Source organism: Martes martes (assembly GCF_963455335.1).
Source record: "Martes martes genome assembly, chromosome: 7".
NCBI classification, from domain to species: Eukaryota; Metazoa; Chordata; class Mammalia; order Carnivora; family Mustelidae; genus Martes; species Martes martes.
Window position 1 is genome coordinate 113,233,344 of NC_137894.1, and position 133,173 is coordinate 113,366,516.

The 133,173-nt window shown below is 42.2% G+C and overlaps 1 protein-coding gene and 1 pseudogene across 3 annotated transcripts; both read right to left on the minus strand.

Moving 5' to 3' along the window:
- Positions 1–6,454: 6,454 nt before the first annotated feature.
- On the minus strand, positions 6,455–107,453 carry DCAF5 (DDB1 and CUL4 associated factor 5). 2 transcript variants are annotated; one of them, XM_080807913.1, is made up of 9 exons: positions 107,363–107,453; positions 81,128–81,271; positions 78,671–78,707; positions 77,589–77,728; positions 75,784–75,913; positions 53,081–53,294; positions 33,817–33,883; positions 15,846–15,973; positions 6,455–10,149 (listed from the first exon to the last, which is right to left on the minus strand). In XM_080807913.1, the coding sequence occupies exons 2-9, from the start codon at positions 81,237–81,239 to the stop codon at positions 8,383–8,385; spliced, it is 2,595 nt and encodes an 864-aa protein (XP_080664039.1). In that variant the 5' UTR covers positions 81,240–81,271; positions 107,363–107,453; the 3' UTR covers positions 6,455–8,382. The 2 variants fall into 2 exon arrangements, with proteins under 2 accessions (XP_080664039.1, XP_080664038.1); XM_080807912.1 differs by having other exon boundaries at positions 107,184–107,418.
- Positions 91,071–91,557, minus strand: LOC308346384 (ATP synthase subunit d, mitochondrial-like; annotated as a pseudogene). Its single transcript has one exon. The product of its transcript is annotated as an ATP synthase subunit d, mitochondrial-like (transcript).
- Positions 107,454–133,173: the final 25,720 nt, after the last annotated feature.

Here is a 133,173-nt window from a genome sequence, read left to right on the forward strand (position 1 = left end):
CTCAGGCTGGCTGGCCATGGGGCTGGTGGACCTGCCAGGAAAGAGGAAAGGAAGACCGGGTAGGGGAATGTGCAGCGCTCTGGGGAAGAGCTCACAGTGCACTCGGCATGAGGGCATGGAGCGAGTAAAGGAGCAGAACTGTGGAGGTCAAATGTCTCCCTTTCTGGACTAGGAGCTCCACTTGATGGAGCCCGCAGGCCTGTAGTATACAGCTGGGCCGGGAGTGCCTCCCACAGCTCCAGGACAGGCTGTTCCTATAGACCCAGCTGAATGGTAGCCCAAAGGGATAGGCAGAAGCATAGGCAGATTCTTGCCTTCCGGTGCCTTGAGATCATCTTAAGAGGCTTCCTATCATTCCAGATCTTGAAGGTGGGCACCCTGGAGCTTAAGCACCATCCAGGAATTGAAGAGGCTGTCACTTATCGTGGGGTCAGGTATCCCCAGCAAGGGCCTGGATAGAGATCCCCTTCCCTTTTTTTTTTTTTTTAAGAATTTATTTTTAAGTAATCTCTGCACTCAATGTGGGGCTCGAATCCACAAGCCCAAGATCAAGGGTTGCATGCTCTACCAACTGAGCCAGCCCGGCACCCCCAGAGATCCCCTTCCTGACTGCCAAGTCCTTGTTCCTGGCCCCACGGGTGCCCAAGGCTGCTGTGACAGAGTCTTTGATCTATTACTACACATCAGCAATCACAGGAGCCAACCCCAACTGGAAACAAAATCTAAATGATCTTGCTGGACACAAACAAGCTGATCGTCTTGAATGAAGACAGAGCTTGGCCTCTAGGGCCTGCTACCCCAACCACTCCAGTCTCTCTCATAAGTTTGACTTCTTTTTGAAGGAGACCCAGAGGCACACTCACCTCCGTCCTCTGCCTTTTCAGGCTCCCATCCCTCCTCCTGGCTCCCCCTTGCTCCTGTTGTCTGGTGCACCAACTTCAGGATCAGCCCAGTCAAACCTCTTCCCTCCCTTCCAAGCGGAATCCAAGGACTTGCTTCTTCCTGAGTTCTCCGTTCCACACATTAACACGAGGAATGAAGAGGTAAAAGCAGTGTAGCCACTAAGTAGGCAGGGGGGCCAAACCCCACTCCTCAGGGATATCTCAAGCAGACTTGCTGGTCTTAGAGGGAAGGATGGTTGCTGCCTGGACCCCAAGTCAGGGGAGGAGAGAGGAGTGAGTAGGTCTGATGTAGCTGCTGACTAGACTTTACTGGCCTCACTAGGAATACCCTCATTCAACAGGAGCCCACACCTGGGACGACCTCACAGGTCCCTCGACAGAAGCACAAGCTGCGGTTGCTGCAGGATTTGGACACGGCCTGAACGGAAGGACAAGCTTGCCTTTATGCCATCCCTTGCCCCACAGTCGGACTTGGAATGAGGCAGTCTCCACCAGCCTTTCCCAGGAGGCAAAGCTTGGCAGCTCCTGCCAAGGGAGTTCCAATCTGCTGCTTGGGGAACAAAATGCAGGAATTTCCTTTGGGCAGGAAAGTTTAAGACAGGAATAAAGATAAAGGGGTCTGAGCTTTAAGCGGCTTCTCCCAGCTCATTTCGGAAAAAGATCTCACCAGGACCTGACAGCTAAGAAGAGCACAGTGATTTGAACCAGTCTTCCCGGCCCTGCAACTGGGCAGATACCATTTAAAATTTGTTCCATCCTCTTCTGGTCCTGGAGTGCTAACAACTCGAAAGGGTCTGCTTCTGTCCTTAAGTCCCTGCATACCTTAAGCCCCACCACCTCGGCTCCCACCCTCTGGTTCCTTTGATCTTTTCCTCCAGTCACCCAGCATGTTTATTGCTCCTCTCTGAAAGTCTTCCAAGGGATTTATTGACATCTCAGGGGGCTGAAATGTTAGGGAGGCATGCAGCAATCCGGGAGGGGTCAGACTTGCTGAATGGTGCAGGGACGGGTGGCGTTAGTCTGAGTTTAAGGACCTTGTGTTGATTTTTTTAGATTTTCAGGCTAGGCTAACCTGGATTTTTCTCTGCACCAGGCCCTTCTCTCCTCACTGTGCCTCCTTGCCAGCCATTTTCAATTGTGCCGCAGTGGCTGTGTATTGTAATCAGAGCCTGGAGTCACGCTGGGTGAGGGTGAGATCAAGGGAAGCTCCTCCGCCCAACCAAAAAACCACTTTAGGAACAGCAAGATGTCAGGAAAATGCTAGCCTCAGAGGTCAGGCCAGGCCAGGCCATTTTCTCTCTAACACGCGGGGGCTGAAGTGGATGATGGAGCTAACCCCCTCCTCCCCCCGCCCCCCTCCACATCCTTCAGGACAAGGTCAAAAGTGCTAATTCAGGTCTGAACACTTCCATGCCCTCCAGTGTTCCCCACCCTTGCTCTGGCTTCTCTTCTGGTGAATGTGTTCTATTTGAAAAGCTTTTTTCCCCCAAGTATAATTCCATTGCCTCTTTCCACCAGCAATTCAAAACCCTCCTGTCTCATGTTTCTCTGCCTGTCCTCTCCAAGTGCCACGAGTGTGCTCTTAGATCCCTATTCCAGGTCTGTCCTGAGGGTTTAGTGGGCTGGGGCCCAACTCTGACCCTTTTACCCCTTTGGCCTAACCAGACCACTGTTGGCTTTGTTATGGCTCAGCTTCTTCTTGAATCAGATGTTACAGAATATTTCACACACACACACACACACACACACACACACACACACGAAACAATCCCACACGGAAAACTCTGGTCAAAACTTTTCCTTGGCACACACGCCGAGCATTTGCATGGCTTGCCACTTTCCTGATTCTCTAGGGCTGGTCCAATGCCAGACTGGGAATTTCAGCTCAGAAGGCCAGAGACAAGTTTGCTGTCCCAGCTCCTGAGGTCTGGGTCATCTCCAACACCACCACACCAAGACTACAGTTTCATGAAATCTGCCACTCCTCCCCTACCCCCTGCAGACTTACTGTCATAAGCAAGGAGATGTGAGGCCCCAGTCAGCCAGGCCTGTCCTTTTTTTTTTTTAAGCTCCCAGCTCAAAGGCATAACCTTTAGATTGTTGGCTTCCCAAACTGGAGGGGATATTCAAGGCCCTAGACTCTGCTTTAGAAAGGTCCATTTTAATGGGGATAATGTATTCTTTTCCTATGGTTTCAGATTAAGGTTTGCTAATAAACAGTAAATTCTTTCTCTGAGAAACTTACTGTCTATATTCCTTGGCAGACCCCATTTAAAAAAGCCTTCTACATGGTGTACACATTGTTAGCAATAAGCAAGGAGAGCCAAAAAGAGAGGATGTGTTAATGAGAGCACACATTTTAGTGCTTTCTATATATCTGGCACTGTTCTAAGCTATATTTATAGTTGCTCATTTAATCCTCTAATGATACGCAGAGATAGGCACTCTCCCCAATTTATAGGTGAGGACCTTCAGGCTCTGAGCAGTTGTACACCTGCCAAAGAACTCGGCTCACCAACCGCTTCTGGTAGACACGGCAGGGATGTCTCAGGAATGAGAACTCCACAAGATGGGACCCAAGAACCCATGGAATTGAAGGAACCCAATTTTAGAATTGAGAGGGACCTCAAGAGTTTGACGGACTTGCCCAAGGCTCATGCAGCTACTCCACTGAAGAATTAGTATAGAATCCACTTCTTTTGCTAGTTCAATGCCATTTTCAGCCCAGGCAGACGTTGCTCTTAGGAGGAAGAGAGAAGAAGTTAGTCTTCATGATTAAGGTAGGGTCTTGGAGAGGCTAGAAATGTTAGAACACATTGACATGAAAAGAAAGTTAAGAGATGATAGTAGGGGTAGGCCTCAAATACCATCACTAACCAGTCTAGGACTAGTCAAGATGTTTGTCACCCTTTGAAAACCTATGCAATCTCCAACAGCCACACACTCATCTGTTTTTGGTACATGTAAGAATGTACTGGTGTTCAGACCATTACAGGATCATTATTTCATGGAATGTATGCATTCTTGCAGAGAGAAGTTCTCTCAAACCAATCCTGCATGTTCACTGACTTCCACTGTATTTTTATTTAAGATTTTAAAGTAATCTCTACACCCAACATGGGGCTCGAACTGACGACCCTGAGCATAGAGAGCTGCCCTCCACCGACTGAGCCAGCGAGGCGCCCCTTGACTTCCATTGTAAATTAAGGATTTTACTCAGGGGATTTTGGTGCATCTTGATGACCAAGTGTTTTAGAGGCCAGTCCATGGCATGTTCGGTGCCAATTCTATGGATCTGGAAAGCTGCTGAACTCACCTAGCATTTCATTTCTCCCATCGCAGTCTTCCCTCCAACTGCCTTCCCTCCCAGCTTCCCAAGGCCACAAAAACATCTCTCACACTGAAGGATCCTGGGTTGGCATCCAGTTATCTCAGTGGTTTATTGCCTTTCTCCAGCCTTGGTGGGGGTACTGACAAAGCCAGATAGAGGGAGACTTGCAAGCTGCCATTCTATACTTCAACTGGAATATTCCATCAGCTCATGGCATTGGGTTAAAGGAGCTCATTTCCCAATTCAGTAATTGGAAATACTAGCTACCCCATTTCCCTACAATGTGACTGTCTTGTTGACAAGCACTGCAGGACCCTTCTGCACAGCTCAAGTAAATCCTGCTGAGTGGAACGGGCAACTCCTCCTGCTTGTCCCTGGCCATGGTAGTGCTGGCCTCAGGGAAGTTTCTCTTTGCTTCTGAGACTCTGTTGAGTACCATCGCATCACCTCTGCACTAACGGTGAAATGCAATTAGGGGGTGCATGGTTCAGATTCTTTTCAGTTTTCTTCTGTTGCATGTGAAAAAATTCAAAATTACTTCCAAGCCACTTGAATTCCTGTTCTTTCATCCCAGTGTGAGCACTCAAGCGCAAATGAGCGCTTAGACTGAAATATCCCATCTTGGAGAGAACCACACAGATTGTCTACAGCCATCATCTTCTGTTGTAGGCAAGTCTGCACTCACCCGGCCTTACTTCACCTTACCGGCTTCAACGCTGGCCCATTGCTTTGTGTAGGTCCAAAGGAGTGGATGATGGCCTTCCTTTGGAAGCATCTATCTTTCTCACAAGAGTCTTGGTTGGCAAGAACTTTTCAGTTAATTGAAAGAGGAAGTTTTACAGGCAGGATATAAAAGGTCTTTTTCCTTTTTTTTTTAAGGAAAATGTCTGTAAACCATGCTTGGAACAGGGCAGAAAAAGCAACTTGGTATTTGGAAACATCAAAAACTTTCCTTTGGGGCTGTTTAATGTCCCTTCGCTGCATCACTCCCTTAGTTCCAACTAACAGAAGGTCAATTCCAGGATCTCACTATCCTGAGTCTGTGTAAGCCTGGTAAAGGAGACCAAGTAGAGACCTCCTTTCACCCTACATTTCGTTGTCTAGATGTGACCTTTGTTCCATACCTAGAAAGAGGCAATGACCGCTGGCATGAACTTGGAATAGCAGTTTTTCTTCTAGTCCTCAGAGTGGCTTAAGAATTGAAACAGGAAAGAAATTAAGGACCAGGGGTGTCTAAGCAACCAAGTCTTCCTTGGAAGAGAAGAGGAAGCCGGGAGAAGTGAATAATAGGTTTATTTGCATATACACAAGAGAAGAGCTAGCTTTGCTGGGAGTCACAGGAGGAGGGGCTTGTGAGGAGATAAGGCTTCAGCAGAGGAAGGCACCTTGACAAACAAGGGACTCCTGGCTTAGTAAATCAAGCACAGTTGCAACCTTCTTTTGCCCCAAGCCAACTACTCATTTAACTCATTTACTGCTGTCCTAGAGACACTGGAATCACTTACAAAACCAGGTGGAAAATAAAGTAGAAAGAAACGGTTTTACCTATCTGGACCAGCCACTTAAAAATTTATGTACAGGATGCAGAAAACCTTAAGAGGCACTTTCGCATAGTTCTTAATCTAATCAGTGCCATCTGTCCTGCTAGTAAAAATACCATCACGGAAGAATTTGGGGATCAAATGAGCCTCCAAAGTTGGGGCCTCAATTAACAAGGATTTTGGCGAAGGGACTCTAGAAGTGGTTCCTGCCAGGTTTTCAGGCCTACGATCACAAGACAGGAGATTCTGGAAAGGAGAGTAGAGTGGCTACAGAGACTAGTAATTCTCTCCCTCCTCCAGTTATCTTGTGGGCTTATCTCCTGGCAAGTTGAACCTGGGGTGCTGGGAAGAGTCTCTCGTTGCTTAAAAAAGTCTTTCTTGAACACTAAAATTAAACCAGAATGAACTTGACTTCTCTTTGGAGTACCCAAATGGGATTAAGGCTTTTAACCTGAAAAGACCCAAGTTCTACGTTTGGAAACTGTAACCACCGAGTGGCAAGTTCCCAAGGGAACTTAACTTCTTTTTCTCTAGGAAAAGTGGATTGTCCTTAGAGAAATCAGAAGGAGCTAGCTACCGATTAGATTAAATAAAACAAAACAAAAAGATTAGGTAGGCTGACTAGGAAGGGGAAGAGAAACACACACTGAGTGATTATATCTTTTTTTTTTTTTTGTATATAAAGGATTAAAAAATTCCAATTTAATAAATTTTGGAAAAGCAAATGTAAAATGACTTGGGCTTATAAAACCAGAATTTACAATTATCTGTGAATAGTCAAAGACAAATCATAGAACCATTTTGATTACAAATCCAAAGTAGTTCTAATGGTTACAGAATCACTGTCCCACTCCCCCTCCCCGTGAGATTACAGTTGTTCAATCGTAAACATCCCCACTGCTACTCATACTCCTTCATCTCTTCCTAAGACAGTGTTTTCACACCCAAGTCACATCACACACACCAGGCACGTCTTCCCTTTCACAAAGCTTAGCCAGATGATGTCTCCTTTTGGCTTAGATCAACAACCTTCCTTTTATAAATAATCCTTCTTCCCCCAGTGCCTAAATTCATCCAAGTCTTCATCCTCCACATGGTCCCAGTCCCAGTAGGACAAGTCCTCCTCTAAAAGGAACGCTGGATTGGAGAGGCCACACCAGTCACACATCCAGTCCTTTCTATGCCAATGCTAGCTGCACCCCAAGTGGTCTAGCACCTCTGCACCCAAGAAAGTTAAGAGTGTGCTTCTTTCTCTCTCTCTTCCTCGTTTCTTGCCACTATTCTGCCTTTTCATGACATCTGTGACAATGAGATATCTGGTCCTTCCTAGATCTTCCTGTCTTGTGCAACCCTTCATTAATAACCAAGTGACTGCAAAACCACTGTGATGCTGAAAATCTCTTGGATTTTTCCCCCTCTCAGTGAAATGGAGTCTCTTCTAGGAGCCAGGAGTCTTAAACCAGAGACTCCTCTCTGCCTCCTAACATACCAACTCAACAGGACTCTGTTTCTTCGAGATGCCCACTGCTCTGCAAGATCTGGTCAGGACACCACAGCCTCTGCTACTTGCGAGCCTGCGGGAAGATGCCAGTTCCTCCCATTCTGATCAGTCATTTTGGGTTGAATTAAATGAATATAGGACCACGCTCTGCTCTTCACGACACTTTTTCATTAACATACCTAGAACGTCCGCTTAAATAGTCTGAGCACAAAGCTCTTGAGAGCGGTCTCTACCCCCTCCTCTCCTCACATGGGACCCCGGGAGTGCCCGCTGGCCCTTAAGAGTGTCTCTTAGGAGCTAGCACCTAACTGGTTAAAGTGTCACCCACAACAAGTCATGTTTTCTGGCCTCCGTACAGTGTGGGGCCGCACTGCTCAACCTGCCACGGGTGAAATGTATCAGGGATCTGTGTTCTCTGGAATCTGATCTTAAGTGCTAACCTTTCATTAGCATTAAAAACGCTTCACTTTTAGTACATCCACATTAAATGCTCAGAGAAGTGCTACTTAGAGAAAACATGGAAGATTTCTCTAAGGACGGACCCATGCTTTCCATTCCAGCCAGCCAATGGGCTGAGGGCCTGTTTCCATTCTCCCCTTCGTTCTTTCAGCATTAGTCCCATTAGTCCGCGACTCACGGGCAGCACAGCTGGATCCAGCAGGCACTCACCGTTAAGACCAGAACACCTACAGCATGTAAACAAGGTGAGATGGCAAAAGATACAGATCCATAGATCCTTTCTCATGGAGAAGGGAAAGAAAAGCCTCTGAGACAATGAGCTCACACGGCCGGTGAACACACACGAGAACAAGTCAAACGTCTCAACAAGGATTTACTTTAACAAAACGCACAAGTACGCGATGCTCGAGTCTTACTAGAAAGGAGTCACTTGGATTTTTTCCTTTCCTCACACAGCATAAGCCAACGGCCAGCTAGACATTCAGACCCATTACTGAATAGAAGGGAGCAGCATCAGACACAAAATTTCAGGCCCTGGTTTTATGTGCCTTTAATACTTTTTTTCCTTTCCTCTGTGTTCACTAAACAGGATTAAAAAAATTTTTGTAAAGCTACTTTTCATAGCTTTTTGTTTTCCCTTTGCATTTATCATGTTTTTAATTTCTTCTCTGAAGAGGAATTCTCTGAATCTGTATCTTCCAATTCGACTCGGTGCCTTTTGAGGCCACTATGGCCATGAACAGCCCTGCTGCTGTCTGTGTCTGGGGGGTCAGTGGGGTCCTCTCTCATTCCAGCACTGGGGGTCTCACAGGCCATTTCAGACCCACAACAATCTTTGTGTAGGAGTGGCCCTGACAGGGACAAGTTATCATGGTCAGTGTCTGAATGTCCCGGGGAAGAGCATGCCATTGCCTCCAGATCTCCAAAGTTCTGCCCATTGTTGTGTGGATGAGGGGGGCGGGGGTGTAAGCGTCCATTGTTGTGGTTGGCACAGATGGTTTCGAGGCTCCTCTCCTCACTGTCATCAGACTGGGTCCTGGGACAGCTGCCAGACCCACTGAGAGTGGAGCCAGATGCCTTGGGGACAGGAGGAGAGGGCGGCTCCTCAGCCCGGCTGCTTAGGGCTTTGCTCAGGGCCTTCCCATTGAGCTTCTTGGTTTCAAAAGAGTGTTCTACAGAGCCACCATTGTTAGCATCCTGGGAAGGGTCCTCTGGTGCCTCTGCCCAAGGGTGGCTGCTGTGCTCCTGGCCTGGGCCACTGCTGGGATTTCTAGCAGAAGTCCCTTCTTTAAAAGCATCCTTGCTGCGACCTTCAGGGGGCAGGTCCTGGTTCCTCTGGCCTGAGGTGGTGCTGAGACAGGCTTCCTTACTGGAAGAAGGGGCTGGGTTGTCCTTGTGGCTGGTTCCCGCCCTCCCTTCATCTGCCTCCCCAGACACGAGGGAGCTCTCTCCGTCTTTGTTACTGGAGTAGGAGATATAGGAGTAGCGGAGCCACTTGTACGCTTTATAAATCTTCCGTTCGACCGACTCCATGTCGGAAGTTGGCGAGGCCCGGCTGGGCTGAATCTCCAGTGTGGAAGTGCTCCGCTCAGGGGAGGAGGGCGGGGAGGAGGAGAGATCGTCCACCTTGATCTGGGGGTAGTCACAGTTGTCCTCTCCGATGTAGGCGCTGGCGGGCTTGCTGGGGGGCGCGGGCCTCTCCTCCCGGGCTGCCTTCTGCCGGCGCCGCAGGGTATTGCGCTGACGCGTGGCTGTTCTGCGCTCGTTGAGCTCCTCCTCGTCGTCGGAGCTGCTGGAGCTGCTGGAGCTGCTGGACTCGTCCTCAGGGCTGGGAGACCGCGGCCGCGGGAAGAGGTCTGTGTCCAGCTCCACCTCACAGGCGTTCTCTTCGGAGTCAGACTCGTTGGAGAGGGCCAGGAGGCGTTTGTCCTGGTAGCGCCTCAGAGCTGACAGGCGCTGCTGGCGAGACGCCGCGTCCTCACACGTGGGCGGTGGCGGAGGGGACGCCACTGAGTTGGCGGCAGGGACCCGCAGGGGCCCCAGGTGGAAGGCGCTGTCGGCATTCTCGTCCACTGTGGGTGGAGGGGAGCGGGGCAGTGAGGCCGAGGACTCGGAGTCAGTGTAGCCCGAGCGCTCGCTGACCCCCGCGTGCAGCTGGAGGATGGTGCTCTCGCTGAGGTCGCTGTCGGAGTCAGAGCTCCAGCCCTCGATCTCGCGGCGCACCAGAGAGTCAAAGAAGGCCATCATCCGGGGGTCTTCCTGCACGGACTGGTTGGCGTAGTCATGCGACAGGCCACTCCCACTGTTCAGCACCAGGCTGATGTACTCTTCGTGGGTATAGAGGCAGCGGGAATCATCCTCAATCCGACCGTCTAGGTCTCCCGTACACCCCGGCTGCTTGTATGGGCTCCAGATCTGCACAGAAGGCAAAAACAAAACCAAGGAGGCCTGATTGAAAGTACTCCAAAGCTGGTGGTGATAAAGAACACTGAGGCAGAGCTTCTCCAGGCCCTTCCTGTCACTTAGCCAGGACTTGCTAACCAGCTTTAAAAATACACTCTTTACCAGACTGGATTATGTGGGCCACATATGAAAACAGAGGCTTCTAGAGTCAGGTGTTGGAAAAAGCATCGTCTAGGACATAGCATTAGCCTAGGGTCAGGAGACCTAAATCTTGTCTCTTGACCCAGGATAGTCACAACCATCTTCCCTACCAGCCCCCTCCCCTTTAGCTTCCTCTGGGAGTAGCTTGGAAATTACAATAACCCCCTTCATAACTGCAAAGGATAGGGGAAGACTTGAAGATTGGCCAATGTGTTCAAAACTCTCAGAAGACTGAAGCTGTGCACAGAGAGGTACCACTTTTCCAAAGTGAAAACAGACCCAGCAGTCAGTCCTCTGTGGTAGTTAATATTTCAGCCTATAACTCCACTTCTCCCCAACTGCAACATTTCTATTTTTAACTAATGGGAATTGCTTACTGGCGCTTGATAAGAATAGCCAACTGCCTACACTGCATTTCCCTCCTGGACATGCAGGCATTAGTTACCCAGGAAACTGGGTTCTCTTAACCAGGTTGCTGCTGACCTGCTCCCCAACTCTCCTGTTAGCTGCAGGAATAGGCAGGACACCCCCCCCCCCCAAAAGACCATCGTCCCACCTTAACACTCCTCCACGCTATCATCAAACACATGAGCTGGTAGCCAAAGGAATTACACGGAGCTAGGACTCAAACTCAGGTCTGCCTGACTGCAAAGGCCCAACTTTACAAGCAGAATAAGTTATGCAAAAATCAAGTTCAAGGTAATTAAGCTGTCACTGCAGATGAGAACAATTAGCTTCACCTGACTACCAGACTGGTCCACAGAGCAGCACACAGAAGCTCAGTTACATCAGCCGGTAGCCATGGCAACTCAGATGAAATTCCAGGCGATTCTCTTGCCTGACAGGCTGGTGTCTATCTTTAGATGGCACCCAACCCAGAAAACAGAGCTCCTCATTCTCTGTCCTCTATCAAGACAATGGCTTTGCTTCCCCAAAGCTATCCAAGGACAAATTCACCTCCTTTTGAGTACTTTCTTGAGGCCCCATCCTTTCCATGCTTTATTTGCAACTTCTGAGAGGTAGCACCTTTTTGGAGGATCTCCAGTTCAAAAGGGACTGGAAAAACCTAGGTTGGAAAAACCTAGGTTGGCTCTCTTCATCAACTCCCAACTCAGATTCATTTCTCCTTCAACTGTTCACTGCCTATACCTCCCGGGCTGTTCTCCTCTCTCCATCTTCACCACCTGACCCGGGGGAGGTTTAAGGCAGTGGTTCTCACACTCAGGAGTCACCTACAGAATCTTAATCGTGTTCACTCCTGAGCCCCACTCTTAAGAGATTCTGATTCATGAAGTCATCAGCAGGTACCAGGGCTCTGCAGTTTTAAAAGGGGAAGACTAACTTCTTAAGAAATACTAGAATACAGTTAGAAAATAAGTAGCAGAAAATAAAGGATTTGTCTGAAGAGATTCTCAAATTCTTTGTGAGACCCTATGTTTTGAGCCATTTAGACAGGGCCCTCAACAACAGGCTCAAGCGACACATAACTATTTCTGCAAACAAATGTCTGAGAGAATTAAAGTTCAGTAGCTTAGAAAGGAAACTGAGGGGTCCCTTAGGACTTTGGGGCGGGGGGGGGGTCTTATCCTATATTCCAAGGCCAGATCTCTTACTCTCCCAGTTTAAAAATGGTAAAATTTTACTAACCATGCTGTCTAATATAAAGATAAATCTCTACGTGCTTCACAGAAACACAAAATTTGTTAACAGAAGTACAAAATATTAAGGGTGGGATGCTGGTCCACATGCAATACTGCAACAAGCCAGTTTCTAGGTTCCAATCTACCACCCAGTCCCTGCGTCTTCACTTCAGGAATGAAAATCATTAACACTGAAAGCAGCTTTTATTCAGGCCCTGGAATGTATTAAGCTGAGGTAGACTTTCATTCCTGAAGCCTAGAGTAATGGAACAAAACACTGTATCAGGAGGCAAGAGACGTGAGTGTGGGTTCCTACTCAGCTTGGGCTGACCTCAGATAAAGCTTAGATCCCTGATCTAAACAGTGAATTAGATGGGTCTCATCCAACCCTAAGATTCAGAGCAAAACAAAACCATTATCCCAGACAGCCAGTCTGCAGTCCTCCAGGGACTTGTGGCACCGAGCTGCACGGACAGGCAGAACAGGTAGGAACCCCAGCCCCACAGAGCCCTGGGCAAAATGACTTCACTCTCGAGCACATCTTTTCTCATCTGTAGAAATGACAATGATGAAATGACATAACCTATACCAAAGCACAAAAAAAAATGTGGTGCTTTCTCTTTCACTTGGCAGCTGAATTCCTCAACCAGAAAACTTTAGACCCATCCTCAAAGAGACTTTTGAACATCAGAAGTATGGACCATCCCAATTATCTTAGTCCTCAGCCTAAAAAAAATTTGAAATATTTGTGAAAGTATTTATTTCTTTACACCAAAAGTCAACAACTCAGAAGTAAAGCACCAAAAACACAACCTTCTGCCCCGACATGTTAAATGTGGCTAGACAAGCCTCCTCCTGGAGCACGTTTCATAAGAAAAGGAGGAGAGGGATGAGCAGATTTCTCTCCAAGCTTCTCTGAGCTTCTCTCCAAGCTCAAGAGGCTGCTGAGGGGAAAAGATGCCCTTCAACATTTGTTCAAAAATTGTCAAAATGGAAAGCAATTAAGTAGCAAATGTTCTGATCTACACAGGTGCCCAGGATATGCCTGACATAGCAGCTCTAAGCCCTCTCCTCTTTGTACTATTATATTAAATTAGGAAATCTGGCCATTTACCAAGAAAATCTACACTGAAAGGGACCTAATTGCTATTTAAGGGTTCTCCACTCTCTCTAATATGGCTTCCAAGACCTTCTGGGCCCACCTTCTGCCCCCCTTCCTGCCTTATATCTTAGTCCTCCCTTCTCGTGCTTTTCCCTGTGGCCAAACATGGTCTTTTTCTGAACAGGTCCTATCCTTCACTGCTTCTGAGCAATTATTCTTAAGTATAATGCTAGAACACAGTAGATGATCAATAAATATTTATTAATTCAATGAAATAATTAACTATCCATTGCCTCTACTTAGAATGTTCCTCATATCTTACTCCTTCCTTTTGCAGTCTTTATTCTCCAAATTCTAGCTCAAATCCTACCTGCCCAAGATTATCACAGGTGGGGAAAAAAAACCTCTCCCTCCCCCAGAGCATTTCTGTTTCCATCTCTTGTGTAGCTACTGCACTTTTCATTGTATTTACTTCTTGTCTCTCTTACGGGGTGACCTGCATTACCTTTTTTCGCCTTTATGTTCCCCATAGGGTCTAGCACAAACGGCACACGTAGGTACATCATAAATATCACAAATATCATAGGTAAATAAATGAATATTGGTCTTTTGAGAAAAAAAAGTCAGCATTTGCTCTGTCTTGCCCCTCCAGGCTTAACTATAAAACAAACCCCTCTTTTGCTAAACATGGACATTCAGGGGACTGAAGAAGAAGAAGCTGGTCCCAACAACTAGATTCTTCTCTTCTGGGCTAGGACAGCAGCAGTAAAGGACAAGGGAGAAGGTGGAGTAAAGTGGAGAGAAAAAAGGTCTCAAGGTGGGCTAGAATATTATGCTCTTTAAGCCATTGATCCTCTCAGAAATGGCAAGCAAGAAAGTATACTTATTAAAATAGTCAAATTATCAGGCACAGGTAATTCACAAGGAACCCCTGGACGGCAAGTCACCGTAAATATCCTCACTTGACAGATGGGGAACAGACTCGAAGAACTGTCCAAGGGTACCAGCTGTACTGACTTAAGGTTTCAAATGGCTAAATGTGCCTCCTGGTGGGGGATTCAGACCCCACTGGAAGCTGGAAGCAGTAAGCTCCATGGTTCAGCCTGGATAACCTCCCAGAGAAAAAGCACTTTCTTCTCTTACTCCTCTGAGAACTTGGCTGGTTTCCAAACTATGACCTTTAGGGTAAAGACTCCAGTTGACTAAACAATAATTGGGGAGACTAAGTACAGAAGCATCCCAGAGTGCACAGCCAAGCAGGAATCTCTCTTCTAAAGGAGATGCCCAAGCAGAGCTCTGAGAAACAGAATGACGTCAACAGGCCTAGCTAGCAAGGACATGCTACTGTGCCAGCCCATTAGTCATAGGCCAAAGGAGAAGAGAAGGCCATTCAAGGGACAGGGCCAATTCCATGACTGTCCAGTGAAGGACGACTGAGGTGACCACCTCCAGCAGAGGCCTCTGGCTCCCTGTTGCCTTCCCTCCAGCATGGGGAAGGTGACAGGCCACTGGGAAGAATAAAGAACAGGGCTCTATCCTGACTTTACCACTAACTGGCTGTGTAATCAACCCCAGATGGGTAGTTTATAATTGAAATCTCATCATCTCTGAAAAGAAAAAGTCAGTAAAAATGATCTAGAAGTCTTGCTCCAGTGCTGTGGGAAAACATGTGCAATCATGAAAGTCAGCATTGATCCACAGGACCAACACAACTTTACATAAAGGGATCTGGAATGAGAACAAATAAAAATATTGACCCATCCTCCAACACTGTATTTCTGATAGCTTCCCTTGCTTCAGATACAACTTGGCTTAACTCTATACAGAGGGAGGGAGGGAGGGAAGGAGGGAGGAAATGAAAATCACCAAATCATCGCAAACCAATTTTTACTTCTTCCCTGATACCTTCCCTCAGGTTTTCAAAATTATTTTAGGAAAAAAAATTAGGGGTTTTAACTTTTAGAGGGGGGGTTATCATCTATCCTTACTTAAAAATCAAGTTATCAGAGAGTCCTAAAGGATTCATCACTTGCCCCCAAAACCTTCATCTTCACAGATGTGGAAAAGGGTCACTAGCAACTGGAAAGTGAGGGACATCCTCCTGTGGACACAGGCCAGGCTGGGTCTCTTAACTGCAGGGTCTAGACAAATTCCTTGGCTGGGTTAGTTCATTCAGTCGCTGTGCAATTAATGCAAGTGCTTAGCCTCGATCACAACCACATGCAGTGGGTTTTGATATGTTCTGAGACAATTTAGCTATGGTTCTGGCACTCACTTAGTGATGTCTGTGCCATATTAGTACAGCAATTAATGCAAACTACACACCGAGTAACTGAGGGGATGGTGGCTTCCAGATGAGGTTTGGAAAGCAGAACGCATCAGATTCAAGATCAAAGGCCATTGGAAATGCAGTGGCATACAAGTGGTGTCTAGTTTCAAAGCCTAGTGACTATTTTTAAAAGTGGTCCTGAAAAGAGGGTTTTAAATCACTTTTTAATATCATTTTTAAAATATTTTATAATGTTAAAATAATTGAAAAAAATTTTAAGTAATCTTGATCCCCAACATGGGACTTAAACTCATGACCTTAAGATCAAGAGTCACATGCTCTACTGACTGAGCCAGCCAGGTGCCCCAAAATAATTGAGAATTTTGATAGACCTTTAGTATGTTTAGGTATGAGGTCCTATATATATTGTTCTAGTTTCTTCCAATTATGAATTGTAGTAATTTGTCCAAAAGAACAGAAAGGGAAGGTGCCTCACCTTGATAATCTTTTCTACACCAGAAGAGCAGATCATGTAGGTGTGAGGGTTAAATCGGACCTGGTTAACAATAGACCGATGCCCTTTCAGCACCATGAAGGCTCCGTTGACCACCCTACCAATGCCACCTGGGAAGACAGAAGGAAACAAAAATCAAATGATGAAATGGATAAAAGTAAATAGGTTCCAGTAATGGCACACAAACAGCTCAGAAGCGGAGCCAAGATGTTTTATTAACTATGCCACCAGCAGAATGCTTAATCTTACAGATAAAGTTGCTATGGAAAGAAGGAAGATGAAATATTCTCTCAGCATATGTGCTCTTACCAAGAGCCTTTATTTAGCCTTTAAGCATTGCCCACGCCCACCCACTGCAATTCCATTGTCAATGAAGCCACAGCCACTTAAAACATTTCTCAAGTTTTTGATCCCCAAGATAGAACCCAAGTGTTACCTTAGAAAAGGCCAGTCATGAACAGAATGAGACTGAACTACTTGGGAACAGTTAGGCACCAGAGCCAGGGACATGCAGAACCAGAAGCATACAATTACCTAAATTCACAAAAAAATCTCGGATCCATTTGCCCTTAATTGCTATGATGAAGGCTGCAAACAAACAAACATACAAAAGCCACTGGGAAAATAATGGAGAAAATCCTTCTGTTACCCTGATAGCAGGGAGTGCTAGGGATAAAGAAAGATTTGGGCCACTTTTCTGATAGGGAGAGCCCAAGTACTAAGAATCTGAATTAGAATAAGGGGCTAAAAGATAGGATGTATGGATTAAAATCAAGAGGCCACTGATAAAAAGTTACATTTTAAGGACCATCCTGTAGGCTTTCTTCTTCAGTGACCGGGAAAAGCACTAGATGCCTGGAATTTATAACACAAATGAAGATGTCATCATTTATAAACCTGGAATAATCTCAAAGGTTCAACTTCAACGGATCACACACAGAACACATGCACCCGTGTTCTTTTTTTTTTTTTTTTAAGATTTTTATTTATTTATTTGACAGACAGAGATCACAAGCAGGCAGAGAGGCAGGCAGAAAGAGAGAGGAAGGGAAGCAGGCTCCCGGCCGAGCAGAGAGCCCGAAGCGGGGCTCGATCCCAGGACCCCGGGATCACGACCCGAGCCGAAAGCAGAGGCCTCAACCCACTGAGCCACCCAGGCGCCCCTGCACCCGTGTTCTGAAAAAGGTTGCTTCTGGGTAACCATCAACAGCTCAGTACACATAGGCCAACCTGTGTCCCCAGCCAATTGGCAAAATATGATGCATTCAGACACAAACAAGTTAAGTGTTCATTTATCTAAGCAGTGAATACCATCTTAGCCCCCCCACCCCAGGAGTATGGTGCCATTAGGGAACAAAGTATCAGTAGGCAGTTTCCGCTCCACATGCCTCCATTTCACTCCCAACTCCACCTTGTTTAAACCCTCATTCCAGGCATTTCTCATCTCACTGTCTAGAGGGACAATGACTACACAACATCCCTTCTCTAAAAATAATCTGGTTCTGGAGAAGGGGTCTTCTGCTTTTGGCCTCCTGACACAACTCCCCTTTTGACTCATGGAAGATATTCCTCTCGATTGCCGTGTACACAAACATCTCTTTTATGACAATAGGAGCTTTCAGATCTGCCAACTTAACTAGCACTAGGTGCTTACTCTACTTGGTCAGTGATGAAAATGTTCTTTGCCTAAATTTTCCACCATATTTGCTGTTATTTTTAAAAAGAGTTTTTTTGTTTGTGAGAGTAAGAAAGAATGTCATGGCGGGGGGGAGAAGCAGAGGGAGAAGGACAAGCAGACTCCATGGTGAGCACAGAGCCTGATGGGGGGCTTGATCCCATGACTCAGAGATTATGACCTGAGCTGAAATCAAGAGCTGGAAGCTTAAACTGAATGAGCCACTCCAGGAGGCCCTGACATTATTATTATTATTATTATTATTATTATTATTATTTTAAAGATTTTATTTATTTGTCAGAGAGAGAGAGGGAGAGAGAGTGAGCGAGCACAGGCAGAGGCAAAGGGAGAAGCAGGCTCTCTGCCAAGCAAGGAGCCCGATGTGGGACTCGATCCCAGGACGCTGGGATCATGACCTGAGCCGAAGGCAGCTGCTTAACCAACTGAGCCACCCAGGCATCTCAGGCCCTGACATTATTAATATTTGAATTATCCAGGATGGATAACACACTTAAAGCTATCCATATCCCAACCCAACATCATCAAGTTTGCTAATAAACCATGAAGGAGAATGACTAGGGCATTCTCCTTTATTGAGACATAAACATAGGGCATATGTTTTCATGGATCAGGAAAGGTTAGGGGCGCCTAGGTGGTTCAGTCGGTTAAGCTTCCAGACTCTTGATTTCAGCTCAGGTCACGATCTCAGAGTTGTGAAATCAAGCCCTGCGTTGGTCTCTGCACTGCGCCTGGAGACTGCCTAAGAGTCCCTCCCTCCTTCTCCCTCCTCTCCTAGTCAAGTAAATGGCAGAGTCAAGATTTGAACCAGTCTGTTTGCCCATAATGCCCCCAATATCCTTTCCCCTGTAACAGCGGCCTTTAAGAGATGAAAGGATTTGAACAGGGATGGAGTCTGAAGCTCATAAAATATTTGGAAATCTTTCTGGCAGTTATCATATGAGTCGGTTTTCTTTTTAAGCCCTCAACTTAAAAATGGGAAGGGGCAGATTTTATCCAGTGGTATCCAGAGCACAAGCTCCATTGTATCCCCCAGGACATTTCATCACATTGCCAACACTGAATAGTTCATGAGAGCTTGCACACCTAGAACGGGGGATGCAGTGGCTGGACTAAAGTAGGTGCTCAGTAAGTACTTGTTGAATGGCCAGTGTTTCAGGAGAGGGCGATTCTTTTTTTCTTTTCAGGATTTTTATTATTTATTTGCCAGAGAAAGAGCGCAACAGGGGGAGTGGCAGGCAGAGGGAGAAGCAGACTCTCCACTGAGCAGGGAGCCCTATGTAGGACTCGATCCCAGGACCCTGAGTCATGACCTGAGCGGAAGGCAGACACCTGATCGACTGAGCTACCCAGGTGTCCTGGGAGAGGGCATTGTAGAGTAAGTACTACCCATAGGAGGACAGATGGAGGGTCTCAGGTCTTAAAGAATCAACTACCACAGACCTAAAGCTTATCAACCAAACTGACCTTTCTGCCAAAGCTGATTTGGAATACAACTTCAGTAACTTCTGGACCTGAAGAATAACTGAAGGGTCTCAACATCTGTAAACTCAGACCATGGGAAAACTTTCTATTCTCCCATAAATGTGACCTCAACTGGTTTCTCTTCATGGCAGCAACTTTATTTATTTACTTTCTCTTTCAAATCATTTTAATAAGCTTGCAATGATTCAAACTATGGAAGGAGGATTCAAACTTGTTCCCTTAAGAGGGATGCTACCATGACTGCTTCACACAAGCATGATCAAAGGCAATGATGAGACCAGATTCCCAAGAGCAAGGGTGGTAAGAAGGCTTCAAGGCTCAGTTTGAAGAGCTTAGTTTCACAAAGTGTCTGAGGGCTGGCAAAAGAGACATGAAATGTAAGGGACCCTCAGAGGGCACGGTTGCACCTTGAAGGGTGCTTCATGAGCACCTTGAAGCGTTTCTTGATGGTGATTCAGTGTTGAGAGTATCCGTCATCTGGGGAGAACCGAGCAGGACGGGCCGAGCAGGTCTGCTGTCCCACAGGGTCAGGCTTCTTCAGCGTATAGACCCAGTCTCCCTGCTTGTTGAGATAATACTGGAGAAACACAACCACACCGAAGCCAGAAGTTCTAATTCTGCCCATGGCAGCAATTTTAATACAGGTCTTTCCTCCTTCTTCTTGCCCAAACTGATAACTAGGGAATCCACAGAGCCAAGAGACTGATGGTAACAATGGGTACAGGAAGAATTATGGCTGCCATTTGTTTAAGTCATCCAAGACTGTGTACACAGAATCTGAACAGTGAATGGGCTTCGGGGAGGCTCAACAGTCCCTTTCCTGGTTTCTGGGTTTCAAATGACTGAATACAGCTGCTACTGTACAGTTTAGATACAATGATTATTAGAGAAAGATTTTTATCAGTCCTGGAGATTTGTATAAACCAGATTTCTTCTATCTGAAATAGCTAAAGATGCCAGTATCAGTAAAGTATCAAAATAACAATAATGTTATCAAAAATAACAGCAAATATGAGAACTTAGGGTTCTCCTCTCTCCATTACTTAGCTAGACTATACCCATCAACAGGAGGATCAAGTGGGCAAGAGTCAGGCAGGGAATATTCTTTTCTAAGAACTATGTAAGCTACAAAATGTCCCTTCAGCTGATGATTCACAGACCTGTAACCCTCAGGCAAATAATACATTATATGTTAATTTAAAAGAAAAGTCCCTTCAGGATCATCTCTCAGACAGTGGTGAGGGGCCTGATGCAGATCAACCTCAACTCATGGTTACTGAGCTGAGTCAAGACCTCATCACTAATAATGGACACCAATGACTGAAACAGCACATACCCGGGGAAAACCACCTTATTCATTCTTCAGCTGTCATTTGTTTATCCACTTCTGTACAAACCAATGGTCATTTTTCTCAGCCATCTGTTCTGACTGGCCCACCAAACACGTTGGCATCACTCTGTAGGGTTTTTTTCTTTTTTTTTAATCAAGCCAAAATTCTACATCTCCATTTTTCCTTTGGTTCAGATGGGGTGCTAGGGAGGTGAAGAAGGCTATAAATCCCCTTGCCTATTTTCCTGCAAGGTCTTAGAAAGGCAGTGGACCATCTTACAAGATTCCGGTATCAGTGACTGACTCACTACCACAGGGGGATCCCAGGAAACGCAAGGGACTCAGAGAAAACACCTTACTCAGAACTCCAATAAACACCATTCTAAAACGCCAAGGCCAAGTGTCCCTCCAGAGAAGACAAGGGGCTAAGTGTATAGTCCTCATTTCCCTTCCCTTTACCTATGTTCTCTTTCTACAACATTCAGCCAGAGATTTGTCCCCTCAGGACTTTTCAAGGGTCAGGACACCACTCCCATTTCTTGACAACTTCTCTTACTTCTGTTCTTTGTCAATTTTATTTGCTTTAATAAAATCCTCTAAGAATGATGATGTTTTCAGCTCAAGAAGTAAAAGCAGCCAGGTCAAGATTTCTTGATGCTTTAGTCTAAGGCCAGTACTCTGTTACTCAGAGATGCAAATTTATCTCCTGCCATCTTAATTTCTTGTCTTCCATCAGCCCCTTACAATCATCTGGTTCCTGTTCCGGGTCCCTTACTACCACTTTCACACTTCACCCTCCCTAATCTCAGTGTTATCCACCATTTCCCCATCCCATTCTCAGAGGGGTGTTTGTCCTACCCATTAATTAATGGAAGGGGAAAAAAAAAACCCAAAACTCTGACAGCAAAATTAATACTGGTATTTTATCCAGTTGATTGATTTGGGACTGATTTGGGATTTATTTTATAACAAAATGCTTAACATATCCTGTTCTATAGCCCCAACTGCCATTGAGGACCTCTTCCCAGTAAGATTGATAAGTTGCTCTTACATTTCTGTTTTTGTTTTTTTTTTTTAAGTTTTAACTTTTTTTTAGTAATTTCTACATGGGGCTCAAACTCATGAACCTGGGATCAAGAGCTGCATGCTCTTCTGACTGACCCAGTCAGGTGCCCCTAGAGAGCATTGTTAATGGTGATATTAAAAAAAAAAACACAAAAAACCCTTGCACACCTGGGTGGCTCAGGTCATGATCTCAGGGTCCTGGGACTGAGGCCCAGTTAGGTTCCCTGCTCACTGAGGATCCTGCTTCTCCCTCTCCTCCCAGCTCATGCTCTCTCCATCTCTCTCTCTCAAATAAATAAATAAAATCTTAAAAAAAGAAAAGAAAAGAAACCCTCAATACTCAGATAAAAATGACAGATTATGGTAAAGGAAATGCTTTTAGCATTTCATGGGAGAATCCTATCTGGTGGGCTTTAGGTTGGAATATCAAACAACATTATGCAGAATGTATTAATAGGGCAAGATAACGAGCAAATACATAAGAGTGGTACCACTTTATAGGGGGAGGGGTGCAGAGAAGTTGAAAAAGGTGGCAGTGGTTACTCAAATGATATAACGGAAATCAAATCTCTGTAATTACACAGTCCTTCCCTAAGCAATAAGACTTGGGCTCGGTGATACCCAAGAATCCAATGGTTTAATTCAGTCCTCATTCTACTTATGTGACCTATCAGCAATATCTGATATAGTTGCGTCCCCTTTCTTCACTTCTCATGGTTTTTCTCTTATGTAATTGGTCACTCCTTCTTGCTTTCCTTTTTGGCTGCTCTCCCCGACTCCGTAACACTGGAATGCCTTAGAGCTCAGTCGTTGATTCCCTTCTCTTGACTAGCTATATTCACTTGTTTGCTGATCTCATCCAGTTTTGTGGCTTTAAACACTACTTATATGCAAACAAAACTCAAATTTTTATCTCTAGTTCAGAACTTCTCTTGAACTCCAGGATTTCATACCTCTATTATCCAAACTATTCAACATCTATCTCCACCTGGATGTTTAAGAGACATCTCAAACTCTACCTGCTCCTCCTCTCCCCCAGTCCAATCTATCAGGAAATCGTGATCAGGATTTACCGTCAAAAAACGTCTAGACTGAAACCTCTATTACCTTGATTTAAGCCACCACCACCACTCACCTGGATCATGGGGGACTCCTACTGGTTCTCCTCATTCCTATCTTTGGCAGCCCCACTCCCACCATCTATCCTCAACTCCACAGCCAGAGTGATACTGTTAAAATAAGTTAGATCATGTCACTCCTCTGCTCAGACTTCTCTAATGGGTCCTCTGTTTCACCCACAGTAACAGCCTAATGGGACACCCTTTGTGTCCTACTTAACCCTACTATTCCCCTCTCCCTTACTCTACCTCAAAACACACTGTTTTCCTTGTTATTTCTCAAACACATGAGGCACATTCTTACTTCAGAACTTTGCATTGGTTTGACCTAAAATGTTTTCCCCCAGATCTCTGCATGGCTAACTCCCTCACCAGTTTGAGGTTTTGCTCAAATGTGACCTTCTCAAAGAGGTCTATACTGAACACCCTACCTAAAAAGCTGCATTTCCTTGATCCCCCAATACCACTTCCACACCCCCTTATTCCACTCCATGTTATCCTTTTCCTTAGCATTTCTAACCTATTAAACATAATATAATTTATTGTGTTTATTGTTTATTGTACGCTTTTCTTGGTAGAACATAAGCTCGATGATGGCAGGGGTCTTTTGCCATACAATCAAGCCTCGAACAGTGCCTAGCATGGACTAGGTTTTCAATAAAAGTTTGACAAGTGAATGAAAAGATATGAGTGTATTTGACTGCAGAATATAGGTATAACGGATAAAATTCAATCTCCATTAGTGTCCCCATCATCCAATGTGTGGGGTATCCAAGTGTTTCTCCATCTTCCGTCAAATTTGGATATTTCTTTTATGGCATTTTTACTATAGTAAGAGCAGAGAAATAAAGGGGCTAAAATCCTACCTATCCATCATGGTCCTCTGGAATGCTATTTCCATGAAAACTTTACTGATCCCCAAAATCTCTTCAAGCCTCCCTTCATTATCTTTTTCTATGGGCCCTGGAACCCACTTTTAAATTCAGCATGTGCACACACACATCCCCCTTTCTCATCTTTCTTAAACTAGAAGTTCTTTGAGGGCAAGAAAGTATTTATTCTTTCAGTCACCCATAGGGTTTTGCGTAATGTCTTTTTTTTTTTTTTAAGATTTTATTTATTTATTTGACAGAGATCACAAGTAGGCAGAGAGGCAGGCAGGGTGGGGGGGAAGCAGACTCCCCATTGAGCAGAGAGCCCGATGTGGGGCTCGATCCCAGGACCCTGAGATCATGACCTGAGCCACAGGCAGAGGCTTAACCCACTGAGCCACCCAGGCATCCCGGGTTTTGCATATTGTCTTATGTTAGGATGCTCAGTAAGTGAACAGACTGAAGTAAATCCCCTTATCATTTTCTCTGGAGCAAGGCTTGAAAGAGAAGGCTAAAGCTATTATGTACCAAAATGAGGTTTGGCAGGTACCTTTTGAGGCAATCTATTTCATTCCTGATACCACTGGTAGAATTAAGAGGTTCCTGTTCTGAGGGGCAAGGGACTACTTCTTTATCTTGCTATGTCTAAAAGAGTTGTCCAAATAACTTGAGTAATTCCGAAAGGCCTGAGTGAATGAACATCCCCTGTGTCTCTAAGTTTCAAACCACAAGATTTAAATCAGAGTAGGGAGGGGTGCTTGGGTGGCTCAGTCAGTTAAGTGTCTACCTTTGGCTCAGGGGATCAAGTCCCCATATCAGGCTCCCTGCTCAGGGGGAGCTTGCTTCTCCCTCTCCCTCTGCCACTCCACCTACTTGTAGTCTCTTTCTCTGTATCAAATAAATAAATAAAAGTCTTTAAAAAAAAAAAAAGAATTAAATCAGGGTAGTGATAATACAGAGAGTGGTGGCTCCCTCCTAGGGAATCACATAACTACCTAAGACTTAAAGAAAAAAAAAGTCAGATGGGGACAGCCAATGCTCAGTTAAAGCTCAAAGAGCTCCACAGACAGCAGTGCTTAACTGCACAAAAAGTCAATTATACTAGTTCTTCTTTGATCATCTGTATGTCACATGTGTTTACAACCAACTACTTGTGACCAATTAAAAACAGTTGTTCTTTCAGGCATAAGGGAGGGGGAAAAAAAGGCAGATGCCCAGGCCTAACCCACTGAGAGTGAAGACAGGTCTAGAAAAAGGAGGAGAGACAGAGCACACACACATGCGCAGGCCCGTGAAAATGCATTTACAGCTGTTTCCGTTGGCCTGCTGGCAGTGGGGGTGGCTGCAGTGACTGGGCAGTGAAACTGCACGTTTTCCCCTCTGTTCAGGAAAAATCTGTCACAGAACCTTCCCCCTTTTCAACTGCCGATGAATCAAGAGCAGCCTTGATGCAACAACTCAGCCAGCCATTCCTGAGGGAGAGGAAGACAATGTTTTGGACTCTAAGGAGTTTTTCAGAGAAGAGTCCAAAGGGAGAAAGCTTTCTTTAGGAGGAGTAACAGTCATGGCAGAGCAGCTGCTGAACACCCTCACCGGCACCCTCAGGAGGTGGATGTTATTACTCTGGCTGTACTGTTTATAGCGCTAATGTTCTTGTCTTACAGATGAAGAAATAAGTTTGGCAAGATTAAACAATTTTTCCGAAGCAGAAACTAGACGAATGGATCAGGAGTTTAAATGCAGGCCTACCAACTCTATTACATTATGTTTCTTTCCATAAATAGGAAGGTCTTCACATAGAAGCAGATCTCAAGGGAAACAAGTCTTATCTGTAAAAACCCTAAAGCTCTTTCCAACAAGAATTAGGGGAAAGGGAAGGAGAAGATAATATGAAGATTTTCCAGAGACACCCACCTCCTCCACATGTTGCCAAATTCATTACTTCCATACCTAAGTTACTAGGGAGCAAATGCTTTGGAAATTACGGATCTGTGGACGACGATCCTACTCTACATGGCAGTAACAAAGTCTTACATTTGAAAACACACATTTTTCAGAAAGCTCCCAAGACTGTTAAATCATTTCGTGATATGAGGCCTTGGGAGGGGAAGGTTTTTACAGCAGAAACTAAAGCTCAGACAATTGCTGTTACATAACTTGCCTAGAATCACTCCATCAGCTAGTTAGTGGCAGCACTGGACTGGAATCCAGGTATGATTTTGAGCCTAATGCTCTTTCCAATATACCACACTGGCTCTATACATAACTGCTGGTCTGTTTATTTTATCTTCAGAATCACCACATTAAAACAGATGCTCTTCCTACATACTTGAGAGGTGTAAAACATTCCGATGGGCTTTTTCTTTGCCACAGCCAAATTCCCAGTTTTAGTCCTTTAATTTTTGGAGAGGTTTTTAGAAAATGAGTTATTATTTGACATCAACTGAAAAACTGAGCCTAACCTTGCCAGGTAGCAAGTTTTATGGTGGTTATTAGGTCTCACATCTCAAAATGATTTCCTGGGGCGCCTGGGTGGCTCAGCGGGTTAAGCCTCTGCCTTCGGCTTGGATCATGACCTCAGGGTCCTGGGATCGAGCCCTGCATCGAGCCCTGCATCGGGCTCTCTGCTCAGCGGGGAGCCTGCTTCCCCCTCACCCCCCCTCTCTGCCTGCCTCTCTGCCTACTTGTGATCTCTCTCTGTCAAATAAATAAAATTAAAAAAAAAATGATTTCCTTAGCCTACTATAAAGCCCTATGCAAATTACTTAAGAGATTTGTTAAGTTTATACTGTTTATATAATAAATACATTTCATCTCTTTGGAGTTTGGAACTGCAATTCCCCAGTGACTTTCTGTCTTTCTGAACAGGAGAGTAGAAAAAAAAAGAATGTCCTTGCTTTTGGCTAACGCTCAGGACTGCTCTCCATCTAGTTTTCTCAGCATCTGGTATGCACTGTGAAGCACACAGCAGGTCTGCAATAAATGCTGATGGCCCGTCAGACCATTAAGGCATAGAACAGCAAGGCTGCTTCCCCATATTAGCTTGCCTTAGTATCTTCTGTTCAACTAGCATGCAGGCATGCACTGAGAGAGCGAACTCAGCCTCGTCCCATATTTTGATTAAATCAAAGAGGAGATAGATGAGAGGAGGGATTGCCTCACAGACTTTTTGTCATCTAAGCATTCAAAGCTAGAACCCAAGGGCCACATCTAGTCCTCATAGGTCTGGCTTGCCAAACATTAATGAGTATTTTTTAAATTATGAACTGTCAACATTTAAATATAGAGACGTTACATGTAAAAATGAGAGGTGCTAAGTATCCCTGAAGCCAGGCTTAAGGGTAGGGCCAGAACCAGGAGGAATTAAAAGCCTGTATAAAGAGCAGTTACACCATTATACTCCTCCTCTGAGCACATATGGCCAGGAAGCTCCCCATTCCCCACACAGGCAGAGACCTAGGGGTTGCAAGCTGAAGCTGACCTAAGGAAGTTTTGGACTGGAGACACCAGGTGCGGTGGAGGGTGGGATTAAGCAAAAATCTGTGCACAGACCTGTGAGATTCACAGCTCTATTCCCTTATTTGGCTCTTAGAGTCATGGCTCAAATGCCAGGCAAATATCCTGCAGATACTAAATCAAAGATTCCCTTCTGGAAAGGTAGCTGATTTCAAGAGTAGAAAGGCAACAGAGAATGTCCAAAACTGAAAATTCAAAGATAGCATGAATTACAGGAAGAGAAAGGAACTGCTGCATTTTTAAAAAGTAAGTTTTGTAATATCTTGATTTAAAATTATGTACCTGTATTATTTTGATAACAAGAAGTACTTAATTATAAAAACAGTGAAAGTTATAGAAAAAGATAAAAAGAACAGAAAGAAAAAGGAAAGCTATACTAACAAAGGAAAAGAATGTGGGTGGGTTGTCAGAAGAGTGGCAGGAAGGGTGAATTCCCCCAAATGAGCCAAGGTTTATGAAAAATAATCACAAAAGGTGCTTAGTTACATGCAGAACAAGATGACGATCAAAGAGACAGACTTACTGTGATAACCTGATGATGTAATGTTGAACGGTAATAAAGAGAAAACAAACCCCTCAATTACTAGTTAGTGAATCCAACAAGAAAGACAAGCAATCATAAGGTCCTGTTCTTTGTCTTGTGTACAAAGAAATCCAAGTATCAAATAAAGAATGGGGATCCAGGACCAACGACAGCCCACGCAGACACCATGGGGGCCCCTAGCTAACTCTAAGTATGAGCAGATCATGGGTTCTGTGACCTCCAAAAACAGTTTATGTGATCTTGAATGCACTTCCTGAAACACCCTGCAGCATACTTAATATCAAAGAGCCAAGATTTTCCTCTGGTCTAGCCAGGCTACATCTGCTGAGCTTATTTAGTTAATCCTTAAACAAAGGTAGAACAAATCCGGAGGAGAGAAATCAGTATGGTAAAGAAACATTATAAAATCATTTCTTTTGGGGCACCTGGGAGGCTCAGTGGGTTAAGCCTCTGTCTTCAGCTTAGGTCATGATCTCAGAGTCCTGGGATCAAGACCCGCATCAGGCCCTCTGCTCAGCAGGGAGCCTGCTTCCCGCTCTCTCTCTCTGCCTGCCTCTCTGCCTACTTGTGATCTCTGTCTGTCAAATGAATAAATAAAATATTTTTAAAAAATCATTTATTTGAGGAAATGCAAAACTGAACATCGGGGCGGGGGTGGGTGGAGGATGCTATCTCTGGAGAGATCTAGAAGAGGACGTGAGAGCTACCTTCAAATGAGCAAAAGGCTATGAAGAGGAAGAGAGGCCATTCTCAGTAAGACAGCACTCAACTCCCGGGAAACAGAGTGAGACTTACAGAAGAACTTTCTAATCGCTGGAGTTACCCTGGAGCAACAAGCACTTTATCATGGTGACATCCTGGCATAGATTTAAGTCACTCCTCAATAAAAGTGTACTTTACACATGTAAGTTATAACTCAAGAAAAAAACTATTGTTGGGGTGGGTACGTGAACAGAAAATTTTATAGCCAAATACCTTTGTAGTATCCATGAGATGAATGCCAGGATGACTTGTTTTCATGTTTAGTTGAGAAAATTGTATTTTTAATTTTGATTAATTCTTTGACCCACACTTATTTCCAAATTTTTTTCATCATTGAGAAATTAAAAAGATACAGAAAACAGCACAAGAAGTGGAGCTTAATAAAGTTTTTTAAGGTGAACACTCTTATAACTGACATCCAAGTCAAAAAATGGCATTTTTTCTGGCCATTTTCATGCCTCATGTGCCTCATTTCGATTACAACCCTTTTCCTCCCATGAGATCAGCTATTACCTGATTTCTATATTAATCACCTCCCTGCATTTTTAATAATTTTATTCATCCAAGTGTGCATTTCTAAATAGTTTCATCTGGTTTTTGTTTTAATACGTCATTTACGTTTCTTATACAATAGGCTTCCTCCTGTCCATCCTTTCCTTTTTTCAGTAGGATGTATTTATTAGAGAAAATGGGCCCTTTGACCTAAAGTTTCTGAACTCTGGATTTTGTGGACTGTAAGCTCACAATGTAGTACAATATGTTCCTCTGTCCTCTGTGCTTCCTGCAAACTGAAAGCTGGATCCTGAGGTTTTATTCAGAGTTGTTTCATTTGGCAAGCCTATCAGTAGTATTGTGTTCTTTTTATCAGAAGGCACATAATATCTAATTGCCTTTCTTTATAAGATGTTGCACACCTGTCACTCCTCGGTATTTAGATGCATTACTTCACTGAGGGCTGCAAAGCAATTGCATTAAAATTCTGTAATTTCTTTTTTAAAAGTGTATTTATTAAACCTACATTTTTGGTAGACATTTTCCCTGGATATAGAATTTTAGGTTAGCAGGTTTTAATTCTCTAAGCACCTGAGAGATATCATTCTATTATATTCTGGCTTCCATAATTTGGCCATCACTCTTACTGTTGCTCATTTACAGGTAATTTGTGTATTTTCTCAGGCTGCTTTTGGGCTTTTTCTCATTATCTTTTGTCTCTAATAGTCAGACATATGATGTGCCTAAGTGTCTTGTATTTATCCTGTTTGTGGTTACTGAGTTTCTTGAATCTGAGAATTAGTCTATTTCATTTGTTTTAGAAAATTCTTCTAGCTATTGTCTCTTCATATATTGCTTCTGCTTCATTTTCTTTCTCTTATCCTCCTGGGACTTCAATTTCATCTATGCTGAATCATCTGTGCTCCTCTTGTCTCTTACACTGTGCTCTTTCTGTTCTCTGTTCCCACTGTCCTTTGATAGTTTTTATTAACCTGCCTTTTATTCACCAAGCCTGTCCACTCACTGTAGGTTAAACCCGCCCAATAAAGTCTTAGTTTTAGATATAGATTTCAGTTTTACAACATCTATGTGATTTTCTAAATAGATTACAATTCTCCATCTTTTTTTCTATTTTGTTTGTTTATAACATTTGAAGTCCTTATCTGTTAACTTCAATATATGGATAATATTGTGGATGGCTCCTATTGATTATTTTTTCACTCTTGATTACTAGCCACATTTTCATGCCTCATTCTTTGTTATCATATGTTAGACACGGAGTATAAAAAAACCATAGAGACTGCTATGGACTAAATTATCTCCCCCAAAGCATATGCTAAAGCCCTAAATCCTAATGTGACCGTATTTGGAGATAGGGCCTTCAAGGAAGTAATTAAGGTTAAATGAAGTTATAATCCAATGAGACCGGTATCCTTCTAAGAAGGGATACCAGTGATGTGTGTGCACAGAGAAAAGGTCATGTGAGCACACAGTGAGAAGGTGGTCATTTGCAAGCCAAGGAGAAAGGCCTCAGGAGAAATCAAACTTGCCAGCACCTTGCTCTTGGACTTCTAAGCTCCAGAACTGTGAAAAGATATATTTTTGTGGTTTAAGTCACCCATTTTGTGGGATTTTGTTATCGCAGCCCGAGCAGACTAACACAGACCAAAGCTGATTTCCTCCTTAAGACATTTCCCATTCTACTCTTGAGAAAACAAAGTAAGGGCTTGATCATCCTCAATCTAATCGGGAGGAACTAGTTCAGTGCTGGGTTGCTTCTTTAGTAAGAATACATCTACTTCTGGCTTCACATATCTCAAGTCAAGACCTAGAGTGTGCTTGTCGCAGGTGCCTTTCTCTAACTGGGGTCTGTGTCCTAAGCACCAGGAGATTACAGGACAGTTCACTCATCCTTCCTGGTCCAGCCCATCCTTGAGTGTAAGCCTCTTGGGCTTTTTTTTTTTTTTTTTAATTAATCTCTATGTCCAACGTGGAGCTTGAACTCACAACCCTAAGATCAAGAGCTGCAGCTCTACAGACTGAGCCAGCCAGGAGTCCCACCTCTTGGGCTTTTAATGGAGAGTCTGGCAAGTCTCTGTTGTCCTCTGCTCTGAATGTTCTGTCCCTTGGAGAATTTAAGCTTAGCCCTTTATCCTCCTTTCCCCGGCATGTTCTGGCAAAAGCTCCATAGAGCAGGCCCCTCCCATGGCGGGGTGGGGGGGTGGGGTGGGGGGGGTTGGTGCTTTGTCTCCAAAACACTGTGTTAAGGTGGGACCCACCTGCATTCTGCCTCTCCCGGCCAATCGCATAGTTCCCAGGACAACCCTAGCACTCAGCAAATGTCCTACAGGGAAGATTGGCCATGGGATTGGGGCACCTCTAGATTCCGTCATATCAACCCACGTGACCAGTGCAAATTCTGATTTCTTCTGTGGTGGCCCAATCTGTAGGCTCTGGGCACACACCCCAGGACAGATGAGAGTCAGCACCTGTGGGTGGGCTAGAAGGGTTATGCCTTCTTCAGAACTTGAGTGTTTCTAGCACACTTTGTTGCCACAGACATCTTTATGGCTTTTGTGACTGTTGTAGTTACTGTGCAGTGGGAGCCACCACTGCATACTCTGTGGGATCTGAAGCCCTACAAGTAATTTTTTAAATTTTTTTAAAATTTAAAAAAATTTTTTAAAAGATTTTATTTATTTGACACAGAGAGTGATCAAAAGTAGGTAGAGAGGCAGAGAGAGAGGGGGAAGCAGGCTCCCCACTGAGCAGAGAGCCCGATGTGGGCCTCGATCCCAGGACCCTCAGATCATGACCTGAGCTGAAGACAGAGGCTTTAACCCTTAACCCACTGAGCCACCCAGGCGCCCAAGCACTTTTTTTTTTTTTTAAAGATTTTATTCATTTATTTGGCAGAGGAGAGAGATCACAAGTAGGCAGATAGGAGGGCAGAGAAGGAGGGGAGGCAAGCTCCCTGCGGAGCAGAGAGCCCAATGCGGGGCTTGATCCCAGGACCCTGGGATCATGACCTGAGCCGAAGGCAGAGGCTTTAACCCACTGAGCCACCTAGGCACCCCTACAAGTACTTTTTTAATAGAAATTTTACATCATTCGTTTTTCCTCCTTGAAATAGTATTTCCACATTACCTTTTCCCGCCCTCCCACCCCCAGACATTTCAGCCTAATATATTTTTGCACCTTGGAGGTTTTTACCTCTTATGGCAAATGGTTGGAAATTTATGGAGTATTTCTGGTTTTCTGGGGTTTGTTTTTGTCTTGTTTTCTAACATGAAAGAGGAGGAAAGGGTAAGTGGGAAAGGAGAATGGGTACTTTCCTAGGAATACTGATTTTATGAAAGAATACATATAGAGTTTGAGAATCTAGAACTGGAATACCTTTAAAGCAGCTATGCCTAGAAAACCCTTGGAAAGTCTGGGTATCCATTTCCCAGTTTTAATATTGGAATCCTAAGTCAGCTATCAGATCCCTGCCGACCCGAAGACTGCATAGTCATCTATACTTAAAAAGTCAGCCCACTGTGGCCCATACCTTAAATCAGTATAAAAATAAGCTGGGAGAGGAAAAAAATCTGTAATACTATTGTTAATTCTTCCTTATTCTCTCTTTATACAAACGTGAAAAAGATTCCAGAGAACAGCCCAGGGGAAGGGGCTTATCCACCTTCTATTTTAAAAAATCACATTGACTTGGGCGCCTGGGTGGCTCAGTGGGTTAAGCCTCTGCCTTCGGCTTGGGTCATGACCTCAGGGTCCTAGGATCAAGCCCTGCATCGTGCTCTCTGCTCAGCGGGGAGCCTGCTTCCACCCCCACCCCAACCCTCTGCCTGCCTCTCTGCCTACTTGTGATCTCTCTCTGTCAAATAAATAAATAAAATCTTTTAAAAAAAAATCACACTGACTTAATATTTAAAAGCTTTTTAAGATCAGGTAAAAGATATAATTAAGCCCAAAGATTAATTCTCAGATAATCAATCTGTAAGACCGGGGGTGGAGACGTAATAGTCTAGTGCTAGAATATCACTTTTGTTCAGCTAGACCGCTGCTGTCCCATCTGGTTGTGCTTCACAGGTAAGCTGCTTCACTCATGCTTTCTGAATTCCAGAAGGGAAAAAAGGTCTTTTGCAAATTGTTTAGTAACCAGACCGCAGTAATAGGATGGTTACATCAAAAGTGGGCTTCAACAAGTTTTGAAAGGCAGACGTTTGGTAACAATATTGTTAATTCAGCAACAGGCAAACCAACAACTTCCCTAAACACTGAGGACTAGACAAATTTTATGTAATAAACTTGGCATAGTCCTCTATTACTTTCCTAATGGCCATTTTCCAGTTTGATGCCATGTATCACCTGGAGCAGATGGCTATATTGAGCTGTCCTGAGGAAAAAAACAGACATTTTTCTACCAGTAGGAAGCAACCAGTGGAGGACTGAACTGAGTACGTGAAGACACCATTATCAAGAATGAAGAATGATCCATGATGTTTGAAAGCTCAGATGGCCTAGATCCAAATTCATGGAAAGCTGCAGGCATTTTTCAGAATACATCTAGAGAAAATGCAAAACTACTTCTTTCTAAATTTCTTTGATATCTGGGATCAGCCAAACCCCAGGGACTGAACTTGTCCATCAACAAAGAAAGTTACCCTTTAGTTACCACCATCAGGGAGGCCAAAGGAAAGGAAAAGACCCTAGAGAAATAAACAAGAATATGCCGATGGATAAAAAGGGAAAGCAAGATAAAAATATTCCAGGGGTGAAATAGGAGCAAGGAAAATGGACATAATGGAGATCTATGAAGTCTAAAGAAAGTTCTTGGAAAGAAATCTGAGCATCACTAAGTCAATAAGGGTCTGTCTGTATGAGGTTATAGTGAAATCTGGCTTCTATTTTTTATGTTTAAATTTCCCTTGGTCAGTTTTCTGATAAACTTACTATATTAAAAGAGAAATATCATCCTCTACTTCTACGGATCACTCCTTTCGGGGCACAACATATGCCAAAGGTCAATCAACAGAGCCAACATTAGCAGTAGGTTCATGCTAGGGATATACTTACCTGCTTCTGGATCTGCAGGAATTCTCCACATGTATAGGTTGAAGTCATCAGAGCCTGAAAGGATATACTGTTGGGATAAAAAAAACAACAACAACAACACATATTTATTATTTATATCTTGACTGATAAAATATCTACATCTATCTATATAGAGAAAAATTTTTTAAAAAATAAATGAGACAAATGGGCAAATATTCATAAGGCATCACACAGCAAATACCCTCTTCAATGTATTTGCCAATTAAGAGATTCACTGGCTAAAACTCAGCAATAAAAACCAAACAACCTAATTCCAAAATGGGTAAAGGACTTGAACAGCTATTTCTCCAAAGAAAATATATAAATGCCTAATAAGTACATGTAAAGATGCTCAGCATCACTAATCATTAGGAAAATCAAAATCAAAATCACAATGAGATACCATTTCATAGTCACTGGGATGGCTAATACAAAAAAAAAAAAACCACAAAAAAAGTAACAAAACAAAACAAAACAGAACAAGTGTTGGCAAGGATGTGGTGAAATTGAATTCCTGCGCATTGCTGGTGGGAATATTTAATGGTGCAAACACTATGGAATACAGTACAGAGGTTCCTCAAAAAGTTAAACATAGGGGCACCTGGGTGGCTCAGTGGGTTAAAGCCTCTGCTGAAGCCTTCAGCAGAGGCTTTAATGTTATGATCTTGGGGTCCTGGGATCGAGCCCCACATCAGGCTCTTTGCTCAGCAGGCAGCCTGCTTCCCTCCCCAACCCCCTCTACCTGCCTCTCTGCCTGCTTGTGATCTCTCTCCCTCTGTCAAATAAATAAATAAAACTACCACAGAACTAACATATGACCCAGAAATTCCACTCCTAGGTATATGTCAAAGAACTCAAAGCAGGGACTTGAGCTATCTGTACACCAATGTTCATAAAAGAATGCTTACAACAGCCAAATGTGGAACCCAAATGTCCATCAATGGATGAATGGATAAATAAAATGAGGTATATACATATAACAGACTATTTTTTAGCCTTAAAAAGGAAATTCTAATCTGTGCTACAATATGGATGAATCCTAAATGCATTATGCTAACTGAAATTAGCCAGATATAAAAAGACAAATATTGTACGGTTCAACTCATATGAGCTGCCTAGGGTACTCAAATTCAGAGATAGAAAGTAGAATGGTAGTTGCCAAGGACTAGGAGGAGGAAGGACAGGAGAGTTGTTGCAATGGGTATGGAGTTTCAGTTTAGGAGGATGAAAAAGTTCTGGAAATGGATGGTGGTGAAGGCTATACAACAATCTGAATGCAGCTAATGCCACAGAACGGCACACTTAAAAATAATTATAATGGCAAGTTTTGTTGTATATATACATATATTTAAGTTTTGTATTATTGAAGCATAGCTGACCTACAATGCTATACTACTTTCAGGTGTACAACATAATGTTTTGACATTTCTACACATCATTCAATGTTCACCATGATAAGTGTAGTTACCATCTGTCACCACACACTATCACAGTATTATTGACTATATTTTCCCTATGTTATACTTTGCAAATCCGTGACTTACTTATAACCAGAAGTGTGTGCCTTTTAATTCCCTTCACCTATTCCACATCTCCCTAACCCCCCCTTCCCTCTGGCAACCACCAGTTTGTCTTTCTCTAGGATTTGTCTTTCTCTATCTGACTGATATCACTTAATATAATACACTCTAGGTCCATGCACATTGTTGCAAATGGCAAGATCTCATTCTTTTTTATGGTTAATATTCCATATGTATATATATGTGTATGTATGTATACATGTGTATACCCTCATGTATGTGTACACACACACACACACACACCACATCTTCTTAATCCATTCATCTATTGATGCACACCTGGGTTGCTTCCATAGCTTGGCTACCATAAATAATGCTGCAAAAAACACAGGGGTGAATGTATCTTTTCAAATTAGTATTTTCATTTTCTTTGGACAAATACCCAGTAGTGGAATTACTGCATCATATGGTAGTTCTATTTTTAATTTTTCCAGGCGCCTCCATACAGTCTCCACAGTGATTGCTATGTTATGTATATTTTATCACAATTTTTCAAAAACACTTCTAATGCAGAACAAAAAATTAGGAGCATCCCAGAGATCTTTTTCCAAGTGTAAGCATCCTGAACGTCCCTGCTGTCAACTGACATCTTTGAACAGGAAGCCATCACCACCCAGCCATGAGTTAGTGCTAGGATCATAAGCAATCCCCATCTATGTGGCAGTTTCAAACTACTTGATCTCAGACAGGACACTGAGCCAGACTGATTTTAATTAGGACTTATAAAAGCATTGTCTAACATTGTCTAACAGCAACAAGTCAGCAACCCTGACAGCTCATTTATTTGCAAAGATTACCAAAAGTATACTGCTTTAAGCTTAAGTCAGCACTACTCCCTGCCTTTTGGTGTCATCCCCTTATTTCCTAGAAAAAGAAAGGCCTATAGTTTTGTTCTCTTTTTCTTCTTTTTTTTTTTTAAAAGAGGCAGGGAGGGGAGGGGCAAAGGGGGAGAGAGAGAGAATCTTAAGCAGGTTGCAAGCCCAGCACAGAGCCTAATGTGGGGGCTCGATCTCACAACACTGAGATTGTGACTTGAGCTGCAATCAAGAGTTGAACACTTGGGGCGCCTGGGTGGCTCAGTGGGTTAAAGCCTCTGCCTTCAGCTCGGGTCATGATCCTGGGGTTCTGGGATCGAGCCCCACATCGGGCTCTCTGCTCCGCAGGGAGCCTGCTTCCTCCTCTCTCTCTGCTTGCCTCTCTGCCTACCTGTGATCTCTGTCAAATAAATAAATAAAATCTTAAAAAAAAAAAAAAAAAAGAGTTGAACACTTAACTGACTGAGCCATCCAGGCCACCAGGGCCTACAGTTTTCTACAGAAAACTTCTGACTTAAAAATGACACTGAACAATTCCAAAAACTGTTAAGTTCAATTTACACACAACTTCATGCCTTACGTAAATACTTTACAATAATTAAAAAATCAATTCACCAGTCTTCAAAATACTTGTAAGAAAGTGAGGAAGGAGGCAGAGAAAGGCATGTTTAAAGATAATGAAAATGTTACCCACAAGGGTTAGGTGATTTAGCTCAGGGCACAGTGGAAAAAGAAATGGGTCCAATTTCCTCACCTGATAACTCTCTATTATTGTCTGAATGTTTGTGTTCCCCACCAAATATATATTTTGGAATCCTAATGCTCAATGTGATGGTATTAGGAGGTGGGGCCTTTGGGAGGTGATTAGGGAATAGGGTAGAGCCTTCATGAACAGAATTAGCAGTCTTAATAAGAGACCCAACAAGGGTGCCTGGGTTGCTTGGTCAGTTAAGCATCTGCCTTTGACTCAGGTCATGATCCTAGGGTCCTGGGATCGAGCCCTGCACTGGGCTCCCTGCTTGGTGGGGAGTCTGCTTCTCCCTCTCTCTCTGCTCCTCCCCATGCTTGTGCTCTCGCTTATTCTCTCTCTCAAATAAATAAATAAAATCTTTGTTAAAAAGTCTCATAATAGGGGCGCCTGGGTGGCTCAGTGGGTTAAAGCCTCTGCCTTTGGCTGGGGTGGGATCGAGCCCTGTATCGAGCTCTCTGCTCAGCGGGGAGCCTGCTTCCCTTCCTTTCTCTCTCTGCCTGCCTCTCTGCCTACTTGCGATCTGTCAAATAAATAAATAAATAAATCTTTAAAAAAAAAGTCTCATAATAAAGAAATCTTTTAAAAAAATAAATAAATAAGAGACCCAACAGAGGTCCCAGGTGCCTTCCACTATGTGAGGATACCCAGAGAAGTTCATGTTCTGCAACCCTGAAGACAGCCTTCACCAGAACCCAGCCATGTTGGTACCCTCATCTTGGACTTTCAGCTTCTAGAACTGTGAGAAAGAAACTGTAATTTATAAGACACCCAGTCTGCGCTATTTTGTTAAAGCAGCTGTAACAGACACTCTCTGAAGCTCATTTAATTTAAGATTCTATGCTTCCTCTGTGAGGGAATGGTGGAAATCTGATTAGAACTAGAAGTCTCTAAGCTGCTGGCTCATGGTTACTTGACAAATCACTTCATAAATATGCTCGAGACAAGGAAACCCAAAGACTAATCCCACAAGACTTCAATTAAAAAGTTTCCTTAGACACATTTAAAAACAATTTGAGTTTAAAAATGGGCAAAGGACTTGAAAGGACATTTCTCCAAAGAAAAAAATATGTAATGGTCATACACAAAATGGCCAATAAACACATGAAAAGATGCTCAACATCACTAATAATTAGGGAAATACATATCAAAACCACAGAAAGAATCTATCTCACACTCATTAGGATGGCTCATATAAAAAAAACCCAGCATGTAGTTCCTCAAAAAATTAAAAATAAAATTACCACATGATCCAGCAATTCCACTTCTAGGTAAATATCCAAAAGAATTGAAAAGAGGATCCGTAAAAGATATTTGTACACCCATGTTCATAGCAGCATTATCACACTAGCCAAGAGGTAGGAGCAATCCAAGTGTCTATCAACAGATGAATGTATTAAAAAAAAATGGTATATACATACAACAGAACATTATATAGCCTTAAAAAGGGAATTCTGACTTGTGCTACAACATGGATGAATCTCGAACACTTTAAGTAAAATAAGCCCAATCACAAAAGACAAATATTGTACGAATCCAGTTACGAGGTACCTAGAGTAGTCACATTCATAGAGAGACAGAAAGTAGAATGGTAGTTGCCCAGGACAGGGATGGAAGGGAGGAATGGGGAGATGCTGTTTAATGGGTATGGAGTTTCAGTATGGGAAGATGAAAACTTCTGGAGATGGATGGTGGAAACGGTTACATTATGATGTGAATATACTTAATACTATTAAAGTATATACTTTTTAATTTTATTTTCTATTTTCTAAAAAACTTTTAGAAAGATTTTATTTATTTATTTGACAGACAGAGATCACAAGTAAGCAGAGAGGCAGGCAGAAAGAGAGGGGGAAGCAAGCTCCCTGCTGAGCAGAGAGCCCGATGCAGGGCTCGATCCCAGGACCCTAAGATCACGACCTGAGCCGAAGGTAGAGGCTTAACCCACTGAGCCACCCAGGCACCCCTAAAGTATACACTTTTTTAAAGTTTCTTTAAAACAAGAAAAAAAAGAAAAAGTGAATCCTCATTGCCCTGACTTTAGGATTCATCCAGTAACTCCCTGAAGTTTCTGATACTTTCCTTACAGGAAGTTAGGAAGCTGGAATTCAGGAACCCAAGGGCTTTCCTCTCAAACCTGTTTACAAAACTACCTACTAGTTAGGGGGAAAGATTGACTGATTACATAATAACTGGGCACTTATGTGCCAGGTACGCTGGGACTTATGAAGACATGTAAGGTAATACCTGGGTTCCAAGGAGCTTATGGTAGAAAATATACATGTGTATATTCATAGACACAACTACCATGCCAGGAAGTAGAGATCACTAGGTGCCATTATGACAAATAAGATGCGTGGTGAGTCATAAGCGGCAAACCAAGCTAGATTTGAGCATGGAGCTGACCTTGGGTAAAGACGTGAAAAAGGTGAAAGGAAGGGGGCAAAGGGAAAGCAATGGGTGCTGTTTCAGGAGAAACAGGAAGCAAGGCATAGCTCAGTCCTCAAAGATACCCTGCTCACATCCCTCAGGCCCTGCTGCTTCATACGCTCTGCCTCACTGCCAACTGCCAGTATCAAAATCAAAGCCTAGGAGACGGCAGGCTGCTCTGGTGAACAAACATTTCTTCGAAGCTGCACTCAACCGATGACTGGCGGAAGTGGGCATATCAATATTCCAGCTTCCTCGTTCCTGGGGGGAGTGACTCTGAAGTGAGTCCTCAACACTCTCTCCTCTCAGGACCAAGCTCCAAGTGTCCACAGCTGTTGCTGGCTCACTAAGTCACCCTTCCTTTCCTAGCGTACTCCCCCACTGCTCTAGCATTTCTTGCATTTCCAAATTAACCATGCGCATCTGAAACTTGAACCCAAAATAAGACACATAGGGAGAGGGAGCCTAAAAGAACTATCTGTTCGTTATTTGTATATATAGTATATACTTAACTTATTACTCAACATCTCATTTCATGCTCTGTGTTTAAAAGGGGCTACAAACTTCATACAGAATTCCTGCTACTCTGTCCCCGCCCCCAGAACTTTCTCAAACTAGACAAACAAAAAATAAATATTAAAAAAAAGTAGGGGAGGGGCGCCTGGGTGGCTCAGTGGGTTAAAGCCTCTGCCTTCGACTCATGTCATGATCCCAGAGTCCTGGGATCGAGTCCCATATCCAGCTCTCTGCTCAGCGGGGAGCCTGCTTCCTCCTCTCTCTCTGCCTGCCTCTCTGCCTACTTGTGATCTCTATCAAATAAATAAATAAAAATCTTAAAAAAAAAAAAGTGGGGGAAAAAAGTGAGACAGGCTGGGCTTATCACAGGTTTAGTATTTCATAGTGAAAGATCAGTGCTTTCCTATTTGCTCAGCTATTCAGCAGGGAAAGTCATGAAAAGGTAAAAGGGGACTCCCAGACAGAATGCTGACTCAGAAGACTGCCTTAGAAGGAAGAAAACTCCCACAGAGTAAAGGCCTCTGAGATTTAATATGACAGCTCCTAAAATATGTAGAGAATGCATACAATGTACAGGCTTCACCTCAGGAGTAAGGGCAATTCCTGATCCTCTCTTCCTCTTGGAACCATCACAAGGGAACAGCTTGGGATGATTTCCAAGGCGAGGGTCTTGACCCACTGCCGTCTAGTCAGACCGTTTAAGTGTTCACACACTGGAATCACAAAACTGCCCTGGAATTCATTTATGGCATTTCATGGTTGTCTGCTGGGCCCCTTCCAGCCTTAAAAGTTGGCTGCCTGGGATACTGCTGACTGTGGGAGACTGAAATAAAAATGAGTTCATCCTTTATTCATTAAACAAATATTTATCCAATGTCTACTATGTGTTGGGCACTGTGCCAAGGAAAGAAATACAGAATTGGTTAAAAAAAAAAAAGATGCTATCCCTGCCCTCATGAAGCTTCTTATATTTTACTGGGTGGGGAGAGAAAAAATTACATGCACATGTAATGTGAGAGAACAGTGGGTAGAGGAAAAAAAAGTTAAGAATATATGTGTGTGTCTGATGGTGGTAAGTGTTACAAAGAAAAATTGAACAGGATATTAGGACATATATAGGGTGCTGGGGGTTGGCTATTTCTGTTTTACATAGACTGATCACATAAGGCCTCTCTGACAACAAGGAATTTTGAGCAGAGTTCACATGAGGAACAAGTTGTATGAGTATCTGGGAAAAGAGTCCTCCAGGAGAGGGCAAAGAGTTCTGGACTAATTTAAAATCTAAGATAGTCAAAAGAATTCTTTTGTCTTTTTTTTTTTTTTAATTTTTTTTAGGATTTTATTTATTTATTTGACAGAGAGAGATCACAAGCAGATGAAGAGGCAGGCAGGGAGAGAGGAGGAAGCAGGCCCCCTGCTGAGCAGAGAGCCCGATGCGGGGCTCGATCCCAGGACCCTGGGATCATGACCTGAGCTGAAGGCAGAGGCTTTAACCCACTGAGCCACCCAGGTGCCCCTCTTTTGTCTTTTTTTGTTTAAGCTTTGCAAAAACACAGATTATTTCAAGCAGACTGACTGCAGAGATATGTTTAACATCATCAGAGCAGCTGGAAATGGTCCCTCTTCTAAGGGTGTACTGGAAGGGGCCATCTCCTCCTAGGGTCAGGCTGGAGCCTACGACTGAGGCCCTGCTAACAGACAGTGCTCAAGAGGACAACTGGGGCACTGCTAGTCTTGACCTGCCTTCTCACAGTTAAGACTTGTGGGGGGCGCCTGGGTGGCTCAGTGGGTTAAAGCCTCTGCCTTCGGCTCAGGTCATGATCCCAGGGTCCTGGGATCGAGCCCCGCATCGGGCTCTCTGCTCAGCAGGGAGCCTGCTTCCTCCCCTCTCTCTCTCTGCCTGCCTCTCTGCCTACTTGTGATCTATGTCTGTCGGATAAAGAAATAAAATCTTTAAAAAAAAAAAAAAAGACTTGTGGGATACAAGGAAAAATGAGCAAGAGAACAAAGACCAAATAGTGCCAACACCAATCACCACCGAAAGATATCACTACCCAAACTGCGTGATTATATCCAAATTTAGTAACATGGTAATTACTTGAATTAACCAGAAAATTGAACTTCACCTCAAGTGGTGAAACTGAAGGTACAGGTTTCTTTCTCTTCCTTTTTATGTTGATATCTAATTTCAAATAGTCTCTGCATATTTTTACCCAGGGAATCTGGTGTTGAATCTGAGGCTGCCCTGGAGTAGTCTTCTGGCCTAGATCATAGAACGGTTCAGCAGCAGATAACCCTTTAAAAATAGGTAAGCTACAGCAATATAACAGAAAAACTGCTTGCCCTAAATTCCCACACTTAATATTTTTACTCCCTTTTATGATGGAGGACTTCACAAGCAAAATTCACATTTAAAACACTACCAAGGGGCACCTGGGTGGTTCAGTTGGTTAACTGACTGCCTTCGGCTCAGGTCATGATCTTGGAGTCCCGGGATGGAGTCCCACATTGGGCTCCCTGCTCCGCAGGGAGTCTGCTTCTCCCACTGACCTCTCCTCTCATGCTCTCTCTCTCTCATTCTCTCTCTCTCTCTCTAATAAATAAATAAAGTCTTAAAAAAAAAACCAAACAGGGGCGCCTGGGTGGCTCAGTGGGTTAAAGCCTCTGCCTTCAGCTCCGGTCATGGTCTCAGGGTCCTGGGATCGGGCCCCACATCGGGCTCTCTGCACAGCAGGGAGCCTGCTTCCCCCTCTCTCTCTGCCTGCCTCTCTGCCTACTTGTGATCTCTTTCTGTCAAAATAAATAAATAAAATTAAAACAAAACAAAACAAAACAAAACACTACCATGAAAAAACTTAAAGATTGTTGTTCTGTTTTAGAAAAGCAAAAACTAAACAAGGTGATATTAAATTTATCGCCAAGTAGGACATGAATGTAAAGAATCACCTTCTCTTAGGTCTTTTCTTTGATTTTATTCTAAACAGTGTGGGAGGTAAATGACAAATTAAAAACTCACTTCATACAAATCTTTTATTTTATATCCTAACTAAGATAAACAGGGCAGGGCTCCAAAGAAGGAGAAAAATATTTTGTAGTCCAGTATCTAGGCAATTAAAGACCTATTTCCCAAAATACTCTAGATTACAGGAGGAGGTGGGAGACCCACAGACTAGTTCAGATCAGAGAGTGGGAGACATACTTAATTTTAGTTGGACTTTGTGGGTAAAATGGGTGACACCAATGCAAACACAAGCATTAAGTTGTGCGGATCCATGTCATCCACAATCCTCCCCAGCTAGCTGGCCACAAAGGTTAAAGGCTGACCACACTCTAACCCACCTCACTGTTCATTCATTCTACAGTCCCAAGAAGACAGTCTGTTTACTCACCTCAATGCAGCTCATTCGCTTCTGAGTGAACACGAGGCCAGGGCATTTTATCTAATCCTTTTATCTAACCCACTATCAGTATGGAATATTAACTTGGTCAAGGAGAGGGACACAACAGCTGTTCTTCTCAATAGATTTTAAGGAGGAACCACTACCATCAGCATGAAAAAAAGATGACTGCATTAGCACTCTGTCGCTGTCTCATTTGCCCACACATCCTTGTCAATCCATTAACCTTTATAGAAAACAGCCATTCACCTAACACTTCTGACTCTCTGGTAGGCTGCTGTAATATCCAGTGTCCCCCTCCAGGAACTCCTGCCCCTTTCATCTCTTAGCATTCTCCAATTACACAAGTTCTGAGAAAGACCTCTGTCTGTTTGCAAAGGCATTTTGTTAGCTGAATACCCAGAGAAGTCCATGCCTCTAAAAACAGAGACCACCTTTATAGAGTCACCCAAGTCACAAAAAATTTTTAATAACTTGAAGGGTCAAAGAGGGATCTAAGCATAGCCTGGCCTGCCACAGCAAAACTGCCTACTAAATAGAAGCTTCTTAGAAGAAAATGGGAAAAAAACAAACAAACAAACAAACAAACAAATCCCAAATGTATTAGCCATTGTCTAGCAAAGAAATTATGTTTCTTTCCCTAACACCTTTACTTAAAGGTGTTACAGATAACCTTACCAACAATATTCTAAGGCCTCACTTAGAAACATAGATAGAAGCAAAAACTGCCCCCTTCTTCCCACCCAAAATCCACATTAAAAAGAGGAAAATGTTCTAGACAGCAGGAGGGATAGGCCATCACCTGATATGCTCCAAGAATAACCCATTAATGTCTTAACAGGCCTTTTGCTAACAGAGAAATATCTTTCTGCTCCATTTCTAAGTGTATGTGTATGTATGTGTGTTTGCACAGCATGTGATATTCCCAAACATCTGTTGATAAAGAAGGGAACATATCAATCAGTTTCCATTCATTGAGTACTGATCAACTTACACAGTTTTCTCCAAGGCTCCTTCCATAGTAATTGATTAATTAGTCTCCAGTAAATGGCATGCCTGCCTAATTAACTATATTGACTAGGATAGAAAAACCAGATGGCTATTCTAGCCTAGATTAGTAACAGCAGAGAGACTGCTATTTAAATCTTACTTCTGACCTTTTGTCAGAAAGAGAAAAAAATGTGATTGAACAATTTCGTGATGTGCTCTTTCAAAGACTATTTCCAGAAAAAAGTTTGCAACTGGTATATAATATTCATATCATTTACACCCAGTACCTGCCACAAATGCCATCTAAAGCAATCAGTGCGATTTTGCTTTGGAAATGCCCAAAGCCGTTAAGCTTATTTTATCTTATTTGTGGCAGGGGAAACAGAATTCCCTTGGCTCCCAACAAAAGAATAAAAATATGCATACCCATAAGACTACCACTATTTTTTGCTCAGGTAAAGTTACATGACTCTTGCTTCTACTTGCCATTTCAACTCCATTAGGTTCCTGGAATTCTTTGGTTTATTAAAATAACCAAGTAGGAAAATTCTATTAATAAAGAAATGTTCCATAAAGACAGCCAATAGTAGTCAAATAATCAGTAGGGAAGAAATGTAAAAATGCTCTAAGTCTCCAATAGCTGCTTGTAACAAAGTAGGCTACATTATTTAAATATGAATTTTTATTTGGCAAAACTCTTTTGGAAAGCTGGGCAAGAGGAAGGACAATCAACCCAATGGCCTTCGGCACTGATCCCTCCTCCGTGGGCCTCAGTTGCTGGATGTGGGGCCTGGGCAGTGGAGAGACAGCATCACTCATTTCAGTCTGCATAGGAGTATTTATACTCATTGTTCAAGCCAGGGTCTCCAACCACTCAGAGGAAGAAACGTTACTTTCCTTTTTCTCCAAAGTCTGAAGACACCCGAAAGAGAGGCAAATCTCTATGGGAGATAGGGCAGGTAGAGCAGGAAAGGTAATATTCTGTTCCCTTCATGAGTATCTACCAGCAACTTCCTGGTAGAGTGCAGCCTCCAAGCCAGAACTATACACTGAGGGAGACCGCACCACCAGATCCTATCTACTCCTTTTGTTCCTAAGAAGAAATCAAGCTTACCTGTGTTCCTTCTCCGCTAAACACTTATAAACCAGACCATATCCAATAGGCTGCTATACTCCAGAACCTCTGAAGCTTTCAAAGCTCTAAAACTGCATCAGTAAATGAACTAAAGGATCTAATCCATGGGTAAAATCTTAATTCAGGATGGCTAATACCCGAAACTGCTAGGTTTCCGGAATTTCATGAACTCTTTAATTTTATATGCAAAATGATGTGCATATGTACATTTTCCTAAATAAGTGTTCATAGCTTTTAGATTTTCAAAAAGGTTCAGGATTCAAAAAGAGTTATACATGGCTGATATTATTTTCATGCTGCCTTCTCTCTACAAAAGCCTGTAAAATAATTCACCTAAATAATATATACAACAAGGAATTCCTCTTAGCCCATGGAAGGTGCTACCAACATTTCCTCTGTAGAACCCAGGTAGCAGCTCGTCTATGAGGAAGAGAAGAGAGCACGATCGCAAGCAAGAGACTTGAGTCCAGTCCTCCTCTTGTGACCGATGATACCTGCTGTTTCAAACACTCTAGGCCTCAGCTTTGCATTGGGGTGAAATCTGTCACTGGGAGGATTCAACATGAAATCAAAAGTGCCTCAGAAGCTAAAGGGCTAAAAATATACAAGATAGAAAAGGAAGATGAGGAGAAGAAAATAATAGCCTCAAGTCACAAAGCAAGTCAAAGGACAGACCCCAAGAGGGTGCCTTTATTTCAGATAAAGGAGAACATATGGCATGCCACACCCCCAGCGAGCTTAATCAGGGCTACATGGAGTTATAGAAAGAGTCAAGTTAAACTTTATGTGCTTCATTGGCCTAGAGCACACTCACTGGTGAATGCCTGCACCTCTGCTATACCCATATAATGTCAACATAGAAAGGCTGAGTGATGATGTAATGTCTGAGGCCAGGCCACGTATTCAAGGCCATTTTGTTGGACTCACAGGGAACAAGTCAGCTCTTCTCTCCAGGGGATGAGTTAGGATGATTTCATTCTCATGATTTTGGGGGCCCTGCCATCTATCAAGTTTAAAAGAAAGCCCTGGGTAAGTGATTCCAGTGCTCAGAAACTCCAATGTTTAGCCCTTTCGAGAAAACGTTATCATACTTTCCCTTTCCTTCCCCATTCCATTTTCAGCAAAAGGTAGCAATTGTAAGGCCAGGCTTTAGGTTAAAACCAAAGCAAAAGAAGATTTAAAAATTACCACAGTGGGGCGCCCGGGTGACTCAGTAGGTTAAGTCTCTGCCTTCGGCTCAGGTCATGATCCCAGGGTTCTGGGATCGAGCCCTGCATCAGGCTCTCTGCTCAGCGGGGAGCGTGCTTCCCCCTCTCTCTCTGCCTGCCTCTCTGCCTACTTGTGATCTCTCTCTGTCAAATAAATAAATAAAATCTTTTAAAAAAAAATTACCACAGCAAGGACGCCTGGGTGGCTCAGTGGGTTGAGAGCCTGCCTTCAGCTCGGGTCATGATCCCAAGGTCCTGGGATGGAGCCCCACATTGGGCTCCCTGCTCAGCGGGGAGTCTGCTTCTCCCTCTCCCTCTGCCGCTCCCCCTGCTTATGCATTCACTATTTATTGCGTTCCCTCTGACAAATAAATAAAATCTAAAAAAATTTTTAAAATAACCACACTGTCCATTTCCAGACTACATATATACCTATTAGCCTGAAAGACTGACTTCCCAGAAGCCTGAGCTCTGCTGGACTTTCACAATCTAGGGTAAGAACCATTTAAGGAATTGTGAAGGAAAGGGAACAAAAGCTGAGTGCTGCCTTACAAGTGTGTGTGCCAGAAGAGCTAGCAGGTGGAAAATTGGCCTTCATTTTAACCCTGTTAAGAGACTAGCTCACTGAGTATGCAGAGGGGAGTGTGAAGCTTGGGAGACAGAATGTACCCAGTCAGGCTTCAGGGAGAAAAGAAAAAACAAAAAATCCAAGTACAATGGTGATAGCAAGGAGGAGAGCCCTTGGATTTAGGCAGCCTCCAGAGGAAGGAGTGCTATTTTACTGAAAGATTTCTTTTTTTTTTTTTTTTTTTTAAGATTTTATTTATTTCGGAGAAAGAGAGCACAAGCCAGGGAGACAGGTGGAGGGAAAGGGAGAAGCAGACTCCCCACTGAGCAGGGAGCCCAATGTGGGGCTTGATCCCAGGATCCCGGATCATGACCTGAGCAGAAGACAGACACTTAACTGAGCCACCAAGGTGCCCCGACTGCAAGATTCCTCACCATACTTTAAGACTAGAAGGTGGGCTGGTTTAAAAAAAAAAAAAAAAAAGTTCAAGACCATATTTGGGTTAATTGTTTCTGCTGATGTTCAGCCAATCTGATGTCACTTATACCATCTTATCTGATGACAGAAGTTATAAACTTGAATAATTAAAAAGATTGTAGGAGAAATAAACAAACTATATATTTTTGGCCAAGAGCTGGGAAGACAGATTGTATATAGGGCTTTCAATGAAAATCATGAGGCCCCTGGCTGTCCTAGTCAGAACATGAAACTCCTGATATCAGGGTCAGGAGTTCGAACCCCACATTGGGTATAGAGATGAACTAAAGTTTAAAAAAAAAAAAAAAAAAAAAAAGAAAAAAATTTGAAAGAGGTTGTTATCGGGCAGTCGTGTGTTTTTGTTTGTTTGTTTGTTTGTTTTTAAGATTTTATTTATTTGAGAGAGAGAGAGAAACAGAGCATGAGCAGGGGGGAGAGGCAGAGAGAGAGGGGAAGAAGACTCCCCACAGAGGAGGGAGTGGCAGTCATGTGTGTACCACAGCCTCTGGCACACAGTAGATGCTCAGTAAGTATCTGCTTTCTTATTTTAAAAGATGGGAGGAGAGGGAGGCAGGAAGTAAGGGTCCAGTAGGAGACAGGAAAAGGGAACTTGTCTCCACTCACCTATGAATTAGGGACAGACCAAGAAACTAAACATGAGAGAAAAGTATCCTGCTGGAGGCCAGAGGTTTCAAACTGGTGGCTCCTAATGTAGAACAGGTATGAGGTACAGATTAATTTATTCATACAGTAAGGTTTTAATTTGTTGTGATATTTTAAAAATCGGGAGATTTTTACACTAAAATCTTGATCTCTGGCTTCCCTTGAAAAAACCCAGAGACCTTCATGGCAACAATGGGCTAAAGCTGAGTCAAAGCTTCATTTAGATGGGAGTCATTTATATTTAGATGGGGTGGGATCGCTATATTGGCCACAGTCACCACCACCTCCACCGATGACTTCTAACCCAATTCACTCATTTTTGCTGCTTGCGTTGCTTCTGCTGGCATCAAGGTGTAGAGGGCTGTAATGTGACTCTTGATCTCAGGGTTGTTGAGTTTGAGCGTCCTCCCACACCCCGTTGGGTATAGAGACTACTTAAAAATAAAATCTTATTTATTTTATTTTATTTTTTATTTTAAAGATTTTATTCTATTCATTTGAGAGAGAGAGAGCATGAGAGGAGAGAGGTCAGCGGGAGAAGCAGAATCCCTGCCGAGCGGGGAGCCTGATGCGGGACTTGATCCCGGGACTCCAGGATCATGACCTGAGTGAAAAGCAGTTGCCCAAACAACTGAGTCACCCAGGCACCCCTAAAAATAAAATCTTAAAAAGAAAGGGGCTCTACTGAGATCTCAAAAATCTGGGTTCTAGTCCTGGCTCAGCTACAAACATGTATTTTGTCTTGACTTATGTCCCCAACATCTCTGAGACTCAGTTTTCTTTTTCATCTATAAAAGGAGGGTTATACAAAATGATCTCTAATAGCTCTATAATTAGAATTCATCTACAATGGTAGCGCCGAGCATAGGCAAAACACAAAGTAGGCTCAGCCTATTTCACACTCTATTCCCTGAGTCCAATTTCTTGAAATGTTAATTTCATTTTGAGACTGAAGAAATACCTAGTGAACCTAGGTTAGTCTAAAAGGAAGTATAGGCTCTCTGGCACAGTATCTGGGTCCATTTGTGTGGAAAGACTAATCTCACTGTAATTAAAAGCCAGAAGACTGTCTTAGATAGACAGATCACTTACTGTCTTTCTTGACCATGTTCATTCCTATTATGGAAATTCTCAGATTCCTCTCTGGGATGGCTACCCAGCCTATGACTAAATGAAGAGTTCCAGAGCACAGAGCCTCCAGCTGTGGGTGTTCTCGAAGTATACAAAAACAAGAGCAAATATAAAGACCAATATAAGGAAAGAGTAGGCATTGGAATTTGAAAGCAGCAGAAAAAATCCTGTCTGGACTAGTCAGAGAATATAATGTCAGTCCTGCAGATCATACTGTAACCGTGGCAGCTGCTGCTTTAGCTCTGAGTGTGGAAAGTCAGAGCCTATAAATCACCTCAGAGAGACATGTTCTAGCAATGAGAGAGTAAGTTTGGCCTTCTGCACAACACTTAGAAAGTATAAGCTCGGGACACCTGGGTGGCTCAGTCGGTTGGGCCGCTGCCTTTGGCTCGGGTCGTGATCCCAGGATCCTGGGATCAAGTCCCGCATCGGGCTCCTTGCTTAGCGGGGAGCCTGCTTCTCTCTCTGCTTCTGCCTGCCATTCTGCTTGCTTGTGCTTTGTCTCTGTCTCTGTTTCTCCCTCTGAGAAATAAATAAATAAAATCTTAAAAAAAAATTAAAAAGAAAGTATAAGCTCAGTAGATTAGTCTGACTGAAAATCTATTAATTCATCCTCATAAAGCCCTTGGAAGTTGAGCAGGAAAAAATGGTACTTATCAATTCTGATTTATAGTCAGAGAAGCCTTAGGCCTACAAAGCTAAAAACCACACATTGACCAAAGTATTCAAGATTTGCTTCAACAAATGTTTATTGTGCTTTCACTGTGTGCCAGGTATTAGAGACAAGGCAATGATGAATTAGCCACACTTCATTTCTTAGTCCCCAAAGAGTGAACAAAATAGCCTAACATAAATCTCTGTACTTCCTATTCCCTAGGTTATATACTTCTGATCATCTCTATGGGGACTATGAACAGACTTCAAAGACTCTACCTCTGAAATGGATCCAAAGGTAGATTCAATGACTTTGCATCCTCCTTCACAGAAAACCACATATCCCAACCAAAAAACAATCTAGTTTGTTAGAGAGGCTACAGTATCCATAGACTTTTTCTATAGGATAAAAAATCACACATAAGGAGTGCCTGGCTACTTCAGTTGGAAGACCATATGACTCTTGATCTCAAGGTCATGAGTTTAAGCCCTACGTTGGGTGTAGAAATTACACATTCTTTTAAAAAACACACATAATAAATTGGTCAAATCTGAAGAGAAAAAAAATCAAAAGCTATTCAATATTTTTATCATTATGTATATAACCTTAAAGGCAAAAACAACTACATCTTGCCAATGTATGTAACCAGGACAATCACGAACACTTACTGTGGTTCTGCCTGTGGGAATACCTGTCCCAGTGTATTTGGGCAAAATGGTTATTATAATCTAGGTCAGAGTTTCTCCATCGGGGCAATTTTCCACCAGGGGACATTTGGCAAAGTCCAGAGACATTTCTGGTTGTCTGGGGAATGACTAGGAAGAAATCACTGGCATCTAGTGGGGACAGGCCAGGGGTGCTACTAATTATTCTGAAATGCACAAGAGAAGCCCACAAAACAAAGAATTATTCAACCAAAAAGTCGGTATTGCAGAGGTTAAGAAAGCGTGGTCGGGGGTGTTTTACATATTGGCTAGAGTAATAATTGGCTAGACCCATATTGGCTGGGTCTTTTAAGGGCTCCACGCAGACAGGTTCTGGCTGCTAATATAGGAACTGAAAGAAAATTAACATCTATTCTCCTTTATATCTTTCATCTTTCCCTCAGCCCCTGTGTTTCCAGTAATAAAACCCAATAAACCATTACATTTAGTGTCTGCTTTTTATTGGTCATTGAAATAAGAATCACAAGAGAGTGACAGAAGATGGAAAATAAACTTAAAAGCAAGAAAGGCAAGAAGGAAGAAAGGAAGGGAGAAAGGGAGGGAGAGGCTTGGTTGTCATTTCCACATCTAAGTGAAACAAAATCAACCAATCGAAAGAGTGGATAATGATCTGTTCTGTTGTGAGTCTGATCTTATCTAGAAACAATGCTTATTCCCACCCCAGGAAGACACAGCCTGTAAAAACTAAATCATTCAGGCATTTTGGCTTCTTCAAGGAGACATCGCTTATACGACTGAGGCCACCTAGTGGTTTCCAGTGTGGATCACAGCTAAGTAGGCCCGAGGCCCCTTGACTTCAACATAGTTCTGAATTTAGATACATATTCTCTATTTACAAAAGGGACATCCCTAGTCTAGACAATTTAAAAGACATTTTCAGTTTCTCTAACATTTAACTCAATTCAACATGTGCCTCTACTGCATATACTAGTCTTTAAGCTCTAATGTTGGGGAGCATGTAGCAATTCCAGTCTGGGAAGAAAAACCCCAGGTTCTGTTTTCAAAGAGCGGGTCTTCACAGGTTCCCCAAGAACTGTTTCTTTTATGTCCCTTGCCCACAAATAACTCTAAAGAAGCAAGTAGAGCATATGAGAATTATATGTTAAAGATGATGATGAGCCCAAAGAAAACACCAAGCATTAGCACGAGACTAAGGTCTTTCTCTTTCCAATCTAGATGTGAAATAGCACGAGATTTGTTCTGCTTGAGAAGGGGAAAAAACCCCAAAAAACCCAATTTGTTTCTTTGATCAATGCTTCCTTATATTTGTCTTTACTCAGCTTGATTACTGAGTCCAGTCTAACTGGCCCACACACTGACACCCACTTCAGAACGTCTATGGTCAAGACAGGTGCACGAATGCCAAGCATGTTTTTAAACTGCCAGTTCTAAGTCAACATCAGCATTTCAATTCCCAGTGAGACTCTGAAAAGGCTGGAAATGCAGCTTGGGTTCTCCTTCCCAGTTGTGATGCTGGCAATAAAAAGTAAGAGTCAGCATCTGGCTTTCTCTCAAACAAAGCCGCTCAGCCCATCTCATCCACGAAAAAGATGCCATCCCAAGGGGCCATTCAGAATATATGTCTCTTGGATGGTCCTTAGGCTGTTTCATTCATCATTGTGTTTTACTGATACACACACACACACACACACACACACAGTCTCTATTTTTTCAGCAGGCTAATTTTCCAGGGACTCCCTCCTTCCTTTTAAAATGACACATTCTTGGGGCACCTGGGCGGCTCAGTGGGTTAAAGCCTCTGCCTTCGGCCCGGGTCATGGTCCCAGGGTCCTGGGATCGAGCCCCGCATCGGGCGCTCTCTGCTCAGCGGGGAGACTGCTTCCCCCCCCACCTCTCTCTCTCTCTGCCTGCCTCTCTGCCTACTTGTGATCTCTGTCAAATAAATAAATAAAATCTTTAAAAAAAAAAAAAAAAAGACACATTCATAGAACCTTAAAGCCTGTTCACAAACCTGGCAAAGCTTGTTTGCTCAGAACTATACTGTGGCCGGCCTTGGTTCATGGTGTGTGCCTCGTATTACTCAGAGGCAGCTCTGATAAAGAAACTCAATATTATGCTAGAATGTCCAGAGACACTGTGTGCCTCAGTAGTTTCTGACATGATGCTAAAGAGAAACAGACCAGCACAGAAGGAGCAATCTGAGAGGAAAGCACGAATGTAGGATGCAGGAGACAGAGGGCACATACCTGATCGCGATCCCCTGCAAAGCAGCAACTTTTCATGGTGCAAGAGTTGAAGTAACCCTGATTGTCAAACTGGAACACAGGCAGGCGGGAGTGGATGTCATAGAGCACAGGGGGCAGGCGACGTCTCAGGGCCAGGAGCTGGGTGCCGTTGCTGTTGAATCGCACGCTCATGGCACTCTGGAGGGATAGATTGCCACCATAGCGCAGGAGAGAACTGGAAGGCAGGAAGCAGAGGGATTGGGCATGAGACAGGACGGACAAGAGTCTACAAAATGACCACACTTACTTCTTCCCAAAATGTGTCCAGAATCTCCTGCCAGGTTTGTACATCTGGAAGTATTTCTATGCGGTAGGCTAGACGATAACAATGGGATAAGAATGGCTCCTTGATTTCATTAGAGCAAGTTACTTAACCTACCAGTTCCTCTTTTCAATCTCCAAAAGGTGAATTACCAGTTAATTTAAAGGAAATAAAGAACAAAAGCATCATGAAAGAAGAGACATATTAAAATGATTAGTTACTTCATTTTCCTGAGCTAACTACATAATCAAGCAGATACTCACCAGGTCCCTGCGAGATAAGTTGTGTCCACTCTAACTGGCTAATCATGGATGACATTTAAGGGACATATTTATCCTTTTATTAGAGATACAAAGCACATCAGCAAGAAAAACAGATACTCTACTATTTAATTTGGATATATTTCTTAAAGATTTTATTTATTTATTTGAAAGAGAGAATGAGAGACCCTCTCAGAGGGAGGGTCAGAGGGAGAAGGAGACTCCCTGCTGAGCAGGGAGTCTAATGTGGGACTCGATCCAGGGACTCCAGGGATCATGACCTGAGCTGAAGGCAGTTGCTTAAACAACTGAGCCACCCAGGTGCCCCTGGATATATTTTTTAACAATGATCTTTTTATTACTGGGGCGCCTGGGTGGCTCAGTCTGTTAAGTATCTGACTTCAGCTAAGGTCATGATCCTGGGGTCCTGGGGTGGAGCCCTTAACAGGCTCCCTGCTCGGTGGCGCGTCTGCTTGTCCCTCTCTCCCCACCCCTGTGCTCCCGCGTACACTCTCTCTTATGAATAAAAAAATCTTCTAAAAAATCATTTTATTACTTAAGCATTTATTTTTGAATTTTTAATCTGTTCACAGAAACTTCATGTTCTAGATGGCATAACTAAAGAGTAAATATTAAACAAAAAATTTCAATTCAAATGCAGGGTTAAGTACTGTAACAATTAGAGAAGCAGGATGACTTGTTTTCCTGTACAATTCCCAACAAGTCTATATGTACTTTGGGTAATATATTTATCTAGCTTCACTAGGGAGACTGATACACTCTGGTTCACCTACTATTTTTCTGCAGTCTCATAATATTCCTAACATTAAAATAAACTCACACAGTATGGTTCCAAATAATTTCTTTTGATGACTCAGAAGATACTTTCAGTTTTACAGTGAACCAGACTGGCCATGAACATTAACAATTATACAATGCTAAATAGCAAAGGGTGTGTATCTGTGTCTTTATGTTCCAGTAATTAGCACCCTTGATTAACCAGATTCTATTTCATTATGAAGGGATGAACTACTCACTGACCATATCATAACCAACTTCTTTTGTACTCTGCGTCCAACTCTTGGGGCGCTGAATTACTGGCAGGAAAGTGAGGTTAAGTATATACACTGGGAGTGATGCAGAAATTTATGTGACATCAAAACTACGAACTCATTTTGCCTCACACAGACATTGTTGTCCTGGAAAGAAAAGAGTCCTAGTAGTTTTAGGAAAAAAATGGCTTATAAATTCTAGGGAATCACAGAGCTGGAAACAGCCTTGAGAGACCTAAATTAGAGCCTGGCAGATTTATCTGAACATTTTTAAGGAAGAAGTTTTAATAGCATTTTACCAAGTGAAAACTTAAAGAGCTATAAACTACCAGAAGAGATTTAATATTGAATGAAGACAACACATTTTCTTTTTTTGCTGTGAGCGTGAAGGGTAAGATCAAGGGGACAGGAAAAGAGATATCCCATAGGAAAAGGAGCCCCTGGAACTACGTGCAAAGGCAGCTGGCAACCTGGCCTAGTCGTCAAACCATCTACACCCACACAAGCGTGGGTCAGCGCGGTGTCTTCCAGAGTAGTCTTCTCACCAGAGGGAGGCAAGCTCTGGTACTGCAGCTCCATGCGGAAACAAGGCTTGGGGCAATACAGGCTTTAATCCTTGTAGGATTGAAAAGAATGGAAAGAGAAAAAAGACTTAGGAAACAGACCCTAGTACTCCCAACATCAAGAAGGCTGGTAGTCCTGCAGGCCTCAAGTAATAATCTCTGCAGAGAAATGTTCTCATAATGGTCCTCAACAGAGGCCACACTCACTCACATAGAGAATGAATGACGGGGCTGTTAGAGTCTAGGCATTTCCTTCACAGGGTGCCCTAGCTGCCACAGGCATGCGGTGTTATCTAAACACTGAGCTCAAAAACAATGAGAGGCTTTCAATCCCACAGCAGCACAGAGTGTACAAATAAACCACCATCTGTAGGACTGAAGAGGAGCTGGGGATGGAAACAAGACTCCACAGCAAGAAACTTGGCCAGCCCCACATCAGCAACAGCAGCAAGGGTTTGCATCAGCTCGGGCACCTCTGACAGGAAAGCTGGGGCCTCTGGCAAATGCCCTTTGCATCGGTTAACAGGAATTTCCTCTGCTGATTCTAGTCAGACCTGTCCAAGTCTGCCTAGGACAGGCATCGGGCCCATCCCACCCCCACCGGAGCTCCTTGACCAATTTTGCATTCTAGCCACCCTACAGAGGATTGTTTGTGGGCTCTAGGAGAGTCACTAACTTCTCTCGCCTGTGCTTGTGCTTCTGGGCAGGGAACTCCTTTCTCTCACACAGAGGGAAGGGTGTAGAACTCGCTCCTAGAGCGTCTGGGAGCGTCTAAAAAGCATCAGCTGCTAAAACAGAATACTTCGTGTTTGGGCACAAAATTCAGCTCCTTCCAGAGGGCAGAATGATACCTGAAATCCAGAGAGCGAACGATGTTAATCATGATTTCTCAGCAGGGGCTCTACAGCTGCCTCTTCCTGGTGAGAATGGTAAGGATGATCTAGTTCATTAGGAAGAAAAAGCTTAGAAGCAGTCTGCCTTCACAGTCAAGATATAATGATTATGTCAAAGATCTGAAGTTTAAGGTTCCAAGTGTAAAGTGCCTGAGAAATCATCTGGGACTCTTTAAAAATGTGGATTCTCTGGATCCACCCCCAGATATTCTAATTCATTCTGGGAAGTGGGCCCAGGAATCTGAATTTAACAACCCCAATTAATTCTGATGCATGTGACTTTCAAACCACTTTGAGAAACATGGTTTCATTTTTGGCATTTTGGGGGGAAAGGAAGCTGGAAGAGAAGAGAGAATGGCGTCAGGAGGAAAACAAGGTGGAGAGAAGGTAGATTACCAGAGGTTCAAAAAAAACCAACCATACAATATGGCACTTTTTACAGCCCCATGTCCATTAGCAGAAAGGACTCTAATTCCTCTTGAAAAGTAGAGTTCCTCTCTACCAAGAGTGCCTGAAATGTCTTTTTCCTGTCATCAATACATTCCCCAACGGAGAAGTTTCTCATTTCCTCTTGGAGAACTGAGGGAAGACTGCCTCAATCTTTACTTGCTTTCTCAACTCTTGATCTTGATAAGGGACATGGCACTATCCCCACTCTTCAGAAAAATGGACACCATTATGCACCCCGACAAGACGAGCAGTATCTTGAAAGGACAAGCAACAGATTAAAATGTGTTCAACTCAAAATATCCTTATTTAGAAAAAGAAAAGCAAAAAATCTATTCCCAACCTATCTTCAACCAATGATTTGTCATAAAATGCAACAAGAATGGGGTAGGAGGTAATCCAAGGGTCAGCATGTAAAAGATCCAGGAGGAAAAGCAAGAGAACCACAGAACAATAGGAAAATATTTCTCACTAGTGTGGTCTCCTGAATTTTTCCTTTATTGCTCCCTCCCACCCCCCAGTATTCAAATGGACTTTTTTTATTGCTCTTACGGAGTAAAAAGAACATTTTTAAAAAAGTACTTGGCCAAGGATAAGGCCTTGGAATAGAAGAGAAACAGGCTAAGGCTGTTTCCAAGGAAATTAACTGGGAAAAAGATACGTTGTGATCATGTTCAACACAAGACAGGGCACTGCTAACTTTTCCAAGATTAGATTCTATGGACCTAGATTTCCATAAAACCATGACTAAGTAATTCATCTGCTGGTACCAACATGATTTACCAATGCCTACCAGCATGAAATTCCTTACAGTTTCCAAGTGAAAGCTTCAATAACACCCGTGAAATGCACTGTTATTCCAAATCACAGACATCAGACCTGGTATTGTACAACCAGAGTGGCAAAATCAAGATCCTACATAGGTGGGGGAAATCCCTTCCTCCCCTCCAGTTTCTGCTTTAGGATGGGATAACCTATAAGGAGTAAAGGACATTTTGTACTCGCACAACCCACAGAATATGACAAATCCTAGAGAACACTAGAATTAGAAAACAAACAAGTTCAGGGAGTCACAGCCCACACCAATCTTATTTAAGTATGCTCAGGGTCATAATAATCCTTAGCCATTTCTTTTATGTGAGTTGGCAGGAGAACTTGGGGTTTCTCTTTTGTTTTTTCTAACACAATCCTCAATTCCAAGATTGAGACTTCCCTAGAGAAAGCTGGAACTATCAGACAACTAGTATGAGAAAGATAACGCTGTGATCTGTGTCTAAACAAACTCACTTTCCCCAGAACATGATTCGCTGCCAAACCTCTCTGGCTTGAAATATAGATACAGGTTCAGCGTACCTGGTATGATTTCCTTCCCTTCTTGAATATCCAGAAATTTAAGTTTGACTGAAGTTGGCAGAAGGGCCTGGTAAATTTCTGATAAAGAGATCTTTGGATAGGGGCGCCTGGCTGGCTCAGTCAATAGAGCATGCAACTCTTGATCTCATGGTTGTGGGTTTGAGCCCCATGGTGTGGGTACAGAGATTACTTAAAAATAAAATCTTTTAAAACAGAGAGACACATCTTTAAATGATCAAATGACATATCTAGTCCCTCCATGAAGCAAATGTGGATGGCAGGCTTGCAGTGTTTCTAATCACACCATCTTCCAGAAAAGGGACATATCCAAAGTTGAAGTGATCTGGAACCTAAATTTTTGCATTTGGCCCAGAGATCCCCAAAACCACACAGAACCAAACAAGATCTCAAAATAAAGTAAGAGGCACTGCCATAACCAAAAGATTTGTTCTAGGACACTCATGAATTTCCCACAGAACAAAGGATTCAACATTTAGTCATCTCAGTTCATCAGATGGCCTGGCTTACTCAGAATCCCCCTTCATCCCAAGCTACAGAAAACAGAGAGGGATTTCGTAAGCAGCCATTTAATGTTCACTTACAACTAACTACTCCTGGTCCTACCTTCTGACAGATTTTTAAATTAGCATCAGCCCCGACCTCACAGTACATAAAAGTGGAAAGGGAGAGTTTAATGGACAGTGGGTGGCAAGAGGCAGGAAAAAGCCAGGGGAAGAGGGAGACTGGGATGGTGGCTCCTATAGCAACGGTAACAGTGCTGCAGGAGGGGGTGGGAATACATGCAGGTAAACAGGCAGTCCCTGATGGCAGGAGGGAAAACTGGGGTGGGTACATGACTGTTAGGGTACAAGACCACAAAGCTGGAGGAATGTTAAAGAGGAAAGAGGCAAAGTCTGGAAAAAATCCTAAGCAGAAGAAGGTCTGAAAACAAAATCACAATTTCTTACCTTCTAGGAAGAACTCCTACACAAACAGATGAAAATGAGAGATGCGAGGGATGCAAAAGAAAGGGAGGGAAGGCTAGGCCAAACTGCTGACTGATGGGAGAAGAAACAGGAAGCCAGCCTGTTTCTCATAGAAGCCGCTCACTGAGAACGTATCCAAACACCAAAGTCCCTTCTAGTTGGCAGTCATAGAACTGTCTTAGAATAATGGCTTTGAAACGTTTTTCTAGCAATCTTTTGTAAAGTACATTTTATACCGCATCCCAGTACACCCACATCCTTTAGCATAACTTCATTAAACAATACTTACCACCTACTATAATGCTATGCACTGATTTTCTATTCTACATATTTTTTATTTAATAAATATTTGTGACCATCTAAATTGATGTCGTGGCCCACAGAATTATTGAAAGAGCTTCCTGGGGCGCCTGGGTGGCCTGGGTTAAAGCCTCTGCTTTCAGCTCAGATCATGATCTCAGGGTTCTGGGATCGAGCCCCACATCGGGCTCTCTGCTCAGCAGGGAGCCTGCTTCCTCCTCTCTGTCTCTCTCTCTCTCTCTGCCTGCCTCTCTGCCTACTTACGATCTGTATCTGTCAAATAAATAAATAAAATCTTTAAAAAAAAAAAAAAGAAAGAGCTTCCTACCTTAGCCTCCTTGCTTCCACTCTTGGCCCATGCTTCATTTATCTTGAATAACACAGCCAGAGGGATGATGAACCATGAGTCAGAACACATCATTCCTTTGCTAAAGATCATCCAGTGGCTCCCCATTTACACCAGAGTAAAAACCAATTCCTTACGACACCAGTAAAACCCTAGACAACCACCTCCCTGATCCCTGTATCTCTGACCCCACCTTCTAGCACTCTTCTTACCTTACTCTACTTCAATCACATTATGCCTCCTTGCTGATCCTAGAACAAGTAAAACATGCTTCTGCTTCAGGGTCTGCATTTGCAGATCCTTAAGTCCAGAATGCTCCTCTCCAGGGATGCACATGATTCATTCACTCACCTCTTTATTCAAGTAACCTCCTCAACCAGGCCCTTTCTGACACCCTGTGCAAAAATACAAGCTCCAAAAACAAACAAACAAACAAACAAACAAAAAAACAAGCTCCCCAGTACTCCCTGTCTCCCTTGCCTGCTTTATTTTTCTGTAGTACATGAATCACCATCTTATATACCATATATTTTTATGTATTTATTTTGTTTCTTATTTGTCTTTTCCCACTAGACTGTGAGCTTTTGTATGTTTTCCCCATATATCCCAAGTGCTTAAACAGCGCCAGACACATAATCGTCATTCAATAAAGAGCTGCTGAATGAATGATCTAATGGATCGTGAGCAGCAGTTTGAAAAACTCTGACTTTGTAAATTAAAAAGGAAAATGAGGGACGCCTGGGTGGCTCAGTTGGTTAAGCGGCTGCCTTCGGCTCGGGTCATGATCCCAGCATCTTAGGATTGAGTCCCACATCGGGCTCCTTGCTTGGCGGGGAAGCCTGCTTCTCCCTCTGCCTCTGCCTGCCATTCCGCCTGCCTGTGCTCACTCCTTCGCTCTCTCTCACAAATAAATAAATAAAATCTTTAAAAAAATAAAATAAAAAGGAAAATGAGATCCACCAAAGTTCACATGGGTCCTGACATTTATCTACACATGAAACCCAATCGAGAGGCAAGCCACAAGCAGCAGAAAATTGGAAAAATTGCAAGAGGCAGGGCTCCTGGGTGGCTCAGTCGGTTAAGCATCTGCCTTCAGCTCAGGCCATGATCCCATGATTCTCATTTGACACTGGTGGAAACCAAGGTCCTGAGCAGTTACATGATTTGGTCCTGAGCACACGACAGATAAGCAGCAGACATAGGACCAGCAAGTTTTTTCTGCTTCTTGGCTCAACAGGATTTCACAGAGGGGTGCCTTGACAGCACAGCTGGTTAGGCGCTGGACTCTTGGTTTCGCCTCAGGTCATGATACCAGATGGTGAGATCGAACCCCATGTGGGGCTCCATGCTCAGCGCGGAGTCTGCTTGAGTTTCTCTCTCCCTCTCCCTCTGTCCCTCCATCTCTCAAATAAATAATTCTTAAAAACAAATAAACTGCAAAACAAAAAAACAAGATTTCACAGAATACATGGTAGAGATGGATTATTCTACCCAAGAGAATAGTCTCAGATGAGGAGGCATCAGAGCCAGAGGATTTATCTAAGTAATTCACTTCACACCCTGTCCTCTCATTCATTAACTCATGTATTCATGCATGCATTTACTGAATAAACATTTACTGAATACCTGCTAACTATTTTACATACTGCACTAGGCCCATAGTTTCAAGTATGAAATAAGATGAAGGAGATGGGGCGCCTGGGTGGGCTCAGTTGTTAAGCGCCTGCCTTTAGCTCAGGTCATGATCCCAGGGTCCTGGGACTGGAGCCCCTCTCAGGCTCCCTACTCAGCGGGGAACCTGCTTCTCTCCCTCTCCCTACCCCCCTGCTTGTGTTCCCTCTCTCGCTGTCTCTGTCAAATACATAAATAAAATATATTTTTTAAAGATTTTATTTATTAGAGAGAGAGAGACACATACACAGCAAGAGATGGAACACAAGCAAAGGGAGTGGGAAAGGGAGAAGCACGCTTCTGCTGAGCAGGGAGCCCGATTCGGGGTTTGATTCCAGGACCCTGGAATCATGATCTGCGCCGAAGGCAGACGCTTAACAACTGAGCCATCCAGGCACCCCAATAAATAAAATCTTAAGAAAAAAAAAAAGATGAAGGAGACAACCTCAAGAACCAATTAGGGATAAGGAAACCAAAAGTTTCCATCTATAACACAAATAGTGTTTAGTAAGGGGAACATGTGTAGTGAAAGACACAGGAAGAGTATCTACTCTCCACTGGGGACACAGGGGTGGAAGTGCTTACAGTAGACTTCTAGAAGAAAAATCTCAGCTGACTTAACAGAAAGAATCAGAGAGTTGACTCAAATTCTTAACTGGCGGGGCGCCTGGGTGGCTCAGTGGGTTAAAGCCTCTGCCTTCGGCTCAGGTCATGATCCCAGGGTCCTGGGATCGAGCCCCACATTGGGATCTCTGCTCAGCGGGAAGCCTGCTTCCTCCTCTCTCTCTCTCTCTGCCTGCCTCTCTACCTACTTGAGATCTCTGTCAAATAAAAAAAAATAAAATTCTTAACTGGCAAAAGAAATGAGATAAATCCAGGTATATTAATGTATGGGTAAATTTCCAACACATACTGATGAGTGAAAAACATACATGCATACAGAGACAACTCTGTATGTTTTCTATGGGTACATATGTTAGCATATAAAGGTTAAAAAAAAACAAAAAAGTTCTGGAGGCATATACTACAAATTCCTAACACTCATCACCCTCAGGGGAGGGGACAGGGGACCAGGACCACAAGAAGTAGTAGTCAGAATGGACTTCAGCTTTATTCAAAGTTTTTTTTTTTTTTTTTAAGATTTTTTATTTATTTACTTGACAGAGATCACAAGTAGGCAGAGAGGCAGGCAGAGAGAGGGGGGAAGCAGGCTCCCTGCTGAGCAGAGAGCCTGATGCGGGGCTCAATCCCAGGACCCTGGGATCATGACCTGAGCTGAAGGCAGAGGCTTTAACCCACTGAGCCACCCAGGTGCCCCTATTCAAAGTTTTAAAAGGAGAACATTATTAAGACAGAATTCATATTTTTTTAACTTCTAATTCTGAAGCAAGTACAGATGCAGAGAAAGTTGCAGAGACATGTACAAGGTCCTTTGTACCCTTTAGCCACCCTCTCCCAGTGTTACCATCCTACATAACAATAGTAAAATACCATAACCAGGAAATTTACATTGATACAATCTATAGAGCTTATTCAGATTTTGTCGATTACACATGCACTCATTTGTGTGTGTGTGTGCGTGTGTGTGTGTGTGTGTGTGTGTGTATGGTGTGTGTGTCTTTGTAGCTCTATGCAATTAGATCACATGCACAGCTTCATGTAACCACTACAATTAAAACACCTGTGGTGCTCGCTTCAGCTATACTAAAATTGGAACGATACAGAGAAGGTTAGCATCGCCCCTGCGCAAGGATGACACGCAAATTCATGAAGCATTCCATATTAAAAAAAAATAAAAAGACACTTATGTTACCATCATCACAAGACTCCCTCATGCTACCCTTCCTTGTATGGCTACATTCATCCCCACTCAATCCCCATTGCTAACATCTGGCAACCAGTTATCGGTTCTCCATCTGTTCAAATATATTAGTTTGTGAATGCTTACATGGAATCATGCAGTATGTATCTTTTGAGACTGGGAAGTTCGTTTTTAATCTATAAAGGAACTACCAAACTATGTTTCAGAGTGGCTATAGATGGTACAGTCCCACCAGCAATGCAGGAGGGATCCAATTTCTCCGCAACTTCAGCAGCACCACTTGTATTTCAAAAAGCCAAATTAGAAGTCGGTCAATGTATTTTAAAACAAAAGTAGAGACAAAACTAGATATTTTTAGCTTCCTTATGGATATATCTAATGCCACCTATGAAATATTTTTGTAACAACAACCCAAAAAACCCCCCAAAAATAAAACCACCCACAAAACCCTGAATCACTTCAAGCCCCTTAATCTAAAAACAGTTTACAGGAAAAAATGGGTCAGAAGAAACATGCTAAACGACAGTGTAAAATGCAATTACTATAATCTAAAACGTGGGAAATTCTGTAAGATAAATAATAGTTATTTTAACAAATAGATTTGCAAGGGAAAAATGTGAGAGGCGGGAATACTTATAGATTAAGAGATTCAGAGGCCATATTAACTAATTGCTTTGTATGAACCCTATCTAAATCCTGATTCATTTGTAGCATTCATGAGACAATTAAGGAAATTTTCTCTTTTAAAGATTTTAAGTAATCTCCAAACCCAATGTGGGGCTTGAATTCACAATCCCGAGATCAAGAGTTATATGCTCTACCAAAAGAACCAGCCAGGTGCCCCAACAATTAAGGAAATTTAAACACTAATTAAATAGATGCAATAATATTAAGAAGTTACTGTTATTTCTTAGGTGTGATAATACTGGGGTTATGTTTTTTAAAAGAATTATCTTTTTATAGAAAGTAATTTGGCAGTTCCTCAAGAAGTTTAACATAGGATTACCATATGACCCAGCAATTCTACTCCTAGGTATATACCTGAAAGAACTGAAAACAGGTACTCAAAACAAATACTTCTTCATGAATGTTAATAGTAGCACTGTTCATAGTACCAAAAAATGTAAACAACTCAAATACCTATCAAAGGGTGATTAACAAAATGTGGTATATCCAAACAATAGAATATTATCCAGCCATAAAAAGGAATGAAGTACTGATACATGCTACAGTGTGGATGAGTCTTGAAAACATGATGATAAGTATAAGCAGCCAGACCAAAGGTCACATAATGTACGAAACAGCTGGAACAGGTAAATCCATAGAAACAGAAAGCAGACAGATGGTAGCCAGAAGCTACCAAGAGAAAAGTATTCTGGGGAGTCATGGCATAAAGGGTATGAGTTTTAATTTAGGAGAATGAAAATGTTTTGGAACTAGATAGAGGTGGTGGTTATAAAACACTGTGAACATGCTACATGCTGTTGACCTTTTCACTTTAAAATGGTTAATTTTATGTTATGTAAATTTTACCTCAATTTATTTATTTATTTATTTTTAAAGATTTTATTTATTTATTTGACAAAGAGAGACACAGTGCGAGAGGGAACAAAAGCGGGGGTGGGGGGTGGAAGAGGGAGAAGCAGGCTTCCTGAAGTGCAGGGAGCCCGACATGGGGCTCGATCCCACGACTCTGGGACCATGACCTGAGCTGAAAGGCAGACGCTTAACGACTGAGCCACCCAAGTGCTTCTGAATTTATCTCAATTTAAAAAAGAATTATCCTGGGGCATCTGGGTGGCTCAGTGGTTAAGCGTCTGCCTTCTGCTCAGGTCATGATCCCAGGGCCCTGGGATGGAGCCCCACACTGGGTTCCCTGTTCAGCAGGGGGCCTGAGTCTCCTTCTCCCTCTGTCACTCCCCCTGTGTGTGCTCTCCCACTCTGTCAAATAAATAAATAAAATCTTTAAAAAATAAAAAGGAAAAGAATTATCTTTCAGAGATACATAGTAAACTATTTACAAAGACATGAGATCATGTTACAGGGAAATCGATTCATAAGTGGGAAGGGAGGTCACAGATGAGGAATAAATGAAACAAGACTGTCCATGGGTTAATTACTGAAGCTGAGCAATAGGTACATTAGTATTCCTTTTACTAATATTTGTATCTAAAATTTATTTTACCATAAAAATTTTTTTAAAGAGAAAAGATTTGATTTTACAACAAGAAAGCCCACTTGCTTTAAGGATTTGACATCACCTCCTTCCAAATAGCAATATTCAGGAATATTAAAGGAAGGATATGGACTGGTACATGCTTCCAGAACTCCTATCCATTCCCCTGATGTTCTGAAGTCTCCTGTTATAAAACGCACATTTGTGCTTCTGCAAAGGAATGGGAATGGGGAAGCTCTGGCCTAAAGTCCAAAGATCCTGGATCAGAATGAACACAGAAATAAATTCAACATGGACCTTCCCCTACCCTCCCAGCCCCAACATGGACCTTTTAATAACCACAGCTCCATCTTGCAGGAAATGCGAAGTTGCTAAATCATCTGGAATAGTCATTGCAAATGGCAGATTCACAGGTCCTGCCTCAGGTGTTAACAATTCAATCTCTGGATCTGTGCTCCAGGAAGGAGCATTTTATCTAGATTCCCAGGTGATTCTGATGCCCTCTAAAGTCTGAGAATACCAGAGGCCCTGGTGCCTTCCAATGGACAAAGCTGATTCTAGAGCTCCACCTCGTGGCCTAAAAACTAGACAGCAACTTCACCAGAATCTCTGGCTTCCCCATAAAACTCTGACAGGCAGTCAAAACCCAGCAAGAACCCTTACAACCTCCTTTAGGGATTTATTCCTTAGAGACAAAATTTTGATCCACGCCATTACACTGAAGGAATTAAAAGGTCCAGAAAACATTACAGAAAGCTTACTCTGAAAATGCAGACTATTTGGGGATAAGTATAAAACTGCATTCATTTGGTATTTACTGAACACAATAGCCTAAGTGTTGTTCTAGGCTCGAATGATCAGAGAGATAAATAAAACATGGCCCTGTCCTTAAAAATCCATAGGAAAACGTGACAGAGGCACCTGGGTGGCTCAATCGGTTAAGCGTCTGCCTTTGGCTCAAGTCATGATCCCAGGGTCCTTGGATTGAGACCCACATCAGGTTCCCTGCTCAGCAGGGAGTCTGCTTCTCCCTCTCTTCCCCATTGGTGCTCTCTCTCGCTATCTCTGTCTGTCTGTTTCTCTCTCTCTCTCAAATAAATAAATAAATAAATAAATAAATAAAGGAAAACATGACAGGTAATAGTACAGCTCAGGACAAGCACATCATTTCTGAGAAGCAATTCCTGGGTACTGGGAAAGAAATAAAAAATATACTCAGTCTAGCTGGAGATAAACACGCCTATCAAAAGATCACTAATGATGGCAAAAGCAGCGACGGAGCCACTAAGCCAAGCAACATGCATGCCACAGACTGTAAGTACTTTACAGAGGCTCCGAATAGAGATCCCTTACTGCAGAAGAAAAAGCTTCATTCACTGGCACATATTCTGTGCCCAGACTGTGCTAGGTGTTGGGGACACAGTGAGTAAAAGAAGCTTTTTATTTTCTTTTCAGAGTACCATGTACATATGTATGTATGTATTTATTGTTATTATGTTCAGTTAGCCAGCATATAGTACATCATTAGTTTTTGATGTAGTGTTCAATGATGTAGTTTATTAGTTGCATATAACACCCAGTGCTTAAGATTATGTAACAGGTGGCACCTGGGTGGCTCAGTCGGTTAAGTGTCTGCCTTCGGCTCAGGTTGGGATTGAGCCCCAAGTTGGGCTCCCTGCTCAGTGTGGAGTCTGCTTCCCCCCTCTCTCTACCCCTTCCCTTGCTCTCTCTCTCTCATGCTCTCTCTCAAATAAATAAAATCTTAAAAAAAAAAAAAAAAGTATGCAACAAGGAGCAAGGGTGCTTTTCCTGATGAGTTACCATTTGACTGTGGACCCTGACAAGTAACTAAAATTTGGCCAAAGAAAAGCGCAAAAAGACATACTTCTCTATGTGTGTTTGTATATGGAAGAGAGTACAAGGAGAGAGAGAAGGGACAATGGCACCAGAGAAAAAGCAGACTGCTTACTGAAGGAGTTTTTATTTTATCCAGTAAAGCAGGTCATACATTCATTCCAAAAAACATTTTCTTAGAGCATCCCACACATAGGTTCTGGGGATTTGGCCATGAACAAAGATAACAAGAATCCACTAAAGCTCCTGGGTAGGGGAATGACAAGAGTGGTGTTTAAGGAAATGTACTACATGGCAGAAGCAAGAGGCAAGTTAAGAAGCCAGTAGTCAGTCACTTCTGCAAATAGTGCTATGGGCCTGAGATGGAGCTAGGGCTTTCAGAACTGAAAATAGTGGCCAGGCACTAACACATAGCAAGGCTGGGTATGGCAGAGGGACAGAGAGATAGAAAAGGAAAATAGGACTCTGGGATTTGGGCCAGGATGATTGTGGGAATGATGGTGACATTGATAAAAAGAAGCAAGAAAGGAATACAGTTCTAGAGAGAAAACAAGTGTTTATTATAGGTTTTGGTAGATGGAACACCTGTCTGAGTATTGTATATGTATGTAAAGATGGGTGAGTGGGGAAAGAAAGAAAAAAAAGGGTGGCTAACCAGAAGGCATGTCCCCCAATTAGAGCTAATCATTCTGACAACTAAACGCCAATGGTCCCCAGCTTTTCTCTTGCAGTTTTCTATAACACCGTCCAAACTGCTGGGTCCTCCTGACTGTCCTCTCTCCCTCTTTTGTTCCTTCAAACCACTTCCTAAAGAGCTGGTGATATTGCTACAACCACTGGCATCACAGGGAAGGCAAGTAACCAGGTGAAGCTAATAGTGATCTTGGATTTTTTAGAATGTACTTTAAGATTTTATTTATTTATTTATTTGAGAGAGAGAGAGAATGAGAATGAGAGCGAGAGGTCAGAGGGTAAAGCAGACTCCCTGCTGAGCAGGGAGCCTGATGCGGGACTTGATCCTGGGACTCCAGGATCATGACCTGAGCTGAAGGCAGTCTCCCAACCAACTGAGCCACCCAGGTGCCCCTTTTTTCAAAAAGATTTATTTATTTATTTATTTATTTATTTGAGAGAGAGAGAATGAGAATTAAATGTACTTTAAATATATTAAATAGGGTGTCTGGGTGGCTCAGTTGGCTAAGCATCTGCCATCAGCTCAGGTCATGATTCCAGATTCCTGGGATGGAGTCCCACTTCGGTCTCCTTGCTCAGCGGTGAGCCTGCTTCTCCCCCCCACCCAACCACCAGCTTGTGTGTCCTTACTCGTGCTCTCTGATAAGTAAATTAAAAAAACATAATTTAAATAAACTTTAGTAAAGTATACTAATTCTAAGTATATAGCTCAGTAATTTTTTTATTGAAGTATATACCCATGAAACTACCACCCAGATATTAAACCCTGGAAGCTTCCTTCATGCCTCCCTAAGTCAATACCCTTCCCAAACGTCACCACTATTCTGACTTCTACAACCTGCCTGTTCTTGAAGGCCATACATACTTTTGTATCTATCTGGCTGCTTTCATTCAACATTCATCCACGTCAAAGTGGGTACCTACAGTTCATTCTTATGTCTATGTGGTGTTCCATTGCATGGCTATTCTGCAGTTTACTTATCCATTCTCCTTCAATGGACATTCGTGTTGTTTCCAGCTTTCGGTTGTTATGAATAAAGTATCTGTGAATATTATTGTACACATCTTTGGTGGAAGTCCGTACTCATTTCTCTTAAGATATACCTAAGGGTGAGACTGCTGGTCATAGAGTCACATATGGAGTTTTAGCAGACATTGACAAAAGAGTTTTCCCAAGTGGTTGTACCAAATTACCCTCACCTAAAATGTATGAGATTTTCAGTTGCTCCACACTCTTATCAACACTTGGTACTATCAATCTCTTTAATTTGAACCATCCAGGATGTATAGTGGTAATTTACTGTGGTTTTAACTTGCACTGCCCTCAGGAGTAGTGAAGCTGAATGCCTTTCAAATGTTTATTGGCTATTTGGTCTACCTTCTTTTGTGAAGCACCTATTCAACAGTCCTGCTCATTTTAAAAGTTACATTTTCTTTTACTGATTTGTAGTTCTATTGCTGATCCGTAGTTCTATTAGAATAAATTCTGTAGATAGGAATTCTTGTTCAATACATGTATGATGAATATTTTTTCCCCAGATCATGGCTTGTCTTTTGGCTCATCTTTTCACTTGAGTGTCTTTGATGAACCAAAGTTCTTAATTTGAATGAAATCCAATTTATCATTTTTTTTCTTTCATGTAGAGTGCTTTTTGGGTCATGTTTAAGAAATCTTTGTCTACCCTCATGGCCTTGCATTCTGGTCTGGACAGGCTCATTCTTTAGAGTTTCAACAAACACCAGAGCATGAGCACCTTCTCCAGCCTCTGAAGCTGTACCCTGAGCCTCATTATAGCATAAGCAAACCTCAAAATGCAATGTGGCAGAGATGATCTGGTTTGTTCAGAAGGCAAGGAGTTACATTTAATTTGGTCTCTACAGCAGAATTGACAGAGGCCCTGCAAAACAGACATCTAACCTAGAGGCCTCCCAAAGCCAGGTGAGGTCCTGAGAGCAATTTCTTTTTTAATAGTAGGAATTTGCAGTCATTGCCCAATTTCATATGTGTCATTTACACACCACATGAAAGCACCATCTTATAAGGTAAGTCTTTATAGGAATTCCTGGCTTGCCCTAGTTTTATTATTGAGTGGGAAAAAGTCACTCTCTTTATTATCCTTGTCAAAGCAAGACACTATTACCTGTCACAGAACTAACAGTTTCTGACAGCAAGTGACAGAAATTAAAGATATGAGAAGGGAGAGAGGTGGTGAGTGAGCAGTCAGCTGAAACAGGGAATGAAAAGGATGAGACAAGCTGAGTAACAGCAGGGGAATCTTTACTTTTTCTGAACTCCGTCAATGTTAGAAGATGGCAGATCTGAAACCTGTTCAGAGGCCACTGCACCAGTCCAAGCAAGACGTAACTGGGATGTTGGCAGTGACAAAGAACAGGATGGCTGCAAAAAGACATCAGCAGAGGGGCGCCTGGGTGGCTCAGTGGGTTGGGCCTCTGCCCTCCACTCAGGTCATGATTTCAGGGTCCTGGGATCGAGCTCCACATCGGGCTCTCTGCTCAGCAGGGAGCCTGCTTCCTACCCTCCCCCCCCCACCCCACCTGCCTCTCTGTCTACTTGTGATCTCTGTCAAGTAAAAAAATAAAATCTTAAAAAAAAAAAAAAAGAAAGAAAGACATCAGCAGAAATAACCTGCATAAAAGGAAAGGCACCTTATCTAAACATGCAATGTCTATTTGTGTATGTGAAGTTTTTCCTCTTACCCCGTTCACCCTATGGCCCACTCATTACCACTCCAATCCCTAAAGCAGACCTTTAAAACTCCAATGTCTACAGGGCCAGGCAAGTAATGTAAATGAAGGAAGCACCCCTTGATTAAGACATCAAGGCGTGGTGGAACACATCTCGAAGATCTGAGGAGGAACTCACAACAGCTTCAGCTGACTACTGCCATATGAGTAGATCCAATGATACCAGAGCTTTTGACTTTCTCAAGAGGTGCTAGAAATTATCATTTTTTCTGTGTAATTTCCCAAACACTATTAATTATAGCAAAATATCTCTGTGCGTTGAATTTGACCTATGGGCAGCTAGTTTATAACCTCTGTTCTAAAGCTTTGCAGCAAAATAAATACCATGTGCAGGTTTCCAGGATTAGAAGAGCAAATAACCTGGAAAGGCAGCATGTAGACAGGGGCTGGGCCAGGAGACAGTGAAAAGGGTTTAACTTTCAGTAGCACAACTTCTAAAGGACTCAAGACCTCAGAGTTGGAAATATCTGTACTGGAAAAATCGGAGGAATTCTGACAAAGTTCTACTGCAAGGAAGCACAGATGAAAGAAAACTAGAATATATAGAGGCCTGATCTGCTTTAAAAGAGGGGGTGGACATGATACACTCATACACACACAAGCTACATACACACACAAGCTATTTCAACTCTCTGTGCCCTGATATCCTTATCATTAAAATACGAATAACAGAACCTACTTCATAGGGCTGTCATAAGGATTAAATAAAAAACTGTTCATGTAATTATCATTATCCCTTACAAGTAATGCTTAATAAATGTCAGCTATTATTTATTATTTTGAGGCACTGAGAGGAGAAGTAACGTACTCAAGGTCACAGGGCTATTAAGGTATACTTCCTGGATGTGCAGCCAGTATGACAGCTTTAGATCCTGTGCTCTAAACCACCTAGCTCTTCTGCCTCCCCTGATCTTGCTGGGATAGTTTCTTCAGTTGTACAACAAGGAAGTCAGATCAGATGATAACTAAAGTCCCCTCTAGAGCTGACATTTTATTCTACCAGCCAGCCCTCTAATCAACTTATTTCAGGGCAGGAGCTGAGCACACAAGACCCTGCTCACACTCCTACAAACTACCAACCTAAAGGAGAGAGCTACAGCTTAGGCTTAGGGTAGGCTCAAGAAACCATTTTAGCAAGGAACAATCCATAGGTTAAGCCAGGAAGAAAAAAGTGTTCCGTGTAAGGCCCCCTTATTGATCTGTGAAGATTATATTTGTTTCTAGGAGACCAGCAGACCTCCCAAGTAGGCCCAGAATTCACTCACATGCCCAAGCTATTATAGGCTGAAAATTGCTTATAAGCCTGCTAAGGTACCACAGTAAGTTCTATATCTAGAATTGTGGGGTGCCTGGGTGGCTCAGTCGGCTAAGCGTCTGCCTTTGGCTCAGGTCATGATCCCAGGGTCCTGGGATCGAGTCCCACATCGGGCTCCCTGCTCCACGGGAATCCTGCTTCTCCCTATCCCACTCTCCCTACCTGTGTTCCCTCTCTCACTGGGTCTCTTTCTGTCAAATAAATAAGTAAAATCTTTTAAAAATTATAATAATAAGTAAATAAATAAATCTAGAACCATTAATACGCTGAACAACTTTTTCTTCTTGTGGGTCAAAGGTCTCTAGGAGAACTTAGTAAAAACTCTTTCCCAATCCCTAGAAAAAACTGACATGTGTGCTCAGTTGAATACACAAGCACACACAATTTTACTTGCAATTTTAAGGGGTTCACAAATTTCCTAAAATATTTCTGTAGACTTTAAGTATCCCTTAGAACAGATCTACCTTGTTCCAGGGTTGTCGTCCCAGGGGATTCAGAATTGCCCCACGATCTAGGTTGAGGTTTCTAGGCAGCCGTGTTCAGGAGACAAATCATCTACTGCCAACTCAGCATAATCAATCCTGCATGGAAATGACAAAGCACCCCCTTTTCCTTCCCAACACCAATTTATACTGAGAGAATTCAAACAGAAAAGATCTGTAATTTAGTCCCCAAATACCAGCAGATGAAGAACAGGACCCCAAGAATATTTCATGCCCCTTTTCTGCCTCACTCCCATAGAACCCCAAAGAACCTTAGAAGAGTTGAAAAAAACAGGTAAAAACATCCTAGTCCACTGTGTTCCTTCTTTTTATTCCAAGAAAGGAATCAGTCAAGAGTATCAATTAGCCTTATTAGATGACTTTTCTCCCATATGGGCTTTGAAAACTACAGGTTACCAAGGAAACCATATAACCTCACCCATAATTAAAGACATAAGCAAAACAGGAAGAGAATATTTCCCCCCATAAGACAGTGTAAGTGTTGGCAAGGGTCTGGACAAATGTGTAGTCATGCATAGTTGGTAGGTTTGTAAATCACTACAGTCTTTTGTGGTGACAAGACAATGTGACCATTTTTATCAAAAAATATAAAAGCACACAACATTTGATACAGCAATTCCCTATAGATATTTTTGCAAAGGTAGGCCAAGATAGCTATGCCAATCAAGCTCAAGGCAGCACTGTTTATAATGCCCAAACTGGAAACAAGAAGTCCTGGCTGTTGGATACACCATATAAATGGAACATCATGCAGCCATTAAAAGAATGTGCGAGAGGGGGTGCCTGACTGGCTCAGTCAGTGGGGCATAGGACTCTTTGAGAGTTCGAGCCCCATGTTGGGTGGAGAGATTACTTAAAGATGAAATCTTCAGGGGCGCCTGGGTGGCTCAGACGGTTAAGCATCTGCTTTCAGCTCAGGTCCTGATCCCAGAGTCCTGGGATGGAGCCCCATTGCATGTAAAACTGTGTGTGCTTATGTGTTCTCCCTCTCCCTCTGCCTGCTGCTCCCCCTGCTTGCGCTCTCTGTCTCAAATAAATAAATAAGATCTTAAAAAAAAAAAAGAAATATATAAAAAAAAAGAACATGTTAGATCTGTAAGTGCTCATAGGAATAAAGCTCCAATACATAGTAATTAAAAAAAGAAGTTGAAAATGGTTCCTTTAGCCTAAAGTTTTTAAAGGATAGATATACATGCTAGTGCATGTATTAAATTATGTTCTGATACATAAGAAACTGTTCATTATAGTTATCTTTGGAGAATATGACTAGAGACCAAGAAGAACCATACTGATGTATAAACATGTAGAAAATATAAGAGAGAGAATCTGGAGATGAGATTTTTTCTTTTCTCTCTCTCTTTTTTTTTTTGTTTCGTTATATTTCTCTGGATATAAACCTTATATCTAATAAATGTTATTTAAAAAATAAAACAATAATCTCACTTTTTTTTTTTTTTAAGAAGCCATGTTTAGTGAGGAGGTAAGTAGAAAGAGGGGGGGAGAGCCCAAATACAAAACTCAGTAGGAAACTGCTGGGGGTGGGGTAATAGGAGGATTAAAACACTCAACCTCTCCTCTACTCTCAAGACACTGCTACAGCATGCACTGCTCAAGCTTTCCACTAGAAATGAATAGCTCAGGGCCCCACTTCAGTAGCCAGCTATTCATTAACAATGGTAAGTATGGGAGGTAGCAAGTTGGGAGAAAGCTGGCAGAGTTAACCTAGTTCCTGCCCTTTGTAATATGGATAAGGCAGAAGAGCTGTTCTTGAGGCGCTTGGGTGGCTCAGTTGTTGGTGTCTGCCTTCAGCTCAGGTCATGATCCTGAGGTCCTGGGATCGAGCCCTGGATCAGGCTCCCTGCTTCTCCCTCTCCCACTCCCCCTGCTTGTGTTCCCTCTCTGGCTGTGTCTCAAAGAGTCTCAAGTGGCAGAGAATGTTACAGCTGAACACAGGGAAACACAGGCAGGGAATGAGTGTCCCCAAGCACACAGTGCAAAGGCACAGCAGGGGTCCTGCCACTATACGCATTTCAGTAGGGGGGAAAGCAAGGGCTGAGTGTGTATGCACCAAAGGGCAGAAGAAACCTCTGCTGCCCTATAGAGCCTCAGGGAGCCCTGCTCAACAAAAGCAGCACCTCTCTGGCCTATACAGATCTGCTGCAATAGTTGTAGATCCCTGTGACTGCCCTATGGAGAGAATTAGCTAGAACTTAAAATCACCAAGGAAGAGAGTCCTCTGTACTTAATTGCCCTTTTCATCGAGATCCATGAAATAAATCATAACCTTGCTTACTTTCCATGATATTCTTCTGCAATACTGCTTTACAAAGTAGGAAGTTAGCTCCATGCAGAATTTCCAGAGGAGTGGACAATGCATGTAAGTCTTTCATTAAGCAAAGCTAGCTTTAAGTACAGGTGCCATAAAAAGTTGTCCATGGAGGGGTGCCTGGGTGGCTCAGTGGGTTAAAGCCTCTGCCTTCAGCTCGGTCGTGGTCCCGGGGTCCTGGGATCGAGCTCCGCGTCGGGCTCTCTGCTCGGTGGGGAGCCTGCTTCCCCCGCCACCTTTCTGCCTGCCTCTCTGCCTACTTGTGATCTCTGTCTGTCAAATAAATAAATAAATAAAATCTTAAAAAAAAAAAAAAAGTTGTCCATGGGGTTTAAGGAGCATGAAAAAGCCTCCTATTCACTCCCACCTACACATTTCCCTTCATGATGCCTGAAATTCTCCCATCAGTGACTTGTATACCATCGGTTGAAGACTGTCTTAAGTGTACTCTTTTAATAATGTAAACAGAAGGGAAAACACATTAGGTCCCTAACACTATAGTGCAGTGGCTCTTAACCTTTACTGTCTTAGCCACTGGTTTCTTTGAGAAACTAAAAAACAAACAAACAAACAAATAAACTCCCTTCACAGAAAAATGCACTTAGATGGGTACATAATATAATTTCCACACAATTTGGCAGATTCACAGTTCTCTCAAAGCCACGTAGAAAACCCCTCCTGCCTGGAGCTAAGAATCCCTGGTTCAGAGGCCATGAGTTTGACAAATTCTCCTTCTCCATCTCCTCCATCCCCCCTGCAAGAGTTCCCAGGCATCTGGGGAACCCTGGGCTTTAAAGACAGAAGGCAGTACTGAAGGGAGGCTCTCATCTATTTGCCTAGAACTGACTTGTCTAGAGTCAGATTACAATTTATGACTCCTTCAGCAAGGAGTGTGGATTTCTCAGACTGCCTGTCTCTTGGGGAAGGGCTCCCCTGGCTTCACAGGCACCAGTATATGTCAGGAGATGACCAACTGAGATCAATGGTCAAACAGGTTCTCACGACCCTGCTGATCACATTACCTGAAAGTTGAGGCAGGGGCAAGTTTTAACACCATATGAATAAAGGGGGCTCACCTCTGAGGTTTTCGAATATCCCAGAGTCCCACTCCTTCCTTTGAATTGGCTGTGGCCAATAACCTGGGCTCCACGGGGTTAAACATGACACTGTGAAAAGCTGATGGATAGTTTGCCAGGCAGAAGGGCTCTGTGAATAGAGAAATGACAGTCAGCCCCAGAGCTCATTCAGTGCCTCTGGGCCAGAGGCAGGCAAAGCAGGAATGTGACCCTGTAGAAACCATCCTAGCAGCTGGAGCCCCAAAGCAGTACATCACCCCAGCAGTCACCCCTGCTCATTCTCTGCACACACTAAGTCTGAATACAGCAACTCTATCACATATAAACAAACTGGAAGCTATAATACTCAGAAACACTGAGTATTCTACCTCTTCAGATCCTGTGACAAACAGAAACGGTCCCAGGAACTGGGAAGGTAAGCTGTTTTACAGTAAGTAAGATTGAATTCCACATGAGCTGAAAAAACTCACAACCGATTACTGATAGGATTATTGTACCTTAATCCAAATTTAGTTTTAGAAATTAAAAGTTTTTAAAACTACACAAAGATTTAATGAAGACAAAGCAAAACAATGAGAAAATTGAAGGTGAGGAAAAACAATAGCACAGTTTTCTCTCTAAATTGCTCCCTAAACAATCTAAGAGCCTCAGTCTAGAATTCTATGATTTCATTCCCAATATTGGAATATTTCAAAAAAAAAAAAAAAGAAGAAGAAGAAGAAGAAAGAGAAGAAAAGAAAGGAAAAAAGGAACCTAACACCTGAACTCTTACATCCAGCCAGCTCCTAATCAACTCCACTCAGAAACCCTGCAGGCCGCTGCCTGTATTAGCGGGCTCCAGGCGAGGACATACTTTTGTGTGGCAAGTGTTTAGAAGCAACAGACAGAAAGCACTGCCCAGTCTAGGATTTCCACATGGGACACAGCAGAGACTCTGGGCAGTCCAGACAGAGGAGGCTTTCACCTCCCCAGGACATGGTGACTCAACCCCAGCTGCTCCTTGCAGCTACCTTATCTGCCTGACCCCAGAAACAAGCTTTTCCTATAGCCCAAGTCTCTGTGATGAGGCACAGCCCCGCATGTTAAATGCTCTGACTACAGAACAATAAAAAGATCCAGATCCTGTCAGACAAGACAGGCAGGAGAGTAATTCTGTGTACACAGGTATGATCAAGACAAAGCTGTACTGAAGGTGGGGGCAGGGGGGCACCGAGGGTGATGCTGGAGGAAAGTCTTTGAACACAGGCAGAGTTAGAGTAAACGCTCTACTCAGGAAACGAACTGAAAAGATGCATTTCCTGAAAAACTTCAGAGAAATTCAATTCTTCATTTTATACTTCAGAAGTCCAAAGAGCACACCTAGAGGAGGAATCCCCCTTAAATGGAGTGTGTCTGCCATCGTTTTCAGTTTCTATACACAAACACCAGAACACCCCTGTTCTCTGTGAGTAACCAAGAACTGTGCGTGTCAGCACCATACAGAGCTGGCCCCTGGTAGCTGCCCTCTACAGTGAAGCCCTGCATCTTCTATTCCTTGAGGCCACTGAATACCAACATACTGTGGCATTTCCGACAGGCCCAAGGGTTTATGGAGGCTCACAAGCGGCTGAGAAAACCTAAGAAAGGTGCCTCACTTCTGGCTTACGCACAGGATGGGATGTCTACAAACACACATCTATGCCCCACCGTGAGAGCTGCCTCTCCCTTTCAAACTCTCCCACGCAGGTTACTCAGGTCATAAACTGCCTCTGCAATGAACTTGACATCAAAGTCTTCAACACAGTCCAACAGCCCTTTGACCCTACCTCCATGAGGAGACTCCCGGATGTCCCAGATGAGAACCCGGCCATCATCTGAGGAGCTGGCAAAAATGTTGTCATTCACCGGACTCACTGACAAGCCATATACTGCATCTTCATGAGCAAACACATCCAAGGTCTCACTGCTGAGAGACAAAGAGCAGAAAGAGGCACACAGGCACACACATGCACACAAAGACTGCAGAGTCCCAGCCCTCAAGTTCCTCACGTAGGGCTCTCCCTCATTTCCAGTAAAAAGTCAATCGAGCGAAACCCAAAGGATATTTATTTCCTTAAAAAGTAGGTATCCCCCCCCCAAAAAAAAAGTAGGTACCCAACTTTCAGGTAAAAAATAAAAATTCAAAAAATAAAAAATAGATAAAAAAAATAAAAATTCATTAGAAAAGCTTTTTATAGATTTCATGGTTTGTTTTTTTGCACTAAGTGAGCATAGTTGAAAAAGTGACTCAATAGATGAGTTTAGTGTTTTCACTTCCTGCGGAATATATCTGCTTCTGTACAGAGCTGGGGGGTGGTGCTTGATTTTCAAAAACAAGGGAACTTTAAAGCAGTCAGATCTGATATCAGCAGGGGAAGAAGAGGATTGATGTGGCTGCCTGGTATGTGAGCAAGAGCATGGCTCTGGGACCAGGCAGCCCAAGTTCAAATCCCAGTACCACCTGACCCTAAGTTACCTAATTTTCTACACCTCTGTTTCCTCAACCACAATGACACTAGAATAGTACTGCTTTATAAAATCACTGTGAGGGTGAAACTGATGAACACATGTAGAGCACTTAGAATAGTACCCCACATAAAGATTAGTTATTATTATGTTGTTGTTTCCTTCTCTTCCAACCTCTTCCTTTAAATTTTCACCTAAACAGTCTAAGTTCATTCCAACTTTACAAATCCTTTCCTTAATCAAAATTTTATTTCAAAATTATTACAGAAATTTTTTTCAGAAAAGGACAGCTGGCTTCATGTTATTTCCTTCAAAAAACAACTACTTCTGTCTGAAGAGATATTTGCCTTTCTTCATGTGAAAACCAGAGTCAGTCACCTTCACATACCAATAATCTATTTACCTTTCGACATCATGGAGGATAACTTGCTCATCATTTCCTGTAAGGGAGAAAAGTAGACATTTGATAATTCCTGCAAAGTGCTACCTGTCCATATCACAATATGAAATTTTCAAGTTTTCAGAAAGCATATGAACAAAGTCAATGTTAATATAAATTAGGAGTATAATTAGAAAAAAAAAGTTTCATAAAAATAATTTCAGAAGGATATTAAAGAATTTTTGAAAGCCTAGTAGCAACTAGATACAAGTTTCCAAAATGAATTACTAAATGGATTATAGTATACACACACACACACATATATATATATATATATATGAAATAAAAACAACAAAAAACTGTGGCCATTAAGAAACATAAAAGAGTAAATGATCATGGGCAAATTAATTCATCCAAGCTAGCTTTTTTTTTTTTAAGCAAAACAACTGTGAGACTTAGAATACAGATAACCTATGCCTCAGTTTATCTATCTATAAAATAGGGATAATTGTACCTGCTTCATAGAGTCATTGCGAAGGTAAGAGTACATTTGCAAAACCATTCAGAATAGGACCGAGTACTTAGTAAGCTCCTAATAAATATCTCCTACTATTCATATCCTTATCATCTCATAGCATTAAAATCTGATGATTGTGTGATTATAAGTGATGGGAAAATTTTTATCCACAACTTCTTTCTATTGCATTTTTCTTTATTCCATCAAGGAATCTAAAAATACTACATTCACAATATGTGTAGTCCTGCCTTCAAAGGGTTTATATAACCAAACATAAAAACCTGAATATGAAAAGACAAAAGTAAAAAAATTCCCACTCTACACTGAAAGCACAACCAACAGTCACTTCAATAGAAAGTAACAGTAGCAGTAGAGATGTGGCCGGGGACGTCCTAAATCCCTGGCTATAAACTCTATCGTGGGTGCATACCAAGTAATCAAACTCAGACTAATGCGTCCTAGGTAACAGGCACAGCTGAGGTGCTGGGGATACGAGAAGAGGAAGGGGAAGATTCTGCCCGGCCCTCAAGGAACTCCCAGTCCATCTACGCAACAACTAATAATGACAAAATGGGTTATCTTGTTGTAGTAATATGTTCTATAATGGGGACACAGAAAAAGGAAATAATATTTCCTTCGGGAGTGGGTTTGAAAGTACATGGCAGAAAAGGAGAACGTTTTTATGGGGAAGAAGACATCTGAACAGAAACTCCAACAACTCAAAACTCTTACCAATGGAAGACTTAGGGGAATTGGTGGGGATTGGACAATTAATCATGATCCAGGAAGGAAGAACAAGAGCAAATGATACAAGGGCACCTAAGATGGCAAGTGGTTTAGTGGGCTAGAGTACAAGATGCTGGGGAGGGAGATGAGGCTCGAGAAGTAGAAGTTTACACTTCAACCTGAGGACACTGTAGGGTCGGAGGCTGACACGTTTAAACTTTATTTTTAAAAGAAAACTTGTAATAAATAAGAAGAGTTACAGACAGGTTACAGAAATCACAAAGGCCACTGCAACAGTCCAGATCAAAGATAAGGACCTGAACCAGGGCAGTAGGTACAGAAAGAGAACAGAAACTAAAGGATGAATATGAGAAGCTTTCAAGTCTAGCTGGTGAGTGACAAGATACGTAAATGAAAGAAAGGAAGGTTTGAGGATGGCTTCAAGATTTCTGTTAAGCTGAACTGTGTGGAAGTGTCATTTTTATAGTTAAAAGTGCTTCAATATTAGCAATTTCTGAAAGTTAAATTTAATAGCTTAAATCATTTAGTGAATGCTGATAGTAACTGAGAAAAGGAATCCAGGGAACAAGAGGAAATATTTGTACAGGAGGAAGACTAACACTCTTGGCTTTAGATCTGCTGCACTTAAATTGCTTTCAGAACACATAGCTAGATATTCCATGGCAAAATCTGCAGTGCAGAAGAGAGGTCAGAACTAGAAATGTTGTGGTCAGAAAGGAGTGTGGTTGATACAGGACCACTGAGAGGCTGGCTTGAGCCCAAGCCATTCTAATTGTACCCTAACACAACGTTTTTCGAATAGGAGCCATCCATGGATCACGACATCAATTTGAGTCACAAACTTTAAGTTCTTTAAGAATAAAGTAGCATTTTTTAAAAATCAAAATGTACCACACATAGTAAGGTTAAGTACTATTTTAAATATGTGTGTGTGTTTCTGCATGCCAGACTGCAATGTAGGAAGTTTTCTACCAAAAACAAAAAATGACAGTGAAGAATCAAAAGAACAGAAGGAAGGAAGGAAGGAGGGGAGGGAGGGAGGAACTGCGCTCATATACCTGTCTAAACTGCTGTAATGCAGAAAAGACAAGCTATGGGAAACCAGTAATTCTACAGCTCAGTGAAATAAAGAAAAACAAGGAATTATTTTAGCACTCCTTTATCTAAAATCTCAGCCACGGTGAATTGCCCAAAGTAGAAATCTCCCTTCTCCTCACCTCCAGAGAATACTTTGGTGTTCCCACTGTTGAAAGCCAGGCAAAAAATGTTGGAATGGTGCTCTCCTTTCAGCTGTATGGGCTTGACTCTGGAGTGGATAGCTTGTTCCATGTGCCATAGCAGAACCCGGCGGTCATCTCCTCCTTGAGAGGGGAGTTAAGAATCTAGGGTTAAAATGGCTGACACTTAAGGCTGACACTCAGTTTTGCCAGCCCTGAATCCCATCCTTTCCAAAACTGCAACTCCCCAATTCTGTAAGATTCTCATGGGGCACATAAACCCAGGACTCTACCCCCTTAACTATCAGTAAACACATGATCTCTAAGCCACTCACTTTTCCCCAGAAAAACTTGAACAGACATATAGAAATGGAAAGGGATAAACACTGATATTGAAACCCTCAGAGCCACCCTATTCCTGACTTTCCAGAGACTCAGTTGTTTAAATATTTCTTCCCTTGGGGCACCTGGGTGGCTCAGCTGGTTAAGCATCTGCCTTTGGCTCAGGTCATGATCCCAGGGTCCTGGGATAGAGCCCTGCATCGGGCTCCCTGATCAGTGGAAAGCCTGCTTCTCCCTCTCCCTCTGCTGCTCCCCATGCTCGTGCTCTTTCTAATAAATAAGTAACACCTTTAAAAAATTTTTAAATAAATATTTCTTCACTTGCTACCTAAAAATCCTTCTATAATGCCCCCCACCATTTTTTTTTAAAAAGATTTTATTTATTTGACAGAGAGATAGAGAGCACAAGTAGGCAGAGCGGCAGGCAGAAGGAGAGGGAGAAGCAGGCTCCCTGCTGAGCAGGGTGCCTGACCTGGGTCTCTATCCTAGGACCTGACATCATGACCTCAGCCCAAGGCAGCTGCTTAACTGACTGAGCCACCCAGGCACGACCCCCCCCCCCATTTTTTGTCTAACAGAAGCTGAGCTGGTTTCTAATGCTTGCAACCAAAGAACTCTACAGTAATACTTCTAGCATACTAGTTTTCTCTCCTTGATGTGACCTCACTGACTATGGGACAGCATGCAAGTGACAACTAAGGAACTGCCTGCCCCAGCACCATCTAGACAGAGCCTAGCTCTCATGAAGCCCAGGCCAGCTCTTCCCTCTGCATAACTCACAATCATCTGAATTATATGAGCAGTATTATATTGCATGAGCCAGCTTCTAAAGAATGAGAATATGTATATTCCATGTATTTTTTATATTTGCAGATGCATTAAAAATGTCTGAAAGATGAGTAACTTTCAAGTGTTAACAATGATTAACAGTGGTAACTATTTTCAGGGAACAGGATTAAAAGAGGGGGAAAGAACAGATTGGAGGGGTTTTATTTTATTTGATATATTTGGCACTGACTTTTTACAACAAGCCTATACTATTCTCCCAATAAAAATTTAAGTTACAAAAGGGGCAAACACAAGCAGCAAACCACAGCTCTCTGTACCTCTTCTTTCCCTCCTCCATTCCATCCGACAGCCACAAATTATAGCACATCCATATAAGGGCATACCGTGCAGCCATGAAATCAGTAAATCCATAAGAATTAACTTGGAAATGTGTCCGTCTTTATTAAGGGGAAATGTAAGGTATAAAACAGTATGTGTATCAAACTCCATTTTGTGTAAAACAAAATTTTAAAAAGCTCCATGACTGAAGGAACTCTGTCAATTTTGTACACTGCGGAGTCCCCAAAACCTGAGTGCCCCCAAAAAGCAGACTATGAACTAACATGTTCATATTTGCATATATATGCTTATATTCTCCTACTTATCTGGCTATTATAAAAATTGTTTATAGTGGACACCATCCTCCAGGCTAGAGTTGGGAAACTTTTTTACTGTGGAAAATTTACATATAATGTGAAATTTACCATTTTAACCATTTTTAACTATACAATTCAGTGTACCTGCACTATTGTGCAACCATCACCACTATCCATCCCCAGAATCTTCACATCATCCCAAAATGAAACTCTGTATCCAATAAACAATAACTTCTCCCATCCCCAGTAACCACCACTCTACTTTCTGCCTCTATGAATTTAACTGTTCTAGGTAACTCACGTAAGTGGAATCATACGGTAGTTGTCTGTTCTATTAATTTTGCATAATATCTTCAAAGATCATCCATATTGTAGCATGTATCAGAATTCCACTCTTTTTTGAGGCTAAATAATATTCTGTTATACACACTTACACACACCATATTTTGTTTATCCATTTATCAACTGATGGACATCTGGGTTGTTTCCACCTTTCGGCTATTCTGAATAATGTTGCTAACAACATGGGTATACAAGTATCTGTTCAAGTCCCTGCTTTTAATTCTTTTGGGATTCTTTTAATTCTTTTGGGAAACTTTTATATTTTAATTTTTACTTTATACCTTCTTGTAGTACTTGACTTTTTATCATAAACATATTTCCTTTTATAATAATAAAAAAAATCAAAGATGATACAACAGCTAAGTCAGTTATTCTCCCTCCCCTAGAAAGAAGTTGCCTTTGCTCCTTCGGTTCCTTCTTTCTTTGACAAAATCAAGTTCTATGTCCTCCTCCCCCTTCACTGTCTCCCAAACTGAACCCTTTAGTGTGGCTCAGTTCCTGTATTTATGATTTGCCTGTTTCAATTATGAGTTCTCTGGTCTGGGATGTTTATCTAAAAATTCTGTATCTTGAGGCGCCTGGTTGGTTTAGTCAGTGGAGAATGCAATTCTTGATTTCAGGGTTGTGAGTTCAAGCCCCACGCTGGGTGCAGAGATTACTTTAAAAAAAAAAAAAAACTTAAGAAAAATGATATATCTAAGTTAAAGTCATAAAAATAAAAGTGTGTGTTTTGTTTTATTTTAATTAATAATGACACAAAGGAATTTTTTAACCTATTAATAGATTCTTAACAGGCAGTGGCCACTTTAGTTCTCCATAGTTCTACTCTTATTGTTTTTCCCCAATGCTGAGGCATGGCTTTTGCTACTGTGTATCCTATATTGCAGAAGTATTTCTCTGTACCCATGTCTCTACCAAAAGTGTAAAATTAAAAAATAAAAAGGCCCACATGTTTCTTCTACTTACTCATGTTTCTAATCTAATCTCTCTGAGCCTGAGTTTTATCAAATATAAAATGGGGATCATAACAGCTCTACCCTTATGGGTTTTATAGATTATAAAGCCAAGTATCCAAGAGGGTTAAGTAACTTACCATGGTCACACACAGTAAGTAATGTGGTTGAGCTAAGATTCAAAAGAAAACAGTTAAGACTCTGCAGCCACCATTCTTTTTTAAGATTTTACCCATTTATTTGACAGAGAGAACACAAGTAGGCAGACAGGCACACAGAGAGAGGAGGAGGAGCAGACTCCCTGCTGAGCAGGGAGCCCGATGTGATGCGGGGCTCAATCCCAGGACCCTGGGATCATGACCTGAGCCAAAGGCAGACGCTTAACTGACTGAGACACCCAGGCACCCCTATAGCCTCCATTCTTAACCACTACTCTGGGTTGCCTACCTTACAGAACCAAAAATAAACCATAAATGAGAAAGCGGTTCATCTAATGGACAACTGAAGGGATCCCCCATCTTGGTAACATAACTCAAAAATGTGTAGGTTAGAATAGAACAAGGGAGCATAGGAATAAAAATAGAAGCTGACTAAACTGGAGTAAACTGAGGGGCCAGGACCAGGAGAAGACAGCCTGAGTTGAAAAATTCTAGCAATACACAAAACCAACAACGGTTTAGGAGCCAAAATATTCAAAGAATTACTACAAATCAATTCTTAAAACCATCAGGAAAAGAGGCAAATATGACAATTCATAGAAGAGAAAATCCATATAGCCAAAAAATGTAACAGAGCATCTCAACCTCTAAAGTGATCAGGGGAGGGGCGCCTGGGTGGCTCAGTGGGTTAAAGCCTCTGCCTTCGGCTCAGGTCATGATCCCAGGGTCCTGGGATAGAGGCCCCCATCAGGTTCTCTGCTCAGCAGGCAATCTGCTTCCCTTCCTCTCTTTCTGCCTGCCTCTCTGCCTACTTGTGATCTCTGCCAAATAAATAAATAAAATCTTTAAAAAAAAATACTCAAGGGAATGCATATTATAATTTAAATACATTCTTACAAAGTGGCACAAGGAAATGCACAAATGTTCACTGCATCCCTATTTATAGTAGCAAAAAGCAAACAAACCTGTGGACAACCTAAGTATTCACTAATATATGAATTAGTAAGTTCCACTAGAACACAAATACAAATTAAATCAAACCAAATAGAACACCATACAGCAGTTAAAATGAACTAGAAATATGTATAACAACATGAGTAAATCTTGAAAACCTAATGGTAAGTAATAAAGTTTCAGAAGGATATGTAAAAGATAACATTAAGTTTATATTTTTAAATATACAAATACCATAAACTGTAGATAAACACATCTAGTAAAAGGGAACTTTGACTGTATCTGTAAAGTTTTGTTTCTTAAAAAAAAAAAGGCTACAAGCAAATTTAATAAACTGTCAACACTTTGTCAAACCCAATTACTTTCTTTGCTTTTTTAATTAATTTTTTAAAATTTCAGTATATTTAACATACAGTATTATATTAGTTACAGGTGTACAACATAGCAATTCAACAATTCTATATTCAGTGCTCATCTCTCTACTTTTGTTTTATGTTATTAAGGAAGCACTGTTATGTCTCTTATTTTTTAATATAATTTTTAATTTTTAAATTAACATATAATGGACTATTTGCCCGAGGGATACAGGTCTGTGAATTGTCAGGCTTACACACTTCACAGCACTCACCATAGCACATACCCTCCCCAATGTCCATAACCCCATCACCCTCTCCCTACCCTCCTCCCCCCAGCAACCCTCAGTTTGTTTTGTGCGATTAAGAGTCTCTTATGGTTTTTCTCCCTCCTGATCCCATCTTGTTTCATTTATTCCTTTCCTACCCCCCAAACCCCCCATGTTGCCTTTCAATTTCCTCTTATCAGAGAGATCATATGATAATTGTCTTTCTCTGATTGACTTATTTCGCTAAGCATAATACCCTCTAAGAGTTCCATCCATGTCGTCGCAAATGGCAAGATTTCATTTCCTGTTGATGGCTGCATAGTATTCCACTGTATATCTATACTATATCTTCTTTATCCATTCATCTGTTGTGTTATATCTCTTATTTTAAGTAGGCTCCATGCCCAACTTGGGACTTGAATTCACAACCCTAAAATCAAGAGTCACATGCTCTATCAGCTGCGTCAGCCAGGCGCCCTAGTACTGTTATGTTTCTTAAGTATAATAATAGCATTGTGGTGCTGTTAAAAATAGATAAAAAGTGTTCATCAATTAGGGATGCATAGTGAAATAGGTGAACTAATATGTCTGGAATTTCCTTTAAAATATTCAAGAAAAAAAAAGATGGGGGGAATAGGTGATCAATAAAATGTTGGTAATTATTACAGATGGGTATACTATAATGTTGTGAATGCTTGAACATTTCCATAAAATAAAACATTTTGGATTTTTAAAATGTTCACAATAGAGGGGAGGCTGGCTAGCTCAGTCAGAAGAGCATGTGACTCTTGATCTTGGGGTTGTGAGTCTGAGCCCCACATTGGATGTAGAGATTAAACAAAAATTTTAGAAAATGTTCATGATAGAAAAATGAAAACAAGACTCCCCAGGATGGGCTGGTTTACTCATGGCAAAGAAATATAGAACTGGCACTTCTTCTTATTCAATCAGACCATGCCAGGTAGCACAACCTCTCCTGAATTGGAGCAGCTTAAACAAAAGAAGTTTAATAAAAAAGAAAACAATATCTACACCTATGCACTTAAAGACATAACCATTCTCTGGCATAATGCTTAGCAATTTAAAATACGTGGTTATTTGTAGAATGCCTGGAGAAAAATGATGTATCCTTAGTATCTAACACGATGATGACAGCCCAAGTCCATAGGAGATTGGAATCACTGAGTCAGAAATTATGGCTATGGCAGGGCCTGCTTCTTGCACTTTGCCCTTGAGCTTAGTGTCAGAAGATATAAGGTGCACCCCCCACATACACACACATTTCCTTAGGCAAGGTATTAAGAATTCTGTACAGAGACAACACTTTTCAACCATGTGTTGGCAAAAACCATAGTGGGTGCAAACTAGGTCATCACCTGAAATTGTGGAGCTGCTTTAGAGCCAGTAGAGGGAGCATAACAGCTGCAGCCAAATCTCTGACCCCACAAAGCAAAGGAGGGCTAGTGGAACAAGGATAAATCAGTTCAGAACCTGAAAAAAACTGAGTAGTTCTCCTCTCTCTGTGAATCATCTAGAAAAATTCAAAGGAGCGGAGATGTATTGTGTGCTTCCATACAGAGAGACTGTTGGAACTCATATAATCAAGTGGAGAGCAGGATCCATAAAGCCAGCTCTGAGCACCAGCCAGTTCGGTGCTTCCGCGGGGTTGGTTGTCCCCAGTCTCTCTAGGGCTTCTGGGGGTAGAGGGGAGCACAGGGACCTCATAGGAAGGCAAGGCCTTTCTGCTTGGCACCAGGACCAGGCAAGCAACAAGCAGAGGACAGGGCTTCTAAGCCTGGTTTACTCATGAACGACTGCTTAGCTTTAATTCATCTAACTCCAAAGGAACATAAGTTACTCTGTTGCTGATCATTTGGGGTTGATTTAATTCTGCACTAAACTTACCAATTCATCCCAAAATGTACTATAATCACACTGTGGCAACAGTTTTGAAGTTACAAAAAACTTTATATTTAAAAGAGTACTCTTGGGGTGCCTGGGTGGCTCAGTGGGTTAAGCCTGTCTTCAGCTCAGGTCATGATCTCAGGGTCCTAGGATCGAGCCCCACATCGGGCTCTCTGCTCGATGGGGAGTCTGCTTACCCCCAATCTCTCTCTGCCTGCCTGTCTGCCTACTTGTGATCTCTCTGTCAAATAAATAAATAAAATCTTAAAAAAAAAAAAAAGAGTACTCTTTCAGGGTGCCTGGGTGGCTCAGTCAGTTTAAGCATCTTACTCTGTCTCAGCTCAGGTCTTGATCTCAGGGTCATGAGTTTGAGCCCTGAATTGGGCCTCATGAGCTTACTTTAAAATAAATAAATAAATAAATACTCTTTTCAAAGGGTTCTGAGGTATAATAGAAGCAAAAACTATACAAGCCCTTATGGCATTCTGTAACAAAAGTAATTATTTAAAATTCTTATTTTATAGCCCAGAAAAGCTGAGGCCCAGAAGGAAAAGAATTTGTTTTGGGCTTCCTCAGAAATTCAGGCAAGCGGAGGACAGGACTAAGAGAGCATTCTAAAACTTGATCCTTCAAATACTCCTGCAGCACATTGTCTGAAGAGCAAGAGACTAAACCATTTAAAAGTCCATCATTAGAAGTCAGGTTAAAATTACTATTCAGTGAAATGAACCAAACACAAAAGGACAAATTCTGTCCAATTCCACTTATATGAGGCATCTAGAGTAGTCAAAATCACAGTGACATAAAGTAGATGGTGGCTGCGGAGGGGGCGGAGATGTTGTTTAATGGAAACAGAATTTCAGCTTTGCAAGATGAAAAATTCCTGGAAATGAATGGTGATGATGGTTGTGTAACGATAACAATGCAAATGTACTTTATACAACTGAACAGAATAGTTAAAAATAGTAAAAATGGTAAATTTTGTGTTATGTATATTTTACCACAACAAAAACACAAGAAGGTTTACTGTTCATGTATGTACCATGTATTATGATGGGGGGAGGCATGAGGCACTTCTGTCTGTACTGACATGGAATAATCACTGCGACCAAAAAGTGTTTGTGACTGTACTAACTATTCAAAACAATATTTTCTTTTTAAAAATGGCAGAATGGGATTAGATCCAGGATTTGCAGTCCTAGTAAATAAAGGTGGTACTATAGAAGGGTACATGAAATACAAGTTCTAGAAGAAAAGTGCCTAGATGCACCATCCATGTGTCCTTGGGTGAGTTACTCTACTTCTCTAACCTCAGTTTTATGATTCTAAAATGAAGAAAATACCAAGTATCTCACAGGGTCATTGTCTGTATAGAGATAAATATGTAAAAACACTTACCCAGTGCGTCATATATTAGGTATACATAACCCTCAGAATGTTCTAGTTTCTTGTACATATCATTCATGAATTTGCCCTAATGTTTCTAAATTGTTTTAGGTAGCACAAGAGTATGAATAGCATGATACATTTTTAAAAAAAAATTTTTTTAAGTAATCTCCACACCCAGTGTGGGGCTTGAACTCACAAGCCTGAGATCAACATGCTCTACTGATTCAATCAGCACCCTGATACATTTTAGTAAAACATATATGTATGTACACACACACACAAATTCGTACATGGAAGAGCAGAATCAAAATGTTTAACAGAGGTTATCTCTTGGGAACAGCGATTTTAGTTAATAACCCTTTATACTGTAGGGTCATCTGGGTGGATCAGTCAGTTAAGTATCTGACTTTGGCTTGGGTCCTGATCCCAGGGTCCTGGGTTGGAGCCTCTGCTCAGCGGAGAGCCTGCTTCTCCCTCCCCCCTCTGCCCCATCCCCTGTTCCTGCTCTCTCTCACATAAATAAAATCTTTTTTAAAAAATCCCTTTTATATTGCTGTAGTTGGTTTTTTTTTTTAAACTTACAGAGACAAAAGGAAAATTATTCAGCACACCTTAAATCTTTTTAGCCTATTTACTCCTTCTTTGCAGTGTATATATCGCCACTTTGTAAAGCCAAACTTTTTGTGTGGCCCATACCTCTCCTGAGTTTTAAGAGCAGGCATGGAGATACAGAGGCTCAGCCTGTGGCCCACACAGCCAGCCACTTCAGTGAATGGGAAATGAAGTCTGTTTTGCTATTTTCCCAAAGATGAAAATAATTAGCATTATTCTCAGTACAGAAATTCATTCACATACATCTCTGCTTGTGAGGTAAGGATTATATAAACCCTTTTTCCAGATGAGGATCAGAGAGACATAATGACTTGCTAATAATCCAAGGAGCTAGGCCTGGAGCCTAAAACCAACTTGTATCCCTCTTACCCCAAAGTGGGGAGGCCAAAACACTACTATGAATTTTAAGTAAGTCTGCCCTACCACATTACACAGGAAAGAATAGCATTTTCCATTTTGTCTCCATTATTTTTCCCCTAGTGATGCCTAGCATTTTGCTGGGTTTTTAAATCATTTTCAAGTGTAGAGTTTTGTGGCATTAAATACATTCACATTTTCACATTGTTATGCAAGTATCACCACCACCCATCTCCAAAACTTTTTCATCCTCCCAATCTGAAATTCTGTACAAAATAATAAATCTCCATTCCTGCCTCTCCCCAGCCCTTGGCAACCATGATTCTAACTCTAGAGACCCTATTTCTGTCTCCAGGAGTTCAACTACTCTAAGTACCTCATATAAATGGACTCATACAATATCTGTCCTTTTATGATTAGCTTATTTCATCATAATGTCTTCATGGTTCAATACATATTTTGTGGCATGTGTCAGAATTTCCTTTTTAAGGCTGAATAATATTCTGTTTTATGTATATACCACATTTTGTTTGTCCATTCATGCTCCCAATCTTTGGCTATAGTGAATAATGCTATTATGAACATGAGTATACAAATTATCTGCTCAACTCCCTGCTTTCAATACTTGGGGGTTTATACCCAAAAATGAAATTCCTGGATAATATGGTAATTGTTTACTTTTCTGAGGAACTGAAAACTATTTCTGAGTATTGTTTTCCACAGTGGCTGTGCCATCCTACATTCCCACCAACCAACACTGCACTAGACTTCCAATTTCTCCACATCCTCACCAACACCTATTATTTTGTTTTGTTTTGGTCTTGTAGTTTTTTTAATGTCCAGCATTTATAATACGTGGGCCAGAGCTCTCTCCCCACCTCAAGTTTATAAATTTTCAATTGGCTTATGGAGGCCAATAGGGATACTTCTTGTCTAATTTGGTTTCTGGGAAGGCTTCATTCAGGTCCTCAATGGTCATCTGATCAAATGGAACTATGTTCCTTAGCTTCTCCAGCTGTTTCTCGTATTCCACAATCCTGGCCTTTGAGACAGACAAAAACTTGGCACAACTTTTCACATTTTCTTTTTCTTCAGCATCCACCTAAACAGTGTATTTAACCTCTGGCACAGGAATCTTCAGGGCATTGAACTTCTTCTCAAAGTCATCTACCAAGCCAGCCTTCTCCACATTGGCCCTGTAGTAAGCCCCGTCGATAGTAGGGGGTTTCTCAGGGACAGTGGCCAACTTGGAGCTAAGTGTCTCATTCCAAGATTTCAGGGAGTTAGCAATGGCCTTCTGGTTTCAGGGTATGATCTCCCCAAAAGCTACTCAGTCAATAGTTTTTAGAGCACGTTTTCGCCCAGCCATCTTGAGAGCCTTCACTGACCCTGGCTGCCCAGAGTCCACGGTCTTGTATTGTTTTTAAGTAATAGTTATCCTAATGGGTTTGAAATGTTTGCTGGCCTTTTTGACCTTCAAATAATAGACCAAAACGACTCTCAAGTCCTTACTGGATATCTTGAAGCACATCATGCAGTCTGTTATTTCTCTTCATTTTTTTTTTTTTAAGGATTTTATTTATTTGGCAGAGAGAGGTCACAAGTAGGGGGAGACGCAGGCAGAGAGAGAGGGGGAAGCAGGCTCCCTGCCGAGCAGAGAGCCCGATGCGGGGCTCGATCCCAGGACCCTGAGATCATGACCTGAGCTGAAGGCAGAGGCTTAACCCACTGAGCCACCCAGGCGCCCCTCTTCATTGTTTTATTTTACATTTACCTACTCTGAAAGTCAGTAGTAATCAGGAGCACCTAGATGGCTCAGTCGGTTAAGCTCCAACTCTTGGTTTCAGCTCAGGTTATGCTCACGGGTCATGAGACTGAGCCCTGGTTTGGCTCTGCTGGGAGTAGAGCCTGCTTAAGATTCTCTCTCTCTGTCTCCACCCTCCCAAGCTCTCGCTCTCCAAAAAAAGAAAAGAAAGAAAGAAAAAGAGAGTAGTCACTCTTCTGCTCTCTCACTCCACCCGGAAAAAAAAAGTTGCCTGCAGTTTATCCTCATTGGTTTGGTGCTTCACTACTGGAAGGAAATGATGTCATACATAAATTTGAGATATTTATATGCATACTCTCCTCAAATCATATGCATACTCTCCTCAAATCACTTACAAAAACATTAAGAGCACTAATCTCCATTTACCCAAGCCTGCCACTTCTGTAATTAGACCTATTTTAGAGGCACATGTAGCATGAGGCAGCACAGCATTCAAAACCACAGGCTTGGCATACAAGTGCAAAGGTTCAACTCTCGATGTCACTACCACTTACTAGCTGAGTGCCTTCAGGCAGGTAACTTAACCTCTCTCACTTGTATCCTCTCCTCTGCAAAACTGGGAAAATAACCCCACCTGTTTTATAGTGTTATGTTAGGATTAATGAGATAGATCTGTGTGGAGGGCTTGGCCCATTGCCTGATACACAGTGTGAGCTACAGAAATGTTAGCCAATTGTATGCCGTTTGAACTCCAACAATAGCTAACACAGCGAAATTTACTCTGGGCCAGGGGCTATCCTAAGGGTTTTACATTTAGTGGCTCTTCTAAGCCTTTTAACAATCTTATCAAAGAGGTATTATTGTTATCCTTATTATCCAGATAAAACTACAGAAAAACCAACTATCCTAAAGGTACACAGCAATCAAGAGTGGGATCGGGGATCTGAATCCCAGCCAGGTACTCGGGCTCCAGAGACTGTATTCCTTACCAGGATACAATTCAGCCTCTCAAATACAACAGGGGCCAGGACAAAGCAAATGAGCGAAAACTGTCAGAGTGAAGGGGGAGACTGGAGAACATATAACCCTTTTAAAAAACAAGTTACTACTGAGCTCCAGCCAGTTATAGCCATAGAGGAATGCAGCCTCAAGACTGCCTGATCTTTGAATTTTTCAAGAAAGGCCAGCAACCTAAGGAGAAGGCTTTTTTCTTAAAGATTCTATTTATGTATGTATTTACTTATTTATTTGTTTAGAAAGCGTGTGCACACGTGTGCACACAGGGATGAGGAGAGGCAAAGGGTCAAAGGAAGAGTCTCAAGGAGACTCCCCTACTCATGACCCTGAGATCATCATGACCTGAGCCTAAACCAAGAGTCAGCTGCTTAACCAGTTGAGCCACCCAGGCGCTCCCACAGACTGAAGGATTTTAATGTAACAGACCGAAAATCTCTCTGGTATGGTTTCAGATTCTACAATGCAACTGATATAAGAAACTTCCACTTGTTGAGTTTTGATAAAATCTCAAAGAATATGCACAGTCATCTGATAAGGCATTAAAATACTCTTCCCTTTTCTAATTACATACCTGTGTAAGGCTGAATTTTCTTCATATATGTCAGCTAAACCAATATTCCACAACAGATTAAATGTAAATGCCTTCATAATGTCTGACATTAAAGAGGTGGAAAGAGGTGACAATGTTACTCCTCTCACTATTTATTATTTTGGAAAATAGTTACTTTTCGTTATGATATTATTATGTTAATATAAGGTTTATTATTTCCAGTCTTAAACGAATTTTTAAGCTTTACCAGCTTTAAATTCTAATACAGTAAAAACTGATAAAGATGACCCACATAAAGTTCTCTGAGGTCTTCAATGATTTTTCAGAGGTCCTGAGACCAAAGAGTTTAAGAATTTTTTATTTCTAAAGTGGTTCTCACCCAGAGTGATCTCGCGCCTGAACCATTTGGCAACGTCTGAAGACATTTTTGGTCATCACAACAGGGGAAGTGCCGTTGGCATATACTGGTCAGAGGCCACAGATGCTGCTAAACATGCTACAATGCACAGGACAGCCCCCCATAACAAAGAATTACCCAGCCCCAATGTCAATACTGTTGAGGCTGAGAAATCATGCTTTTGAGAAATATTCAATGACCTACCCAAAAAACGTTAATATTAAGAAAACAGTTACAAAGCAGCAGAGATGACCTAATTCTAATTTTTTAAAAGATTTTATTTATTTATTAGAGAGACAGAGAGAGAGCACAAGCAGGCAGAGCAGCAGGCAGAGGGAGAGGGAGAAGCAGGCTCTCCACTGAGCAGAAAGCCCGATGTGGGGCTCGATCCCAGGACCCCGGGATCATGACCTGAGCTGAAGGCAGCCGCTTAACTGACTGAGCCATCCAGGCACCCCCTAATTCTAATTTTTAAAAAAAATTTTAAAAGATTTATTTACTTGAGAGAGAGAGGGAGAGAGCATGAGAACACGAGCAGAAGGAGGGGCTGAGGAAGAGGGAGAGAGAGGATCTCAAGCAAACTCCCGGATGAGCACAGAGCCCACCCTGGGGTTCCATCCCAGGAGCCTGAGATCATAATCTGAGCTGAAATCAAGAGTCGGACACTTAACTGATGGAGCCACCCAGGCGCCCCCCAATTTTATTTTTAAAATATGTACGTATGCATACAAAAAAGGCTAAAATATGTCACAAGTGTCAAAAATGGTCATCCTGAGTAGGTGGTGTACTTCCTTTATCTCTTTATTTTCTGAATTTCCTACAGTTAATATATGATCTTTTTAAAAACTTATGAATAAGTGGAAGCCTGTCTTCTAAGTACCCTATTCTACTGACTTGCATGATTCAACAGGAAATTCTCAATAGTAAAGGAAGGAATTAATGAGATGTCAAAGAACAAAAGCTCCTCAAATAGAGCTAAGGGAACACTAAAAACAGATTCTTGTGTCTCAATAACAGTAAGGATTCACAAGGAAGTTATTAAGATAGTATGATACACTATAAGGTACTCCCAGACCACAGATCATGTCCAGTCTCACTTCTTCTTCCGTACAGAACTAACCTGGACAATATGTCTCCTGATTATATCACAGACACTCTCTTCATTTATTCTGAATAGTTTCTGATTTTTTCCTTTTTTAAAATAAAAACACTGCCTGCCTAACTTTTGCAAAATTCCTTGCATAAGCAACATTAACAACATAATAAAGCTTTCTTTTCTCTGCTTGAGCAATTCTAAAAAAGTTGAGCCAATGCAAGCCCAATGCTTTTTAGTCCTTTGAGGAAGGCACATGATACCCACCCACAAGCAGGTATAAACAGAGATGTCAACCGTGAGAGTCAAGGGCTGCTTGAAGCTGGTTGCCAAACATGCAAATCTCAATTGTTTCTTGCCAGTATGTGGAAGCAAAAACACATGCTTCAGCCATCTATGGCAGGGAGTGAGTGGTATCTATATGAACCATCAAACTTGGTCAAGACACCATTAAAAAAGGAAACAAAACAATCCTCAGAGGTTCCAATTAGTCACTTGGCCTTAAGTAGTAACACAAAAGATATGATTGAAATTAGATACAAGACTTGAATGGAAATTCAGAATGAGAGAAGCTGTATAACAAGATTTTGACAGGGACCTAGGTTTGCAGAAAATTCCTCCTCCCGAGTAATGTTCTTGGAAGGAAACGGACTTTCCAAAGTAGGGAAGTATAGGCAGACGAAGAATTAAAACTCGAGACTCAGCCAGTGAGTGTGCCTCCAACCTGGAAAATCTCTACTGACTTATCTCTAAAATAACGGGCACTGCCAACTCACTCAAAACAACCATGTTCAGGGACAATGAAACTGCACATAATATGTAGTAGCAGTGGGGCGCCGGGGTGGCACAGTTGGTTAAGAGTCTGACTCTTGATTTCAGTTCAGGTCATGATCTCAGGATCTTGGGATTAAGCCCTGTGTTGGGCTCTGCACTCAGCAGAGAGTCTGCTTGAGGATTCTCTCTCCCCGTCTCCCTCTGCTCCCACCGCCCACCACTGTTCACACATACACACTCTAAAATAAATAAATCTAAAAAAATAAATAAGGAAAGAATGTGGGGTGCCTGGGTGACTCAGTGGGTTAAGCCTCTGCCTTCGGCTCAAGTCATGATCTCAGGGTCCTGGGATCGAGCCCCAATCAGGCTCTCTGCTCAGCAGGGAGCCTGCTTCCCCCTCTTTCTCTGCCTGCCTCTCTGCCTACTTGTGATCTCTCTCCCTCTCTGTCAAATAAATAAATAAATAAAATCTTTTTAAAAAATAATAAGGAAAGAATGTAATGGCAGAGGAAGCCAACAAAAGAGTTTCACACTTTACCTGAGTAAAGCCCTTTAGAAACACAGAACCTCGTGACTTTCCCTACTGAGAGACCAGTTTTTAATCTTGACTGTACTACTTAACTAGTTGCAAACTACTGGGCAAATCACTTCTTTGCTCTTCTGTGTCCTTATAAGTAAAATTAAAAGCTTCAATTAGATGACCATTCATCTTTTCCAGCAATAAAATTCTATGATTCTGCAGAGACAGAACATTAGTAGTAAAAGAGTACAGTGACAATGGTGAAATTAGGCCTCTAAACCAGATCTCTCAAACCCTTTTTTAAAGATTTTATTTATTTATTTATTTGACACAGAGAGACAGAGAGAGCGAGAGAGGGAACACAAGCAGAGGGAGTGGGAGAAGGGAGAACCAGGCTTCCTCCTCAGCAGGGATCCTGATGTGGGGCTCCATGCCAGGATCTGGGATCATGACCTGAGCCGAAGGCAGACGCTTAACAACCAAGCCACCAGGCGCCCCTAAACTTCTTTACTGATGTCATTTCACAACATGAAATATAGTCTAGAGCCAACTGGTCATATACCTGAAAAGCTACAATTCCTGAAAATCCTTCCCAGGGCCAATCTATACATTTGAGGGGCCAACTTTTACTCCAAATGTATTCTGGTGCTGGGCAGGCACTCCATAACATGGAGTTTTAACAACATAGCTTTTTTTTTTTTCTTTAAGATCTTATTTATTCATTTGAGAGAGAGAAAGTGAGAGAGAGAGCATGAAAGTTGAGAAGGTCAGAGAGAGAAGCGTACTCCCCATGGAGCTGGGAGCCCGATGTGGGACTCGATCCTGGAATTCCGAGATCATGACCTGACCTGAAGGCAGTCACTTAACCAACTGAGTCACCCAGGCGCCCTTAACGTAGTTTTAACATCAACATCACGCCACATTTTGGATAAAAACACCTCAGGGAAAAAAAAATCCCACTCAGTGGGGAATCATTCCCTAAAACACCTTTCCTTAAAATGAACTGCAAAAGAAAAAACCCACAGGAAGACTTTTTTAAAGGGGGGAAGGAAGAAGGTACAAGTGAACATCAGAACAATAACTCTAAGAGGAGGTATATACAAAGGAAGGGGTAACTTCTAGGCTCTGGACGTAGCATTTTCTTAACAGTTTTTAGCTGTCTCTACTCCTTTCTAATAAGAAAGGTAGGAACAAATGACTAACCAACCACTCTGCCTCTCAGGCTCAACACAGTACCTTAAAAAGTGGCAGCTGAGGGGCGCCTGGGTGGCTCAGTGGGTTAAAGCCTCTGCCTTCGGCTCAGGTCATGGTCCCAGGGTCCTGGGATCGAGCCCCGCATCGGGCTCTCTGCTCGGCGGGGAGCCTGCTTCCTCCCCTCTCTCTCTCTGCCTGCCTCTCTGCCTGCTTGTGATCTATGTCTGTCAAGTAAAGAAATAAAATCTTAAAAAAAAAAAAAAAAAAGTGGCAGCTGAAAGACCTGACAACAGAATGGAGGCTTGCAGGCTTTCTCACAGAGGCATTCGATGGTGAACAGGAAGAGCTAAGAGAGTATGGCTTCGGTTTTACTTGAGTACCAGGTAGCTCAGGTGATTATGAGTAGGTAGCCATATAACTTATCATTGAAATTAGGACTTTTCTTTAAGAGTGAAAGGAGTGTTAATAATTGTACTGGCACAATGGGGAAATTGGGATAGTCCCAAGTAAACCAGAATATATGGTCACCTTGTTACCAGGTGACCAGACGGCAGCAAGGTAGGCGGGGGACCCTCAGAGTTACCTTATCAACTATATAAGGTAATCTTACCTTGCTGTATCAAGGGGTAGGAGCCAAGCAGAAGCAAAAGGGAAGATGGGAATTAGTCTTTCCACCAACATCTCCGCTACTAGGATCTGTTATAAACCTATCAATTTCCTCAGGGGCCATTTTCTCATTGATTCCTACATGCCCCAATCCTCCAGAATCCAGAATGTAACTTCCGAATAAGAAAAAAATTCTCAGGGTACAGGGACTTGACCTCCAATGCATGTCAATTCTGCATCCTGACAGGTGTGTGATAGAATCTTGGGTATCAACACTGCAAAGTGCAATGAGTGAGTAAGGTATCAAGGAAAGTGTGACCGTAAAGGTATGGGGAGAGCAGATAGCAAAAGTGACAAACTGCTGTTGTCAAGTCTTTCCCTGAATTCCTGACTTAGGATAACTGATGTGAAGAGCAAGTGGATTCTAACCCTCCTTGTTAACCTAATCTGTGAATAACCTTGGAAAGGAAATGCCTTCCTTTTCACAGAAGCAAAGTGCAGTTGCTGGTGACAGAAGTAAATTTTATTTGCAAAACACTATAGTTAAGCTCACTAAGGATTAAACAGGCTTATCATTTGGTCTAGGAGTCATACCTTCCTTTGCTGATATTGTGTCTATGCCAATGTACTTCCAAATGACTTACCAGTATTCTCTGGGCAAATTATCCCATGTTACACTGTTTAAACTTCTTCCAAAAAGCACTTTATCATTATTCATCTATGTCCTTATGAGGAGATACCTATTTCTTTTGGATAAAATCAGGCAAATGTACTCAACCAGTATGCTTTCAGGAGATATCAAACTCAAATTACAGGCTCAGTAAACAGTATGAGTCATGTATGTTGTTTGTATTTTTGGTTGGGCTAATGGAGAAGAGGAACCAAACCGGTAACCAGAATATACCCACTCCTAATTATACTTCACTAAAGCAGGTAAAGTTTAACCCAGTGTGAAGTTACATGGTTTATGTAAGCAAGTGTAAACACACAAAGCGTAAGGAAGAAGGAGACTTTAGATGACTGCCAAGACCAACATCTAGGTGAAGTGATTTCTAGCACCAAGAGAGATCTGATGGAGGGGTGTATATGGTAGCTATGACTAGAACTATGCTTACTGGCTTGAAGCCCACTGATCTATCCCCACAGCTACACCCCTTTCTTCATTTACACAAAAGCAGAGGGAAAAGCAGTTAGCAAAGTATCAGAGTAATAGCAAGAGAAGAGAATGTTGGGGAAAAGTCAGAGCCTACAGAACAGTCTAAAAAATTCAGAGTAGTCAGCATATCTCAGCTGCTCCAGCAGACTCCGGCTTCAAATCCAGCTCTACCACAAACTACAGGAGCCTTGGAAGTCACTTAACTTCCCTGTGCCTCAGTTTCCTCATATGTAAAATAAGGATAACAGCACTAACCCTACCGTTGGTAAGGTTAAGTATTAAATGTGGTCACATACATAAATGTGCCTGACATAGGAAACACCCCCAAATAATATGTGATAAATGAATGACATGCTCAAAAATTAGCTATTTTTTAACATTTATCTTTGTGAACAGCAATGTCTCAGGTGAACATCAGGTAAGGCATTCCTATTTAATTTGGTGGACCCTGGGGAGCACTGTAGATTTTTTTGAGGGATCAGCAGCAGATGTGTGATCATGACAGTTAAGTTCTGGGAGGCTTATGTTGGCAGCAGTGACTAATAAGTATTAAAGCTGAAAAGAACTAAAACTTCAGAAGCAGCTACCGGAACCAAATTTTCTACAAAGACCAAGGTAACAGGCCAAGGTAATAACCTTTTTCATCCCTAGAATTATATTTCACTTCATTTTAACCAGAAACAAGGAATTCCAATATCTATTCTTCCACCAATGCCCTACCTGTTCTCTGCATTACAGAACCCACAGCACTTATTGATCGGTGTCCTTTCTTGATTTTTTTTTAGCACCTAGTTATGACAATGAATACAAAACCTTCAAATGACTAGGCCATAGATAACACTGGCTATTCTCCAAGTGGCAAATAAAACATATGAAGTGCTTAGCAGAGAGCCTGGCATACATTATAAGCTAATTAAGATTAAAGAGGCACACACAGTATATTCCCATTAAATATTTTTAATGAACAAATAAACATAAGATACCTGTGTGGAACAAGTTAACTTTATTTACAGCAAAACACAGAAATATAATTAATCATCTAAGAGGAGCAACTAGAGTTGCACATGCGCTCAGAAATTGCTCATTTTTCAGTTTTCAATTTTTAAAAGATTCAGAAAAGGTAAATTACCCTATAAGAAAAGGGAAAGTAAAATATAAAAAGGCAACTCAGAAACAGCACATGCCTCAGAGCAATGGGCCCTACTTGACCTGCGGACTGCCAAATACTAACAAGGCAGCTCCGGGCAAGTCATCTTTCTACTTTTCCACTTTCCCTTCCATAATATGAAGATCCTTCCTTTTCTCTGATTCAATGCGGAAGAAAGAAGATACAAAAAAGACTACCTAATGCAGTACTTCCCGAGCTTCAGTCAATATCAATCAACTTTTGATTTCTGCTATATCCATGTAACACATTCACCATTATTTTTCTTTACATTGACTTTAAAAAATTTTAACCTCACCTTAAGCCATAAATTCATTAAAAATATTTTATATATGCTGGTTAACTTTACCATTTTAAATATTTATTCAAAGATGACTTAAAATCAGCTTACATATCCACAGGCAAATAGTAACCTAACCCTTATAACTTAAAATCAAAATTTTAAACACAACAGAGAATCAAGTAGAAAAGAAATGTAATTTCACATTCTCACAATAATCTGAGGTTAATGTTAACAGATAAATATTCAGTTCTTTAATTGTTAAGAGACAATACTTATGTGGGTTACCAAAAATTGAAAACGGAACTGATTCCCTCTTAAGCTACACAATCTTCATTTGAATTAGGGTTTTAGTTCCTTTAATTTTAAAAGGCTTTAATACTACCCTTGAGTATCTAAATTTAGACTAAAACAATAAGAAAAGCAATTACTTCTTTCTTGAAACCATAAAAAAGAAAAAAATTAAAATTAAGTGCTGTTTATTAACAAATGGAAGTGCCCTTCACTTGGCTCAATGCATAAGATAAATGAAACTACTTCTTAACTCACAATTCAGAAGGCAGCATCTATCTGTGTTTCAAGTTCTACTGGTCAGTAAAGCTTCCCTGATCTAAAGGATTCCAACTGTACTTTACAACCAAATCTAACAATAATCAGTGAATGAGCACTTGTGTGGTCCCCAGGATACGTAACTGAGGGCTACTGCTCCTCTTAGAAACTCTCAGTAAAATCAAAAACACACTGGCATCAAGTTAAGTCAGTGATGATCCTTTGAACAACACAGAACACAAAGACAACTTTTTGCTGCGCTAATAATGCGTAATAAGACTGGTGGGTCATCAGTTCAACCTCACTGGCTTATTTTATTTTATTTTAGATTTTATTTATTTACTTGAGAGAGAGAGACAGCAAGAGAGGAACACAAGCCCGAGGAGTGGGAGAGGGAGAAGCAGGCCTCCCGCTGAGCAGGGAGCCTGATAAAAGCTCAGTGCTCCATCCAAGGCCCTGGGATCATGACCTGAGCCAAAGGCAGACCCTTAACGACTGATCCACCCAGGTGCCCCCTCGCTAGCTTATTTTAAAATAGAAGTGACAAACCTGGGCATAATTCTAAATCTGCCAATCTCTGATAGGTATCAATTAGCTGACTGAAGAACAAGTGGGAAAAATAATGTGCATCTATAAATATCCATGTTACCTTATCCTTATGACACGATCTCTATAATTCATCATAGCAATGTCTTCCAAGGCCATCTCTAACGAACCCTTTCTTTCCCACTAAAACTCATAAACAAGAGGATTATTTGCTATAATAAGTACAGCAAACCAGAGAAAAATCAGGTATCTACTAAAGTATTATAAAGCAGAGGGGAAACATTTTTTAAAGGGCCCTGGACTGTTACAGATGATAAGTAAATGTTCCTAAAATGCAAGGTTAAGAGCATGGTTTATACCTGATTCATCATTTCTGTTCTAATTGCTTCTGCTTTATAAACTATGCACTCAAAAACTATCTGTTGAATTAATTAATAGACCGAAGGATAAAATTTAACACCTTCACAGCAATGGATTATGGGTAAATAGAAAGGCCCAGAAGAAAAATCCAATAATTGATTCCCTAATCACCTTATTGAAATGTATGTACTATGAAAGCTTTTTCAAGTTACAAATCTGCCCTACCACTAGCCATATTTTTCCTGATAAACTAACCACTAGACCAACAAATTCATTCCAACTAAACACATGAGAAGTTCTAATAACGCTAAAACTTTATTCCACTGGCTAAAGCCAAACACTTTACCTGTACATAACATGCTCTTAGATGAACTGACAAAAAAAACTGATTCCATAAAATTGACAGAATTAGCGATTGGTCAACAGGAATGATTATTAATTGATGGGTTCAAATTGAGCATATGGTTATTATCACAGCTATTATTTGATGTTTAAAAATACGCTTTGATGAGAATACTGGGGTTAAGCTTATTTACAAAGCATTTTTTTTTAAGATTTTATTTATTTACTTGACAGAGATCACAAGTAGGCAGAGAGGCAGGCAGAGAGAGAGGAGGGGAAGCCAGGACACTGGGATCATGACCTGAGCCGAAGGCAGAGGCTTTAACCCACTAAGCCACCCAGGCGCCCCTTACAAAGCATTTTTAACAATTCATCTCATTGAGAGCTTTCTCAATTTTTCACATTGTACGGTCCTATGCACAAATAAATGTTAGATATTGAGAGTCCTATGCGCAAATAAATGTTAGATATTGAAAGTGTCAATCTCCTAAAAGCTTTTGGTGAGGGTCAAGCTAAATAACCATACAAAGCTTTGCAGCAATAGCAACCAGAGCAAAAGCAGGGGCTAGGCTCTGGTGCTAAGAACTTAACAAGTGTTATTTCTACAGTCCTCACCACAGCCCTGTGGGGTATTACTGCTCTTAATATATAGCTGAGGAATCGGAGACTGAGTGACTTAACAAAGGTAACCCAGTTAGCAAGTAGCTGATATTCACCCCTAGGCGGCCTGACTCCAGAATTCATGCTATTAATCTCTACCTAACTTATGATAATAAAGTCAGAGACCCACATGAAGCAGAAAAAGAACTAAACAGTTATCACTTATAAATATTATGACCAAGTAGATATAGTTAAATGTTTCTCCCCATGCACAACTCCTATTAACTAACGCTGAAACAGTACAGTTACAGATGCTATTGGAAAAACTTCTGAAGGTGCTTTTCCTACATTTAGTCATAAGCATCAAGAAAGAGATCATAATCTCTCACTGAAACTTAAAACTTCATACTAATGGGTTATTAATCTCCTAGTTCTACAGGTTCTCATTATCAACTAGTCTTAAATATCAATTTCAGGGAAAAGAGTATTATTAGATGCAACCAAAGACTTAAAGGGTAAACCCAGGATATCCCCCAAATACGTGTTCTGGCATAAATTCCTTGATGTTGGTAGGATCTCTTATGAGTAGTACTTCAACGTACCTTGTGCCTTTTCATTCCACATCAAAAAGTCACAAAACTATCCTGTCTGCCCCATTTGCACAGGTCTGTTACCAATACTGTAAGAACAAGTGTCAGCTAATAATATCACAGGTTAAAAGTACCAAAGGGAAGGAAAACAAGCTCAGCATTTTCTCTGAGAGACAGGTCACACTGTTCAGCTCACAACCTAAACTTTACCTAATGTAATTCTCATAAGAGCCCTTCAGGTAAGTGCTGGTACATCAGGAAGCAGACCCAGAGAGGCTTAGCAACTTGACTACAAGGTCACACATTAAATGACACAACAGTGATTTCAACTATGTATATGGTATACCCCCACTGCCTTACAGGATAGCAAAGTAATGCCCTTTTCTGATCAACAATAAAGAAAAACACTTTTTAAGTTAAAAGTATTTTAATGTTTAAAAAAAAAAATCCTCCCACTTGTTGCTGTCACAGTCTCACTGCCCAGCAGAACACCTTTTCTCCTTCCCGATTTTCTCTGGCTTACTCTTAGTATCTGCTGGCCTCATTGTGCCCTGGAAAAGGGGCCAGCTGTTAGAACAAAACAGCAATGATGTATCCTTAACAAACCACATTTTATAAGGCCACAGGAACCATGCAAATATTTTTGCCCTAGGTACAGGTTAATTCTGCCAAATAGTTATGTGTCAGTCACAAGAAATGTGAGCCTGCCCAAACATTTAGGAAATAAAAACAGTGAACAAACTATGAACATACTACGGCTTTCTAAAGTCTTTAACCAATCCAGACAAGAAACAAGAACAACAAAATGCATAAAGGTAATCTCATTACCATCATAGAGTCTGGCCTCCCACCACATTATTGTGAAACATAAGAGATACACAGTATTAGCCTCAAAATCCTAAGAGCCTCTCCCCTGGTGTTAACTGCTAAAGGACAATGACAGATAAGAGAATATGTAAACCTGACACTTTAAATAGTTTTAAATTGGGGAAGATTATTGAAGGACTTCCCAGAACAATATTTAATTAGCTTTAACAAGTTAAGGTGTATTTATGACTCCCAGAGGGGGCTTCCTTATCTGAAGCAAACAGGAGGAAATTTCTGTTAGCATAAGTTGTACTGATAATGGAAGGTGAATAGCTAAAAAGGCTTTTAACCAAAAGTTTTTGTTCAGGAAATAAGAAAGAAAAGCTAAGTGTATGGGGGGGGGCGGGGCCCCCCTCAGAGTCCTGTTGCATGGACTAGGAACAAGGACAGGAGTAGATAAAAAGGAAACAGGAAGGACTGAGCTAGAGGAAGTGTGGAGGGGAAGGAGGAGGAGTAAGGAAGGAGCGAAGAAGACTGAAACCCAGAAAGTAATGATGGACATGGGCAACTCGGGCCTAGAAAAATAAGGAAATAAATGCCCGAAACCAGGAGGTTTGCCAGAGCCTGCCCTGTGGAAAGGACTCTCCTCTTCTACAGAACTACAATTAAGATAAATTAACTGGCCAAGACTAGAGAAAATGGGGTTCATTTGAGACACAGGGGAAGGTCCTGAGCAAGGGTTAACTTATTGAGAATAGAGACAACATTTCAGTGTTTCTTCAAAAGTGTTAAGTTAAACTGGGTGAGTTGAAAGGCATGTAAATTATATCTTAATAAATCTGTTATTTTTTAAAAGTGTTAAGCCAGGCAACGTATGACCGCACGGTAATTAGTTCAGCCTGTAAGAGTACCCCCCAAATTCCCTCACCAAGTAGGAAGAATTTCCTTGTGTCTGGGAACATCTGTTGGAAAATATCAGTCTGTTAAGGAGACTAGAGTATAATGAATACAGAAGGAAAAAAACAAACAAACAAACAAACAAACGGTGAGCTCTCTAAAGAGATCTTCCCCATTTTTGCCCTCGGAATTTTTGGCAGTGTTGGGGAAGGAAGCTTTTGTTTGGGGTATGCCTTGAAGTAGAATATCAGGTTTCTTCAGCGGATGATCTAGGGCCAAAATCTACCTAGTCAAAGAGAAAACGATCTAGGGTGGAAAAGTCAAGTGAGTTCTGGAGAAACCCCAGAAGGTTTATCGTGAAAGGATCACACAAGTCTTATCTCTGCTACCCCTAAATTGGACTGTACGCCCGTGCCACTTCCGACTGTTACTCGCGATGAAGACGGATGCTTTGCCATGATCGCAGAAGTTTCTGGCCAGCTGCCCACTGACGTAAATTAGAAAACCATTCGGGGACCGGCCTGGGTGAAGCGAAGCGCCACGTCCAGCGCTGGGCTCCCGCTTCCTCCCTCTCAACGCAGGAAAAGGGACAGAGCAGGGTAGAAGGCGAGCCGTCTTCGCCCTCCTCCCCTTCAACCGCTTTCGGGGAGCCGCCCGGCGGACCCCATCCCCACTCGCCCGCCTGGGGCCCGAGACCCCCCGGGAGGAGGGAGGCTGCGGCGAGCGCCCCCGCGGGCAGCAGGCGCACCTCCCCCGGGGCAGCTGTCGCCGCGGCCCGCCCGGCCCGGGCCTCCCCGGGAGCAATAGGCTATCGATTCAGCTGCCTGTCGCTAGGAGCCCCGGGAGAGCGAGGCCTACACCTCCGGGCCGGAGCCCCGGCCTCGATTTCGCCACTTTCCCCACACCAGAGGGGGAGCCCGGGGGCAGCCGAGCCCAGCTGGGCGGGAGGGAGGAGGCGCGGAGACCACCTGCAACGGCAGCGGCCGGCAAAGGGGGTGCGGGCGGGGGGCTGCAGCCAACAAGTCTCTGGGGGTCGCCCACCCACCACCCCCCGCCTCACAAGTTACGCGTTCAAGTTCTGGCCGGTGCCCCGTAGCCTCCAGAGCCCCCAGCACTGCCCACACCGTAAGAAAAACACGACGCGGAAGAGGCCACTACAGCAAAGGGGAGATGGAGCCGGGCCCCTCAGGGCGCCGACGGGGGGCGGCCAACAGCTACCCGCCCGGCTCCTCTCCTCGCTCACCCAGCCAGCCCCTCGAGTCGCGGCCCCCGACCCCTCGGCGGCCAGCCCTGTCACCGCCCGGCCCCCAGCCCCAAGGCCCCTTCTCCCGGACGCCGGCGCCAGGGACTCGAGCTCCCCCTGGCCTCCAGCGCGCCTCGGCCTCCTCCCCCTCCCAATCCCCAAAATGCCCCCCGCACCTTTTAAAGTACACGGAGGAAGAGTTTCCCATCAAACTTTGTCAGGCGGTAATCTCGCCCCCCCCCCATCCCCGACCCACACTTCCAGGGCAGTCATCAGGAGAGATCACTTTGCACTTGGGATAAAGCGAATTAAGGACCTGTCAACCATTTTAGGTCTTTTTTTTTTTTTTTTTAACAGAAGACATCCTCTCCTTCCCCTCCCTCCCCCTGCAAGGGTTTGAATTTGACACCAAACCTTCCCACCGCAGAAGAGGGGTTGAGGAGGGAGGGGGTGGGGGCGGAGGGCAGAAGGAGGGTGGCGAGGGAGAGCGAAAGGGGAGGTTGGAAGGGGGCCGGGAGGCGCGGGGCGGGGAAGGGGGTTGATTTACCTGAGACCAGCCACTGGCCTCCATTGTTGGAGAATTCAATGGCATTGACACAGCCGAAGTGGCCGAGGAGGTCCTTCTTGTAGAGGTTTCTGCAGCCTCGCAGGCGTCTCCTCTGAAAGTCCTGAGTGAGCAGGGGGTCCCCATGCAAGCCCCGCTGGGACAAGAAGCCCACCACTGACCTCATGCTGCCCCCCAGGCCAGCTCTCCTCTTCATGCTGGAACCGCCGCCGCCGCCGCTCGCGCCGCCGCCCCTCCCTCGGCCTCACGCGCGGCCGCCGCTCTCCCCCCACCCAACCCTCCCCCCGCGCTGCGATCCGGATGGTTCTTTAACCAGCCATGGCAGACGGAGCGAGGTGTGCAGACACTCGGTGGCGTTCGCGGCTTCCTGAGGGTCCCCTCCCTCCTTTTCCCCCCCTAGGCTCCTCCCTCTCCTCCGCCTCCTCCAGCAGCTGATCCTCAGCTGCGGCCGCGCTTCCGCGACGCGCGGCCCTTCCGCCGGCCGCCGGTGCCGGGGAACGCGGGCGGCGGCTGCCCCTCCCCCGCTGCGGGCTGCTGGCCGGAAGAACGCGGGTGGCTGGCCTGGAGACCGCGGGCGGCGGCGCGGCTTTCCCGCCGCAGCTCCTCCCGGCGCTGCGCCCTCTGAGTGCCGCACTCTGTGAAGTTGAGGGCGCGTAACAATCGGAGCGGTAGCGGGGCTGCGGGCTCGCCGTCCTCCCCCAGCGGCCCGCGCTCCTTCCCCACTCGCGGGCCCGGCGTCGGGGCGAGGTCGGCTCCCCGCTCTTCTTTTTTTCGGTGGGGAGAATGCAGCCCGGGGGTGGCGGAGGGGTGGAGGACAGACTGTGGTCGCCCGCCCCGGGTTCGTCTCATCCTGCCCCCCCCTCCCCCCGAGCCCAGTCCAAGGAAAGGGAACCTGGAGTTAGGGCTGGACACGGGGTAAGGCCGCTTGGGGGTTTTGTGAGTGCACCCATCCCTCCCCTACCAAGTAAATGTTTTAATACTACCCGCATCCCACCCCACCGCCCCCGGTTCAGTTCTCCCTTCCTACAGCCGTTCAGTAAAAAGGCTATACTGTGGGTCTAGTAGATAGTACGAGTGGGGTTGGGGGGGGGGGTCTTAATAAGGAGGGCGAAAATTGCCCAAACTGAGTTGAGAAAGCTCCGAGAAACAAAGTACTTTCTGTCCTTTAGTTCTAGGTACATTCATTCGCAAGACACAAGAAGCTTTACCCGAAAACAGCAATATATGTTATTTAATTGGGTGCAGTGAGCTCTTCAAGGTCTTGAGTATGGAGCCCTGACACTGTACAGCTGTCAACCAGCAGCTGTGTTCCAGGCCAGAAGTAGCTGCACTACAGTAGACCGGGAGCCTCCCTGTTGACCCCAGCAAGAAGACTGGGTGTTAAGTGCTTTGGAATTCTACCAGATGCAGTAAAAGTCCCCCTGTCCACGTGTTGTAGTTTTGCTAGAAGCTATCCTCTGTCGTTGAAAGAAACCGTGGTCGGCTACTAAAACAGGCAGGTGTCCGTTTTGCCTTTTCAATTTAGCAGGAATTGCATCTTCTGTATAAGAGATGGCACAGGGGCGGTTGAGTATACACCCATCAAAGGTGGGCTGAACACGGAAGAGGACACCCATCAGGCAAAATCACCTACTCCTACTTTTTACAATATGGTTAATCATACCAATAACATGCAATTAAGTGTTTAAAAGTCAACATAATAGCAAATGTTGCTGAACTTAGATAGTCACCAAATTTCAGGAATTATGGTTTTAACGGAGATTATTTTCCTAAATAGGAAAATGCCTAGTGCTTTTTAAAAAGTTTTGTTCTCAGGATGCTTCGTTGTGTTTATTCGTTATAATAGCCCCATAAATATCAGTTGTCATATACCAGCTTGATGAATGATTTTTTAGCACCCAACATCTCTCTCTCTTTGTTTTTTAAGATGTTATTTATTTGAGAAAGAGAGAGAGATCATGAGCGGGAGGGGCAGAGAGAGAGAGAGAATCTCAAGCAGACTCCATGCTGAGCTTAGAGCCCAAGGCAGGGCTGGATGCCAGGCCCCTGAGATCATAACCTGACCTGAAGCCAAGAGTCCCTCACTTAACTGTGCCACCCTGGTGCCCCCCAACATCTTTTCCTCATATCAATATCATAATGTGTAATTAAACATTTATTTTTGTGATTTTATCAGACTAACCCCGACTCTGCTGTAAGCTCTCAGAGAGGGATCATGTATTTCTTGTGTCCAGAGCCAGTACATCCTGGCACTCAGGGACCACTTGAATATTTGTTGAATATTTGAAAGAACTTAGGGAGTGGGGAAGAACTGGGAAAGGAAGGTAATGACTTCTGTTATAGAAGGATTGAGTTTGAGATATCTGTACTTCATTCCAGTGGAGATGATTTCAAGGCCAGTTTCCTATCTCACTGTCCTTTGCTTAACACAGTCAATCCACATATTCAAAAACAGAAGTCATCTGGCACCTTCTAGATCAACAAGACATCATTTATACCTACCTTATTTGCTTGCAAGGGGAGAGATGGACACAGTGATGATGTGGTTGAAGTGGCCTTTGCTGTGGCAATGTATGACACACTCTCAAGCTCTCCCCTCTTTAAACATATACCTTTTCTCCACAACTTTAAATGTGACTTGCTTTTCCCCAATCCCTGGAATAACTGTCCCATTTACCGCAGCCTAAAAATAGACAAGGATCTGATCACAAGCCAGCCCAATTCTAGGACTTTGCTAGAAACTTCCTTAACTGTTCAGTGACCAACCAGAACAGAAATGTAGGACCACTCCGTCTGTTTATCTCCTACTGCTGGTCTGGGCAGCTTTTTGTAAGGAGAATGCATAAAATCTCTCTTAGTTGTCCCATAATTGGGGTTGCCAGGTAATGCAGGATGCCCACTTCAATATGAATTCCAGAAAAACAGTAATTTTTAGCATATATATTTTCTGTATAATATTCAGAATATACTTAAAGTAATTATTCATTGTTTATCTGAAATTCAAATCAAATTGGAGCATCCTATATCTTTTGCTAAATCTGGCAGCCCTACCTATAATATAATCCAGCTTCAAAAGATCAAGCCCCATGATATCTATTTGCTTTTATTATGAATTTAACATGGTCTCTTGTGTCATTTATTGCAAACTAATATTATACATAACTGTTTAACATTTAATCAACTTCAGTGATCATATGAGCTTGGCCTTTCTGATACAGGCATTTATGGTGAAAAGTCCAGTGTACTTAACTTAAAAATAGCGAATGAAATTGGACTCTTGGATAATCTATCCACTACATAGAATGTACCGGGAGAGGGAAAAAGAGTGGAAAATTAATATTTTTCTCACCTAGGCCCAGAAACTCCTACATAATGACACCATTTTGAATTTCATTCTGGAAGAACATTGTTTTGAAAACTCATTCTGGAAAAACCAAGATATGGAAATTACTTAACATGGGAATCATTACTCCTTGCTCCACCATCGGAAGAATACTGATCAAACATAGAGTTCCCAGAAATTCATTTGTTCTTTAGCTTCTATTTTGTTTGAGCTAATATCACTGAAGGAAGGGTAAAAAGATCTTTAAAAACTGACTAGATGCTAAGGAAATGCTCTTAAAAAAAAAACAACAAACTAAGAAAAGACTAAGCCCCTGCTCATATATTTACTAAATTCTAGCTTATTAAGAGCTACATATGAACACTAACATTCTCAGAAACGTTTTGCTTAAAAACATTTTCAACTCTAAAATAAAAATAAACTACTCATAGATAAGAGATATTAATTCAGACAAAGATCAGTGCCCTAACTATACATATAATTTGGCTGTCATTTAAATTTTAAAGGATGTTATTTATTGGCCATTTCAAACAGACAGCAGTCAATTTTAATTTTGAAAAAAAATCTAAATACAAATTCCTCCAACAAGATCTATAGGATCAGAGGATATAATTTTATAGTTTTAACTCTTACATTTAGGTCTATGATCCATTTTAAGTTACTTTTTTTTCAATATTTATTTATTTTAGAGTGTATGTGAGAGAGTGAGCTGGTGTGGGGGCATAGGGAGAGAGAGAGAATCCTCAAGCAAATTCCCCACTGAGCAGGGAGCCTGGCTCCATCCCAGGATGCAGAGATCAAGACCTGAGCCAAAGTCAGCTGCTTAACCAACTGAGCCACCCAGGTGCTCCAAGTTAACTTTTTATATAGTGTGAGGTAGGGGTCTAACTTTATTCTTTTGCATGTGGAGATCCTGTTGTCTAAGCAGTATTTTTTTTTTAAGACTGTTCTTCCCCCATTAAATTGCTAGTAAATAGAAATGCAATAGATTTTTGTATATTGACCTTATATCCTGCAAACTTGCTTAACCAATTTATTAGCTCTAATAGTTTTTGTGTTTCTCAAAGTTTCTGTATGCAAGACCATGTCATAGACACATAGAAATAGTTTTAATTCTTCCTTTTCAATCCGGATGCCTTTTATTTCTTTTTCTTACCCAATTGCCTTGGCTGGAACCTTAGGTACAATGTTGAATAGAAGTAGTAAAAGTGGACATCTTGGCGGCTTATATCTCATATTAGGGGGAAGCTTTTAGTCTTTTAGTCACCACTAAATAGTATGTTAGCTGTGGGTTTTATGAGATTCCTTTATCAGGTTGCAGGAATTCCTTTTTATTCCAAGTTGTTGAATGTTTTTATATGAAAAGGTGTTAGATTTTTTCAAATTCTTTTTCTTTGTCTATTGAGATGATCATATGGTTTCCTCCTTTGCTATATTATGTTGATTGATTTCATTAAACCAATCTTTCATTCCTAGATAAATCCTATTTGATCATGGTATTTAATCCATTTTATATGTGGCTGGATTCACTTTACTAGAATTTTGTTGAAGATTTTTGTGACATAGGGTTGTCTTTAGTTTTCTGATGATGTCTTTGTCTGGTTTTGGGATCAGGGAAATACTGGCCTCATAGAATGAGTTGGGAAGTCCATCCTCTATTTTTTTGGAAGAGTTTGTGAAGGATTAGCATTAATTCTTTTTTAAACATTTGGTAGGGGAGCATCTGGCTGGCTTAGTCAATAGAGCATGTGACTCTTGCTCTCAGGTCATGAGTTCAAGCCCCACGTTGAGGGTAGAGTTTACTTTAAAACTAAATAAACAGGGCGCCTGAGCGGCTTAGTTAGTTAAGCATATGCCTTTGGCTCAGGTCATGATCTCAGGGTCCTGGGATAGAGCCTTGCATCTGGATTCCTGCTTGGCAGAGAGCCTGCTTCTCCTTCTGCCACACCCCACCCCCCTACCCCCACCTTCACTCTTCCTCACTCTTTCTCAAATAAATAAATTTAAAATCTTAAAAAAAAAAACCAACTTCTTATTTAAAAAATAATAAATAAATACATAAAGCTATTTAAAAAAATTTTTTTTAAGATTTTATTTATTTATTTGACAGACCACAAGCACACAGAGAGGCAGGCAGAGAGAGAAGGGGAAGCAGGCTCCCCGCTGAACAGGGAGCCCAATGCAGGGCTCGATCCCAGGACCCTGGGATCATGACCTAAGCCTAAAGCAGAGGCTTTAACCCACTGAGCTACCCAAGCGCCCCTAAACACAATTTTTTTTTAAAAGATTTTATTTATTTATTTGACAGACAGAGATCACAAGTAGGCAGAGAGGCAGGCAGAGAGAGAGAGGAGGAAGCAGGCTCCCTGCTGAGCAGAGAGCCCGATGCGGGGCTTGATCCCAGGACCCTGAGATCATGACCTGAGCCGAAGGCAGAGGCTTTAACCCACTGAGCCACCCAGGCGCCCCCAAACATAATTTTTTAAAAATAAACATTTGGTAGAATTCACCAGGGACATCACCTGGCCTTTTCTTTGTGGGAAGGTTTTGATTACTGATTTAATCTCTTCACTTGTTATAGTTCTATTCACATTGTATGATTCTTTTTTTTTTTTTCTTAAAGATTTTACTCGCTTATTTGATGAAGAGAAAGAGACACAGTGAGAGAGGGAACACAAGCAGGGAGAGTGGAAGAGGGAGAAGCCGGCTTCGGGCGGAGCAGGGAACCCCATGCGATGAGAATCCCAGGACCCTGAATCATGACCTGACCCAAAGGCAGATGCTTAACAACTGAGCCACCCAGGTGCCCATCTCTTTCTAAATTTTTAAGTTGGAGGGGTTGTTACTGATTTGAGATCTTTATTTCTAATGTGGATGTTTATAGCTATTTATTTCTATTTAAGCACTGTTTTAACTGCATCCTATAAATCTTTGTATGTTGTGTGTTTTCATTCATCTCAAAGTGTTTTCTTTTTTTCTTTTTAAGATTTTATTTATTTATTTGACAGAGAGAGATGGGCGAGGGAACACAACGAGGGGGGCGGGAGGGGAGCAGGAGAGGGAGAAAGCAGGCCTTCCCCTGAGCAGGAAGCCCGATGGAGGGCTCTATCCCAGGACCCCAGGATCATGACCTGAGCCAAAGGCAGACACTTAACGACTGAGCCAGCCAGGCACCCCTCAAAGTGTTTTCTAATTTCCCTAATTTCTTCCATGACTCTTTGATTATTTAAGAGTGTATAGTTTCTACACATTCGCAAATTTCCCAAATTTCCCTCTGTTCATTGATTTCTAATTCTTTTTTTTGAAGGGGGGCATTTTTACAGATCTTGAAGTGAGTTCCCAGGCTGTATATTACTTGAATTCAGTAAAGTCAGAATATTAGTTGTTACTAAAATTTTTAAATCATATTCCAACTTACTTTCCAAACTTTTGGTTCAAGTTTGCCATGCATAATTCTTCATGATGAATGAAATCTAGTTTGAAATAACCTTTATGGGGGCACCTGGGTGGCTCAGTGGGTTGGGGCCTCTGCCTTCGGCTCGGGTCATGATCCCAGGTCCTGGAATCGAGCCCCGCGTCGGGCTCTCTGCTCGGCAGGGAGCCTGTTTCCTCCTCTCTCTCTCTGCCTGCTTCTCCGCCTACTTGTGATCTCTGTCTGTCAGATAAATAAACAAAATCTTTAAAAAAAAAAAAAATAACCTTTATGGAGTGAAAGTGGACAAAAATTCTCAATGGCCAGGATTATTCATTTGGTATTTACTCAGTGACATTTTCTGCGCTATTCTATACCAACCATCTGGGTTTTGTATATTTGAAGTTTCCTTGACAAAATCATCATGACCCAGCTGCTTTTACATATTTTTAATTTTAGGCTTCCACATGAAAAATGAGTGGCGTGAGAAACTGTTGACAGTTATTTATTGCAGCAGGTATGTAGGCATATAGCCAAGATATCTTTTCCAGAGATGATCCCATGGATTTAAAATGTTTATTGAGCATCTTTAGTGTAATACCATTTAGAAAATAAATACCATTCAGAAAATAAAATTGGGCAATTCCCTTTCCCCAAAGTAAAATATGCTCAAGGAGAAGTAAGAAGACTCTCTGGTACAGAAGTAAAATTTAAATTGTCTTTATGGGGGTGTCTGGGTGTCTGGGGGTGTCAGTCATTAAGTGTCTGCCTTTGGCTCCGGTCATGATCCTGGGATCCTAGGATTGAGCCCCACGTCGGGCTCCCTGTCAGCGGGAAGCCTGCTTCTCCCTCTACTGCTCCCCCTGCTTGTGTTCCCTCTCTCACTGTGTCTCTCTCTGTCAAATAAAATCTTTAAAAAAAAAAATTGTCTTGGGGCACCTGGGTGGCTCAGTGGGTTAAAGCCTCTGCCTTGAGCTCAGGTCATGATCCTAGGGTCCCGGGATAGAGCCCCGCAACAGGCTCTCTGCTCAGCGGCGAGCCTGCTTCCCCCCTCTGTCTCTGCCTGCCTCTCTGGCTACTTGTGATCTCTTTCTGTCAAATAAATAAATAAAATCTTTTTTTAAAAAAATGATCTTTATGGGCTCAATGGTAATCAAAGACAGGCTTTTGGAAAAAGAACTGACCACAGCATGTGTTAATAAACTTGTTCCCCCTTCCTTCTGAAGAAACTGCATGAACTCATAATATCAATATAATTAACATTCTTGGCTACAGATCCCATTTAAGTTGGAGCTGGTGATATACCTGGTTATCGATGAGTTTGCTGGAAGATACTTATTATTCAAAGCACAAAATGATAAAACTTATGCAATCTCAGAAATCACTTGGTCAAATCCCTTCACCATTTGTGATTTGTTTTGGTCACACTGAATCTACAGCATGAAGAAGAGTTCCTGACTCACTTGTTGTCAGGTGATGGAATCTTCCTGAAATGCCCCTGCTCAGGACTCTCCCTTTTCTCTTTCATGTCAGGTCCAGATTCCTTTATCTGCCTGTCAATTCCCTCCATGATTTGTCTCCACCATATCTATAATGAGGTTCTGTTACCCCTCATCATCATCATCTGTTACCCACCAGCTAGTCTTTTTCCCTATATACCTCCATGTACTCTCCACAACCTTTACATACTTTGAGGTCCACCTCATCTATCCAAACCCTATACATCCATGAATGCCTTCTCTGACAAATCTAACCCACATTAATTTTTTTCCCCTTAGATTCTTGTTATGCTTACAGTTAACATAACAATCTACCATTTAAATGTTTAGCGTCTCTATATCCTTATGTAGTTTTTAAAAATAACTTACGTTTATTTCAGCTTTGTAACAACCCTGTGCAGGTGGACATGAATTCACCATTCATTTGAGAAATGTTTATTGAGCGCCCACTGTGGGCCACAGCTGTAAGTAGGCATAAAGGATACAATAGTGAGCAGAAGAGAAGACCCTGACCAATGTTCATAGTACTTATAGGACAGGGTCAGACTTTAACCAAATAATCATGCAGTAAATGTAAGATTACAACAATACTAATAATTGATAACATTTATTGGAAATTCACCAGATGACTGGCAGCGTTCTGAGTATTTTTCAGATACGAACTCATTTAATATTCTCAACCACCCTACAAAGAAATTACAAAGCCCTTAGGTCAGTGTCCAACTTGTATTAGATATGATGATGATGATGGTGAGAGATTAAAAGAAGGAATCCTTTCAGAGACATTAAAGACAACTGTGATCTTAAGAACAGGTTGTTGTGGATGAGGCCAAATGGATGGTTGGGGGTAGTGCTCCAAGCAAAGGTAACAGCACATGCAAAGGCTCTGTGGGGAGAGAAACCCAGAAGGCCCAAGTGGCTGAAGGTAAGATGGGGACACCACATCTGGTGAGGGTGCAGTTAGACTGCTGCTTCATTCTGCAGGGACCTGCCCTGTTTAAGATTTCAGTCTTTACCTAAGACTCACCGGGGTGGGGAGTCCATGTTTGCCAGCGGCCTTATAGGATCAAACATGCATTTTAGAGGCACATGACTGGCTCAGTCAGCAGAGCATGAAAATCTTGAACCTTGGGATTGTGAGTTCAAGCTCCATGTTGGATGTGGAGCTTACTTTAAAGAACAAAACAACATGAATCTTATAAGATTACTTTGGTTGCTATAAGAAGAAAGGATCGAAAGTGGCTAGGAGTGGATTGAAGTAGATGATTAGGAAGTTTTACGGTAATACAGGAATGAGAAGATGGTAGCTTAGACAAGGCTACTGAACGTGGAGTTGGAGAGAAGTAGATGGATTTGATATAAAAAGAATCTGGTGATGGATTTGAGAGAGTAGGGAATGAGGGGACAAGACACAGGAAATGCCTAGGCTTTTTATTTGTATGCCCACTGAAATAGGACCCCTGGAAAAGGCTAAGTTTTGAGGGGAAACCGTGAGTTCAGTTATATGCATATTGAATCTGAGGTGGCTCTGAAGCTTCCAAGAATTGGCAGTAGCCTGAGCTCAGATGCATGATCAAGGCAGGAGTCATTGAAATGCAAGTGGTGGTTAGGTCTTAGGCATGGGCAAGAATATTCAGAAGTATCAAGTGGGAAGAAGAGGGGTGCCTGGGTGGCTCAGTTGGTTCAGTGTCTGCCTTCAGCTCAGGTCATGATCTCAGGGTCCTGAGATTGAGCCCCACATCAGGCTCCTTGAGCTGCTTCTCCCTCCACCCTGCCTGCCACTCTCCCTGCTTGTATCCTCTTGCATACACTCTCTCTCTGTCAAATAAATAAATAAAATCTTTAAAAAATAAATTTTAGGGGCACCTGGGTGGCTCAGTGGGTTAGAGCCTCTGCCTTTGGCTGAGGTCATGATCCCAGGGTCCTGGGATCCAGCCCTGCATTGGGCTCTCTGCTCAGCAGAGACCCTGCTTCCACCTCCCTCTCTGCCTGCCTCTCTGCCTACTTGTGATCTGTGTCTGTCAAATAAATAAATAAAATCTTAAAAAAAATAATAAATTTTAAAAGTGTTACAGGGGGGTGGGAGAGAGAAGAAGGCTGAAGGCCTAGCATTGAGATGTTTGGATTTAATGCTTGAGTAGGGGAGGATATACTTACAAAGAGTGGGAATAGCCAAAAGTATAAAAAAAAAAAAATTAGAGTATTATTGTTATGGAAACTGGAACAAAAGAGCATTTCAAGGAAAGAGTGGTCAATTGTGTCAATTGTTGCTGAAACATCAAGAAGATGATTGGAAAATGTTAGATTTGTTGACACCAATAGTTCACTAAAGAGACACCCATGATCTCAATCAGAGCTCCTTCAGGGGAGGATGCACTGAACAGCAGTTAGTTAGATGAGTAGCTAGAAGGGAACTTAAGATCCAGGAAGGATTTGTTTGTTTTTAATTGAAAAAAAAATTGAAAATGTTTAAAAGCCATGGAAAAGGACCCTATTCAGAGGGAAAAATTGAAAAAGATACACAGATGAAGCCAGACTGTCTACAGGGAGGGGTTCTGATGAGGCAGGGCAGAAGAGATACGAAGCACACGAAAAAAATTTGGACCTAGTTAGAAAGAGAGTCCCTCCGTTAAAATAGGAGAGAAGGAAGACAGGTTAGGTACAGGTGACGGTAGGATTATATGTTTGCTAGGAAAAGGAGTGCCCATGTGATAGTTTCTGCTTTTTTCTGTTAAGGAAGTCAAAGCCATCTATTGAGAGTATAGGCCAAGAAGAGGGGAACCAAGTTTTGTTTTGTTTTGTTTTTTTAAAGATTTTATTTATTTAACAGAGAGAGAGAGAGAGAGATATCACAAGCACACAGAGAGGCAGGCAGAGAGAGAGGGGGAAGCAGGCTCCCCGATGAGCAGAGAGCCCGATTCGGGGTTTGATCCCAGGACTCTGGGATCATGACCTGAGCCGAAATCAGACGTTTAATGACTGAGCCACCCAGGCACCCCAGGAACCAAGTTTGATGAGAGAGGGAATGATTGCATTAACAGAAAAACTGGAGAGTGAGGTGACCCAACCTGAATGATGTTTAGGGCTCATTTGGAAACTCTGTGGAACCAATCTGCCCTATTATATGACTTTCTAAAGCAGTGTGCAAACTGCCCGTAACTAGAGCCATAGAGAAAGCAGATAATAAAGTTCATTCAGGTTTGGGGATTTTCCAGGTAGATGAAGTGAACAAAAGAAAGAATGAGAACAATGAATTTAGGGTTGTTGATGTTGACAAAACAGTGAATTTGTAGACCATGGACTCTAACCTGGATCTCAGGAGGGAGAGTAAGAAAGGAATTGAGAGAAAGCTGATGAGGGTCAATGAATGAAGGTTCCAGTGCAGTCGAAAAAAGCTAGAGGAGTAGTTAGTAGGCAATCTGGAAAGACAGGAGATTTTAGTTAATGAAGATGGTCGAATTAGAGATTCTGAAACTACACATTTACAGATGATGACTGGGTCCAAAGGGCGATGGAAGGAGTGGGTGGCTCCAGTGAAGTCAAGAAAGATGTTGAGATCAAAGAAATGAGCTGCCAGAACCCAAGTGGGTGGATCATCTTTTTGATTGTTGAAGTCACCCAGGATAATGGCAGGGCTTACGATAGGAGTAATAGGCCAAAGTCTTTGCTCAAATGAAAGGGGACTTACAGGAGTACAACAGATAAAAAGCAAGAAGAGGAAAAGAGTTGGGTAGTAGGTGAGTGACATGGATCTCAGAGAATCTAATTGTTCTTTTTCTTTTCTTTTTTTAAGGTAAATCCATTTTTTTAATGATTTTATTTATTTATTTGAGAGAGGGAGAGAACACTGGCTGAGGGAGAAGCAGGAAGACTGCTTCCCACTGAGCAGGAAGCTTGATGCCCGGACTCAATCCCAGGACCCGGGATCATGACCTGAGCCAAAGGCAGATGCTTAACTGACTGAGCCACCAGGCGTCCCTGTTCTTTTTCTTTTTAAGCAGAAGTATAAGAATAATAGCCAGGAAATATCAATGAGAAGCAAACAAAAACAACAACAAAAAACCAGAACCCCACCTCTATTAAAGGAAAATTTTAAAAACTATTTTAAAAAATGAAAACCATGACTCTTACACAGATATAAAATGAAATGTGTTAAAGACTTTAGTTAACCATAATTAATGAGAGAACGGGTAAGATGTCCAAAGGTAAATCCACATTTATAGGTCAGGAAAATTGAAATGAACTTAAAAGTACAGGCAAAACTGGCTTCTACCCATATTAGGGGAGGCAAGTCAATTGAATTTCCACTGGACAGAATTTACTGCATGGCTATAGACAAGAATTATTTTGCATCGCTCTCAACTGTCTACAGTTTACAGACTTGCAAAATACTTCAAAAGCAATAAAAGGCTAGAATCTGATAAGCTGAAAGGGTCTGCTCTGAAGAATGCATAGTTGTCCGTTGGAAATACTGGTGATAGTTTTTGCTTATTCCAGATTTCCGCACACCTCTCATCTCTGAGGTATGTGGAACCTGAAAGTATAAACAGCACCATTTGGGTGGGGCAACAGGAAAATCGCGTCTTTAAGGGAGAGTCAGTCAGATTTTAATAAAGATAAACTGAAGGGAAAGCTTGACAAGACAGGGATTTTTGCAAGTTATGGATAATGAGTTCCAGCAAGCACAGTGGAAGGAAGAGTTTGGAAGGTAGTAGAGGCTGGGAGAGAGGCAAGGATGTAGGGAGTAATGTAGGCATAATAGACTTTCCAACTGTGGTTCCCAGTGGGAGAGTAGGGTTGCTTTCATCCCTTAGGGGGTTGTCAGATAAAACACAGGAACCCAGTTAAATTTGAATTTCAGATAAAGAATAGGATTAAAAATAAGTATGCCCTTTTGTTTTTGTTTTTGCTTTTTTTGTTTTGCTAAATCTGGCAACCCTACCCTAAGGGGACCTTTATCACTGCTGGGGAAGCTTTAGATTGTCACAACTACTAGTGTGTGGGCCTTGCTATTGGCATTTAGTAGGTCGAAGCCAGGGATACTGCTAAATACCTTACAGTGTACAGCACAGTCCCCACAAAAAGAACTTTCCAGCCCAAAATGTCAGTAGTACTCAGGTTGAAAAACCTGGTATTTGAACAATGATCTCCAATTTTTTTTTTTTTTTGCCACAAACTCTCTTTCAAACATTTTTTTTCCAGATTTTATTTCTTTATTTGAGAGGAGAGAGAGAAAGAGCACAAGTTGGGGTGCCGGGAGGTTCAGAAGGAGAGGGAAACGCAGACTTTCTGTTGAGCAGCTTGATCCCAGGACCCTGGGATCACAACCTGAGCCAGAGGCAGATGCTTAACCGACTGAGCCACCCCGGGGCCCCTCCTTTAAACACTGCTTAACATGAGCCTATATTATTGATATATTGTATACATATAATAATATCCTGGTGTATTGTGCACATTTTTAAATCGCAAAAATGTTTTAAAATTTAAAAATTAAAGGATAAGATGAAGATTAAAAAAAAGTATTTTAAAATATAAAACTTTGTTTATTATGTATACAAAAAGCCCTTTTTGCTCCCATGAACTTTTTTTGTTTGTTTGTTGTTTTTTAAGTAGGTTCTACACCGAATATGGAGCTTGAAGACACAACCCTGAGATCAAGAATCACATGCTCTACCAACTGAACCAGCCAGGCACCCCGAACTATTTTTTAAAGTCCGAACAGGGATTCCTGGGTAGCTCAGTTGGTTAAGTATCTGCCTTTGGCTCAGGTCATGATCCTGGGGTCCTGGGACCAAGTCCTGTGTTGGGCTCCTTGCTTAGCAAGAAGCCTGCTGCTCCCCCTACTTGTGCTCTCTCTCTCTCTCTGACAAATAAATAAATAAAATCTTAAAAAAAATAATAAAGTAAGAACAATCTGATGTTGATTCATTTTTGAAATGGTTGCTTAACATACTATGATACTATGATTTCCAAAGTTTCTATGATCTATTACTTGGCTTTAGGGTAAATGAAACTCATAAATATATAAAGGATCCAAATGGAAAAATACTTGGGTAGCTTACTCAAACATGAAACTAATTTTTAGGTCCCATTCAATTTTATTGAAGTACAGGTGGTCAATTTTTATTTTCCATGATATCAACCAGTTCTATTTGCAAATTAGTCAGAAGATATTATATAAATATATGTAATTTATATAATATATATTTTATTCTGGAGAGAGAGAGTATGAGTGGGGGAGGAACAGAGAGAGAGGGACAAGCTGACTCTGCGCTGAGCATGGAGCCCAACTTAGGGCTCGATCCCATGACCCCAAAAGCACTACCTGCGCCAAAACCAAGAGTCAGACCCCCAACCAACTGAGCCACCCAGGTGCCCCAGAAGACGTTGTATTTTTAACAAACATATTTAAAATCCACTGAGTCCTTTTTATTTGGACGATTCTTAACACAGTAGAAAAGTATTTCTAAACTCTTACCTGTGCACACACGAGTCTTTTTATAAGTGACATACTTTTAACAAGGTGCCTGGTTGGTACAGTTGGTACAACATGTGACTCTTGATCTCAGGATCTTGAGTTCAAACCCCATGTTAGGTGTACAGCCTACTTTAAAAAAAAAAAAAAAAAGTAGGGGCACCTGGGTGGCTTATTTGGTTAAGCGTCTGCCTTCAGCTTGGGTCATGATCCCAGGGTCCTGAGATCAAGCCCCGCATCGGGCTCCCCGTTGGGCGGGAAGCCTGCTTCTCCCTCTCCTGTTCCCCCTGCTTGTGTTCTCTCTCTCTCGCTCTCGCTCTGTCAAGTAAATAAATAAAATCTTTTCTTTAAAAAAAGTAAATATATATATATATATATACTTTTTGATAAAAAAACAACCCACCAAAATTAACATCACTTTTCAAAATATTTGTTTGTAATAGCTTTCAAAAAAACAGTTGTTTTCTTGCTCATTACATGATCAACTTTAGCTTGAAGGAACAGTTATATACATGTTTCTTTAGTGTTTATAAAGTAGCATACTACTGACAGCCTCCTTGTCGTTGAAAATGTCAGCAAAGTCCAAATGTTTGTCTTTTTGTGAAAGAAAAGCCAAAGTTACTTATAGGTTCTGACAACTATTTTAATACTTTGACCAGAAACACCTCACAAATCTGAGTGAAGCCAAATACCTTTGTCATCAGTCCCCATAAACTACTGTATTAAAGATTCCACTACATGAGTCTTGTTTCTGCAAAAATGAACACATTGCTGTCATCCCCTAAGCATAAAAAATAACATGGGCGAGCACCCATCTGCACCATGGAGCTCCTATGTCTCCCTCAAGATACCAAAATGACTCACTACCAGCTGGTGTCCAGACCAAATAAGGATGCCAGTGTCCATCTGCATATTAAACAGTAGCAAATCTGAATTTCTTAAAAAAAATTTTTTTAGATGTAAAATGTAAGTAGAAATCTAACATTGTCTTTTAACATCCCAGTGGACCATCATGGAGACCCTGGCTGTGCCCATCCTACCCCACTTTGGGGACCATTCCTTTAGAGGAGGGGGTAGCATGCACCCAATACCACATCATCACTGAGGAACGTGACGTCTAGACAGGTTGCAGTTAATTGAAGTCACAGGGGGCCTGGGTTAGAGCTTACTAAAATGGCTCCCTCTTTCATCAGCTACGTAGTCTTGTGAACATTACATAATCTCAGTCCTTCTGTTTCTATGTGTGTAAAATGGAATAATATTGTAAAGTGAAGATAATACCTCATGAGACTGAGGAGAGGATTAAATAAAATAATTTTGTTAATAGAACCATAATATGGGGGCACCTGGCTGGCTCAGTGGGTTAAAACCTCTGCCTTAGGCTCAGGTCATGATCTCAGGGTCCTGGGATCGAGCCCTGTGTCACGTTCTCTGCTCAGCAGGGAGCCTGCTTTCCTTCTTCTCCCTCTGCCTGCCTCTCTGCCTACTTGTGATAAATAAAATCTTTAAAAATATATATATAACCATAGTACTTTTCCTAAACCCTCACAAATTGAGCACATTCCCCAAACCCTTGCCCTGAGCCTTGACCCCTCCCTCTACTCACAAGGACCATGGAGGCCATCAGTTGAGAATTCCTTCAATTTTAGGTGTCCCCATGGCAAAACTCCTCTTATCCAAGCACAGCGCTTTAACTATGCTCTGCAGCGGTCTCATGTTATCTCTTTGTGGACCTCGTTCCATCAATTATTCCCTTTCTCCTATGTACTAATCTGCTCCAATGCTATTGGCCTTTTCCCTTAAGTTGGCAAGTATGTTCAAGTATCTCCCAACACCGAAAAACTGAAAAAAAAATTTTTTTTTAACTTAGGTAATAAGTTAAAAATCCATATTCATGCTCTTCCTCTATTTCTGGAAGGAAACTAGAAATAACAGCTTCTTTAGTATTTATAGATCTACCCCATTATTTTATTTTATTTACTGAGAAAGAAAGAACGCATGCGGGTGCATGGGGGTTGCAAAGGGAGAGAGAATCTTTTTTTTTTTTTTTTAAAGATTTTATTTATTTATTTGACAGAGAGAGATCACAAGTAGACAGAGAGGCAGGCAGAGAGAGAGGAGGAAGCAGGCTCCCCGCTGAGCAGAGAGCCCGATGCGGGGCTCGATCCCAGGACCCTGAGATCATGACCCGAGCCGAAGGCAGCAGCTTAACCCACTGAGCCACCCAGGCGCCCCGGGAGAGAGAATCTTAAGCAGGCTTCACACCAGCCCAAAGGCTGGGGTGGGGTGAGGACAGAGGGAGCCATCCAGGAGGCTCAGTCTCAGAGATCATGACCTGAGTCAAAATCAAGACTCTTCGGATGCTTAACTGACTGAGCCAGGTGCCCCTACCTCATTATTTTAAATTGCATAACATAATGTTCCATAGCAAACAAGTATTTCTCGAGTGTCTACATTTTTCTTTGCACTGATGCTGTAGCATTTGTATTTATTTATTTATTTATTTATTGAGAGAGAGAGAGAGAGAGAGAGAGAGCAGGAGCAAGAGAAGGGCAAAGGAAGAGGGAGGAGAGAGAGAATCTTAAGCAGGTCTCAATCCCAGGGTGGAGCCTGAGGCGGGGCTGATCTCAAAACCCTGAGATGATGAGCCAAGCTGAAATCAAAAGTGGGATGCTTAGGTAACTGAGCTACCCAGGTGCCCTGAGGATATAGCATTTAAGCTGGAGCAGGAATCAGAAAGTCAGTAGGGTAAACAAGTAAAATACATGTTAAATGAGTACTTTGAGTTTTAAATAGAGTGGTCAGGGAAAGCATATCTGAGAAAAGTAACATTGGAATAAAGATTAAAAAGAAGTGAAGGAGAAGCCCTTATGGATATCTAGGGGACGAACATTTCAAGAAAAGGAAATAGCAAATGCAAATGCCCTGAGGCCGGGGGGAATACTTGCCATTCAGTTATAGTTACAGAATCCATATATGAGTGATGTTAACAACTACTCACATTCAGTCAAGGTCCTATTAGTATCTTTAGTCCTAATATAGTGAAAGCAAAAGACTAAATTGTAAAGTTAATGACTACCAGGATTCCTTTTTTTTTTTTTTTTTTAAAGATTTTACTTATTGGGCGCCTGGGGGGCTCAGTTGGTTGAGCGACTGCCTTCGGCTCAGGTCATGATCCCGGACTTCCAGGATCGAGTCCCGCATCGGGCTCCCAGCTCCATGGGGAGTCTGCTTCTCCCTCTGACCTTCTCCTCCCTCATGCTCTCTCTCACTCATTCTCTCTCAAATAAATAAATAAAATCTTTAAAAAAAAAAAAAAGATTTTACTTATTTGTCAGAGAGAGAGAACAAGCACACAAGCAGTGGGAGCCGCAGGCAGAGGAAGAGGGAGAAGCCGGCCCCTCACCGAGCAGAGAACCGGGACTTAATCCCAGGGCCCTGTGATCCTGACCCTGCGAGGCAGATGCTTAACTGACTGAGCCACCCAGGTATCCCTACCAGGATTCCTTATATGAAATAAAGGGGAATCAGGAGAGAATCTTACTATTATGTACACACATAAAAAGTTATAAGAAAATGTGCATAGCTGTTATCGTGCTCATTTCTGTAAGTGGTTACAAGGTCCTAGTTGACATTTGTAACTGTTGTCTCCACTATCCATTCATTATTTCCTTTGCCCTCCACTAGAACCTTTGTTTTTTTTTACCCGGTGGGGTGAACAAACTTTCATTCCTGAATCTCTTTCAGGATCCTGCTTTTGGGGCAACCCTGTCAGGACCCCTCTCACTCTTGAGAGCTTTTTCTGTATCTTCACTTAATAAACTTTTATTGCTTTACTCACAAAAAAAAAAAATTAAAATCCTACTTTTTTCTGATTGCTTTAATTTCCCCACTAATCTTTCCTATTAGATGTATAAATGCTCAGAGACTTACCAGAAAATCTCCTGGTTTCCAGAGAAACTCTCAGGAAACTGTCCTTATTATGTAACAGAGATGCAATTCCACCTTGGTAATTAGGATCAATCCCCTCACCCAGGGAGCAGAACTTTTTTTTTTTTTTTTGCCAGTTGGTTCTGTGGCATGAAGAGCCCAAAATGGCTAGGTGACATCTCAATTTCCCATTCAATGGAACTATTACTGTGTTTCATGGTAGAAGCTTTTCCCTGTTGGGAGCTAAGGCCTCCAAACCAACAGAATTCAAAGTTGCAGAAATGGAAAGTAAAAATCCTGCAAATAGACTATCAGGTGTAAGAATGAGAAAAGCCACTTCCATTTCCAACCTTTAATCTGTGGATCCATTCATTCTGGCTGTAGAAGAAACAGCACTATACACTGAAGGATGATTTAAGTTGGTAAGACAATCCCAATCTTTCAAGATGCTCTCTGCCCACTGGCATTGGCATTGAAACCAAGCCATCACGAGGCTATTCCAGCATTCCATCAGCCCAGCTGCTTCTGGATAACAAGGTATGTAGAAAGATCAATGAATTCCACAGACGTGAGTCCCTTGCCACACTTCTTGTTTGGTGAAACATGTTTCTCGATTAAAAGCAATGCTGTAGGGGCACCTGGGTGGCTTAGTCGGTTAAGCGTCTGCCTTTGGCTCAGGTGGTGATCCTGGGGTCCTGGGGTCGAGCCCTGTGTTGGGCTCCCTGCTCAGTGGGGAGTCTGTTTCTCCCTCTCTCTCTCTATTCTCTCTCTCTCAAATAAATAAAATCTTACAAAAAGAAGAAGAAGCAACACTATATAAAACACCATTACAGTAAATAAGGCGTTCTATTTAAGTCCATGGATGGTGGTGCTGGCAGAAGCACCTTCTGAGCAGGGAAGATAAATCCATACCTATAATCTATGTCTATTTCATAAGGACAGATTGCTCTTACCTCTGTGATGTAAGGAGTCCAGCATAATCGATTTGCTGCTAATTGGCTGGCTGCTGCCCCAGGGAATGTCATACTGAGGGTTCAGCCCTAAGTCCTTAACTGTAGGTATGTTAGGCTTACTGGGGTCTTAGCCAGGTCAGACTTACTGAGGGGAAGTTGATGTTGTTGAATCCATGCATAACCTCCATCCCTTTAACACGGCCATGCTGTACTTGAACTTGAACAAGCACTGCTGTGTATGGGGAAAGGTAGAGTCACATTTATACTTCATGTCATCTTGTCCAGCTGATTGAGAGCTTCCTCTGCAATGGATGACCTTTCATGAGCATTTTTATGGGACTCAAATATCACTACAATCTGCCTTTTGAGAGGTCCATCCACATACCTCTCTACCCACACTTTCTACTTATCTTCAAATGCCACTGTTCTTTGCAAGTCGCTAAGCATACAGTGAAATCATTAGCAACAACCCATTACTCAGGGTAGATGGGTTCTGGCCAGTTCGCAGTCCAGATAAAGTGGACAACCAAATGTATTTCCTGGAGATCTACTCACTGAGAGGATTTTCCTTCACCACTCTCCTATCTTTCAGGGATACTCCTGTTCAGGGTTGTAATACTGGAGCAGTGTCTCCTATTGGGTGCAGAATTACCCGTAAATTAAGCATGCTACAGGTAATTTATGTTGGTTCATTGTCAAATGTTAAATCAACTTTCAAATCCTCAAATAATTTTTGTCTTTTCTCTTCTGTTCTTGGTCATTCTGACTGGAAGCTTATGGATTTTAGTAATTTTAAAAATCAGCTTTTGTTTTCATTGATTATTGCCTTTTTTTTTTTTTGAAGATTTTATTTATTTGAAAGAGAGAGAATGAGAGAGAGCACAAGAGAGGGGAGGGTCAGATGGAGAAGCAGACGCCCGGGTGAGCAGGGAGCCCTATGCGGGACCTGATCCGGGGACTCCATCCCGGGACTCCAGGATCATAACCCCAGCCGAAGGCAGCTACTTAACCAACAGAGACACCCAGGTGCCTGATTATTGCCATTTTTATTCATTTATCTATTTTGTTGATTTTTTTTTTACTTGAAATTTTTGTTTATTTATTTGACAGAGGGAGATCACAAGTAGGCAGAGCAGCAGGCAGAGAGAGACAGGGAAGCAGGCTCCCCACTGAGTGGAGAGCCCAATTCGGGGCTCAATCCCAGGACCCTGAGATAACGACTGGAGCCAAAGGCAGAGGCTTAACCCACTGAGCCACTCAGGCACCCCTATTTTGTTGATTTCTTTTATCTTGATTATTCCTTCTATTTCCCCTGGACTTAATTCACTCATTTTCTAATTCCTTAAGGTGAAAACATAGATTACTGCTTTTAGGTCTTCTTTTGTAATATACATGTTTAAAGCTATAACTTTCCCTGTAAACACTGCTTTACCTATATCCCACAACCATCAAAATGTTTTCATTATCACCCATTTAAAAATATCTTCTAATGTCTCTTGATGTTTTGACTTGTGGATTATTTATAAGTATGTATACTGACTTCCAGATAGTTTTAGTTTTCTTAGATTCTTGTTGTTATTGGGCTGCCTGGGTGGCTCTGTCAGTTGAACTTCAGCTCTTGGTTTCAGCTCAGGCCATGGTGTTGGGGTCTCAGGGTCATGGGACCGAGCTCTGCATCAGATTCCCCACTCAGCGTGGAGTCTTCTTGTCCCTCTCCCTCAACTCCAACCCCAGGTCATGTGTGTGCTCTCTTTCTCTCAAATAAAAAAAAAATACATTAGGAAAAAAAAAGGAGAATCTTGTTATTTATCATTTAATTCCAATGCCAGAGTAATTTTCTTTAAAATTTTCAATGTTTAAAAATTTATCAGTACTTGGGACGCCTGGGTGGCTCAGTTGGTTGAGCGGTTGCCTTCGGCTCAGGTCATGATCCCAGCGGCCTGGGATCGAGTCCCACATCGGGCTCCTTGCTTGGCAGGGAGCCTGCTTCTCCCTCTGCCTCTGCCTGCGCTCACTCACTCTCTCTCCCTCTCTCTCTCTGACAAATAAATAAATAAAATCTTTAAAAAAAAAATTTATCAGTACTTGTTCTATGGCTTAACATACACTCTATCCTGGAGAATATATCATTTGCACTTGAAAAGGATGGTATTTTATAGTTGTTGGGCATAGAGTTCTATTAATGTCAATTAGGACAAAGAAGTTGATTGTGTTGTTCAGTTCTTAAACGTCTTTGATGATTTTCTACCTGGTTGGACTATCAATTGCCTAGAGAGGGATGTTAAAATCAACTATGATTGAGAAATTGCCTGTTTCCCTCTTAATTCTGTCAATTTTTGCTTCATATATTTGGAAGCTCTGTTATTGGGGATACAGATATTTATGATTGTGACGCCTTCCAATATATTGACACTTATATTGTTATAAAATGCCCCTTTTTGTGCCCTCTGGTACTTTTCTTTTTTTTTAATTTTTTTTTTAAGATTTTATTTATTTATTTGACAGACAGAGATCACAAGTAGGTAGAGAGGCAGGCAGAGAGAGAGGGAGAAGCAGGCTCCCCCCCTCTGGTACTTTTCTTTCTTTTTTTTTTTTTTAATATTTTATTTATTTGACAGAGAGAAATCACAACTAGGCAGAGAGGCAGGCAGAGAGAGAGGAGGAAGCAGGCTCCCCGAAGAGCAGAGAGCCCGATGCGGGGCTCGATCCCAGGACCCTGAGATCATGACCCGAGCGGAAGGCAGAGGCTTTAACCCACTGAGCCACTCAGGCGCCACCCCCCCCCGGTACTTTTCAAGATGAAAAATCTATTCCACTTTCATATGCTTACTGTCTACATGTCTTCTTTCTTTTTTTTTTTTTAAGATTTTATTTATTTATTTGTCAGAGAGAGAGAGAGCGCGAGCACAAGCAGGCAGAGTGGCAGGCAGAAGCAGAGAGAGAAGCAGGCCAGATGTGAGACTTGATCCCAGGACCTTGGGATGATGACCTGAGCCACAGGCAGATGCTTAACTGACTGAGTGACCCAGGCATCCCTGTATGTCTTCTTTCAATTTATTTTCAAACTATCTGTATCTTTATATTGTATTTTATTTACTGTGTGTGTTTTATAGGTATAAATGGCTGAGTTTGCTTTTTTATTAAGTGATTCTGACAATCTCTGCCTGTCAGTTGAAGGGTTTAATCAATTAACATTTAATGCAATTATTAATATAGTTAGATTTAGGTCTTCTATCTTATTATTTGTTTTGTATTTGTCCCCTCCGATTTTTGTTCTTCTCTTTTTCCTTTCCTGCCTTTTTAATTTTTAAAATATTGTTAAAATTTAATTTTAATTCATGTACTATCTTTTTAGCTACACTTCTTATATTCTTTTTTTCTAATTTTTTTTTTAAATTTATTCATTTGACAGACAGAGATCACAAGTAGGCAGAGAAGCAGGCAGAGAGAGAGGAGGAAGGAGGCTCCCCCCGAGCAGAGAGCCCGACGCAGGGCTCAATCCCAGGACCCCGAGATTGTGACCCGAGCTGAAGGCAGAGGCTTTAACCCACTGAGCCACCCAGGCACCCCTACACTTCTTATATTCTTAGCAGTTGCTCTAGGTATTTCAGTGTACATCTTCAAATTTTCACAATCTACTTAGAATTAATATTTTACCACTTTACATAGAATGTAGATACTTTGCAGGTCTACAGATCAATTTTCTATCCCCCATTCCTTTATACTATACCTGTCCTATATATTGCAACTACAATTGTTGTAGTTGAGGTTGTAAACCTCACAAGGCAATTTTTACTTTAAACAGTCATGTGTGTTGTTGTTGTTGCTTTTAATTATGAGAGGAGGAAAAAAACCCCTCTTGTTTATTTACTCAGATATTTGCATTTCTGATGTTCCTCACTCCTTCCTGAAGATCTGATTTTCTACCAGGTACCATTTCCTCTTAGCTCAAATAAATTCCTTTGGTATTTCTTGTAGTACACCTTTTTTTTTTTTTTTTTTAAGATTTTATTTATTTATTTGACACACAGAGAGAGAGAGAGAGAGAGAGAGAGTGAAAGAGGGAATATAAGCAGGAGGAGTGGGAGAGGGAGAAGCAGGCTTCCCAATGAGCTGGGAGCCCAGTGCAGGGCTGGATCCCAGGACCCTGGGATCATGACCTGAGCTGAAGGCAGATGCTTAACGACTGAGCCACCCAGGTGCCCCCTGTAGTACACTCTTGCTAGTGATGAATTCTTTTCTTTTTTTTTTTTTTTTAAGATTATTTATTTATTTATTTGACAGACAGAGATCACATGTAGGCAGAGAGGCAGGAAGAGAGAGAGGAAGGGAAGCAGGCTCCCTGCTGAGCAGAGAGCCGGATGCGAGGCTCGATCCCAGGACCCTGGGATCACGACTTGAGCCAAAGGCAGGGGCTTTAACCCACTGAGCCACCCAGGTGCCCCTCTAGTGATGAACTCTTACAGTTTTGTTTGTTTGTTTGTTTGTTTGTTTGTTTTTTAGGTAAGCTCTATGCCCACCTTGGGGCTTAAACTCACCACCCTGAGATCAAGAGCTGCAAATTTATCCACTGAACCAGCCAGGTGCCCTCTTTTTGGTTCTTCTTTTTAATCTACAAGAGTTTTTCTTTTGCTTTCATTCTTAAGGATGTTCTCACTGATATAGAATTCCAGATTACCAGAGTATTTTATAGAACTTTAAAAATGGTTATCCATGGTGCAGCTGGCTGGACCAGTTGGTTAAGCATGCAGCAATTGATCTGGGGGCTGTAAGTTCAAGCCCCAAGTTGGGTGTAAAGATTACTTAAAAATAAAATCTTTAAAAATTGTGTTCCACTGGTTTCTGTCTTCCATTTTTTCTGGTGAAAGTTAGTAGGTTTTTTTTTAAAATTCATTCTCTTGTATGTAATGAGTCATTTTTCTCTTGGTGCTTTCAAGACATGCTCTTTGTCTGGTTTTTAGCAGCCTGAATATGCTATGCCTAGAGATGATTTTCTTTGAATCTATGTAACATGGTATCTGCTGAGATCTTTGAGCCTGTAAATGTATGTCTATCTATAAATTTGGGAATTTTTTGATAATTTGATCATTGTGTCATCAAATATATTTTCTGTCTCCTTTTCTCTTTCTTCTCTCCTATACTCAGTTTGATATACATTAGATCTTTTGTTGCTTTCTGGGATCTCTGAGGTTTTGTTCATTTTCTTTCTAATAATTTTTCATTTCCATTTTTCATATTGGATCATTTCTATGAATCATTTCTATGAATCATATTGGATCATTTCTATGAATCTATCATGAAGATAAACTGACTCTTTTGTCATTTCTATTCTGTTGTAATCTTACCCTGTGAATTTTTTGTTTCATATATATATGAGATATATGAAATAAAATCTATGAAATGAAATATAAACTGTATATACAATCTGTGAAATGAAATATAAACTATATGAAATGTAAACTGTATATACAATCTATGAAATGAAATATAAACTATATGTATATACACATATATATGAAATAAAAAATTCACAGATAAGATTACATAAATATATCGTGTTAAGAGTGAAAACACTCCTTTTTTTTTTTTAAAGATTTTATTTATTAATCTGACAGAGAGAGAGACAGTGAAAGAAGGAATACAAACAGGGGGAGTAGGAGAGGGGGAAGCAGGCTACCCACTGAGCAGAGAGCCCAATGCGGGGCTCGATCCAGGACCCTGGCATCATGACCCAAGCCAAAGGTGGATGCTCAACGACTGAGCCACCCAGGCGCCCCAAGAACGATAGCATTTTTTTTCAAAGATTTTATTTATTGGGGCGCCTGGGTGGCTCAGTGGGTTAGGCCTCTGCCTTCGGCTCAGGTCATGGTCTCAGGGTCCTAGGATCGAGCCCCACATCGGGCTCTCTGCTCAGCAGAGGGCCTGCTTCCCCCTCTCTCTCTGCCTGCCTCTCTGCCTACTTGTGATCTCTGTCTGTCAAATAAATAAAAACTATTAAAAATATTTTATTTATTTATTTGACAGACAGAGATCACAAGTAGGCAGAGAGACAGGCAGAGAGCTGGCGGAAGCAGGGTCCCCGCTGAGCAGAGAGCCCGATGCAGGGCTGCATCCCAGGACCCTGGGATCATGACCTGAGCCGAAGGCAGAGGCTTTAAGCCACTGAGCCACCCAGGTGCCCCAAGAATGATAGCATTCTTAACATTCTTTCACATACACACACACACACACACACACACACACAATACATATATATATATATATACACATATATGACAGTTCTGGAATTTCATTTGGTTCTTTTCTATCATTTCAATATTTCTGAGAATTCCTGTTTACACATTATGAGCATTTTTCTTT

What these genes read in the sequence shown, in the direction of transcription:
- DCAF5 (XM_080807912.1), bottom strand. Translation starts at nt 107,397, where the DNA reads ATGAAGAGGAGAGCTGGCCTGGGGGGCAGCATGAGGTCAGTGGTGGGC. An exon ending in AGGCCAGTGGCTGGTCTCAG is followed by an intron (nt 81,272 to 107,183) that starts GTAAATCAACCC and finishes TCCCCTCTCAAG; the next exon opens with GAGGAGATGACCGCCGGGTT. An exon ending in TTGCAGGGGATCGCGATCAG is followed by an intron (nt 33,884 to 53,080) that starts GTATGTGCCCTC and finishes TTATCCCAACAG; the next exon opens with TATATCCTTTCAGGCTCTGA.